Source organism: Thermobia domestica, chromosome 3 (assembly GCF_964235325.1).
Source record: "Thermobia domestica chromosome 3, izTheDome1.hap1.1, whole genome shotgun sequence".
In the NCBI taxonomy this organism is placed as follows: domain Eukaryota; kingdom Metazoa; phylum Arthropoda; class Insecta; order Zygentoma; family Lepismatidae; genus Thermobia; species Thermobia domestica.
In genome coordinates this window covers 341431935-341556331 of record NC_137456.1, presented here as the reverse complement: position 1 = coordinate 341556331, position 124397 = coordinate 341431935, and the positions used below count along the sequence as shown (strand labels likewise).

Here is a 124397-nt window from a genome sequence, read left to right as displayed (position 1 = left end):
GGTCATTTTGTTCCGCTTTAGGGGTGAACATGGATACCGTACATGTGTTGCAATCGTCCCGAGTTCGATTCTTGGTGCTAGTTTCAGGAAATGTTGAATTTAACGTCTCCGAAAAACGATGATGATGAGAAGTGATAGGACGAAACATGAGAAAAACATGAACTTACTTGATTGAGGATTGAAGCAGGGACCTCACACATTAGTGACAAACGCGGATGGGATGATGTGATTTTGGACCTCTCGTTTCCGTTCATGGATTAAATAAAAAGATGACTCTTTGGTTAAATCTGATTAGTTCATTGTTCGAGCGATTTTTGAACGCTCAGCGTTTGTTGATCAGTAAGCGCTTCATTGATGGAAACAATGTTGCCAGATTTTGAAAATCTAAACTGCTCCGATTCTTTTTTCGAAACGGTTCCGCTGAGTGCAAGAATTTTTCAAAACTAAAAAGTTTAAAAACTAAAAATTTTCAAACTAAAAAAAATTAAACTTTTCAAAAAAATTTTTCGAACTAAAAAATTTCAAATAAAAAAATTTAAACAAAAAATTGTCAAACAAAAATTTTCAAACTAAAAGATTTCAAATAAAATTTTGAAACAAATTTTGAAAATCTAAAATTTTTAAAACTAAAAAATAAAATCAAACTTTCTGGAACGAAATTTTTTAAACTTAAAATTTTCGAACTCGAACCGAATTTGAAAACTAAAAAACTTTTCGAACCAAATTTTCAAACAATTTTTTTTTCGAACTCAGAAAGTTTCAAACTTAAAACTTGCAAATCAAAATTTCAAACTAAAAAAGTTTTCGATCTAAAATTTTGAACTAAAAAAAATTCGAACTCAAAGTTCTCACTAAAAATTTTCGAACTCAGAAAGTTTTAAAATCAAAATTTGAAACTCAAGTTTCGAATTTAAAATATTTTCGAACTACAATTATCAAACTCAAACTTTTAGAAAATCTTAACAGAGATTGAAAGTGATCACTCGTTTCGCGAGCCGTAACTTTTAGTAATGTAACATAGTTTACGGTTTAAGATTTATATTGTCTTGAGAACGATTGAGTTCGTTTATGTAATGTACCCGTTGGCCAGCCATAGCCTGATTTCACATCGTAGCTCATGAAAGCAATCTTGTTGTAGTTGTGTAGCCGTGACCATTTTTTCTGGACATAGCCTGTACGATCACCAGGAATGAAATACTACTTAGTTTAGCTACCATTAAGATGTGATTTAATAAATATTAGCCACATTAACACTTGAACTTGTATGAAACGAATAACAGCTTACTGATCAAAGCACAGAACGAAAAAATGCTAAGATGGACAGAATTTCATTCATGTGACGTCAAGCACAGAAGTATTTCCTTACCTCTCATTCCTCTCACTTGAAGGTCAAGGTGCTAATCAGCATTTTCCAGGTTGAATGCATTACAATAAAAAAAATCTTTCCTTAAGACCATTTGAGATTTCAGTGGCTAAGTCCAGGTTCGATTTTTGGCGTTATTATTACGGGTTTAAGTACACAACCCACAGAAGTACGTTCAAGTCTTATACAGCCTAAGGTCATAAACGCTTTCCATCTTATACGTAAAATAGAAACAAATATTTGGTGTTTATAGCTACATTTATGATGATTCGCATTTCACTTTGAACTGTAGGTCCACGTCCTATACAGCCTCGATATTGTTAAGTCAACATAAAACCTTTATGGTGGTTCAGATTTTATCGTTCACGTCTTATGCAGTCTAGGAACACAAGATTTACGTCCTCGGTACTGTCAAGAGAACAAAAAACACTCGTGGTGGTTCAGAGAAATGAAATTAAATCTTTGAGTTTTACGTCTTACGGTTATGTTAACTAGGCTAAAGAAGACGATGATGATGAGAAATAAATGTAATGATGGATTAAATATAGTGGGGAGAACCCTGAGAAAACTCACGCACACGGCTTTTTTGTTCACTACAAAGCAACTTGGCGTTAGCTAAGATCGAACCAGCGACCTTACACACCTCTGTCATTGAGTCATCACGACGTAAAAACAGATAATGATACACTTAACATGAAACAAGCAAGGTCACTGAGTTGAGGAAGATCATTTTGCAGGCCTCAGCTTTTTCTCGAGGAGTAAATACCACAACAATAATTTAAAAAACCATTCATGAAAAAGACTGTTGTTTAGACTAACATCACGCACACACACACACACACACAAACACACAATGTTGTTTATTACAGCACATACTGATTACATTTTTTTTAAATACAATTATATTACTTATGTTGATTTCAATGAAAATGTAATTAAGTTTTAGCAGTAGGCAAAGACTGTTCGTGCAATACTTTTATCGTATAAAAACTTCACTTAAAATAGTGAACGTCAGCAGGATCAAACTAGAATCCTTTTCGCATTAGATGCACTTGTTCACTTTTATGAAATTGTTTTCCAGCCGGAATCGATCTTCTTGTGAATGTTATTTAATACAAATCACTCGTATTACACCACCATGGTACAAAACAATATGAGATCAAAACGATAAATCGTTCATTTCTTTTACACAAGGAAAGCCGAACCATGGTATCGTAACAGTTTTTTTTCTTTCTTCATTTACAATCTTATGAGGGAAGCTCTTCCACCATAGTAAATTGAATTCAATGTAGCATCATTCACTACTGGCACGATCTTTCATAAAATAAGTAACATGATAATCCTATAAGAACGACGGGAAGCACTCTAAAGGAATCGAACTGAAAACCTCTTGCACCAGAAAAATTGGATTCAATGCAACATTATACCATCACTAGGTAACACGGTAATCACTATTGCAGTAAATGACAAGTTCAATGTTACAAACACAGAGAGAGAATGCAATATGACAGAGCTGAATGACGTTATAAAGAAAAACTGCAAATTCTGCATTCTTCATCTATGACAAAGAAACTATGATACTGAAGTAATGAAATTCATTTCGTTACGAAACTTGTGCAAGAAGCCGCTCCTCTCTTTCGTCATCTTCGCTTTCGCATGTGATTTTTTAAATGCAATTTCAATATGACAAAACGTGACTTAATATTTAAAGTGTTTGGCAATGTAAATGGAAAATTGGTTCATTGCTTTTAACAACTAAGCAGACGTCGATTTTGAGGTCCGAGTTCCCAGCTCATAAGATATGAATCGCTGTGCTAAACGAAATATGTCCTTTTCTTAAAGTTCGAATCGATCCCGGGTTCGACTCCAGGTAAGGAAACACACATTTTTGTTTGTTCTATCGCAGGATGTCTTAACATTTGATGGTTCAGATTTCATCTTAATGGTCGCTAAACTAAGTAGTATTTCATTCCTGGTGATCGTACAGGCTATGTCCAGAAAAAATGGTCACGGCTACACAACTACAACAAGATTGCTTTCATGAGCTACGATGTGAAATCAGGCTATGGCTGGCCAACGGGTTCATTACATAAACGAACTCAATCGTTCTCAAGACAATATAAATCTTAAACCGTAAACTATGTTACATTACTAAAAGTTACGGCTCGCGAAACGAGTGATCACTTTCAATCTCTGTTAAGATTTTCTAAAAGTTTGAGTTTGATAATTGTAGTTCGAAAATGTTTTAAATTCGAAACTTGAGTTTCAAATTTTGATTTTAAAACTTTCTGAGTTCGAAAATTTTTAGTGAGAACTTTGAGTTCGAATTTTTTTTAGTTCAAAATTTTAGATCGAAAACTTTTTTAGTTTGAAATTTTGATTTGCAGGTTTTAAGTTTGAAACTTTCTGAGTTCGAAAAAAAAATTGTTTGAAAATTTGGTTCGAAAAGTTTTTTAGTTTTCAAATTCGGTTCGAGTTCGAAAATTTTAAGTTTAAAAAATTTCGTTCCAGAAAGTTTGATTTTATTTTTTAGTTTTAAAAATTTTAGATTTTCAAAATTTGTTTCAAAATTTTATTTGAAATCTTTTAGTTTGAAAATTTTTGTTTGACAATTTTTTGTTTAAATTTTTTTATTTGAAATTTTTTAGTTCGAAAAATTTTTTTTGAAAAGTTTAAATTTTTTTAGTTTGAAAATTTTTAGTTTTTAAACTTTTTAGTTTTGAAAAATTCTTGCACTCAGCGGAACCGTTTCGAAAAAAGAATCGGAGCAGTTTAGATTTTCAAAATCTGGCAACATTGTTTCCATCAATGAAGCGCTTACTGATCAACAAACGCTGAGCGTTCAAAAATCGCTCGAACAATGAACTAATCAGATTTAACCAAAGAGTCATCTTTTTATTTAATCCATGAACGGAAACGAGAGGTCCAAAATCACATCATCCCATCCGCGTTTGTCACTAATGTGTGAGGTCCCTGCTTCAATCCTCAATCAAGTAAGTTCATGTTTTTCTCATGTTTCGTCCTATCACTTCTCATCATCATCGTTTTTCGGAGACGTTAAATTCAACATTTCCTGAAACTAGCACCAAGAATCGAACTCGGGACGATTGCAACACATGTACGGTATCCATGTTCACCCCTAAAGCGGAACAAAATGACCCCTAAAAGGGAACGAGGTGGACCACCCAAATTTATAGTATTATATATTAGGGTCCAGTACTATTATACCAAATGTTTAAATTGGGCAATTTCTAAAACTTAAGGGGTGGGCCAAGGTACCATTCCCAAAAATTTCAAGGGGTGCATCAATATACCTATGTCTTATGATAGGGAATGAACACCTATACATTACCATATAAGGTAATAGGACCTCATCCAAAGGAATAAATTAGGTAAAAAACGAAACACGTGGTACAACGTATTGTTTACGTTTATATTTTGGCAATTTTGTACCCTAAAAGGGAACGAAGTGAACCACCCAAATTTATCATGATACATATTAGAGTCCAGTAGTATATGCTTAAACTGGAAAATTTCCAAAATTTAAAAGATTGGCCATAGTACTCCTCCCAAATTTTTAAAGGGGTGCACAAATGTACCTATGTCTTATAATAGGAAATGGACATCTGTATACGTCCATATAACTATATAAGGTAATAGGACCTCATCCAAGGTGATAAAATGAGCCAAAATACCAAATACGTGGTTGTAGTAAAATTTGGTAATTTTGTGCCCCTAAAAGGGATATAATAATACATATTAGGGTCCTATACTATTATACCAAATGTTTAAATTGGGCAATTTCCAAAATTGAAGGGGGTGGGCCAAAGTACTCCACCCAAATTTTAAAGGGTGCACAAATATACCCATATCTTATGAAAGGTAATGAACCCCTGTATACGTCCATATAACTATATAAGGTAATAGGGCCTCATCCAAGAGGATAAATTGGGCCAAAAGACCAAACACGTGGTACAACGTATTGCTTACGTTTATATTTTGGCAATTTTGTACCTCTAAAAGGGAACATGTTTTCTCCTGTTTCGTCCTACCAAATGTTTAAATTGGGCAATTTCCAAAATTTAAGGGGTGGGCCAAGGTACTCCCAAATTTTTAAAGGGGTGCACCAATATACCCATATCTTATGAAAGGGAATGGAGCCCTATACATGACCATATAACTATATAGGATAATAACACCTCATCAAAGGGGATAAAATCGACCAAAAAGCAAACACGTGGTACAACGTATTGCTTACGTTTATATTTTTGGCAATTTTGTACCCCTAGAAGGAAATGAGGTGGACCACCCAAATTTATCATAGTACATATTAGGGTCCTATACTATTATACCAAATGTTTAAATTGGGCAATTTCCAAAATTGAAGGGGGTGGGCCAAAGTACTCCACCCAAATTTTAAAGGGGTGCACAAATATACCCATATCTTATGAAAAGTAATGAACCCCTGTATACGTTCATATAACTATATAAGGTAATAGGGCCTCATCCAAGAGAATAAATTGGGCCAAAAGACCAAACACGTGGTACAACGTATTGCTTACGTTTATATTTTTGGCAATTTTGTACCCCTAAAAGGGAACGAGGTGGACCACCCTAATTTATTATAATACATATTAGGGTCCTATACTATAATACTCAATGTTGAAATTGGTCAATTTCCAAAATTTAAGGGGTGGGCCAAGGTACCCCTCCCAAATTTTTAAAGGGGTGCACAAATATACCCATATCTTATGAAAGGGAATGGACCCTATACATGACCATATAACCATATAAGGTAATAACACCTCATCAAAGGGGATAAATTGAGCCAAAAAACCAAACACGTGGTATAACGTATTGCATACGTTTATATTTTTGGCAATTTTGTACCCCTAGAAGGAAATGAGGTGGACCACCCAAATTTATCATAGTACATATTAGGGTCCTATACTATAATACCCAATGTTTAAATTGGTCAATTTCCAAAATTTAAGTGGTGGGCCAAGGTACCCCTCCCAAATTTTTCAAGGGGTGCATTAATATACCCATGTCTTATGAAAGGGAATGGACCCCTGTATACGCCCATATAACTATATAGGGTAATAAGACCTCATCCAAGGGGATAAATTAGGTCAAAAACCCCCGAAATTTGAATTTTTGGCAATTTTTTACCCATAAAAGGGAACGACATAGACACCCAATACTGATAGAGGTACATACTATGGTCCTAGGCTACCATACCAAATTTTTAGATTTGGCAATTTCCAAAATTTAAGGGGGGTGGTCCTATGTACCCCTGCCAAAATTTAGGGGGTGGGCCAAGGTACCCCTGCCAAAATTTAGAGGGGGTGGTCCTAGGTACCCCTAGGTCATTGACCCCGGGCCAGGTCATTGACCTTTCACCCCGGTCATAAAAGAGAGTGAGGATGAGTCATTCGCGCATAACGGGGTCCCTACTACTCCTATGTCTTATGATAGGGAATAGACCCCTATACATAACCATATAACCATATAAGGTAATAGAACCTCATCCAAGAGGATAAATTGGGCCAAAAGACCAAACACGTGGTACAACGTATTGCTTACGTTTATATTTTGACAATTTTGTACCCCTAAAAGGGAACGAGGTGGACCACCCAAATTTATCATAATACATGTTAGGGTCCCGTACTATAATACCAAATGTTTAAACTGGGCAATTTCCAAAATTTAAGGGGTGGGCCAAAGTACCCCTCCCAAATTTTTAAAGGAGTGCACAAATATACCCATATCTTATGAAAGGTAATGGACCCCTATACATGACCATATAACTATATAGGATAATAACATCTCATCAAAGGGGATAAAATTGTCCAAAAACCAAACACGTGGTATAACGTATTGCTTACGTTTATATTTTTGGCAATTTGGTACCCCTAGAAGGGAACGAGGTGGACCGCCCAAATTTATCATAATATATATTATGGTCCTGTACTATATTACCCAATGTTTAAATTGGTCAATTTCCAAAATTTAAGGGGTGGGCCAAGGTACCCCTCCCAAAATTTTCAATGGGTGCATTAATATACCCATATGTTATGAAAGGTAATGGACCCCTGTATACGCCCATATAACTATATAGGGTAATAATACCTCATCAAAGGGGATAAATTAGGTCAAAAACCCCCAAAATTTGAATTTTTGGCAATTTTTTACCCATGAAAGGGAACGACATAGACACCCAATACTAATAGAGGTACATACTATGGTCCTAGGCTACCATACCAAATTTTTAGATTTGGCAATTTCCAAAATTTAAGGGGGTGGTCCTATGTACTCCTGCCAAAATTTAGGGGGTGGGCCTTGGTACCCCTGCCAAAATTTAGAGGGGGTGGTCCTATGTACCCCTAGGTCATTGACCCCGGGCCAAGGTCATTGACCTTTCACCCCGGTCATAAAAGAGAGTGAGGATGAGTCATTCGCGCCAACGGGGACCCCTACTACTCCTTCTTCGCCGTATATTATTATTATTATTATTATTATTATTATTATTATTATTATTATTATTATTATTATTATTTAATGAAAGCCGGCCATGCTCACTATTCTTTCCAAGCTTTTCTTTGACAGGTTAAGTGAATGCTGGAATAGTGCATCAGCTTATAAGTTCGGGCAGCGTCCGCTTCAAATCCTTTTGTCTGACAGTGTGCTCAAGGTTTAATAATTTAATAAGGAGTGATAAAACACTTCTCAATATCTGAGAAAATGTCTGATCAAGGAAATTATAATCTACGTAGAAGAGGTAGACTTGTAGGTTTTCTTATTTGCTTCCTCGGTTTTAATTTGTAAAAAGAAGTCTTAAAAATTCTAATTTGAATTTAAAAACTGGAAAAGCTCCCATTTCTTTGTATAAAACTTTATTTCTCTTAGGAAAGACTTTTAGAGGGAGAGCATTTCTTGTCTTTATCTATTTTTCGTTTCTTTTTTCAGGGTGTGTATTTATTTTATTTTATTGCATTTATTTAATAATCACCAGATACAGCTATGAGGCTATTTTATACTGTATACCTAAGAACAATAATAACAAAGGAAAGGATTTGGGAAAGTATCGGCCAGGGCCTGTTAGGAGCTACCGTACTATCCCGGCATTTGCCTGGTAGGACTGACGATAACACCAGTCAGGATGGTCGACAGTGGGAATCGAACCCACGACCTCCCCAATGCGAGACGAAAGCTCTAGCAATTGAGCTACTTCGCTCGCTAAGATTGTCGTTTGTGATTTTTTTTTATTTTTAAATTGCTCGTGCGGGAAACTTAAACCTCGACCCAAAAGAAATTATTGCACTAAAGTTATAGATGGGCATATCGATACTACCCGACTCTAACTTCAGAGCTGGCATCAGGGCTTAATTCAGCCATAAATTGGCCTCGAATTGGAAGTACAACCATTTCTGCAGTCTGACTTACTTAACGCAGAGAGTTAAATAAGGTCTTAAATTAACCTATGATACCGTAAGTAAGCTTTTTCTTAGTCTCTGGTTGATATTAAATGGTTCGATAACTATTCTCCAAAATGTAGCTCTTCATCCGGGTTTTTATTTTTTGTTACTTCATATACATATGCTGCTTGTTCGAACCTTAGTAGCGCAAAGACTAATAAGTGCTAGAGGAAGCATAGTGATGAATTTAAGAGGAAACCACACCTGTGTCGTCAGGAAATACCAAATTCAAGAGTATGGAGAAAGTAGATACAGAATTTCACAAATTAAGTGAAGGTCTCATAGATAATTGTGGATTAAATGAAGCTAACTTTAATAAAATTTTCCGTAATTTCCCGAACATCTTGAATGTGGCAGTTTTCGAAAATACAAGTATGGTTTTCTCTGAATTTCACCATGCCGCTTCTTCTAATGCTATTAGTCTGCGATCTATTAATGTTCAAAGTTCGATTTTCTGCACTTTCCCGCGCTTGTAACTCGAAAAGGACACTGCTTTTGTCTTCGGTGTAATAATTGTTTTGCCTTGTTTCTATTTCTAGTTTCAATCTCCAAGCGCTGTAATACGAATTATGAAACATCCGATATATATATATATATATATATATATATATATATATATATATATATATATATATATATATATATATATATATATATATATATATATATATATATATATATATATATGTGTGTGTGTGTGTGTATGTGTGTGTGTGTTTGTGTGGGTGTAACAAATGATCTAACAAACAATATACCCACCTAAAATATTAGCATTACATCACTGTGTGCACATGCAGTCTCAGATTGGGGTGTAACTATAGCGCCCCGGCAGTAGTCTCACTTGGAGGGCCCCATGTAGCATATAGGAGTCTCAAAAAGGACATTAAGTTTTATTATTATTCTTACTACTACTAATAGTAACAGTAGTAGTAAGTAGTACAAGATTAACAGAGTCGTAAAACCTTTGCAATGGGGGAGGGGTTCTTCATAAAGCTGTCAGCTTCACTTATGCGTGGTAATGGGGCCCGAGGGTGGAGACCTATTCTGCTTCTTTATGGTGTTGCAATAACTTGTCAAACGACTAACAGAGGACCCCAGCAGGACTTTACAAAACTGTTAGTTTCAATCCAATAATGGGACCCCAAGACTACATTCAATGTTGGGGGCCACCAAACTATCTATCTATCTATCTATCTATCTATCTATCTATCTATCTATCTATCTATATATATATATATATATATATATATATATATATATATATATATATATATATATATATATATATATATATATATATATATATATATATATATAGAGAGAGAGAGAGAGAGAGAGAGAGAGAGAGAGAGAGAGAGAGAGAGAGAGAGGCCCCGGCAGGGATTCCTGCCCTGGCCAGTCCGAGCTTGTGCACATGGAGTGTTTTTATCTGTCCTTGCAAGCAATTTAGCTAAGTAACTATGAAATTTTGCATTGCAGGTGGCGTACCATACTCGTGTTAGAGTAGATAAATGTTCGACTCAGGCCCAATTAACATTTTCTCTCTTTACTTTCACGTTCGCAGATGGAGGAGAAGACAACACTCCAGGATACACTGTAAAAAATGAGGTGTTGAAACAACACAAAATGACTACCATTTTAGCGTGTTACTTTGGTGTTAATTCAGCACCAAGCACATCGGCTTCCGAGCATATCAGAAATAACTCGTTACTATCTGAGAGAATTTGCATTGGTATTTATCGTTTAATACGAGCAAAGTTTTGCGAAATATATTTGGCACTTTTGCCAAGTAACGAATAATGTTCTGTTTCCTGTAATCGGTCACAACACTATTGTTGTAAACCTGTGATTCGTCCGACAACAGTTACATAGGAAACAGTTCTGCCTCTTCTGTTCATACATGCTAAGCAGGGTTGCCACACTCGAGACTCGCGATGATGCCAAACACGGGTCTGAATTATGCTAGATTTTTGTAAATTATGCCAGATTTTCAAATTACCTTTCCTAACTAATTTTAAAGACCCACCCCTATTTATCTTCATTATTTTAATGAAGTGTATTAACTGTATTCATGTACAGCTAACATGATGCTGTCAGGAATGATAGTAGATGGCACGTTATAGGGGAGGATGGTCGAATTTATATTTTATGAATGGATAACATTTTAAGAAATATATACACAACATGCTGCTTCCGACATAGCCCTGAAGCATTTCTTTTAGTGTATTACTAACTGTCCCCTGACCGTCATATCCTTCCCCTCTCAAGCTGTAAATTGAAATGGACAGAAACATCCAAGATAACCACACATTCAGGTTTCAGTTGACAGTAATAAGGCTATGGGTAAGTAAATGTGTTTTGCAGAGTCACTTTTGCTATTTTTGAACATTTGCGTTTGCTCTGAATTCAACAAAAAATTAGAACCGCAGAAATACTGACAGGTTTCATTGCTCCAACCATCGCTTCACCTAAAAGAAATAATTCCCGGCAGTCCTTGAACCATCTAAATTTTCGTTCTTATTCTGTTCACCAGAGAGAAGAATGAAATTATGCTAGATTTGGCCAGGATGCTAAAGTCAAGATGCTAGATGCTAAATGCATGTGGATTATGCTAGGTCTAGCACCAAGATGCTAGATATGGCTTCACTGATGCTAAGACACAAGAATAACAGATAAAGCAAACAGATGGAAGCACTGCTATCTTTGTAACTGTTGTCAAATGATTCACAGGTTTACAATATTATTGTGACCGATTACAGAAAACATAGAATGTTATGAGCTATTTGCCATAATGCGAGATATATTTCGCAAAGCTTTGCTCATACCAAACAACAAAAATCAATGGAAATAATCACAGCCAGTAACTAAGTATTTCTGATATGTTCTGAAGGCAATGTGCTTGGTGCTGAATTGACACACAAGTAACACGCTAAAGTGGTAGTCTTTTTGTGTTATTTCAACACTTCATTTTTTAGTGTGTACAAAAGCCATTGAACAAGGGTAATATGCAGGGGTAAAAGTGGATCTGAAAAGGTAGGGGAACACATGACGTCAAGCCGTCCGCCGTGCCTATCTTTGCCTATTGTATTTTGTTAAAAAGCGGGGAGACGCCACAGATATTTACTGAAAGTGAGGGGATGACGTTCCCCCTCACTTTTACCCCTGATAATATGGAGAAAAAAGGTGGGCATTGAATAGTTTAGTGGTTGAGTCAGATTAAGTAGAGAATAACATGGCGTGAGTGAATTTAGCGAAGTCTGCTGTAGATGACTTACAACTCAAAGGGCCATATGCAGAGTCGTTCTGACGTGTGATTAGTGTCATACTAAAGAGCTCGACTGTAGAGACCTGCACGGGCCGAATGTTTCGGCCCAAGCCCAATCCAGCCCGAACGTACCTAGGCCCGGCCCAGCCTGGGCCCGAAAAGTTTTGGAGATTTTCGGCCCGAGCCCGGCCCGGTCCGATAAGTTTTTTTAAAATTCTTGGCCCAAGCCCGGCCCGATAAATTTTTAAAGTTTTTGGCCCGACCCCGGCCCGATATTTTAAAAAAAAATTATCTCGAGCCCCAATCTTCCTCAAAATTTAGTACTAAACTTGACCTAACCTCAGAAACATTTACTAAACTCTGGTTTACAACCTGACGCTTGCCTCCCGAATGGTACCATTGCCTCCTAGAACTTTGCCTGTCATCGAGAGAACAAAAACTCCATTCCCTGTAACAAAAATCTTACTTAATTGATTTTTAGCATAAAGTGAAGATGGCAATATTGTTTAGCGACAGGCAAAACATTCCCACCCCTTCTTGTTATAATTTGAGTTCAGTGAAGGTCAAGGTCAGAGCTCAATTTACCGCATAATGCCTGCAATCCTCTATAGTGAAAGTGGAGCTGCTAAGCAACACAAACTGTAAGTAGCATTCTTTGTAACATTTTTCACGGACACACTTCTTTAACGTTTGGCTTTATTCTAATTATCGTTTAACGAAAGTCAATAATTATTAAAGAATTGCAATTGATCAGCCCCAGCCCAGCCCGACCTGAAGAAAAATCAGTGTCGGCCAGCCCAAGCCCGGCCCGGCCCAAAGAAATAACAGTGTCGGCCCGCCCAAGCCCGGCCCGTGCAGGTCTCTACTCGACTGAGATAGATTTCCTGCAGTAGTCAGGTTTTTAGTATGACGCTAATCATACTTCAAAACGACTCTGCATAAGGCCTAAAATAACTTAGTAGGAGAAATGGATATATTATAGTGTATTTTTCAGCGAGAGAATGGCCCATACTGGAATTGGTCCGTATCCAAGCAAAGAGTGCAAGAAAGTAAAAAATACAGGTCGATAGTACTGCGTGAATATTATTAGCCATATAATTAAAGATATAGATTATGTGATCCAAGGTTCCAACGTGCTATTGACAATAGCAAGTCGGCGTATCTCGAAGGTTCTGACGGTATTTTTGTGCTGGTGTTTAGCGGTATGGAGACTTTGGCTCATTTTGATAGTCGTTGCTTAAGTAAGTTCTAAGCCGAAGCTTCACAGAAAGAATCACTCGTCTTAAGTACATTGTAGTTCCACAATTCTTTATTTCTCAAATATGAGCTGCAGTTTCAAAGTGCAATAACACAAGTGTATTATTATTAAAAAGAACTACGTAAGTGATATTTTAGAGAACATAGAAAAGCTAATTTCGCTTTCTTCATGACACACGATAACCCACAATAAAATACGCAAGGATGTTATAAAATAGAGGATCTGCTCATATCTATGTTCATCCTATTAAATGAATGAAGCCAAAAAAACAACCGTCTGATTGGCTACTTTCGTTTCCGCCATGATTGTTGGCTTAAAACATTGCGATCCTATTGGGCGGAGTGGCGAAACTGTGACGTATGGCTTCAAGATTTTGTTATAACGGCAGATTCTCTATTTTAAAAGATCCTTGAAAATACGTGTAGGGAAAGATAACATTATGTTTGTAGATGAAAGGAGAATTTATGAAAGTTCAGCGTTTGCTATTGTCTGAAGTCCACCCTCATTCTTTTTCTTTTAAAGAAAAATGACAGAAAGCATGAGAAAGGCAAAAAGACCAAACACACAAAATAACAGATTAAATTGTCAAAAGTTCCAATGTTATTGCCGATACAATACTGTATCGTAGCATGGACTCCAAATAGATGATATCTCTGATTTTTGAAAATGACATAATTTGTATTTTTTTTTCTAATTTACTAAACAAAATAAGACGAAAGAAAAATAAAGCAGAAAGAGGAACTATTGATGCTCCGAGTACGCGATTTTGAATTAGTTTAACATCCCTAATTCATTTCATTCCATCCACCGTTATTTTTTTCTATACAAGACAGGAAATAAAATCAATTTTGCTTAGTACCGTCTTAACGCGTGATAAATTTTATTTCACTTGAAGACAAACAAGCTGAACAGAGGCAACTTTTGTGTTTCTTCAATGATAATCTGGACGCAGTTTCCTCATCCTAGGCACTGCACCTTATTCAGTGTATGAATGACACACGTAAATTCTCATTAGATACTACAATCTGTCGATCAACGAACTGGCACAGTGAATAAAAGAAACCCACATTCCCAAGGAATCACAAATTCGATTCTTCTCCATACTCACATGGACAGTGCGAAGTTAAAAGAATCTCTTTCTTCTCAGAAATACATATGACACTTGACCTTCGATTCTATTCCGGGCATGAATTTCATTTGGTGTTTATCATTGATTTTTTATTGTTGAATGGGACGGTTTCCAGCTCTCGTATTTCATATGACAAAAACTGAATATGCAACAAGATTTTTCCACGGTTACTTACATCTAACCTTATTACAAGTGAGAAATCTATAAAGCAGCATCGTATTTAGGTAAGTGCTATTCTGTGCTCGAGCACAGGGCGGCACAATTTAGGGGCCGGTAAAATTTTTGATTTTTAAAAGATTCACAGTAAAGTAATATTTAGAACTAGCAACCCGCAGAGTCTCGAGCAAGCGCTAGAAAATATATGTTTAATTCGCTCTAATTAGCTAGCTTATCTGGTTATTTTTTAAAAACCATCCTCTCCCACCCCAACCCCAAAGGGTGAGGACGAATTTGAATATTATGAAAACTGTTAAAATCAGCGAACTCGAAAACTATAAATTGAAGACTAATGTCTGTCATTTTCTACTACTTTTAAAATCTCGCTCCCACTCTGGGGAGTGGAATATGAGCTTGAAGTTGAATTGCATTAATACTGTCAAAATTCATCTCAGCGACCACAAAAACTATGAATTCAACTCTAATATTGGTCTTTTTTTTTTGCGGGGGTGTGTGGGGAGACGCAAACTATTTAGAGCAATATATAAATACGTGCCTGTTATAAAGTGCTTATTCTCTCAAGTACATTTATTCTCCAACTGATTGAGAAAAATTTCAACCAATATAAAATTATCACCTCTCAACTTTTTATTTTACATTGACCAGATAATCTCGGAGCAAACTGTCCTTTGAAAACATAAAATCAGAAATGGACCAGGAACATACTATTGGCAAACTAACCCTTTACAATCAACCACCTGGAATGTCCTTCGCACTTGGTCACGGTCAAATATCATATTATATTATAGACTTCGTTTCAACACTGCAATTACTCCATATCTTATGTACAAAATTCATCGGAGAGATTCATCTCTCTGTTGGTGCAACAAAGAGATTGGAACTCTAAATCATCTTATATTCCAATGTCCTTTGTTATCTAAAAATAGAACTCAAGTTAATTCCAATGTCCTTTGTTATCAAGTTATGGAAGAGCTAAATAAACGCTACGGTTATAGACCCTTCATCATCAAACAAATTTTGACGCACAATGATTTGGATATCTTGAAATATTTAATATATTTTTTTTTTAAGATGATGGACTTGTCCTTTAAATTACTTTAATCATTACCTGGTTAATAATATCATTTTTTCTTTTACATTTCATCTTCCGGTGAGGGAAAAAAATACTTCACTAGAACATATTAGTTCTGTATTTCCCACATAGGCAACGGAATTAACACCACTCATATATTCCAACTAGAGGGAATGATTATTCCCGTTCTCATTTTTCAATTTCCACCGGAAAAGGTCAAAACACACCTTCTAACCAACGAACACAATGGTACTCCGTTTACAATTCCAAGAATATGGGTGAAACAGACTATGTCTGCACTCCGATAATTCAACACCTATCGATAGGTGAAGGTGTGAGAAATTTAATTATGAACTCCATATAACACATTAACCCTTAACGCACCAAGCCTAAATCGTCAATGTTGTTTACCAAGTTGGGGTCTTCTAGGGACCACAATCATTATTTTAATTTCTCAACTTATTTTTTTGCACTCTTTAAACGAACGTGTTATTGATCTAATTACGTAGCAGATATCCCAAAAGGATGCAGGACACATATAAACATCGAGAATAAATTGGTTCTTATGGTTGCATCTCCAAATATCACCCTTTGGGGGTCCCTAGAGGACCCCGCTTCGTATATTAAGGGTTAAAGTAGTTAGTGAAGGATTTTCGGAAGTAAGGAAATATTGTGAAGTTATTTTGATTATAGATATAATAAGGGAAAAGTTTAATTTATATGTTGTGGTATTCAAATTTACATAATAAGCCTACAAAGGCAATTTTCATTTATAATTTAAGAAAAGCATTCTCAAAAGCACAAATAGAGTAAAGAAATGGAAGTTTTCGACGTTAAAAGAGGCCAGGAAGCTATTATTCAATATTATATACGTGGAGTTCTAAACACAACCGCTTGATCCACAACAAAGGGTCAGTTTAAAGAGTATATATCTCAAGAAGTTCACTTAACGGAGTCATCTTAGTTTTGGTACCGATCTTACGGCATCTTACTCTTGGTCTGTGATTAAGAACCGTGATCTAAGCTGTCGGTCAGAATTACAAGGTGGCTTATTGGATCTAATTGAAGTGAAAATGCTTCATATTTTAAATTTATCACTTTAAACTCTTTTCTAAGCATTCTTAAGTCTAATTGTCTTCTTTCTATGCCACTTCAGCAAAATGCTCGTCACAGCTAATTGGATTTACTCAGTGTTGACAGAATTGTAAATTCCACTTTATTACAGTAACAATGCTTTGAATTAACCATATGTCATTAAGTACAGGGTAACCAAAAACGTTCTTGCCGTTCTAAAGTAGTGATAAACAAAGAATAATGCAAGAGACGGTATCGTACCTTTAGGTTTCGAAGTAATCTTCATTGGCATACAACACCTTTTACCAACGTTTCTGCATCTGCACAATACTCTGCTGATAAAACTCGGAGGTCGTGGATGTAAAAGGTCCGTGAGTCCGTTCCACGGGTCTCCCTCATTTGCGAAGGATCTCCCACGGAAGTAGTTCTCGAGGGAATGAAAAGGTGGTAATCTGGTGGCACAACATCCGATGAATATGGTGCATGTCTTCCGGATCCTCTTTGCCACATGTGGCTTGGCATTGTCATGCAGGAACAGTATACCCTTCTTCATTGTCTGTTCCTTCTGCGGCAATGCACGGTGCACCTTTTGCAACTGTTCAGAGCAGAGGTCAGTAATGATGGAAGAAGCTCGTAATGCACCATTTGCCGACAATTCCACCATACAGAGAGCATAACCTTTACTAGGTGCAGAGGTGATCTAGAGATGTGACGAACCAATGTCTGACACGATTGGGAATGTCATAGAGAGTACCACTTTTCACGTCACCAGGGAGCAAGGACAGACTATTACTCGTTGTTTCTTTGACTGTTTCACGGAAACAGAACCTTTCTGCAAGTTTATCACAAGTTAGACGACTGTCCTTCTCGATGGTTACTTTTAGGGCTTCGTCATCTAACACATGTGGTCGTCCACTGCGAGGTTCATCTGAAAGGTCCATATCTCCCGAATGAAATGGAATGTCGGTACGCTGGTTCACGGCATTCTCCCCAAGTGCCTGGCGACTTGATGCGGCAACCGACGGACCGCATTTTAAAGTCATACAACAAACACATGGGAATAAGCTGCTTCGATCCCTCCATTTTTCGTCGATACTGGATGAGTTATGACTGCTGTGTGTGCGCAACGTGCCTGTATTACTGCAGGTCGATGGTCAGACTAACTCTTAATCGCTTGGCAGGCACTGCGTCATTTTGTTTCCTCTCTGTGAGCGCAAGTCAAAAACGGCAAGATCTTTTTTGGTTACCTTGTAAATAAGGGAAATATACACATTTCATTCATTATCTTGTATTCATTTAAAGTTTAATTTGTTTTTTTGATCCATTATATTACTTGTAGTTAGACAAGTTAAGATGTTTTACCAATATTTACACTTATTCATGTTCATTTTTAGATTTCATGATTTACGCTCTTAATTGTTACGTGACCAAGTTGGGTGTGTCTTTTTAACATAATGGCATTATGTTTAATCCTTAAGAAAGGGACTTTTTAAATGCAGGAAACTTCAAAAGCGGAATGATTTACACTCATTTTTGAAGGTATATATAAAACTTGAAATTTAGTTAGTTCAAATCTCCCATCCCCGAGTAGACTGAAAAACACGAAACAGAAACCATTGGGCTATGCTTGGTTAATATTTTATTTTAGAAACAAATTGCGTTAACCGTTTTTGCATAAACCCCATGTTTATAGGTTAAAAACATTAATCACTTAATAAAGAATCTAATGTCGTCAAGTACACAACAATCGGTCTCGAACGCGAACTGCTAAACATTCATCGAGACCAGAATTACTTCGTGTGAAGAAACTTTATCAGTGAGATTTAAAAAGCAACCTCACCAACGGCACAGGGACGGGTACTACGGATTTGGGAAAGAGTCTGTTAATTAATCTAAAAAGGGGAGTTGAGAACTGAGCCGATATGGATAATCTAAGACCAAGTTATGTGAAAGATTAGAATATAGTATTAGGATTTGTAAATGTAGAATCTTGTCTTAGAGCAACCTCACTCCTGTAAAACATAAACACGCTGATAATTGTTGATTCCTTTATTCACACGCTATTCGTATATCCTTGAGAGAGAAATTCACTTGCTAAAGAGAGATTATACCAAACCAACAAAAATACATAGTATTAGAGTAGAGATTCATCCATCAAGAGAATATACTTGAGAGTTAAGTGATATCAGATATAGCTTTGTAAACATTCACGTTCCGAACATCGTTAAGTAGAATATGTGCAACCTTCTGTGGTACTTTAAGCCCAGTATATACATTCTGTAGCACATCGTGCCCATTCCTATTCGCAACGCAGTCCAATGTAGGATAATACTTTACTTAACAGGGGCGGCCTTAGCCTTTGCAGGGCCTTTCTCCATTTCTATGACAATATAAAGAGTAAAACTATCGACGACAGAATATTACTCGCCAAAAAATATCAACAAGCAAGTATTGAGCTCTTCTCGATTTTAGTACTATCTATTTATTACCGGTAATCGAAATTTTACAGACAGCTGGACAATAAGAGAGATGTTCCATGTACGATCAAGAATAACGGAGTAGTACTTATAACTGCTTTTGTTAAATTTTTGCTTCTGCTTGGCATGAGTTATTTAATTTTAAACATTTTTTCCGAGATAATGCTAATTAATTTCCTTGTTCGCGATTTGGAGTAAAGTTACATCAAATCCAGGCACGCTCGCAGATTTTCCAAGGGAAATCAAAACACTGACACACACGTGCAGTCAACATACGCAACCTTGATGTACGTGTGCACTACTTCATATAAATAAAATATTTTCGCACATTACATATTTTTATTACTACATTAAATTACTATAGTATTTATTATAAATATATTGAATACTACAGTGTGAGTAAGCAAACCTAATATACTGAAATGAAATGACATCTTTAAGCTTTACGTTCCACGGTTATGCCGGCTAGGCTAAAGGAAATGGTGATGAGAAATGAACGAAATGGTGGAATGAAGAAAGTGGAAGGAAACGGGAGAACCCAGAGGAAACTCACACACATGGTGTTTGTCCACCACAAAGTTCACTTGGCGTGATCTGGGATCGAACTAGGACCCCATGCACCAGAGGAGAACGTTCTACCACTGAGCCACCGCGGCCCGTTAAACCTAATATATTTTTAACATTAATTTCAAAGGACGGGGACACCTTGGAAAACACCCTCACGAACGCTTCTAGAGCTGCGACAGATATTAGTGCAAGAATAGAATGCCATATTCCAAAAGGTTCCTCGATACTCTGATCCGGAGTATAACAGCTCATTGTTGTGTCTGCCTCAATGTATGTGGACATCATATTCTACATGTGTATCTTTCCCATGTTCATACATTTTGGACCAATATTTTGTCCACACTTTGTAGACACGCCACATGTATTATTATTATTATCATTATTATTATTATTATTACTTTGTCTCATTTTTGCAATATTAAGTACAGTACAACCTTGTTTATCCGGACTAACTGTGACCAAAGGCAATCCGGATAATGCAGGTAATATGGGTAATAAGCAAAAATCCTTAAATAAGCAGACTTATCGTTTATTACGGTAACTTTTCACACAATTTCTTAACAAAGAATTGGTCCATTGTCGTTCTGTTTGAGACACGCGTGGCGTCTGAATGAAGCACGGTCAGGCAAACGCTTTATCATTAATAGTACTTCAGCTGGAGTGGTGTCGGGTTGACGCTCTAAGTACGCCATGATGTATCTGCAAGTGTCGTCCGCTGTTGCAGTGTGATTGCTTTCTTAAATTCGAGAAGAAGCATTTTACGTACAGTATTACCATAATTTATTGTACAATCTATGCAGGAATTGTACATTTAATAAAATAAACAACAAATGTTTGGCGTACTTATAGTTACGTTCTTGCTATCATAATTAAAAATTTAATTTATGTAAACATCAAATTAAAAAAAAAAAAGACCAACACATCTGATCCACATTATCCAGAGATCCGAATAAACGAGGTTGTATTTGGTTATGCTGTTTTCTTTAAACAACATGTTTATTCGTTCTTCTCCAGTTTTCTGAATTATGTTTAATTTATGCGCATAAAAGTACGGCCCCAGTGCTTTGAGTTGATTTTGAGTTTACCGTCTCTTTCAGCAACGAGGCTATATGAGATGCGACTACTGATTAACGCGGAATCCGAACCAAATGAGCTCCCGCCGGGAATCGAACCCGGGTCTCCCATGCCAAAGGCGCGTACGCTAACCGGTTAACCACGAAAGAGCATTGTTCCCAGTGCTTTGTCTACAGCTTACTTATATAATGCATATGTAAGACCAGTGCAATTCTTAGAAAGGCGTTAAAGAAAACAATTCGACTTCGAAGCAGTGGGTGGTAATCCAAAAAATAACACTCATTCTTTTGTTACAAACAAATATGTATTGCGTAACACTTTTGAGCGTGTTTGACTACAGTATTTTGGTACTATTTCTCGTTTAAAATAATTCAGTTTGATTTCAATGTAAAAATTGATTGCTGGTGTGACACATAAACATTAATACAAATTTTTGCCACCGAAGTACAATCAGAAAATCACGAGACCATTCACTCCTTCTGCTACACACACACACACACACACACACACACAAATTTGTACTCCAGACAGTAAAAATATAATAACTGAATATAGTATCGAAAAGAAAGAACATAAATACATAAATAAAGAAGAAACAGAAATAAGAGAGAGAATAAACCACGATAACTTGGTGGGCCACTCACTCACTGGCGCTTTTATCCAAATATAGTTTAAAAAAAAAAAAAAAAGAATACAACAAAATTAAGTAGAGACCATTTCTATAGTTTTTTTTTCTTTCTTTCGTAATACGAACACTATCACAGATGAGTAGTTCATTCTTCGTCACATTCTTATGTATTGTTACACAGGAATGTCGTCTTCGCTACGAATTTTTTTATGTTTCTTGAAAAAATTTCGAACAAACTTCTTCGCATTACCAGCATCTGCAAAAGAAAACACAGAGTGAGATATATGGCAAGTGTTTATTATAATAGATTCCAAACAGCTTGTTCTCTGTCTGCTTTACGGTTTTAATATACAAAACACTTCCTTTTAGGTATTAGTATTTAAAAAAAAAAAAAATGTAACATTAAATAAAAAAACTGTAAAAAGTATTATTTTGACGATTATTATCATAAAAAAACAACTATTACCGTCATTAGTAACTACTATTATTATAAAAAGTATAAAACTAATTACAATGTTTACCTATAAAAATATTTATTTAAAAATAATATTTGTCTCTTTACCTCGCGAAATTTGATATGAGGCGTATCCAAAAAAATAAGTTCCGAAAGCGCACGAAAATGGCACAAATGATCAGATGCGCTTTCTCAGGTGGAGAAGGAACATGTAGGCAGGGCCGGCCTTTCGCCGATTGCTCCCAATCGGGCCCTGCGCTAGTGCCATCTTACTCTACTGTTTAATCTAATCTACTCTCCAGTGCGTTTTAACAACATATTATATCCCAGAGCAAACAAGTGTGATGTGGTCCCTATGACTAAATGCTTGCGATTTGGTAGCGTCTAAAGCCGACCATAGACATTTCTGGTGTTTTATAGAACAAAATTTTCCAATCTGTACTTACATTTGCACAGTTAAAAAAAATCGTGACCCAAAGGCTAAATTTCCTGACTTTCATGACCGTTTTCTGATTTCGTGACATTTGTGACCGATAGACACCCTGGTATATCATTATTCTGGGTGCACACACTCTTTTATTTTGAACACCCCACTAAATAGAAGTTCCTGGCGTTCTTACTGATGATGCCATGTGATATTACCGTGAATACCGAAATGGATGGAGATGGTATTAGCCTCAGCGCGACTTCTTTCTATATCCTTTCTCTTATTACAGCTATATTAAAAATACAAAACCAGAGGACAAACTTTGCCCTCTCCTGCGAAAAATCCCGTGGATATATTTTTTACTTTAAAAAAAATCACGCCAGGAAAACCAAATGTATACTAGTGAGTACCGAATAGGCGGCTGCTTATGAAGGTTTGTCTTGTATCTCGAATAATCCAATGAAAAATATGTCATCCATTTTCCATCAGTTCCTTAAGGTTTGTGATCATCTCATCACCATTTCATTTTGTCTGCAGTCAATAACGATTTCGAGCTGATTATGCCTTTCATAAGTAGCTACCTATGATGTTCTCACTAGCGTACATTAGATTTTCCTGACTTGAAATCTTTTCGAAAAGATACAGCTGTTAAGAAATCTTTGAACTAACGAATTCATATCAATGTGGATTTCATTGTCTTACAAATATAAACTTCGCCATTGTATTTCTCGTAAAATTCTAGCCCAATCTGATGTATTACGTGACCCTCTTCCTATTTATAAAAAGTCGAGCGAGATACAAGATGGCGGCCATGATAAGCATAACCTCAAACTGAAGTCTACTTCCACACAATGTCGGTAATGTGCTTTTTTTTTGTTTTGTTTTTGTTGTTGTTTTTCATCCCTTTACCCGTTTTACAAATAAAATGAAATTTTCAAGCTTAAAGCACATTGTTATATCTTATTCTGGTCAATCAGGTTTTTGGCCACTGCGACCGTCTTTACGGACACAAGCACTTTAAATTTTGCTTACGCTCGTTTCTTGATATTTCACACTTCTCTGTCAAGTTTGGTTGAGAAACTAGATTTAGACCTGGATAGGTTTACTTCGTAAGAGAAAAAAAAAAACTATGAAGTACTGGTGCAGAACCTTGTTGAAAAATTGCGAGGCACAATGGTGAAATATGTATTTTAAAATTCATTCACTGTCTGCATTTCCATTTGAGTTATTTCTCTGAAAAATGAGCTGTTATTAGCAATGAAAGGATGAGTGTTTTCACCAGAACAATTTGCAGATGGCAAAACGTCATAAAGGGAAATGGGACCCGTTCATGATAAGATATTACTGTTAGTTCCTCCTGAAAGAGGACTCCACGACATAGGAATTGGAAAATATTTGGAAACTGTCTTTGCCGTTAATCATTTTCCTTAATCAAACTTATATGTGAACATGCAGGGTGTTTCGGGGATAAACTGACGAACTTATCATATGTGTTCAGGATCTCAATACATGAAAAATGTTTTTCTGCAACTTCGATCGGACATGCTTAATTACGGAGAGAGAGCAAATTAAAAGTAATTACTGGGATTGGTTATTTCCCTTACCTTTTTATTATCCCTATCTCCGTAGTTAAGTGTTTTCGATCAAAATTGCAGTTTTTTGTTGTATTGAAGTTCTGAACACTTATGCGAAGTTTGTCGGCTTTTCCCAGAACACCCTGCATATGAATACGTGATAGCGATATACACATAAGTTTGTAAATGATGTGTTTGCAATATTTAGTATCACATACGTGTTTCTTTTATTAAAACTTAAAATTTATCTTCATAAACACCTTTTATTTACACATCAAATTACATTTACTCCTATCAGTAGTTAATGATCATCGTTATTATAACAGAAAGTCTGAGGGTGATACGAAAAAATTGACTGCATTTTCGTTTTCAGGACGTTTAATTTAGTAGGGACTGCATTGTTTTATCTCTGCACATTTTTGAAAGTTGAAATTTGTGGATATGTGTTGTAAGTGCTACAAACTATTACTGAAACTATATGTAAAAATAAATAAGTAAATAAATATATAAATAAACCTAATCTGTGGCTGCTGTTACTTATGTTATCTATAGTTTTAAATTAGGTGCAAAAGATCTCGCCCTTCATTTCTTGCTTCTTCATTAATCTTACTGATCAACAAAAATAATCGCAAGAGGGCGTGTAAATCTATGTGCGGGAGAATACTGAAGTGCACCCGTTGCTTCGACAGATTTACGTTTGTTTGTTTCACAGAATAATAGTGTGACTCGTGTGCGTTTTCGTGCTGTGAACACAGTTCACTGGGATTTACGATTATTATATCATTGAAATATAATTGAGGTAAGTTTTAATGACCAATATGTAAACAATGTATCTCAAATATGAAGTCACTGATTTTTGAAAGAATAGCATAAAAAGCAGTAGGAAATGTAAATAAAACATCAGATAAAAGATTATCGTATATCATTGTGTGTGACTGAAACAATGAAGATGAATTCATTTTCTTGTTCATTCATTCAATTTCAAGTATGCCTTTAGCAACTTGCGATTTTTCATAAGAAATTATACGTAGTTGTTACGTTTTATTCAGTCATATTAACACAGTGCAAGTAGGGCCTAGTATTTTAATCTTAAATAGCAAAATAACTTTCGTAGGTCAATTCATGTAAGGCTAAATTGACAAACTACGATATTTATAGTTATTATGACGCATTTAAGACGTCATTCTCTTATATTTTCCACAATATAAGGATTCTTGGAAGCTTTTGCTAAGTCTTGAAGTATAAATTGTTGTATGCATGGACACACGCAGAGTGGGAAAAGGTCAGTAACATCACCTATATTTTCGAAATGTGTTCAATTCTTCGAAATACATGTCAAAACTTATTAGATTGGCCTGCTGATAGCTAACGCTCTCGCCGTCGGTGCGAGCGGTCCCGGGTTCGATTCCCGGTGGGGACACCTGCACTCGGTCAGAAAAGTGTAAAAAGCTTTCTCAGGCCGGCCATCCTGAATGACGTTTTCCTCATTCATACCAGGCAAATACCGGGATGGTACGTAACTTACAGGTCTCAGGCCGCTGCCTTCTTTCCCCAATTCTTTCTTCCTTCCTTCCCTTTCCCCGAATAGTGAGCTCGCCGAGGGACGTTATCCCTCATACGCGACGGGCAAAATGGCCATAGATGCCGAATGTTCAGAAATCTAAATCCTAGCTTGCTGATTCACTGTTGTATTTAATAGATTAGAATGAAATGTTTATAGTGCTATAGATATTTACTATATTTAATATACGCACAATGGTTTAGCCAAGATTTCAGTTTGTGATAGATCCGGGACATGGGCGCCCGAAAAAAAAAATTCTAGGGGGCCCATCTCTCTGGTTGCTATATTAAGTATGGTATATTTTTTTATTTGTATTAAGAAAATCTTAAGAAATTTAAGTCGTTCCCATCAGCCAGAGGGGACTGGGCGCCCATGGTTCGGGATCCTGCCCGGAAAGTTTTCGGCATTGGGGGAACTGAAATGAAATGTTAGGGTTTCTTTTAATAATTTTAAATTGTCGAGGGGGTGGTCCAAGAGCCCTCAATGTTTGGTAAGGTTTGGTAGTGTGGGGACGGAAAACTTGTTTAACAGGTTTTCAAAATTTCGGGACCCTTCCTATCCATTTTGACTGCAAAATCTCTATTAAACTTTGGAAATGATTTTTTTTTTTCATTTGACGTCCCAGGATTTGTTCATAGATGGATGGTTATTGAAAGGCAGTGATTATGAAATTAAATTTTGTGTGCTCTCCCACCGGGAATCGGGGTCGTTACCATGTACACCATAGGAGCACGCGCTAACACCACTAGACCAGCAGGGGAAGCACAAAACACACATTATATATATATATATATGTTCTACTGACCTTGGTGCACGTTAGTTATAAACCTGGGGCCATGCACCACTTAAGGCCGGCCCTGCATGTAGGCGTAACTTGGCATGAACCCAGTCGTGTAAAGACAAGTGGTATAAATGAAATGAAATATTTCAGTTTAACGATCCATGATTATGCCCTTTAGGCTAAGAGAGACGATGATTGACGGAAGAATTGGTGGAATGAGAAGGGGGGAGGTAACGAGAGAGTACCCGGCGACAAAATCCACGAACACGACGTTGTCTATCAAAAACTTACTTGGCCTGGGGTCAAACCAGGGATCCCACGCACCGGAGGTAAGCGCTCTACCACTGGGCCACCACGCCCCCTGGAGATAAGCAGTAAGAGAACTGTGATAAGGTAAACATGGCTGCACATATACCGTCTCCCGCGAATGTCGAGTACCCCCGGTAACCAGGTAAGAACCTTTCGGTGTCAGCGATCCACCGGCAGGTGATGTGAAGTGCATGGACCGGATGCTATAAGTGAGTTATTGTCAGTAGATAGCAAGAATGTTATAAATAAAGGATCTGCCCATATGTATCGTCATCCTATTAAATCGATGACGCCAAAAAACAACCGAGCATCGGCACGTCTGATTGGCTAACTCGTTTCCACCATCGTCTGATTGGCTACTTTCATTTCCGCCATGATTGTTGGCTCAAAACATTGCGATCCTATTGGGCGGAGTGGGCAGAGTAGGGGTAGCGAAACTGTGACGTATGGCTTCAAGATTTTGTTGTAAGGGCAGATCCTCTATTTTATAAGATCCTTGGTAGATAGTGTAGACAATTCACAGCAAGCTGCATCACTGTGCACGACGAACACCGTAATAGCCTACCTTTCATGGTAACATTGAATTAAAAGAAAGTGTGGAGCAAGTAATTCTGCAGAACCGTTGGTTGACAATCCCCGAACTGTTCTTTCACAGTTTCCGCATATCTCCCGTTCCCTGTTGCATGAGATCGTCACCCAACGGCTGCAGTTTCACAAGTTACGAGGATCACAAACTAAGATTACAAGGTCGACTGGAGTTTCGTCTATTATCGAGGCATGAGGAGTGTGCGGTAATTTTAATACATGGAGTTGGCAACTGTGCAGTGTTTCAGCTACACGCCACCTCGGCGCTACTTGTACGTAAACACAAATGGAAACTCGTTGGAAAACTGGTGTCGTGAAGAAATCCGCTCAGTTATTCGATTTCTGTGGGGCGAAACATGTAACCGCGGCTGAAATTCACCAATAGCTGGTAGACGTTTACGAAGAGACTGTAATGTCTCATCAGCATGTCGCAGAACGGTGTCGAAAGTGTGTGGCTAGTAGAGAAAACGTCACCGACGAGGAGCGCAGTGGCGGACACTGCACGGCATCAACAGATTTGAACATAGCTGGGACATCATCAACCATCCTTCCTACAGTCCGGACTTCGATCCAAGCGACTTTTACCTATTCCCGCACTTAAAGGAGAATCTAGGAAGCCGTCGCTTCGTTTCAGACTAGGAGATGAAACACTTTGTGACACATTCTTATCTGTGCAAGCACGCGCGCATATGCATACAGGCGTATGTAGGTTATCATGGTTCATATATATATAAATATATATATAATACATGAAAAAATACGTTCGAACTTAGTACAAATTACTACTTTGTAACTCTGTCCTAATTTCTAGTGGGTGTGGCATATGCTTTTCAATATCAATAAAACAAATGCGTACGTAACAGTCATACCAGATAACGATTGCAAAGGAAAGGAAAGTCACGCAGCTGGTTTGCTATACACAGAACATTGTGAGCGATTCTATCTGTTTTACTATCGTTACTTATTCGAAGTAAGACATCATAAACCTCCCCTGTTTGATAGATAGTAAGGAATCATAAACCTCCCCAATTCACTCATCTATTCGTCGTCCGAACAGGAGAACAAGTTGTCTTCTTACATCGTTCAAGAAGTAGATGGTTCAGACGTACAGTCAGACGATGACTATATTGTATGTATTACGTAGTCACCAATCTATCTAGCAGAAAGAGAGTACGGAGTTTATCGAAAACGAAAAAATCTCGTAATGCATGCACAATTGCGTAAATAATTTTAGCAGACATTTCTCAAGAAAAAGTATGCTGTGTGATTTCCTATATTCGGAATGAACAATTTGTAAATTGGTTAAAAACTCGCTGCTAGAACCTAAATGTCTCCAGATGCTGTAGGCTAGAACGGCCTGCCTTAAGTGGGAGTGTACCTTTTGCATACTTGGAGTGGAGCGTTACAGCATTGCTGAATAGAAAAATTATAAAAGACACCTTAATAAACTTATACACCATAGGTGAAAATCTTATCTACGCCGCTACAAGGGAAATATTGAACGAGATACCTGTGGCTAGTAACTTAGTTTGATAATTGAAAATGATGGGGAATGCTCTGAATTTCCTGAGAGAGTATTTTCTTGAACGTGAGTGAACTAAGCTCAATTACATTCTCAGGTGAACACAATTTTATTTTTCCATGTAGGCCTACTACGAAGCATTATATGGTAGTATTCTCTTCTTTTTCAAATTTTGCTGTCCTGGACGGTGGCACGGTTCGACCCCTCGCGCCGGCACTGCACCCATGAAACCCTCTCGCGACCTCCAGGTTGAGAAATCTTGTTCTAATCTATTAATCTAATCCTAGCGTATGTTTGAAGACGAAAGCAATATAAGTACAGGAAATTGAAGCTGGCGAAGTCAAATATAAAGACACATCAATGCTACAAAGATGTAAAATTTCTACAATCTAGTCGTGCTGTGCTTGAAAAATAAATTAAAATGATTAAAAACACCTACCCGCATTGCTGCCGTATTTCTCGGAGAACTTGTGTGACAACTGCCTCGCTAACGTCTTAAACAGATCCCGCGACGCAATCATTTTACTTTTGTAATAAGGCATCAAATACTTGATAACCCACTTCGCTACTTGTTTCTTCTCTTTCCTTCTCCTGTTGATCTTATCGATCTTAGAACTATATTTGTTATCACTATCACCGTCCTCCTCCTCCTCCTCTTCATCATCATCATCATCATCAGAACAGTCATTCGGATGAGCACAATTTTCTACATCGTACTCATCATCAACATTATCATCACCATCTTCTTCAGCATTCTGGTACGAACTGTTTCTCGTATCTTCAACCTGATTAAATTTATCGTTATCAAACGAAAAATACTTAAGATTCGATGAGTTTTTCAAAATGCCTTTCAAACCAGCTAAAGAGTCCGTTTCATTATCCAATGCGAAAGTCACGGATTTTTTCACTTTTGTATTATTATTATTATTATTATTATTATTATTATGTTTTTTATTATTAATAATAACATCATCTTGAATCGTAACAACAGCGTTCTTTTTAGGCTCGATGGGCGTTTTGGTTTTGGTTTGGAAGAAGTGTTCATTGTCGGAACTATCACTCCCAAATAAAGAATCCATCAGGTCTAGTTTTCGCTTTTTACTCCGATTTGTCTTCGTAGAATCAGAAGAAACACTAACACTATGAACTAACGACACACTGTCGTTATATCGTTCTTTAGACGGACTGTTTTTACTTTCACATACACTACGACGACTTGAAGTTTCTTTAATAATACTTTTCGATTGTTTATTTGCTGTTTCGGATACCTTATTAGGACGCCATATGCTGCTGGCAGTTTGGAAGCTAATACTGACGTTTGCTGCGTTGCCTGTCCTCGGTGTATAATCTTTACTCTCATCACTGAAAAGCTCTTCTAATTCTTTCTCGATTGCGTCACACTCCGTAGAAGGTTCTTTAAAATTAGTTGGAGAAAAGATGCCATTTACCGCATTTTCATCACTAAAACTATTTGATTCACTTTGAGCCACATCTTCCTTATCCTGTGCGTTGAAGAACGATTTTAGGGAAGACTGATGAAGATGATCTCGTTTTAAACGAAACTTATTTCCACTACTGTTCGATTGGACCTTTTTCTCCACACAGCTTTCTCTGTCCTTTGCTTTTTCTGATTGTTTCATTAGCAACTCGGATGCGGAGATGATTTCGAATGAAGGCTTCTTCTCACTTCCTGCTTTCTGCGAATTCATAATTTCTTTGGCCATTTGATTCAGTGACTGTGGTTCCTCTTCTTCGTCCTCAAAGTACCTCAATTCTTCCTGAAGAGTTAAGCTGTTGGTGTTTTTCCTCACAGTCGACGTCTGTAAGAATACGGATCAATATTAACTACAAATGTAATGAGGAATGCGTCTAACATTTTTTACTATAACGAAACAATTACTCACCAGTGGTGTGCCTTATTAATGTGTTCTTCAAGAGATTCTACTTCCTTATTGAGGAAATCCAAAATAATTTGCAACACCACTCTATCAAATGAAAGGGATTACAACACAAGTTCTCACTGAAGCATCCAACTAACAATCAGCGTTATTTTTTTTTTCCCTTTCTCAATGAATATTTCTTTAAAAAATTATGTTGCATTAAGAACTATATTACCGAAATTTTCCTTCACTGTAGAAATTATGATTATGGTTACTCAACTAATGACCGTAAGATTCTTGTTTTAACCGATGCTATCTATAAGTCGTGTTATTCTGGACTCAATGTAATGGTAAAAGTTATTTTCTGTACATACATATATACACCTTGTCTTACCATAAATACAGTCCCAAAGTTATAAGTACATTGATACAAAATAGTTAGAGATATTTTAACATTTTAATAATATGAGTAACATTGACGCATTATGAACCAAAATCTCACATAATTATTCAAAATGGCCACTAATTGCATGTACATAATTCTTAAGTCTTTGTGGTCACTAATCAATTGCATTACACAACACATCAACTGGAAAATACGCAGCTGACTTCCGTAAAGATTGCTTTGAACTTTCAGTATTGGAATGTCTCTTCTTGCAAGCCATCTCCTGCAGTTTGGACCACAATATGTTGTACAAAGCGTTTAGGTCCGGGCTTGTAGAAGACCAATCTGAAGTGGAAATGAAGTCCGGAACATTTGCCTCCAGCCACTGCTGGTTCTTCGTGGCTTGTGTATTGGGGTTGAGTCCTGCTGGAAGCTCCAGTTCTGTCCATGGAAGAGACAGGGCGTTGGTGACATTTTTCAGTAGTCTCTCATCAAGCACTGTCTCCTCGTACACTTTGGCTGACATTTAGTCCCCCTTTTCACAAAATGAAGCTCCGTTGTATCCTCGTAGCTCACTTCCCACCACACCATGACTGAGACAGGATGCTGATCCCTCTGGATCCTTTTCTCCGCTCCTCTAGAGCATGTGACATACAACCTGTCACTTTCGGCTTGAAAGTCTTCCCAACACTGAAAATTTTTTCATCAGTGAAAGAAATTCGACTGTGCTCATTTGCTGCGAAACGTCTAAGAAAGCGCTTTGCTTTTAGGTGCCTCTGGCGCTTCAATTCATTTGTGACGAGAAGTCCTTTCCGTTGTTTGTAAACATGGAGTCCCAAATCACTGCTTAACGTGTGAAACATAGGCATTTTCGATATTTTTACGTTACAAGCCATAACTGACTCGATTTCGTCGGACATACGCCGCCACTGCTGTCAAAAGTTCAGAGGTTCGTACTGTGCGTGCTCTACCTTGCCGCGGGCGATCTTTCACAGTTCCAGACTCACAAAACGTTGGATTGTGCGGTAAACGAGTTTTTTTTTTTTTTTTTTTTTAACTAATTTGTAGCTTTTTTAGAGTTTTGAAAATCTCCCCTGGTGATCTGCCTACATTGTGCAACGCTATCGCGGCTACACGATTTTGATACTTGCCCCATTCCGTCTTGAACACTTACAACTGACACCTTTACACTTCTTCAGATCATCCAGCAATGACTCACGCTTCACGATACCGCTCTTGATGTCGCTCGCTTGTACGGGCAGAAGTACAGCAGCCCTCAAAAGTTGGGACAGTATTTATGGTAAGATTAGGTATAACAGATTTACATTTACTCACTTCAAATCTGAATACTAACAATGAGAAAAGAGCACAGATGTAGAACAAGGAAACTTTAGAATAACGTTTCATTAATTTTAGTAGTTACTTCTACACGGTGTTCGAGAAGTACCCGTACCCTAGGTGTAAGTACCACAGAGAACGAGATCAGTGTAATTTCAGTTGTGACACTGGTAACACATCTTTCACAGTCACAGCGAGCACTGTCTGGTATCCTTGCTTTCAAAATCAAGTAGAGCATTTTAGTTGTGAAACCACAGCTGATATGAGTGGTTACAGTCACATAGTTGACAAACGGTTAGTAGTACGAAGGCTACTGGAAAAGTCTGCAAACTACTACTTACAATGGTGCTAGCGTTCCTCGCTTCCGTTCCGGAAGAATAGATCTTTCTATGTTTAACTTATCGTTGTTTGTTTAAGCCCAGCAGTTTGAAGAAGCGGTTTTGTGTAAGAAATGGAAATTTCTCATCAACACTTTCAAGCAATGATTTTTTTAAAAAATGATTTTAAATGTAGTTTAACATCGAAACAATGCGTCGAGCGACTTCATTTCGCATTTAGGATGAACCACCATCTAATGGAAATGTGTACAATGAGTTTCACGAATTCTACATGAAATGAAATGAAATCTTTAAGTTTTACGTACCATGTTTATGCCGGCTAGGCTAAAGGAGACGATGATGATGAGAAATAAAGGAAAAGGTGGAATGAATAAAGTGGGAAGAAACGGGGGAACGCCAAGAAAACGCAAACGCACACGGTGTTTGTCTACCACAAAGTTCACTTAACGTGAACTGAGATCGAACCAAGGAATTCACGAATTCCAGTTTGGCCGAACACTTCTCGTGACGAATTTCGTGAAGGTTATCCCGCCTACGTCTATTGTTGGCAGCAATATTGACGTTGTGCATGAAATGACTGAGAGAGATTGGCATATAACATACCGTGAGATTCAGTATCCTTAAAAATACAGACATGAAAGCAATGCACACGATTTTGCAGGGTCACCTGTACATACGGAAACTTTCAAGACGTTTGATCTTACCCAACTTAACCGAAGCTTGAAAACAGGCTCTTGTTAATTGCTGTAAATAAATGCTCAAAAATTCGACCGAGGTAAGTCAAGTATAGTGTACTAAATCGTTAAAGCGGACGAAGCTTGGATTTATTGATACAAACCCGAAACCCGAAAGTAAACACTCCATGGTTTAAGTGTGAAAGTGAGCCAAAGCCAATAATAGTGCTGCCAAGCACGTTACTGTTTGCTTCTTCGGTTCTACCAGATATCTGACAACCATAGCTTTCACAGGATCGAAGGATTCTGAGTGGTATACCAAAATTTCCCAGACTTCATCAATGAAATGCGTACAACAAACCCAAATCGTTCCCTGATTCTTCACCACCACAACGCTGTTTCCCACTCAGCACAACAAACTGTTGATGTTTTACCCAGTAAAAATATCGAATAACTTCTTGTCCGTTCTTATTTGATTTAATTTAACATCTAATGACTTCTTTTTGTTCCCACGATGCGTACTCCGAACAGCGGTTTCTGACGTACTTCTTCAAACTGTTGTGAAAAATAAGCGAATAGGCTTAAACAATCAAAGATAATCTAAACATAGAAACGTCTATTCTTCAGAATTTTATGATAGTGGAACACTAACGCAACTATTAGTAGTAGGTCGCAGAAACTGGTCCCAGAAACCTCAATGTGATTCGTCGGAAGAAAAATCACACCTTATGCAATTATTTTAAAATTAGTTCTATATTCTCTTAGTATTAAAAATAGATTAATTTTAAAATAATGTAGGTTTGACGTGAGTGTACAAATACGAATTTGCCAATACCAGCAAACTGCCTCTAGATTAAGGGATACTGAAATATTGTTCTCAAGTTTCCTCGCTCTACATCTGTGCTGCTTGCTCATTAGCGGTATTCAGACTTGAAATGCAGACCTGTTATATAACTATACAGAAAAAACACTTGACTCTCTTCACTAAATTGAGTCCTGAATAATAGCAAATATAGATAGCATCTAGATGGCACAGTTTACACAAGGAATCTTAAAAGCATTACTTGAGTGACCATAATCGTTATTTCTACAATGAAGAAAAGCCACCAGTAATGTAGTTTTTTTTACGGAAAGTACATTTTTTTTTTTTTACAGATACGCACTGAGAAAGAAAAAAAATATCCGAAACGTTTAAGATTATTACCTGGATAGTTCGGTGAGTACAAATTTTTATTATTGATATGCTTCCTATCTGTTTATTAAATCATACTCATAATAAAGAATCCAACACTAAATCTAGATAAGGGTACGTTGTTAAGAATTGAGTTTATGTCGTTAGTAGCTCAATTAAAAAAAAAAAAAAAAAAAAAAAAAAAAAAATGCCTCGAAGACCACAATCTTACCTAGCATCTTTGTTTTTCGTTTATGATCAGGGATTCGACACAGGAGGATTTGTTTTAGCTATGGCTACCATTCATTCTATGTACTCTGAAGTACGAGTTGTCTATAATATGTGGTGTCCTGTAAATATATTTTAAACTTATACATAGTGTATCATATCTTTTTCTTTTTTTAATTTTTCAATGAGTTTTGAGAACAAGTATAGCTGAGCAGGAAGATTTAAAAAAAATGACAAACGATTCAGTTCATCTTTAGCAGAGGACAGGTCTGAAAATAAAATGAAAAAATGATTGCCACAGACTTTAACCGTTGCAAAGTGTGTCCAACGAAGAGAGCAGGAGTTCTTGATATATTTCCAACAATACATAACACTAGTTAACAAAGGTTTTGTTACATAAAAGGAAATACCTGTTCTTAAAGGAACTTTTTGCGCTGAATTCGAATATGCACTCGGTTTTTCTCCATCACGTACGATTTTCCCGTAACAGAGGGATTTTCGGGAAAATCCCTCAAAAATTTCCCTTTTCGTTTATTTTACATCCCAAGATCTTGTCCCCTTGCATATACTAACATAGAAATTATACCTAAGTATACTTTGATTCATATTTAACAAACCCTCCAAGTTTCGTAATAATCACTTTATTCTTTCTAGAGAAATAAATATGTTTGTATGTATACTGTGTGTACTGTTTATTGCACCTTATAGTAATGCTTTCAGATCTCTTAAGTTGAGGTAAAACGTTTAGCTTTATTACCACAAACACATATATAAAATATAATACAATATAATTTACAAGTGTGACAATTTACAATAAACAATAATACAAATGTACCAAAAGGTCATGAAAAGACAATCAAAACTATCACAATATATGAAACTTCCATTGGGTTACAAAAACGTACACTACTTCCTTCTTTTGTAAGAAATGTTGCATTCTCTAACAAGACCCCAACAATAGTCCCCCATCATTGAAGGATCCCATCGTCCCTGGTACCTTTTCTGCATTGCCATTATATCTTGGTGGAATCTTTCCCCCTGTTCGTTGCTGAGAGCACCTAGGTTAGCAGGAAAGAAGCTGAGGTGGGAGTGCAAAAAGTGGATTTTTAAAGACATCCTACAACCCAACTCTTTGTATTTCTGTATCATGTCCTGTACGATTTCTGTGTAACTCTCAGCTTTGTTATTGCCCAGAAAGTTGCGCACAACACACTTAAATGCTGTCCAGGCAGCTAGCTCAGCACTGTTTAACTTGCTGTCAAAGCTATCATCAAGCATTAATTTCCTAATTTGGGGACCAATAACCACTCCCGCTGAAATCTTAGCATCACTCAGGTTAGGGAACTTATCTCGCAAATACTTGAAACCTTCACCAGATGTGTCCATGGCTTTGACAAAATTTTTCATAAGTCCTAACTTGATATGAAGTGGCGGTAGTAATATCTTATTAGGATCTACCAAAGGAGCGTATTTGACGTTGCATTCTCCAGGTACGTAATTCACTCTAGGTTCCCATTCCTTCACTTCATAATGTTTGTAATCAGCTCGGCTATCCCATAAACATAAAAAACATTGGTACTTCGTGTAACCGCACTGCAGTCCTAATAAAATACCAACTACCTTGAGATCACAACATATTTGCCAACAATGGTCCTTGTAATTTATAAGATTTAACAAAGTTGACATGGTGTCATAGGATTCCTTAATCTTCACTGAGTGCGCAAGTGGTATAGAAGGTTTTTTATTTCCATTATGTAAAAGGACAGCTTTAAGGCTGACCTTTGACGCGTCGATAAATAACCTCCATTCTTCTGGAACGTAAGGAATTCCTAGCTCCGCCATCAACCCATTTATATCCGTACATACGCACACATTATCTTGCATTGAGAAATAGCTTGAAAATTGAACATGCCTTTTCCTGTACACTGATATGTTCGTTTCTGCATCCAATAAGTTCCACTGCTGGAGCCTTGATCCCAGAAGTTCCGCCTCTTGTTTTGTCAGGTGCAAATCACGGACTAGGTCATTAAGTTCACATTGCCGGATGAAATGTGGCTCGCGAACACAGTCAGGGATGAAGTTGGATCCTTGGATGTACATGTTGATGTCGATGGTTCATCAAGGTCATGATCATCATCAGAGTCTTTTGGCCATATCTCTTCCCAGTTGGTAGGGGGCTCGGGAAGTGGAAGTTCATCTTCGTGCGGAATAGGTCTAATTGCGGATTTAACGTTGGGATAACTTATTGTGTATTTGGTTTTTTTAGAATGTCCCTTAACTACTGTGAGACAAAAATAATAATCATCCAGATGGTTGGTGGGTTCTCTCCACACCATTGGTACAGCAAATTTCATGAACCTCCGTTTCCCTTTGGCCCATGCAAGTAAAGTGACGTAGCACGACGCACAAATTATGTTGGGTGCCCAAGTTTTGTCCTGATCTCCCACACGACATCCGAAATATATATAATATGCTAGTTTCACCGATGGCGTAATGGATCTACACTGTCCTTTAACTACAAACTGGCCACACACATAACAAAAACTATTTGGTGAGTTAACACACGAACGCCGTCCTCTTGACGCCATTGTACTGATCACAAACTAAACTTCTGGTCTTAGTTGGGTATAATGCCGTTAAGATCAAACATGAAAGCACTCTTAGCAGCAAAGACAACTTTGAAAGTTAAACCACACGTCAATATAAAAATGTACAAAACTCCCTCACCAGGTGTCAAGAACACAAGAAAGAAAGAAATGCGCGGGGGGAGGGGGAAAACGATACCGTAGTGAAAAATTCAGACTGCATTAGTTCATTGTTGTCAACAATGAGTCTGTATTCCATTCTTTCTTTCTTTTGCATTCTGTTACATTTGATAACAAATATTGATAACCATTTCATGAACAAAACGAAAAAACTTGGAGAATTGTATATATATGTATTAAGATATACTGTACGTTTTAAAAAAATATACGTTGGAAGTACATTTTATTTTTATACACGTTTCTAATTTACAGAGAGCAATACAAGTGTGTTGTTGACTATTGTAAATATTCATTTTTATGTCTGTTTGTAGTAATAAAGCAAATCGTTTTTACCCCAACTCAGGAGATCTGAAAGCATTACTATCAGGTGCAATAAACAGTGCACACAGTATACACACAAATATATTTATTTCTCTAGAAAGAACAAAGCGATTTTTACGAAACTTTTAGGGTTTATTAAATATAAATCAAGGTATACTTAGGTATAATTTCTATGTTACTATATGTAACGGGACAGGAGCTAGGGGAATAAAATATCTGAAAAAGGGAAATTTTTGAGGGAATTTCCCGAAAATCCCTCTGTTACGGGAAAACTGTACGTGATGGAGAGAAACCGAGTGCATATTCGAATTCAGCGCAAGAAGTTCCTTTAAGATCAGGTGATTTTTCTCATGTAACAAACAAAAAGTTTAAATTTGTTAACTAGTGTAATTGAGGCGTATCACAGGTAAGTAATTGTTTCATAATAACTGCAAATATTTACTATAAGTTCTAAATGCTAATAATGTATTTCCTTCATATAATTGTGTACAATACTATTGAATTCATTGAATTCTACTGTAGTCTAATATACTACTGCATGCTTTAACATCTAAAACTAGATTTAGCAATAGTAGTACAATTAATGCACAAAGGTGTGAATTCATAAATTCATTTTTATTTTTAATCCATTAAGCTTTACACTAACTTTCACAACTTAAGGCAATTATCATTGCATAATAGTGAAAATTAATTTTGAAGTTAATTCTAATTTTAACCGTCAGTTTATCTGAAAATTTAATAAAATTAATTTCCTTTACCCTTATTCTAATCCGTTATTTTTTATATTAATTTTTCCAATTATAGCAAAAGGCATTTGTGCTGTATCGCCGCACTACACAAAAAGCGAAAAAAAAAAAGTACCAAAAGGTACTATATTTTGTTAGATTAGATTACGTTAAGTTAGGTTAGACTGAGTTAGAAGTCAGTTACCTTCAAAACAGAGGTGTGTGAACTTTACGATTTGGAACAGAAAATTACAATTTGCGTATAAATACTGAGTCCGGATGTACGAAAAAAAAAAAAAAATCAACCTGTGCAATGTGGCTACTAAAAACACATGCTATCTAACCGAGTCAGGCCACGGCGAAGCTGATAAACTGCGCGGGGTGCATCCGAAGGGAGCAGGGGCGTCAGTGACGGTGGGTACGGGCGTCCGCGAGGGTAGTGAAAACAGGTGCGTTTTGGCAATATGAGTTTCAATAGCACTTGTGGTTTCCTGCTAGTAAGGCTCCACTTGTAAACACAAAATACAGCTTCTGTACACTGTGTAGACATACACCGCCGTAAAGGCTACCTAGCACGTTAGGTTAGTCTAAGTTACACGCTCGTTATTTGTTTATAATTCTATAAAACTCAAACACATGTCACAGCCTTGACATATACATGTCATTTCCATACTACTTTTTCCGCCACTAAATCGTAACAAGTGTATTTCTCCCCCAAATAGTCTCTTTTGCCTCAAATACAGTACTGTTTATAACATCAAAAACATCTTTCAACAACAACCACCTTCTTAACTTTAACTATTCCCCTAACCTGATTTTTACTCACTCTTCCTCACGAACGAAAATAAGTTCTCCAATTTACCCAGTAAATTTTCTAAAATTGGTCCGACGATACAGCACTTAACCCATAGTAAACAATATTAACTGATTTCACGTGAATTACTTTAAATTCCCGTAAATCACACAATAAAGATGAATTAAGCTTCTTTAAAATACGAGATGACTCAACCCTGTGCTTAGTACTATTTTGTAAGTATGAAAATTGAACAGAGAAATTTGTAATATTGATCTCTGAATTCTGTAATATTTCGAATAAAAGAAAAAGAAATAAATAAAGGATGATTACCAAACGCACTCAAATAAACAAAATAGTTCAAGAAGAATGCTTTTATACCTAGCCTTACCATAAATACTGTCCCAACTTTTGAGAGTGGCTGTACTTCCGCCCGTACAAGCGAGCGATGTCAAGAGCGGTACCATGAAGAGTGAGTCACTGCTGGATGATCTGAAGAAGTGTAAAGGTGTCAGTTGTAAGTGTTCAAGATGGAATGGGGGCGAGTATGAAAATCGTGTAGCCGTGATAGCGTTGCACGAGGTACGCAGATCACCAGGCGAGATTTTCAAAACCCTCCAGAAGCCACAAATTAGGAAAAAAAAAAATCGTTTACTGCACTACCCAGCGCTTTGTTAAGACTGGAACCGTGAAAGATCGCCCGTGGAAAGGAAGACCATGACCAGTACAAAGATCAGAACTTGTAAAAGCAATGGCGGCGTACGTCCGACGAAATCCAGTTAGGAAACAGTCAGTTATGGCTCGTGATCTAAAGATATCGAAAATGTCTATGTGTCGAACGTTAAGCAGTGACTTGGGACTCGCTGCTTACAAACAACCTAAAGGACATTTCCTGACAAATGAACTGAAGCACCAGAGGCTCCTGAAAGCAAAGAGTTTACTTAAGCGTTTCGCAGCAAATGGGCACAATCGAATTTCTTTTACTGATGAAACAATTTTCAGTGTTGGGACGACTTTCAAGCCCAAAATGACAGGTTGTATGCCACATGCTCTAGAGAAGCGGTGAAAAGACTCCAAGGATCCAAAGGGATCAGCATCCTGTCTCAGTCATGGTGTGGTGGGAAGTGAGCTACGAGGACACAACGGAGCTCCATTTCTGTGAAAAAGGGTTCACGACGACCGAAGTGACCAGAAAACAGGGCTTGAGAGATTAGTCAAGAATCTCACAAACACTCTCTTCCACGAACAGACCTGAAGCCTCCAGTAGGACTCAGCCCCAGCACACAAGCCACGGACAACCCAGCAGTGGCTGGAGGCAAATGTTCCGGACTTCATTTCCACTTCAGATTGGCCTTCTGCAAGTCCGGACCAAAAATCTTTGAACTACAAATTGTGGTGCAAACTTCAGGAGATGGCTTCCAAGAAGAGACATCCCAATATTGAAAGTTTAAGTGATTTTTGTTTATAATGTTTATAATGTATCCATGTACTCATCTTATTAGAATATTAATGTATCTCTGACTATTTTGTGTCAATGTACACTCATGTCCAAAATTAATGTCGCATGTCTATATGTTATTGTAGGAATATAATTTGAAATGAAAAAATGAAATTAAATCTTTAGGTTTTACGTTCCACGGTTATGCCGGTTAGGCTAAAGGAGACGGTGATGAGAGACGAGTGAAATGGCGGAATGAAGAAAGTGGGAGGAAACGGGAGAACCCCGAGAAAACCCACGAGCACGGTGTTTGTCCACCTCAAAGTCCACACGGCGCGAGCTGAGATCGAACCAGGGACCCCAAGCACTGGAGATGAACGCTCTACTACTGAGCCACAGCGCCCCCGGAATATAATTTGATAACGAATTTGCCCGGTATTTTTTATAATGTTAGTACGTGTATAATCGACAAAGACATGTATGTGGTAAATTTCATGTCAAAAGAGCAGTAAATAAGAACAGTAAAACGGAAATAAAACTTTCTTGTCTATTTAGCAACATTTTGTTTTACTCATTCCAATTTTCTTATTTATAATTCTTTTTCTATGAAATTTACCACAAATATACATTTCCCGATTATACACATAGTATCAGTATTAAGAGCGCCCTGGAAAATCATTATCAAATCATATTCTTACAAGAAGACAGTTATAGATATGCGACAATCATTTTGGACATGAGTGTACTTAAAACTTTGGAACAGTATTTATGATAAGACTAGGTAATTTAGCTCATCGCACAGTATAATTAATTTCTCGGAGCATGTTCAACTGCAACAGAATCTTTTAAAGATATGTATTAAAATAAAAATCATGCAGAGAACTGAAAAATCAAATTAAGTAATAATTACCAATTTTGCCATGGCTCCCCTGTACATGCTAACAACTTTATTGCTTGTGAATATGTTGTACTCCATTTTAACAGCACACCTCTCAATGTCGAACTCCGTAAGAGATCTGTTTGGTGGATCAGCCAAATGGCAGGTCTTATAATTATTTATCAAAGCCTGCTCTAACAGGTTCAAATAGTTTTCTCGATTCTGGAAAACAAAAAACACTAATTTTAAATTACCGTTTACAAGCATAAAACTAAAACACACGCACTTTTAACAAAAAGATAACGAATCTTACAATTACTCCGTTAAAACGAAGCACTAATGTCAGCTACTAGACTGAGTATAAAGTTGTACTAATGAATTCCAGTGTCAGGAATTCGTCTGTTATATGTTTATGATGTTCAATAAGCTTATATTTCATATACAGTAGGAAGTCCAAAATCCGAACTAATTGGGACCACAGTTAGTTCGCATTTTCAAATTGTTCGGATTTTCGAAAATGGCCAAGAAAATGCCATTTAGGCTTAAATGTATTGTACGGTATGCTCTTTTATCGATACAGTGGTTATACAGTACATACAGTAATTACAATACCATACGTAAGGCTACTTACATTTAATGTTTCTGAAGAACCTGCTCGTACATTAAATTACATTGTTCTTGTAACTCACACTTAAAACTTAACTTGTATAGGCCTAAGGGAAAATAATAAAAAATATGTATGACGAACAATTACATATGAATGGGCTTTTGTAAAACACTGACTTTACACAGCGCCGGCGGACAACCCTATTGTTTGTTTATCGCTAGCGCTAAGGCAAAATGTGAAAAGTTTCTAGGGACCGCGTTCGGATTTTTAACGTTTCGGATTTTTGACATTCGGATTATCGACGTCCTACTGTAGTTTTCACGGAGATTTCTGTAATTAATTAAATGGGTATTTCATCCGTGTTAAACAAACTTAAGAAGTTCGTTACTGAATTCTCTATGTCTGTGTATCTGTTTGTCTGTTTGTTATTTGTGATTTTTTCAATTTTGAGTCCTCCATTCGATAAAGCATCAAAAACTATCTGAGGAAGTGAAAGAATTTTTCGCGCCACTCTTACCGTTCACGAGATATTGGCCAAAAAATGGCCGATTTCCGGAGATTTAAGGAGTCATATCTCGGTAAGCCACATGACATTTTGCAAGAAACAGAAGCAGGTGTGGATAAAAAGATTTACTTTTACATATAGGAACAATCACAGTTATCCTTTTCGCTCCATCCATTCTTTTTTTAAGTTTGTTCTGGCAATCCTTTTGGAGCATTCTCAAGTAGTTTATTTTAACTTAGGTTTCAAACGCACTAATTGCGATCATTATCAGAGCTCAATTAACTTGGGGAATTGTACAATTACTGTGATATAATTTTAATTGTTACAATATTATAATTTTACATTTCAACATGAAATAATTAAAAATTGTTAGAATTCACGGTTTATTCAAATTTCTAATATTAACCGTTTTATTAATTTTTATTATTATTTTCATTAGATTCGTGTACTTACTATTACTGTAATGAAACATTCTAAATTTCACTTAAGTTCAAATTTTCCTCTATTCAGTATGCTCGCACAATTATATTTCTATTGTTTGTTTTAATAACCTTTTACCAAAGCAGTTGAAAAATTCAGGGAATGTTGTTGTAAAATGAAATGAAATCTTTGAGTTTTACGTCCCACGATTATGCCGGTCAGGCTAATGGAGATGGTGATGAGTAATGAGTGAAACGGTGGAATGAAGAAAGTGGGAGGAAACGGGAGAACCCAGAGGAAACCCACGCACACGGTGTTTGTCCACCACAAAGTTCACTTGGCAGGGGCTGGGATCGAACCCGGGACCTCAAGCACCAGAGGTAAACGCTCTACCACTGAGCCACCGCGGCCCCTAGGAATGTTGTTGTAGTTTTGGCATTTGTGACGCAATCACAATGACCCTTGTGCAGCACAGTCCTTTGGTGTCTAGTTATGAATTTGGCAGGTGTGAACAGGTCGTCACAGGCAGTATACGCTGTTATCTGGGACTGGACGGACGAGTATGTGGTGATCAGTCGGCACAATTTCACACATCAAGCAACGCGCAAACATCAAGTTCATGTGCAAATTGGGGAAAATCTGCTTCAGAGACTCTGATAGCCTTAAAATAGTTTACGGTGACAATGTTTTAAGAAAAAAAGTGGCGTCAAAGCTGCCATTTCACCACCGTAGAAGACGATCAAAACCAACGTGACGACTGAACTGGGAAGATACCAAAAGAGAACTTCCATATGTGTTTCCAGCAATGGCAGGAGTAGTTGAGCAAGTGCGTATGTTCCGAAGATGCCTATTTTGATGGAGATTAAGTAAAGGTTTACTTATATTGTGGCAATAAAGAGCTGAAACAAAAGTTCGGGATTTTTTTTTACTGCCCTGGTATATCCATGTATCACGAAAATATCAACTTTGATCGAATTTTTTAATTTAAGAGATCAGACATTTCATCATTAAAACAGTGTCGCCGTAGAGATACCAAAAATGTGTAAATAAGATATAAATGGTATTTCTAAAAACATGTACGAAGGACACCAGGAAATGAAAACACTTATATAAGCAAAAACAATTTTCTTCAGTGAAAGTGTGAAAGTCACGCATACGTCATAGAAACTATTATTTCATAGTCTAGAATAGACTGATCCGGAAGGACTTGAGAGTGAAAATAACAGATGAGGCGAATATAAAAACTCTTGGTTTTTAGACCAGGGGATCTTGTCTTCTCTCGGTCGTAATGAGGATCGAGTCTCGGTCGGTCTTGGCTCGTATCCGATATCGCGAGAAGTCTCGTCTCGTTAACTTTGTCTCGTTTTGGACAATACTTGGCGGACTACTGTATTGGGAATCCAGAACATGTAAGTTGTATATTTTATGGTTTTTCTTAATTTGACACATGAGTATGGTCAGGCAAATGCGATTTTCCTTGTCCTCGGAACCTTAAGTTAAGATATACTAGGATTAAGATAAATGACAAAGCGATAGATGTTAAGAGAATATTTAAAACGATTTTTATCATGTAATGCTATTTATTGTCGATCTACTCGCAATGTACTAATAGAGTTTATCTAATAACTGCATTATTGTCGAATAATTTCAATAGATGTCAGAATTGAATAACATTGAGACAATGCAAACAACACATTTTCAAGTGGGTGACTCAACGATTGATTCCGTTAAGTTTATCGGGTTTAGAATAGCTTTGTAAGAGTCAAACCCACATCTGTGTAAATAAAAATCTTATAATAAACGAGATAGCTAAGGATAACATCTGTGTCATCTATGTGTTCTCGTAAAATAACTTTAACCTCTGTTTCCCACGTCAGGTTTTGTGGATATGGTACTCAGGTACTCAATAACCACGATATTACTGAGGTAAATAAAGCAGATAAGTGATATAATGGTAATTATCATAACAACCTAAATTACATAACGTATTTATCACGGATTAAGTAACGTTTTATCTGTGATACATGAGTGTATCTGCAAATAACCGACGCATCTTCAAACAAATTTTTATGCTGTTCTTTTAGTGTATATTGCGGTACTGTTGACTTCTCTCATACATTTTATCGTAAATATACAGTAATATATATCTTGTTTGTGTCTCACATCTGGTTTTAATTGTAATTGTTTATTCAATGTATGTTAGGCTAAGGGAGACGATAGTTAAAGCAAATGAATGATGATGGAAGAATTGGTGGAATGAGAAAGTGGGAGGAAACGGGAGTACCCCGAGAAAACTCACGGACAGTCTCCACCACAAAATTACTTCGCCGCGAATCGAACTAGGGACCCCACGCATTAGAGGTGAGAGCTCTACTACTGACCCATCGCGGCTCTAGCGTGCTATTTGTTATGTCCCTTAAACATTGCTACAGTAATAGTACACGTATGTGTTGCTATTTAAAACATTACATTAAGGAATACAGGGAATCATTTAGTGTAGCACGCACATATATATCTAGGGCATATATATAAAACAAATGAAGGGTATTTAAATCTTAAAATATACATATTTCTCAGAAAAATGGATTTTCTTTTTAAGAGCTCCTTGTTTTGCATGAGGTAATCATAAAATTCAGCGCAGAAGTGATGGAAGTGTGTTTTCATTATAAGCAACACTTTTTTTTTAAATTTTTTTTTCACTATTTCAATACATCTTATTTACACTTAACAACTGTGCTCCACATAAATATTTGCTCTGGGAACTCATAACACAAATTACCATTTTGCAGATGTTGTCAACAATGATCTGCAGGTCCTTGCACTATCGAAACGAAGGTTTTAGAAGCAGAGTGAGTATTTTTAAAAAACATGGAGCAGGTAGCGGAAAACCAAGTGTGTCCTGGTAAATCTTGAACGTCTGGTAAGCCTGCCTTAAATGCCAACGTAAGGAGCAAGGATGTGTTACTGATTCTAATTATGTTATTAAATATCATTATGGATTAAAACAAAATACCTTTTTTTTATATATTCAACTGAAAGCTTCCCCAGAGTGTAATACACGCACAAAGAACTAGGAAAATTTGAAATAGAGTACAGCGTACAATAACCTCTTTGTCTATCTGCATTAGTTTGAGTATTAATAATAACTGCTTTTTTATAGACACGTCATGTAAGTCTAAAGCATTTGTAAAACGAAACTTAAAACATAAAAAAAAAACGTATTCGCAAATCGAAACACTGAAGATAAATTTTTAATGCAAAATAAATTTCTTTGTTTAATACATGAATTCGGATGTATGCCCTCTCAAGTGTCTACTAAAATTCCAAAATGAAATTTCGTGACCTTTTCTTTACCAAACCATAAAATTTCGTTAACATTCAAAAACTAATAACTGTATCTACATTGAGAAAAAGCGGAAAGGCTATTACTCACCGCAAAAAAGTATGTAGCAGAATTTTCTTCTACATGCAACAGGTAACGCTTTCGGAAGATGCAACTTTCTTCAAAAGCCTGTGGTAGACTTCATAAAGGATAAAAGAAAACATGAAGGATGGTTAAAAAAAGGTTAAAAGATCAGAATGTATAAAAAACAAATCTTCTGTCAAACACTAAAACACACGGGAATAGAAACTCACTGATGAAGGAAGTTGCATCTTCCGAAAGTATTACGTGTTACATGTAGAAGAAAATTCAGCTACATATGTTTTTTGCGGTGAGTCATAGCCTTTCCGCTTTTTCTCATTGAATATAATCACCGCTCGCAATATTGTGGTATGCAACTATATTCTTTAGCATTTACAGGGTGTCTACTAAAATTCCAAAATGAAGTTTCGTGACTTCTTCGTGACCTTTTCTTTTCTAAACCATAAAATTTCGTAACATTCTCAAGAGGGAATTTGGGTACGAATTAGGTCGAATTTTCATGCATGTGATAGAAGCATGCTTTGCTAGCGATTTGGTAGCGTCTAAAGCCGACTACAGACAATTTTGGTGGTGAATTTTGATGTTTTATTGAACAAATTTTTCCAGTCTGTACTTATATTAGTACAGATAACAAAAAATCGTGACCCCAAAACAAAATTTCTTGACTTTCATGATCATTTTCTGATTTCGTGACTTTTTCGTGACTTTCGTGACCAATAGACACCCTGATTTATCTTATCTCTACTTTTAAGGACTGTTTCCTGGAGCGATAAAAACTTGGTGTCTTCTCATAGTTGAATAAACTCCTTAGAAGCTTGGGTAGTTTCGGGATGCGACGCGATTTGTATTACCACTGTTCAACGATGCTAGCTACAGCGTGTTTTGCTTGCGATTTGGTAGCGTCTAAAGCCGACCATAGACATTTTGAGGGTGAATTTTGACGTTTTATAGAACAAAATTTTCCAGTCTCTACTTATATTTGTACAGATAAAAAAAAATCGTGACCTAAAAGCTAAATTTTGTGATTTTTCTAGACTTTCATGACTGTTTTCTGATTTCGTGCCTTTTTCGGGACCGATAGGCACCATGCCTCTGTTTACGTCACAGAATTCAAAAATAATTTAGATCTACTTTAGAGAGGTAATTGTTAAAAAGAAGGTGTAGGGCGAAGAAGGGAATTAATAATGACTAGTATAAAAGTTATGGTCTTTCCCCCTTACTGAAAACTCTATATAGATCCAATGCAAAATATCTTGACAATCATAGCTTAGAATATAGCAGGGATCATATTTAATGAACATATAAAAGTGTCAAGCAAAAATTGATCCTCGATTAAATATCTAGAACATAGATGTTAACGAATTGTTGTTTCTGCTACCATGTCCGCAACCCACTTGGTTAAGTTCATATTTCTTTGATGGTGCTGTGAATCACATTGCATATTTCACCATGTTACGTGATTGGTTTATTTCACAATTGCAAGATCGTGAAGTGCTCAGTCGTGTATCGTTCCAGTAGGAATGGGCACCAGAACATTATGCTATTGCCTTAGAGAACATCTCAATGAAGTATTTGCTGATAAATGGATTGGACTGGTTCTGTCCATTTACCTGCACCTTTGGAGTTGCCACCCGGAAGTCCTCATCTGTCATCTTGCGACAATGCATTATGGAGGTTCATAAAATAAAAGGTTACTGCCACACATTATGAGACAGTTGACAAACTTAAAGATGCTGTTCAATGAGCATTTACTGTCATCACGCAAGCAATGTTGAAAAGAATTTCACATTGTACATAGAGGAGAATCATACTGTTATGAAAACGATAGTGTTACAACGATACTTGTATTTCAACATCTTTATTTATATCTGTGGGCAAAATGTACTTTTAAATTATGCACAAGCTGTTCAAGAAAAGAAGAAGACAAATATGAAAACAGATAAAAATGTAATTTCTTTTTCTGTTGTTATGCGATTATATTTTGTTAGAATAGTGATTCGAGGATGTGAGTTAGTTGTCATAGCAACGGAAAATAAATAATATATAAGAAAGGATCCATCTCGTGAAACTTACATGTACGATTTTTAAAGAGTGTATTTGTTTAACTTGTTACGTACTACAATAAAAAGGTAATATCTTGATGCAGTGTGTAAAATGGATTTTGATATATAAGTAGCCTTTTAGTTTATATAAATGTACAAACTGAGGACCTTTGAGTTTACGTTATAGTGTATACACAGACTCTGAAGAACAGTAAGTCTATCTCAAAGTTGTTCTCTGCCATGATCCCACATTAATACAATGCGACCATCTGTAAGTATATAGACATACGATAGAGGGTAACGGAGCTTTATGATCAGCCTGTACAATTATTAGGCAACGAATTTTAACATACGATTGTACATAAGCATACTAATATAAAACTTACAACGATCGTGAGTCCACTAATTTTGGTGGTTGTACTTTCGGCGGCCTGGAGGCGAGAATGCTTAGCCAACTCCTTGTCTGCTTTACTCTTTTCTTCGTGTGTTGTTGGAGCGTTACTTCGACGCAAAGCAAATTGTTTGTTTATTAACTTTGATAATTCTTTTTTGGCTTTGCTACTGTCTTCTCTATCTTCATCATCGCTTTCATAGGTATCTAATTCCCTACAATAGAGAAATATAAATAATCAATAATAATATTTTTTTTATTGCTATCAGGAAATTACTGACGCAGAGTTCAATTACAATTTCCAAAAGGTGATCTATATTATAAAACTTAAAGTGACTGTTTGTGACTCTTAATCTCATGAACCATCGATTTCGATCAAGTTTTCAACACAGATGAGGTTCGGACCTGGGATGATATTTATCTATTCACTTTGACGACAGAACTTAGGGGAAGGGGAGGAGAATTATAAAAAAAATAAAAATAAAGCTTAATAACTCTTGAACCAAACGACCAATTTTGAACAAATTTTCAACATAGATGGGGTTCGTGCCTGGGTGTTTTTTGTCACTCCAATTTGACGGAACAACGTTAGGGAGGGGGAGGAAGGGGAGATATACAAAAACCAATATACATATATATATATACAGGGGTGAACAAAAAAGTCTAAAAACACTTCATACAGGACAAGTTAGTTTGGCCCTCCACTGTACAACGCGTGTTGCGGTTGCCGATCGTTTTTTTGTTTTCAATGTATCATGTGGACCTTCCTCTTCCGTCAGCAGTAACGCGTTCACCTGTGTGTGTCGTGGTGTGAAAGCGGTGCGGTAAAATGGGCGACCTGACAGACTTCCAAAGAGGCATGATCATTGGTGCCCGTCTGGTTGGAGCTTCAGTGGCAACAGTGGCGAACATTCTGGGGGTATCGAAAGGCACTGTGTCCAATGTCACGAGGGCATATACAATTCATGAGCAAACGACGTCTGCAAAGCACAAAAATGGTCGAAATACAATCCTGTCAGATAGGGACCGGAGGGCATTAAAACGGATTGTAGCAGCTAAAAAGAAGACCACTGCAATGAAAATTACGTCTGAACTCAATTCCAGCCTACAGAACCCGGTTTCATCGAAAACAGTGCGACGGGAACTTCATAAAATGAAAATTCATGGCAGGGCCGCTATCACCAAACCCCTGGTCACAGCAGTAAATGCAAAGAGGCGTATCCAGTGGTGCAAGGACCACAACGTGTGGACTCATGAGCAGTGGAAACACGTAATGTGGTCCGATGAATCGACCTTCACCTTGTTTCCAACAATCGGTCGTGTTTACGTATGGAGAACACCGTCGCAGGCTATGATACAGACTGTCTGCTCCCAACTGTAAAACATGAGGGTGATTCTGTTACAGTATGGGCAGTGATATCGTGGTTTTCTACAGATCCCATCATAGCCCTGCATGGAATGATGAATGCTAAGGCATATGAGACCAATTGGGGGGACCAGGTTCTACCCATGGCCCAAATATTGTTCCATGATGGTGATGGCATCTACCAAGATGATTTGACACCCTGTCACGTTGCAAAAACGGTGAAATCATGGTTTGAGGAGCATGACCAGGAGCTATCACACCTATCCTGGGTCCCACAATCACCAGATCTGAACATCATTGAGCCATTGTGGTCTGAGTTAGAAAGGCGTGTTCGATCTCATTACCCTCCACCAGCGTCCCTTAAGGAACTGGAGCATCTTTTGGAGGAACAATGGTACAAAATTCCACACACCACGATTCAGGAGCTGTATACGTCCATTCCACGTCGGATTCAAGCTGTTTTGGACGCAAAAGGAGGCCGCACACCATACAAGGTATGATTTTCACACTTTTGGAAACGTTTTAGATTTTTTTGTCCAACTCCTGTATATATATATATATATATAAATAAATAAATAAAGTGACTGTGTTCGTGAGTTAATAACTCTTGAACCACCAGATCGATCTCAATCAAATTTTCAACATAGATGAGGTTCGATTCTGGGAAGTTTTTTATCACTTCACTTTGACGGTAGATCTTAGGGGAGGGGAACGGAAGAGGTGAAATATATGAAAATGAATAAACCATTGAACCATCCGACCGATCTCGATCAAACTTTCAACATATAGAAATTTCGGGCTTGAGATGTTTTCATTATTTCATTTTTACAGTGCAACATAGGGGAGGGGGTGGATATATATATATAAAGTGACTGACGGGCTTCATCAGGCATAAATCACCCGTCAGAACAAGGGTGAAGATCATCATGCAGAACATCAGGCAGAACAAAGATCAAGTATGCTTACTTCTTTTGACCTTTCCGCCCGCCTTCATATAGATCCTCCCGATCCTCCTGCGTAATCGTTAATGGCTGGGAATTAAACTGGCGTTTGATAATTGAAAGATAAAACTCTTGAATCTTCTTCTCCACTGCTTTTGGATTCTTACAAACATCACACTGCTTTTTACAGTTGGGTGCCTCGTCACCAAAGTACTTCGAGAACACAGCGTGGCGACATCTGAAAAACAAATTAAATTTATTATTAGTATTATAATCACAATTATTTTTAATTTCTTATGAACTTAAAGAATCTTACGACTAAAGCTCGCAATTTTAGGTGCAACATTTTGGTTAAAAACGTGCAAAATTAAAAAGGAGCAAGTGTTAAATAAAATATTTACACAAATAGTACAAAAACTAATTACATCATCTTTATTTATTTATATGTATAGTTTCAGATACAGTATGCCGGACATTTTACACTGAAACCCATAAAAGCAGAAATGAACGAAAAAAACTTGAAGAAAAATGTCACAACAGTATATATATATATATATATATATATAAACAATGAAAACATGGTATTTGTGGAATGAGCTGGTGCATTGTCTGCCAGTACACCACCCCCTATTGTGACCAATCCACGACGTTTCTTTTCCAGTTCTTCTCGGAACTTAGTCAGAGGATAGGAATAATAGGTACTAGAAAGAGTTTGCTCCTGTGGTAGGTAATCTGTCACGATGACCCCTTCACAGCGTATATAGTATATAGCGTATTCCGTTTCCCCAGTAGTATAGGTAAGTACCCAAGAACAAAATTTGCTTCTCTTAGTCACTGCCTTAAGAACTAAACCTGCTTCTTTAAGTCACTGCCCCAAGAACTAAATACACTTCTTTTAGTCACTGCCTCAATGTCTAGACCTGTTTGTTTTAGTCACTGCTCCAAGACTTAAGTATGCTTCTTTTAGTCACTGTTCTAAGAATTTAATCTGTTTCTTTTTGGCACTGTCCCACGAAGTAATTTTGCTACATTTCGTCATTGTCCCAAAAACTGAAATATGCTTCTTTTAGTTATTGCCCCAAGAATAAAACTTGATTGTAAGAACTTAACCTGATTCTTCAATCATTGCACCAAGAACTAAATATGTTTCTTTAATCATTGCCTCAAGAACCTGATCTGCTTGTTTAGCTCCTGTCCTAAGAACTTAATCTGCTTCTTTTAATTACTTTCCCAAGATCTAAATATGCTTCTTTTGGTCACTGCCCTAAGAAATTAATCCGTTTCTTTCACTAAGTGCTCCAAGAACAAAATCTGTTTCTTTTAGCCACTGCGCCAAAATGTAAATCTGCTTCTTTCAGCTACTTTGGTGAAGTTACAAATGGGCTTTCAGCTGAGCGTTCAGAGAGTTATAAACTTTGCAGAAAGGAGGAGATTTACTTCTTGGGGCATAGAAGAAAAATCACAGCTGAGAGCATTAAATAATTATCGAATAACTATAAATATTCATTATGGATATTATGATAAAAAGGCCTTGTGTCCATCTTAAACACAAACGAAACACACTTTCTTACAAGGCTATCTATAATCTTTATTATAAATTAACTAGAAATGTTACAGTTTCGGAAGTATATCACTTCCTTCTTCAGACTACTACTTCAACTGAAATCATAAATAACATTTCATCATTTGTTATTTCTACCAATCAGGAATCACTTTTCATTAAAATTAAATATATATGTCCATTGTTGTGTCAATTTTAAATTCTTAACAGACATAATACATTGTTAACAAGTTTTGTCTTTTCAATATTCAGGTAGTTAATTAGTATTCAATATTCAGGTAAAAAATTTCAATATTTAGGTAGTTAATTAGTATTTATTGTAGTTAATATATGTTAAAAGAATTATAAAGATTTGTTAACAATGTATTATGTCTGTTAAGAATTTAAAATTGACACAACAATGGACATATATATATTTAATTTGAATGAAAAGCGATTCCTGATTGGTAGAGATAACGAATGATGAAATGTTACTTATGATTTCAGTTGGTGTAGTAGTCTGAAGAAGGAAGTAATATAATTCCGAAACTGTAACATTTCTAGTTAATTTATAATAAAGATTATAGATAGCCTTGTAAGAAAGTTGTGTTTAGTTTGTGAATATCCATTACTGTTTCACGCTAGTATTTTAATTCTTGATTGTAGACAAACGAAAACAAGGAACTGTGGATATACAGCATATGAATATGGATACTACGAAAGGAATTGTTTTGGTGCTGGCAGTTCCTTAATCATCGTAGTAACCACTCACGAAGCCCATACTGTGATGGAATAGAAGCGAAGTTATAACATGAGTCGAAAATGGCTTCCATACACAAAGCTAAGATTTCGTATCATCCTGCTTTACCATGAATTGCCTGTATCAAAGAAATTTTTCCGCAGTATAGTAACCTTTTATCAAATTGTCTGACTGTCAGTGAGCAGGCGCGAGTAAACAATTAGTGTTTTCTCAAATACATGAACTGATGCATAATTAAACATAAATACTGGACTTACCTCCGATTCAGTCACACAGGGTGACTATTAAAATTCCAAAATAAAATTTCGTGACTTTTTCGTGACCTTTTGTTAACCAAATCATAAAATTTTGAAACATTCAAAATCTAATAACAGTACCTACATTCTTTAGCACTTGTCTTATCTCTACTTTCAAAGGCTGTTCCCTGGAGCAGTAATAACTTGGTGCCTGCTCACATCACTTTCATCAGTATATTCATTGTATATAGTCTGTTTTGATCAGTCACTAACCAACAAGAAATACTCACAAATCCACTAATCTTAAAATTACATATCTAAATACACATACATTGACAAATCCTTAGCAATACTTCAAAAATGCCACACTGATTGTAAACAGTTGTACTGATGGATTCTTTCTCTCTTTTAAATTGGCTAGTATTTTTTACCCTTTTTTTCGGCTTTCTCGATCTTCTGAAGTGCTTCAACTTTTCGCAGCAGTTCAATAAACTGGTTAGATGCATATGTGGTTTTGGCGATGCGATGCGATTTGCATCGCCACTGCTCAATGATGCCACCTAAAGAACAATCTCAAGAGCAAATTTGGGCCAATTAGGCCGAATTTTTATGCATGCGATAGAAGCGTGCTTTGCTTGCGATTTGGTAGCGTCTAAGGCCGAAAATGGACATTCCTGGCAGTGAATTTTGACGTTTTATAGAACAAAATTTTCCAGTCTCTACTAATATTTGTAAAGATTAAAAAAGACCCAAAAGCTAAATTTCTTGCCTTTCATGACCATTTTCTGATTTCGTGACTTTCGTGACCGATAGACACCCTGTCGCAGTATTAAATTACCGAACATTTACCAGCGTCAGCAATTATATCGAAACTTCAACTGCTAATCCACCTCACATGATCTTGATTTGTAGTTAAGGAAACCAATCTGTGAGTTAACTTCAATAATTCAGAAAGTGCTTTTTTTTTTTGTGTGTGTGTGTGTGTGTGATAATGTATTACGTTGAACTATGTTTATATTTCTTCCTTTCAACAAGGTAGCAACCATTTGATCATCCTTACGTTACTGGTGATTTTTAAAAAGAAGGTTTCAATATAACTGGTGATGACGATAGCATAACTGTGCCGTATTTTAATACTACGACGCAGTCTAAAGTTAATTCCAATAACAATGATTGATATTTTCACTCACAATGGAGTGGTCCTGGGTTCGGATTCTGACCGTTTCTCCCCAGTTCCACTAGACGAATAATGGACTAGTAGGTCTTTCTTCTTAAATCTCTTTCCGTTGATTACTGTTGTGTAGAAGGGCCTTATAGAAGGATCTGTGATCACGTTAATAAATACATAAAAATTAAATCTTGGGTTATATCGAAGATAAAAAAGGAATTATTGAACTTACTTGGCCTCTTCACAGTATTTGACCATCAATTCGTAGTTCTTAAAGGCCGTTTCCGCTTGCTTTTTCTTGCCTACCGTCTTCGCCCTTCTCATATCCTGCTTTAATAAAAAACACACGGTATCCCTCTCCTGCTTTGAGTAGTAGATGCGACAGAAAGAAGGTTTCCCATCACGACCAGCTCTTCCGGACTCCTGGTAGTATCCTGCTACACTTTGGGGCATGCACCAGTGCACGACACACCTACAAACACAAATAATAATCACTGTAACAACAATATTGTCACATAAACAAAATGTTAATATTTCCAAGATATATATATTACAATGTGTTTACTTCGGAAGTGCAGTGTGGATTCAGTCTATTGAACAATTACTAATAGAAGCTTACACAAGAACAACTCACTTTTGTACCACTGACTTTTAATGTTTATGTACTAAGCAACCTCAATATTTCAATCCAATCTGGGATCTTCCTCTGCTTCGCTGAAAATCCAATTACAGTGAAACCTGTCAACTTGGCCACCTCTCTAAGTTGGCCACCTGCTTATCTTGGCCTAGTTCCTCTTGAATCTGCATTTTCGCATAAGACATTCGTTACTTACTACTCTATAAGTTGGCCACCTGTGTATCTTAGAAGTTGGCCACACTGAAGCAATGTTTATTCTGTGATGATAATGATAAATTTACCTGCGTATCTTGGCCACGCGAAATATGTTTTGTTATTTTTCTTAACTCTTTCTTATTCCCATATGAGAGGCAGATGTTCTTTATTTGTGACTGGACACAAAGAAGCATAGATTCACACGATTTGTTCTTGGAGGTCAATGGCCAGAACACTGCCCTCATAAAGGGGTGGTGAAAGAAGGTGTGAATAAGAAAAAGCACGAGAGGAGTGACTCCAGCGGGCGGTGGGTAAAACCATTAGCTATATCAACTCCTCTCATCAGTGGGGAGCTTCAGTAATTCTGGAAAATTCTCAAGGTTAAAACTAACCATCTCAATTGTCAACTATTGGCACCCGTTGGCTTGTCAAAAGATAGCGGAGTGTTTGAGATATCAATTCCTTCAAGATTTTCTCAAAACATCTTTTGCTCCGAGGGAAACACTTTTAGGTCATTAACAAGAGGTAGTTAACTACAATATTAGACTGTGCATATCTGCCAAAAAGAATAAAACAAATACGTCTAGAACGAACCACCATTCAGTAACAACTGAAAAGAAGTCATATAAATTGCATATGAATTTCTCAATTTATAACTTAGCTTTTCTTGTTTTCAACCTGAATAACTCAGTGTGCTATAATATCAATTTCAATAAACTGCGTACATACGCTTCAATTTCATGGTTGTTTGTGTTATTGTGTTTTCAATCCGAATAATCCAATGTACCAGACTAGTTTTCAGGAAGAGAAAGGTATGCAAATATATTAAATATACTATAGTAATATTTTGTAGTACTGTAAATTTTTATGATTACTCTATATACATTATTTATAAGTAGCTGTCGTGCCACTGCTTATTAAAATTTTACAATCAAGTAATACTAGAAATCCTATTCTAAAAATACACAAATCACACTTATTTTCTGTAAGTTGGCCACCTGTCTAAGTTGGCCACTTTTCGATGGAATCGATGGTGGCCAACATAGACAGGTTTCACTGTATTTCTCCATCCGATTGGTGTGATATATTGTACTGCCCTATGAAGAAGAAATGAAGACCACCAAGTATTCCGAAAAAAAAAGACTATATAGTTTTTTATTAACCATCTGGCCTCATTCACATCTGTCCATCAACAATTTGAAGAACTGTAATTCTTAAGTAACGGTTTTCGTATGTTTACTTGTAAATTCTTGATCCTGGTATTGAGATATAACATGTAGAGACATTGCTTCCACACTGATGGGAGCACGGTGGCTGTGTGGTAGAGTACTTACCTCTGGTGCGTGGAGTCCCTGGTTCGTTCCCCAGCTAAGTAAGTTTGTAATGGATTTCTCGGGTTACTCCCGTTTCCTTCCACATTCTCATTACACCAATTCCTCCATTATCATTCACTTGCCTTAATCATTAGTCTCCCTTAGCCTAAAAAACGTAAACGTGGGACGTTAAACTGAAAGATTCCATTCCATTCCATTCCATGCTTCCACACTTACTTCCTCTTGTGTAACTCCAATTACACATAAATGTTTATATTTAGTCTATATACGTTTTCTTAAATACAATTTCTCCTATTTTTATATTCAATGAACTCAAATTTCCTTTACTATTTTCTCCAGAAACTCAAAGTAAGTAAAGATCAGAAGGATTTCTCTGTGTCAACTGAGGAACTGATCGGGAGAAAGATTTCAGAGTGGTTTTATAATGATTTTATTTGATGTTTAGTTCAGTGTCACTTTCAGCAGCGAGACTACATGAGACATGGACCTACAGTTTAACGGGGAATGCGAACAACATGAGCTCCAGCCGGAAATCGAACCCGGATTTCCCGCACCAAAGGGGCGTACGCTAATCACTTAGTCACGAGGGAGCTCTATGAAATATTGAGATCATGTACATTAAAAACCAGCAGTACGGAAGTGAGTCAACTGTTCTTCAGTTTACTGAAGTTTAACCTATATGGGACGCGACATAGAATACAAAATGGGATTCCGATCATAGGCGGATTGGATTAAAAGTTCGGAGTTTGCCATGAAGAAGCATAGTACGAGCAACAAAGCATAACCATATAGCAATAATTTTTGTGTAAATATAATTTTAAAAAATGACACTTCAACGTTCTTTCTTTAACAGATGACAGGCAACGAAGATGGTCGCTCCCAGCAAACAAACAAATAAATAAAAAAAAGTCAACCTGGGTTCTACTGCACAATGAACTTTTACAAGTTAATATTAGGATCAACACTTGTATGAAAACTCTTTACATTATAAATAACGGTCAAATATTAAATTACATTTTTGACATTTACAGTAATTTCATTTATAGTAACAATCAAACGTTGGCAAAATGAACTGTGTTTGTATTTCTCAAATATGTGTACAAATTTTACACTAAAATTTACCTTATATTTATTGGTTTAGCATGCCTGAATCCTTAGTCTCAGATCCAAGTACTAAAGCATATTTAGTTCTGTAGTGCAGATTACATCACACTAAGGCATCATAAGTTAGAATATTCTCTAAATTATGGGCTATATGTTCTTCACATATTTACACCACCATTGTTCTCATTACGGGGATTCCATACTCCGACAATTTACTTCTAAATCAATCTTCACAAAGTTGTCCCTCTTTTCAGTACAATCTGCACTCTCTGGCCCATAACTATGGCTAACATGCTTTCTTTACAAAGTATACTCCGACCAACGTTTGTCGCGTATTTCAGCATTAATTCTTCTAGTATAAAATAAGTTCAGCGGTTGTTTCTACCACCTTCTTAATTCAAAAGAAAGAAAGCAAGAAAGAAAAGAGGAAGGAAGGAAGGAAGGAAGGAAGGAAGGAAGGAAGGAAGGAAGGAAGGAAGGAAGGAAGGAAGGAAGGAAAAAGAAAATAAATAAATAAATAAATGTGAATATTCTCCTCACCTCACTGAGCTTTTGTCAACACCCATTCCAAAGCTAACCGTTGCTGTGATTACTGGGCAATTCCCATCCATCCAATCTTCCTGAACTTTCGCCCGCTCTCCCGGTTTTAAACCTGTAAATACAACAGCTTTTCACTTGACAGTATTAGGGTAAGTGTAGGTTTCTTGGAGAAAGGTGAAGAGCTATTACAGGAACTAAGATTTAATTGTACAGTACCCGAGTTCAAAGTTTACATTTGATTTCTAACCAGCTGATGAAGTTACTACATTTAATTTAAGTAAAGTTATTGTTTTAGACGGTGCTAACAACTTCAGATTGGTCTCCTGGAAAACTGCATTTTCAGCTCATCTCTAGTCGTTCACCGGAGCCAACAATAAAAAGTAAAAATTCCAAATTAAAATATAAAATTACATAATATGAAATTAATGCAAAATATACAATTGCTTTACGTACATTTTACATCCAACCATCATCACTAGATGTATTCTGCCTAAGCTGACAGGTTATTTGCCGAAAATTGAGAAACTCCTACACACTGCGGTGTTAAGTTAGCCTCTTTGTCTTGGTGTAACAGTTTTCCGTTTCTACACTTTCGATCAAAAGTATCTTCTTCTCCCTCTATCCGCTGCTACTACTTCGTCGTCTATAACGCCCCTCAGAACACAATTTCTCCATTCTTCTCAACACCTATATTTCGAAAAGTTTCTCGAGTATATTTCTGCCTCACAGATTACAACAAATACTTCATACATTATTGATGAGCTCTTTTTCGTAACTCTTTATTTGAAGATCCACAAGACATGCTTGGATCAACAAGGGGGCACACTACTAAATATTTTTCAAAAGCTAATAATTTTTCTTTTGCCCGTTTTTCGTAAGTGGAAAGAGATAATAAAATGTAACTTACCACAATAATAGATAATGTTATTCTACACCCGAAAATACGAATCGAAAGAATAATCAGTGTTGCCATCCATAGAAATTATAGTGTGACTAGAATTTGAATTACCCAAAAATCTAGGTTAAGGCAATGGCTAGAAAAATAAACTCAACGGTAATTGATGACTTATCATGTTGTCTTGGTTCCTTGTTAACTACTTTCTAAATAATGTTTGTACTTATTTTGTAATAACTTATTTATTTAGAATATTATTTAGAAAGTAGTTAACAAGGAACATAGACAACATAAGTCATCAATTACCGTTGAGTTTATTTTTCTAGCCATTGCCTTAACCTAGATTTTTGGGTAATTCAAATTCTAGTCACACTGTAGTTTTTATGGATGGCACCACTGAGTATTCTTTCGATTCGTATTTTCGGATGTAGAATAGCATTATCTATTATTGTGGTAAGTTACATTTTATTATCTCTTTCCACTTACGAAAAACGGGCAAAAGAAAAATTATTAGCTTTTGAAAAATATTTAGTAGTCTGGCCCCTTAAAGATATAACTGATGCTGTGAAAATATTTTCAAGAGTCACTCATAAATATATATATAAAATTTCAATTTACGCTTTCTGTAATTGTTTTGGTCTATTTGAATGACAGAATCTTAGTTGGATAAGCATATTTCTTATGATGTGTGTTACAATGTACTGTTCAATAAGGACAAATGGGTGTATGAGTTTTTGGATTTCAGCGCTCTTCGTTCACCACGAAACATGAAACAAAATGACAAGTTTAACGTTCCATGATTATATCCCTTAGGCTAAAGGAGACGTATGATTAATGAAAATGAATGATTATAAAAGAACAACTGGAATCAGAATATGGGAAGAACCTAGAAAAAAAACACACACACACACAGACACGATGCTGTTCACCACATACTCACAAGCTCTGGTATCGAAGCAGGGATTCCTCGGGCCAGAGGTGTGCTCTACCACTAAGCCATCGTGTCCTTCTTGTGCATCGAGTGACTCAAGAAGAGGGTGAGGCACGTATTGAAAACATTTTCACGACATTAGATGCGGGAGGCCTTTCTCTCTCTTACAAATGCATTTTACTCTGTAGGCTAATGGATCAATATCTTAGGCTTAACGTTCTAGAACTAAATAATGATTGAACAAGTACTATAATAATAAAATAGAACTGACTGCCAAAATAATAATAGTGTTCACGCAACACAAAACTCACTAGGCCACTAAAATTCACTACAGCCTTACGAAAAAATGACACAACAAACGGATCACAAGGAAATAATTTCTGAAAAAAAAAAAAAAAAAGTTGAATTTTACGTCTTTCAATGTTGGATCACTACCATGCTAACATTATATGGACTCGAAACGCGATATTTTGGAGCAAAACATTCGATTCAATCACCACGCCAGTTTGATCAGTTGCTCTATCCTAGTTTTAAAAAAAAATACTTGAAGTGTGAGGTATTGCAGGGTAAATCTCTATTTACAAAATTTTAACTGGTTGTCAGATGCCAATGAATAAAATACAATTTTACGTTTAATGTTCCATGATTATATCATTTTCGCTGGAAAATTAGATGGTAAATTCAACAATGATTGTGAAATATTTGGTTTAATTAGAAAGGGGGGTATTGACACGAAAAATCCTACATTGTATTTAATTGCTAAAGCACCAAAATAAATAAAATGAAATCTTTTGAGTTTTACGACCCACAGTTATGCCGGCTAGGCTAAAGGAGACGGTGATGATGATAAATGAATGAAATGGTGGAATGAATGAAGAAAGTGGGAGGAAACGGGACAATCCTGAGGAAACCCATGCACACGGTGTTTGTCCACCCTAAAATTTACTTGGCGGGAGTTGGGATCGAACCCGGGACCCCAGGCACCAGAGGTGAACGCTCTACCACTGAGCCACCGCGGCCCCTAAAGCACAGAAAATGTTTCAACATGCATAGTAGTGACCCAGAGGGCGCGATCTATCATTAAACAACTGTAGCAGCTTGTTTTCTGTAATTTCTATGATTCTATTGGACAATTCTTACGAGAAAACAAAATTCTCATCAATTATTTTATCATTTTAATGCAGAAGGTGTTAAATGCATTCTTTAACGTTTTATTATGTTGAATCTGATGTTTCTCTTCAATTCCAAGACTGTGCGAAACATACACTTGTGTTCGAACGACCTACATTTCTACCGAGAATTATTCATTTCCGACGGAGTTCCGTAAATGCCCAAAAGTTATGCTATAAAGGTTAATAGAGAGTGGGTTCTAAGCGTGAACAGAATATAAGCAACAGCTTAAACCTTCGGTTAGTAGGAACCTCTTATGTTGGATGGAAAATGAATGAGTCGCTTAGAGCGCAAAGTGGCTGCGCATCAGCTGTCGCAGGCATATAAGAACACACACCAATAACTCCAACAAGCAACAGTGTCACATGTACACCATGTGAAAGAGTTTGGTTTGTATAGTGTGATCTTTCCTCAATTCCTACCACTTCCGGTTTTAATAGACAGATTAGAGTGGAAACGGACTATATTCTTGAGAGGATTAATTGATTAAAAAAACTACTTTACACTCTACAGCGATGAACGTTAATACCGGGTTGGTTTCTGCCACTTTCGGTTTGAAAAAATGAAATGAAACCTTTAAGTTTTACGATGCAGTTATGCCAGCTAGGCTAAAGGAGACGGTGATGATAAGGAATGAAAAAACATTGTGAAATGAAGAAAGTGGGAAAACCCCGAGAAGATCGACGCACATGGAGTTTGTCCACCATAAAGCTCACTTGCCGCCAACTGAGATCGAACCAAGGATCCCATGCACCAGAGGTGAACACTACCACTGAGTCATCGCGGCCCTCACGTTCGCTTTGAATAGAGGGTTAAGCTAAAAGAGTACGTTTTCTTAGAACGCTACATCGATTTGAAAAAACCGCTCCTCACTATTTTTTATAGTTTTTGCACTATGTATCAATATTGAAACCTGAAGTTCTAGTGAATTTCTATCACTTCCAGTTTTAGAAAAGAGTAAGGATTGACATGAAACGTATTCTTCTGATGCTTAATCGCTTCTTACTATCTATTACTGTTTCCGCTTTATACTGGTTGATTTTTATCACTTCCGGTTGAGTATCACCTTCATCAACGAAGTCGATTCATAATTTTTGATCTTCTGCATCTTGGTCAAAATTGATTGTGATTCATCAAGTACTTTCTGAGATTTATTTTTCTCTTCGGGACGGACGGACACAAATGGTCAGAAAGGGAACATGATTATATTGTAAAACTTTGCCCCATATAGGTATAGGTAGAGCGTTAATAAAATGAATGTCCGGAATTGACTCCCACTACCGACTTTTATTATAAAATTTCTCACTATAAAAGTATTTTTACAAAATACTATACAAGTAATCTCTTCTAATTTACATAGTGAATTATAGGTAGTCTTTGACCATAAGGTCACAGACAGGATCTTTACAGAGCCCCGAAGCAGGCTAACCAGAGCGGAACTAGGGACCCTAAGCTCCGATGCAAGCAGAGGAAAGGCTAAATGGCCACCAGAGACCCGGAGCAGGCTAACCAGAGTGGAACTAGGGACCCTAAGCTCCGATGCAAGCAGAGGGAAGGCTAAATGGCCACCAGAGACCCGGAGCAGGCTAACCAGAGTGGAACTAGGGACCCTAAGCTCCGATGCAAGCAGAGGGAAGGCTAAATGGCCAACAGAGCCCCGAAGCACGCTAAGCCAGGAGAAAGGATAGGCGTAGTCTCAAAGCAGACTAGAGGCCCTGGGGTTAGGTTACTCCTAATGTTCCGAAGCAAACAATAGGAGGAATACCAGAAAACTGGTTGAGAATTGCCGTGGTCCATCCAATTTATAGCGTTCTTTGGTTGGCGGTGGCACTGCTGCTCCGATGTCGTCTTCTGCGCTGTGGGAGGGGCTAGAAGTCGTCGTCTGCAAGTGATTGTAGATCCATCTGGTGTGAAATCATCTTGCCAAACCACGTGGTGATGTTTGTAAACACTGGCGTGCGGAAATGTTTGTTTACCACATCACGTGGAACATTACAATATGGAGATTTATGCTTGTCGGCATGTTTTTACTTCAAATTTGCAAAGTTATAGAACCAAGAAATTAAAAAACGAAGTTTTAATTATCTATAATCATTATTTCAACAGAGAAGACGTTTATTCTCTTTAAGTCTAGATAAAAGTAATGAGAAGATAACATAGATTATTAACGCGAAAATTTAACAGAAATACTTTAATAGCAATATTTATTGTTTCTGCCGTGCAAGAGACTGATCAAAATAAGAGGCACATCCAGAAAGTAAGTTTCCCACGCGTCCCATAGCTACGAAACCGTATATTGCGCGAAGCGACTGCATGCACGTGAGAGACTAAGGTCCTAGCATGGCGCATGCACCAGCGGAACTTTTCTAATATCGTCAGCTGTATCGTTGCAAAAACGTCAATGCTGACCCTATGCGTCTTGCTTTGTGTTCTGAAAGTCAGCTGCTTCAGCACCCACTTGGCACACAACTTCTTGAACCACAAGCGCTCCGTAACAATGATGTGCAATAGGAGCGGGAAATCTGCGGAACTGCATGCTCATGACGTTAGGCCCATAAATCTGGCACAGCTGATCATGGATTTCAATCGGCGCTATGCCCTGTGCATTCAAAAACTTTATCAGTGCTCGCACTTCACACGCGGCGCGAGCTGGAATAAGAGGGTCCACCTTCAACCACTGCCACGATGCTACTGAGTTCCGCTGGCGCATGCGCCATGCTATGACCTTACTCTCTCACGTACACGCAGTTTCTTTGCGTAATATATGGTTTCCTAGCTATGGGACGCGTGGGAACGATACTTTTTGGATGCGCCTCGTATGTAGTTCTTCACGCAATGTGAAATTTTTAACAGATATGCAGTGAGGATAGCGAAAAACTGTCACTGAAACATTCACATTTGAATTGCTATCTGGATGTTCAGGTGAGAGCTCAATTTTTGTTACGATTATTTGATATATATCCTATTATTCCAATAAGTAATTTAACACAAGCCAATTTTGGACTGATATTTAGAGAAAGGATTCCGTATCCTTACTTCAAAATTCAAGTAGACCTTCCCTGTATTTGAAGTATGAGAAAACTAACCATGAACATTACAAAATAAATAAGTAAATAAAATTCTAGAAGGATTTCATTTATCACGATGTTCGGTAATATGCCCGTTTAGTAATCTGGAGATCTTAGATTAGAAAATAACACTGATTCTATTTCGTATTTTCTTTTAGTCCTATAATAAAATACAGAATTGAATTATTAGAAAGGCTCATATGAATGTTCTAACTGCACATCCAGCTGCGTCCACGTCTAGTATGACGAGCATAACCGATTCTAAGTTTTGAATCCAGGATCTCTCGATCACGAGACGAACATATTACCGATAAACCATACAGGAAAGAAAGAAACATTCCGCACTAAATCCACTTTATTTTCTCTGCAATTTTTTTTTTTTTTTTTAATTTCTATTTAGCCTGTACGAACCTGCATGATAGGCTTTTGCAGATAATCCTTTCTTAATTAGCTGGTTCGCAACCTCCACGGTACCATCTCGAGTACGACAGTAGACAATTGCACATGCTCTCTCATTCTATAAAAGACAACAACATCAGCCCACAAATAATAATAATATTCTGTACTGCTATATTACCTATACTCCCAAATATAACTTAAAAAGTCCACATATACGAGGGTAAGTCAATAACTAACTGCAATATTTTTCTGTTTCTTTTCAGGTTAGCTCTACGCGATTGTGTACTCACCAGACACTAGGTGCCACGTTGGCTTCGCCTGTGGTAGGTTGCAGTGTTACCACATCAGTCCACTTTGCGCTGTTGCGAAGTAAAGATGATTGCGCCACTCTCTGTGTGCACCAAAGAAGGACAGCATTCTGTCATCCGGTTTTTGTGTGTGTGTTCTGAAGGTTTACCCGGAGCGGAAATTCACAGAAGACTTTCAGCACAATATGGAGAAAATGTACTGCCACAGCGAAGTGTTTATCAGTGGATTGAACAGTTCAAAAGTGGTCGAACGAGCGTGAAGGATAAGGAAAGAGCAGGGTGTGCAACTACAGAACAGACGAGTGACTGTTGATGAAGTGGCAACCCGTATACAGATTAGTCATGGTTCTGCAAATGACATCATGCATAATAAAGGGTGTCTACAAAAATTTCAAAATGAAATTTCGTGACTTTTCCGTGACCTTTACTTTACCAAACCAAAACATTTTATAACATTCTCAATAGCGAATTTGGGTGCGAATTAGGCTAAATTTTCATGCATGCGATAGAAACGTGCTTTGCTTGTGATTAGGTAGCATTTAAAACCGACCATCGACATTTTTTGATGATGAATTTTGACGTTTTATACAACAAAATTTTCTAGTTGTACAGATTAAAAATATCGTGACCCAAAAGCTAAATTTCGTGACTTTTTCTTGACTTTTATGACCGTTTTCTGATTTTGTGACTTTTTCATGACTTTCGTGACTTTTGTGATCGATAGACACCCTGATAATAGTATCAACTTTCACAAAGTCTATGCGAGATGGGTTCCGAAAAAACTAAATGAAGAGCACAAGTGAAACCGTGCGAGAATCTGTCAGCACCTACTGGATCGTTATGTTAACAAAGATGAAGCGTTTCTCAGGCGAATCATCACTGGAGATGAAACGTGAATTCATCACTTTGAACCAGAGAGCAGACCAGAGCATGGAATGGAAGCACCCCGGTTCTCCCATCAAGAAGAAATTCAAGGGTTAACCTTCTGCAGGGAAACTGATGTTCGCAGTGTTTAGGGACCTACAAGGGTCAATCCTGGAACATTATCTGGAAAACGGCTTAACAGTATACAGTAAAAGGTACAGTGATACGCTGGTAAGCAAGTTGAAGCCTGAAATTCGTAATAAATGCAGAGGTCGATTGTCGCAAGGCGATGTTGTGCTGCATGATAATGCGCGTCACATACCGCCGCTTACACCGCTCAAACTCATCAGACGCTGCGTTTCGAGATGTTAGGAGCATCCTGCATACAGTCTCGATCTCGCTCCGTAGGATTCCCATCTGTTTTGTCCATTTAAAGATGCTCTCAGAGGCCGTCGATTCAGCTCCGCTCAACAGGTGAAGGAAGCGGTGCATTCGTGGCTTACTGCGCAACCACTTTATATATATATATATATATATATATATATATATATATATATAGAGAGAGAGAGAGAGAGAGAGAGAGAGAGAGGGTATTGGAAAACTTGTGCAACGGTGAACCAGGTGCATTGAAAAGCTGGGTAACAATGTTAAAAAATGATATATAAAAAAGCATTGTACTCTTGTGGTAATAAATAGTAAAAATTGATTGCAGATACTTATTGACTTACCCTCGTGTATATATACTGGGTGTATCAAAAGTTCGGGCTTATAGGCCAACTCCGTTGGGAATGAAGATACGGAAAAATGGAAAGCGAGAAAAGTTGTTTAAATATAGGTTTTCAACCTGAAATTGTAAAAGCAGCCATTTGGACTCCACGTTGCTCAGATCCCCTATGTTAAAATGAGAAAGCAATGTTGCCGCTTCTGCAGGGTTTTCCTTTGGGCCCTTACCATACCAACAATCCAGCATTGCTGGGAAAGGGGGCTTGAGATGTTCTAAGTTTCATTACACAACAATGCGCACTTTCACAGTCTTATTTTTGCGTGCCCTTACGTTCCGGTTTGCGTGCTCGCAATTTCTTCATTTCATCTTACATTCCACCACTTTAGATTGAAAACCATGTACTTTCAGCAACTTTGATCTCCTTCCATTTTTTCGTATCTTTACTCATGTGTTGCCCTATGACCCCGGACTTTTGATACACCCAGTATATATACCAATATTTAAAAAAAAAAAAAATATGTAGAAAACTGCTGAGCACATTTAAACTTGCACGGCAATTAATCAAATTTTGTATAGTATTTTAGGCAGAAGGGAAAAAATAATACCTAGGTAATTATTAGAGACCGAATGTTAGGCAAAATGCCTATTTCGTAATGTCAAGAGATAAAGGAGTCCCATAAAGAAGGCAACTTTTAAAATGCCCGCCATTTCTGTTCTGGTAAGTTGGCAGCACTGAACGTTACACGATTTTCATATGTTGTCTTTGTGATAAGTCACGAAGCACCGAACAGCGCATGATCGTCATCTAAATTCTGTATGGGTATTAATGGAGCTTCACGACTATATCGGTCATTATGACAACATGCTGTTCCTTCGTTAAACGCTCCATTCCTACCCGATACCCGACTATTTGGCCATCCCTGCATTACGTGATATGTCAGAGACAAACTGATTAATTGATTTGTATTAGATGCATGCAACAGTTCCACTCATTCTTGGTGTGGAAATAAAAGTGCGAACAACGGAAACTCGCTTAGAACTGCTCAAATTTGCCACTGCAATCGATGAACTAAGTTGTGGGGCTGAACCTGGATTTAAACGGCATCGGGAGTGTCACTGGTCACCTCAGCGACCTCAAAAACTATAGATTCGACCCTAATATCGTTCCTTTCTTGATAATTTTAATATTTCTCTTCCTCCCCCCTCCCGTAAGTTGCACTATCAATGCAAAAGAATAATAAAAAAAATATATTCCAGGCCCGAATCTCATCTATGTTGAAAATGTGATCGAGATCGGTCGGGTGGTTCAAGAGTTATTAAGTCACAAAAGTAGTACCTTTCATTTTCATGTATTTTTCTATAGTTACATCGTCAAACTGAAATGATTGAAATCACAAATATAGTCACGTTCATTTTTATATACATATATAGATTACTCAGAACACATTTCGAAACTACGCAACTTCTGAGAAAAAAAAACAGTACATAGCTAATGATACAAAAATATTTTTAAGATTGTTTACATAAGAGGAAAACAATGAAGGTTGTGACAGTAAACATAAAAAAAAACATGTTTTCCATACAATTTGTAAAAAAATAAAATAACAGGGTGTCTACTAAAATTCCAAAATTAAATTTCGTGACTTTTCCGTGACCTTTTCTTTCCCAAACCCTAACATTTACTAACATTTTCTAGAGCGAATTTCGGTGCAAATTGGGCCGAATTTTCATGCATGCGATAGAAGCATGCTTAGCTTGCTGTTTGGTGCGCGTCTAAAGCCGACCACAGACATTTCTGGTTGTGAATTTTGACCTTTTACAGTCCAAAATTTTCCAGTCTATACTTATATTTGTACAGATTTTAAAAAATCGGGACCCAAAAGGTAAATTTCGTGACTTTTTCAAGACTTTCGTGACACCCTGTATAAAGAACAGAAATAATAATTCCTGGAAACTTTACGTTCTAACAATTTAAATCATATTTTTGTTTATATAATCCAGATCTTAAATTCCCTCAAATGTAAATAATATTACTCTCTCCTCTGTGGAAATTCCGGTGCATAATATCCGTTCTCTCTGGAACGTTCTTCAACACCATTTCTTCTTGTTGCTTCTTATGTACTCATTTTAGAGAATTGTTTTCAGGAAGTTTCTTAGGAAAACAAAACTTTAAGGAAACAAGGTCACCTGAAAAAATTGAGCTTAAGTATCACTTGTTATTACTTGAAATTCTTCATTTTTTCAGGTATAAGCAAGTATAAGCAAGTAATAAGAAGTGTGTTGGAAAAAGGTTTCACGGAAAGCCGATATTTCGCACAAAAATTTCACACAGGATACACAGGAGAGTTTACCATTATTTATGTGACACGTATCCTATAGTGCCCATTTAGTTTGCATATACTTTGAGCATACCTTGTTAACGCTTTCCCAGTCATCTCCAAGCGATGTGATGATGAAATCTTTCAGGTTTTCATACGGATCTTGCAGCGTATTCCGGAATTCTACATCGTAAAAAAGGTTAGAGCGAAAACATGGAATCTTAAACTTTGCTATAGGCTCACGAAGCTTTAACTGATGCAAAATATCATCTGCAACCTAGAAAAAAATAAAAAAAAAAAAAAAAATATAAAAAGGGAGTGAAGTCAAGATACAATATGGACTGAATGAAACGTGTATTGTCTTGTTCAAAAAAATCTGGCAATCCATCTCGTTTTCTAAAGCCATGCACTTTTACTTATAGTTCGAATTAAATCAAACAAATGCGGCTTCCTTTGGCCAACTCTGACCCTCATTTAGATCCAAAGTATTGGAATTTCCTATTGTCAGAATTTTCTTTATATATACAACAAATATGAATTTGTGTATATATTTATTTCACTGAACACGCCACTAATACCCTGTTCGAATTTTTTCCTGATTTATTTCAGGTTTTATCATTAAATGACTCTTGATAACAATATCTGAATCGTTATCTTTATTGATCCCCCAAAGACACATTAGAATTGATGTGTATTCAATGTAGGCGTACCGTACTGTTATCCTATATATATTTAATGTAAAGATCCATACTACGAATTTTTGCTCAAGCAGCACTGAAACACTTGAAATATCGGATGTAATAACTGACAAAGGAAAACAAGCAAGTCAGTTATTCGTTGTAAATTTGTCTATTTCATTCAGTGTATCAGTAATAAATGTGCGAAGTTCAAAAAGACACTTTGCGGACACCCTGTATTCGTTCTATTACGACACTTGACTTCAGATCCAGCGCGTAGCTCCACAGTTGCATCTAGTGGTAGATTAAAGAATGGGACTAACTTATCCTTATAGGAACCGCTCCAATAAATTTTTGGGAGGATCACTTTCGATAATACTATGCACCTTACGATACTTACACTTTTAAACTAAATTCTAGGATATGGAGCAATTAAATGTTCAAAAGATCCATTTCCGCTTCCAATAATTTTCAGCAACGTTAATTAAAGCGAGAAACAAGATACTAACCCTACACGAGCTTAGGAACATTACATTTATTATTAATATACCAACCTGAGCACTGGCCGTAGCTGTAAGAGCAATGCACGGAACTGAAGGAAATCTTCGTCTGAGATTCCCTAATTGAAGATAATCTGGTCGGAAGTCATGGCCCCATTCACTCACACAATGAGCTTCATCCACAACGAAGTACGATATTTTATCGTATTTGTACAGCCTATCAATTATACCCTAGAAGAAAAAATACCCATAAGACATTGCACTTAATTCCTAGTAACGTAATTCTTATTCAAAATAACAGAATTACCACTAATTCTTCAAATCAGTATATGAAAACATGCAATGTTGCTAAGTAGCGTACATAACCTTCGTTCTACTTATCATAGGAGCAATGTGTAAAAACATTATATAAATATAAAATAATTTCTTAAAAGTTTATTTCTTACTTCCCTACTGTCTGTTTCACTCACGAGTATTTACTCCATTCGGGTGTGAATGTGAGGACTGTTTCTTATTGAAGAGACCTTTTAGGACGAGTAAATGAATACACCCAATAACCTGACAGAGACCTTTTACAGGGTGTCTACTGAGTTTCATTTTCAAAATTCCAGTATATTTCCAGTATATTCAGTATAACTATTAGCAAAATTCCTGTACCCAATATACTTTTTTTTTTTTTTTTTTAAGTTATTTGGAATAATCACACTCTCGATGATTTCAGGTTTGTAATTGTTTTACCATCAAAAGAATATTTTATTTTTCATAAATTTAGTTAACCTTGATTTTTAAAAACATTTTTAAAGGGCCTCCCAACTCCCCTCACAGCCCTCCACTCCACCCATTGCTTTAAATGTCTAATTACAAAATGTACACAACTCTTGCTTTGGAAACAAAATTTACACTCTCAATGGATACAAAATTGTTTTTAAGATTATTAAAACAATTACAAAAAAGTATTGTTGACAAATCACCAGTTTCATGACTTTTCCAGCATGTGGATCAAAATTCCAGTATATTTCCAGTATTTACAGTATCAAAATTAAATTTCAGTATAATTCAAGTATTTCCAGTATTAGCAGACACCCTGTTTTAGGACAAGTAAATGAATAGTATTGTCTTTGAAAGGGAAAGCACCTCCTGTTGCGTCTTCTTTTTCGAAGCTGAAAGGGACGCTAACTCCAATCCAACCAAGGCGGGGAGGCACGGTGGCTCAGTGGTAAAACGCTTACCTCAGGAGCGTGGGGTGCTTGGTTCGATCTCCAATCAAGTAAATTTATGGTGGACAACATCGTGTCCGTGGGTTTTCTCGTGGTACTCTCGTTTGCTCCAACATTCTCATTTCACCGTTTTCCATCATCATTCACTTGCCTTAATCACAGTCTTCCTTACCCTAAAGGGCATAATCGTGGAACGTTAAACTGAAATATTTCACTTCATTTCATTTTCAAATACTTGATCATTAAAATTGCTTATTAAGTACATAATAATAATAACTAAAACTAACATGAATGGTGTTTTTTCGTATGTTTTTAGTCTGTATTTGAAATACCTCTCGCAGGTACTCTTTGTCAGGGTTTAGACTTTCTTCTATTCACGTTTTCACATAATCTTACTCATTATATGCAACATACAAGATTATAGGACTAGATTCCAATATATATATATATATAATCAGGTAACACCACTGTTGTTACAATAAAACTATAGTGAAGAGCTGCAAAGAAGAATGTCTCTTAGCCCGAAGGAAGAGCACCCACGGGAAGTACTTAAAATATAGGCTAAAAACACATGAAAGGAATATTATTCAGGTTAGTTTCAACTATTACTTAATCATTTTCAACCTTCGATTCCTGATACTGTTATTACACATCTCTATTACAATGACACTCGTGTATAACGACATGTCCCTTGATTGTGTCGTTATAACCTGAGTTCAACTGTATGTATTGTGTACCCTCACACAGAATAAAAACCGTACGGGAAAAAAATAAAAGCCATTGTTAACCATTCCAAAGACAATGAGAGTGACGCGATATATCTGATTGAAAAGGAAGATGAAAGGAGTACAGTACTAGTACCGAACTCAAGACCTGTACCGACTGAAGGCAACAACAGACACAAAGCATCCAGAATTGGTCAATCGAAAAAGTGCCGTGTTTCACAGTACAAATCCCAACAGGTTTCGTGACGAGGACAAATACCCTCATTGCTAATGTCCCAATTAAACACCTAATAATCAATCAATTTGAAACTGGCACAAGTTGGTGCAGCTTCAACGAGTTATTCTATTTTCATCTCCCGTATGCATTAGACTTTGCACTGTCAACTTACCGCCTATTCGGTTCCAAAGCAATTTCCTGAAAGTCCGCGAAAATGACTTGAACATATCATTGTCCGGGAATCAGGGAAGATGTTATCATGTAGCACCCGTACAAATGAGGTCAAGTTGTAGAACAAAATTATATATACGTTTATATAGTTGAATAAATCTATGTGAACATATGACGATACTGTCTTCCAATTTAACTGAACATATAATACGAACTCCAATTACACGAATCACAAAGAGCATGGCATTATTTTTGACTGAAAATCCATTTGTAAATGTGTAGATATCATTTTTCCATTTACTTTACTTCAAATAAATTTCAAACTTTAACCCTGCCTTCCGTTCCCATACCTCTACGTTTACGAGCAAAAATAACACAGAATCAGACATGCGTTAAGAAATATTACAACAAAATATTTAAAAACAAACAGTCAAAAAATGATTAGTGAGTTGTGAATGTATACGATGGTAATCAATTGAATCGGTGAGTAGAAAAAGAATTCCAAAACATTCCAAAAATAAAGGATAACATTCCACGATAACAATTTCTCTATAACTAAATATCCAATCCCATTACGTTTTTGGAATTTTAGGAAATGAAAAGTCTTAACATACGCTACAAATCTCCCATACAGATATTTTTACCTAAGCAATTGTATTTCCGGTAAGCAGTTTTCATTTTTCAAAAGTGACGTGCTGGGGGAATATTCTCCTTTTTCTACTCACTGATTCATATTAAGAACTGAAAATGTTTTAATCTAATTCTCTAATGATTTAATTATTAATACCGAGTAGTGACCGTTCTTAAGACTTTGTAAAAAAGTAATTGCTCTATACCTGACACGAATCAGTAGCTGCCTGTTCAGGAGTTATATACAGTAATTTTGTATTCGGTTTCACACAATTCAAGTCATTCATCACTCGCTTCCGATCATCAGCGCTCATTTTAGAATTGATTGATTCAGCAACTATGTTGAATTTACTTAAATGTTCCATTTGATCCTGTCAAACGAAAGAAGAATACAATATGTTTAAGAACAAGAATAATGCATTTTAATAATCACATCAAACAGTAACTAGAAAATGATTACAGTAACTCTAATGCATGTAAACGATAAGATATTTAAGTTGCCTTCTTGAAAACTAATCTATGGCTTAACTAAACGGCGTGACAAACATCTTGGCATTTGAAGGCGGCGCTCCAAAATCCCTTTAAATGCTGCCAGCAAATGAGAGACCAGCGCTATTGCCACGTTTATTTTGTACACATCCACGTCTATCTCCTGTAGTTTGTCTGTTTAGCCATAGCTACACCCCTTTACCACTTGGCAACGTCGCGCTAGAGCTTGCGTTTTATTCGTTTAGCTGAAATGCTAAGATGTTTGTTACAGGCTTTAGTTATAACAACACTGCAGTACATGTGGCAACACATATTTAGTCATTTTTATGTATGGATTGTTGGGTATGGAAGTTGGTTATTTGAAGTTGTACTGAAAGGAACTATGCGTATGCTCTATCCGTTTGACAATGTTAATATTCAGTGGGAATAGTTGAATGTTTAATTGAAGTGGTTGTTCTTAATAAAAATGAGTTGACAATATTAGAGGATTGTAAGAAGTGATATCGTCTTGTTGTGAAGTACGATTATTGTGTTATAGCTAATGTGGTTGCCTTAATTAAGGGTTGACTTTGAATCTTATGAGTGTATTGGAGAGTGGCGACTAAAGAAATATACAGGGCAAGTCAAAATGATGGACCCGATTTCAGAACTTTTTGTGAAATCTATAAGTAATAAACATATGTTGTTGTGAGACATGTACTAAGAAAACTACACTGTCAAAGTTTTCTTTAAATATATCACAAGCTTTGTACAGTACAACCCCTCAAATCCGAACCCCGGAAATCCGAAAACCCGGCAAATCCGAACACGTTCTCAGGAGAAAAAAAATAACTACAGCTAGAAAATGAAAAAAAAAAAAAAATAGATTTAATCACACAAATTTAGTTTTTTTTTAAAGGTTTTAACATTTTTAGACTCAATGCTTATATTAAATCATTATCTAATTATATTCTTACAAGAAGACAGTTATAGATATGCAACAATCATTTTGAACATGAGTGTACACCCGCCAGTCAAGATCACTGCCCTTTCGACCACTGGGCCACCCTGTCTAACCTCAATCGTTGTTTTACCGCCAATTCAGTGACGAAATAAGTACGTAATATTATTTCCCGGGTAATCCGAACCCCCCGAAATCCGAACAGGCTTCAGCCCCAATTAGTTCGGATTTGAGGGGTTGTACTGTATATGAGCACCTCACATAACACGGCATACATTAAGCCGATAGTCTATCTCCTGCCAAAGCTTTTGTAGCATGTTCTGGTTAATATCTGCAGTGGCTGCTGTGATGTGGATATGCAGGTCATCCAATGTTGTTGGAAGTCGTGGTGCGAACGGCCTTTTTCGTAGAAGAGTCTCTCCGATATTTGATACGGAATGCCGTTGCACACTAATCAAAGATTTGTTTACGTGATAATCACGCGCCAGAGAAATCTCTCTTCTCCAGTCAACGCCATTTTCCTTAACTGATGACTCTAAGTGGAAATTCTAATTGTAAATTAAACTTTGAAAGTTAAGCTTTCAAAGCGCATGTTTCACAATAATATATATTTATTAAATTTCACAGAATATATTTCTGAAAACGGAGCAGGACGTTTGGGCGCAGACGTTTAGGAGCGGCCGTTTGGGCGCAAAGCCGTATATCTGAATAGGTTTATCTACTTAAATGGGTTATAATGTATTTCATACCTGGAACCCGGACGTTTACGCACTAAAAGATTCGAAAATAGGCACTAATATCACAAAGATAAATAACTGCACAATTTAAAATATTCACAAAGGTGAAAGTGAAATTGCATCCCAATTTTCTTAAAAAGGCTATCTTCAAAAACTAATTTTCGTTATATTATAGTATGTCCTATGATAAACAATCACTGAAAGTCTCAGTTCCATTAAATGCTTGGTTTTGTTCTAGTAAATTTTTGTATAACGCAAAACGTACATGTATGCAGTGGTTAAAAAAAAAATAAAATAAAATAAATAAATAAATAAAAAGGAAAATTTGGTAACAACAGAACTGTCACCCTCACCAACTTTCCTTCGACCAGCCATAAATAAGCCCTCATACTGAGTTTCCTGCACCACCCACAGTGTGTCGGCATCAGACAGCAACTGTATACGAGGACACTATATACAGCAACTGTACGTACTATAAGTAAACTTATTTGGATAAAAGGTTTCGCGCCCAAATGTCATGGTCTATCATTTTGACTTGCCCTGTATAGTCAATTGCCAAAAAGTTGACAGAGTATTGCCTTTACTTAATTTGGCACGAGTAGAGTACGATTCATAGACACTTTAATATACAGGGTGCCCCAAAAGTAGATATACAGTTCCGTACTGATCAACTCATTGCTTTTTATATCATTTCTTATTGTTATCCATGAGGTAGACTTAGTTTCTTTATTATTTGTTGTTAATGTTATTTTACTTATATCTTAAGCCCGGAACAGCCGAAGCAAATAAACCCATAAGCTAGAATGTTATATTTGATTAATGCGTGGGTGTATACCTACTTTTGGGCCACCCTGTACAACTGCAGCCCTTTTATACTGTAGGAGCAACAGCCAGTGTTCACTACTCATCTGACTGTCATACTATGTAACTAACATACATACAAAACAATGTAACATTGCTATCGTTGTAGGACATAAATGCGGCGAAAGCACATAAGGATAATACTCTACTAACTCATTCCTTCCAAGATAATCACATTATTCATATAAATCAATGTACATTCAGAGCTGGATTTTCTCTATTTTCTTCACCGTGAGTTTTGTCAACTATTAAGTATGTTCTAATATGTTTGTCTTTTCTTTAGTCAATTCTAATGCAAGTTCTTGCCCTCTTCCGTGCTTTCCTTTTTTTTTTTTTTTTTTTTTTTTTTTTAAGTCTCTTGTGCCTATGATCCATAAACCATGCTTTAATAGATGTTTTTTCTAACTTTATACACAGAGAGTTTCACTGAAGTCTCACTCCCAGCTCCTACGTTTGTTACAGCGCTTTTGTATTTACTTATTTACTTGTTATTTATTAGCTGAAAAACACGATCTTCCCACGAAAAGAAGAAGGTATAGAAACCAGCCTGCATGTACAATACAATGGAGGTCCACTGTACTTATGTATTACCAAGGCTCATATAGCGGTCTGGTCTCTTGTAAATAGTTGAAAAGTGACCAAAAGCACACGAAAAAGTGACCAAAATCTCAATATGCCCCTTTTTGTCTTTGTCAATTTCTCCATCACCTCTCCCTTTGTTTGTTGTTTTGTTTCATCTTTTTTTCTTTACTTCGTCTTTCTGAGCTTCCTCCTTTCTTAGGTTTTCTAAGTATGCTTTGTAGTTATGGTAAGCAGACTTAGCAGGTGTTAAGAAGCTTCTGAGCAAGTGGAACCAGTTCTGACCTATTTCCGAATTTCTACATCCTAGACATAATACTTAACTTAGTATTGACAGTTCTCAAAGCCATAAAATATTCTAATTCATCACCTACTCTTAAAAAGAAGATACAAGAAGCATAACACAAGACGAACATGATGAACCACACAAACGCACACACACACACACACACACACACACAACGTTGAGCGGAGCGTTAATCATTACGAGATAAAACTAAAAGACTATTATGATAGAAGAAAGAATAGACACTGAAGGGTTCTCAACCCCACCTTGAGAGCTTAAGCATCCACCAACCACCCACTGTGCTTTAGAAAGAATAAAAGCTGAAGTGAGAATAAAGCTGACTGTTTCACATGTGGCAGCAAGTATTGAAGCTTTCAGAAGAGTAATGAGTAACAAATTTCTACCTTTTTCCATTTATTTTTATATTTTTCTTAGAAAACTGCCAATGCAAACATAAATCACACGAAAAAGTCATTTTACCTCCTAAAAAAGTAACTTTTAGTGACCAACTTGAAAAAAAAGCAACTTTTAGTTAAAAAAGTGGCTCGCTATGGGACCTGCATTATGTATACCCTTATAGCTTCAAGCTATGAATATAGTATGGCTGTATATTGTGTCATTTATCAAACGGTTGTACCGTACAAAACATTGTATTTGTCGTGCCATGTTACATTTTATATGTTAAAATGATTTTATATTATTCCACTTGTGCTAAATGGTTATTATTTACATGTACTCTCTGTCATTAATTCTCTTGAGAAAATGACACAGATACGGTCTTCCACATTTTCAGACTAAAAACCTGAGACACCTTTTGAAAATTTCCAGTACAGTCACAATTAGGGATTTGCTTTTTCCTGAAATATCAGAATTAAATAATTGGCCAGCACTCACCGAAAAGTGACAGAGTAGATCACTCCTATTAGCTAAGTGTCCATGATTAATAAAAATGTTATTTTTTTAAGTATCACCAAATGATGTTAACTTATCTTTTTGAGAAAAAGACGTGACAACTGTGGAGTACGAAGAATTTTTTGAGGAGACAAATTATGTAAATCCGAGATTGTCACACTGTAGGAGCCTTATACATGTACAGTCTTGTTAAAAAAAATCCCAAATAGCCACCCTCCCCCCCCCCTTTTTTTTTCATAAGTTCTGTACAATTACTCACAGTTATAAGGACGAGTTATCATCTTTACTACTTTTCAACACATTCAATATTAGTGAAACTGTTATGTGAGTGACTGGTAGGTAAGTCTGGTCTTATATATATATATATATATATATATATATATATATATATATATATATATATATGAAGAGTACGGGGGAATAACGATGAAAGTCACATTTTCACACTTCGGAGATATTAGCTTTTTAAACTTTGAAACGCTTTATTTTATGCATTTGACACAATGAGCAAGAATAAATGGAATGAAGCATAAGGTCAACAATCTGACAATGCACCAGAAATGTTCCAAGAGGTTATATTTGGTAACAATGGAGAAAATTCAACAATAGCATTGTAATGCAAAAACAAAAGCGGAAAAAAAGATGAATGTCCAGAAAATTGAGTGAAAAACGATGAAAGACACTTCTCTCCTCTAACTTTAAATGAAAATTCTACATCACTGGAACGGATAAACCACAAAAAGATTTAAAATGATAACAAATAAGAAGTATGCTTCACGCACATAACTACTAATTGGGGAATACATCTCTGTATGTTCATTCCTGATGCGGTAAATTTGAATAAAACATCACCGACTGCTTTGTGGTAATAAGTTTAGAGATTTCCTGCAGGTCTTTTCACTTCAAAGCAGACATTGGTAAGTCATGGGAATACACATCGCCTGGTAAGAGGAACTCTTCTCCTGCAGCCCAGATGATGTCTGCTTCTTATTAATTTCCTCTGTAAGTACCACTGTTTCCCATGGACTGTTGTAACTTGCGAAGCGCATAGACATAATGCGTGGCTGTTCAATCTCTACTTTGACTTCCTTCAGGGGTCTGGAGGGAACAGGTAACTTCCTTTTGTACAATCCATTAGAGGCAAAGAAATGTGTCCAAGCCTTCAACATCTTCTGTTGGCACTTCAAATATGAAATGGTGGAGCATTGAGACGACTTCATCTGCCCCTTTCTTAGCCACTGTCTCGTCGTACCCATAAAAGACTGATTCTCTCGATGGCAGCAGATGAATATTGAATAAATGCACTGTTAGTTGTCGTTTATAATACACAATATTACTAGCTATATTCGGGACTTGCAAATTCGCCTGAAAATCCATAGCAATGGCTTCTTCTTTTGTGGTTTGTGCGCAGCGTTGTCGACACTGACGTTTCCTGGAATAAAATGTTTCTGCTCGCCGCAAATGTAGTTCTTTCTTAATACGCAAATCATGCAGGTCCTTTTCCTTCTTCCTGCCATCGTCATCTGAGTTCGCTTTGGATGTCAATTCTTCTTGCAATAGTTTCTCTTGCGCCTTCATTGCATCACATGCACAAAATGTATCTGAACGGGGATATCCAAACGCAATGTTGTACTTAGTATTGAAAACACGCATGTAACTATCGTATGAAACATGGTTGTTAGGGCACATTGCTAAAAACATGTGATGCAGCTTCTTACCATTGAGTTCTGCCGGCAGATAAATCCTGGATGATTTCTTCAATGAGTAATGTGCTTTCCGACCTCGAAGAGATGGAATGTGTTCATGAATTTTTTGTAAGGTTTCCTCGCGTAAAGAATGTGGTCGATTTTTGTGCTTTTCTCGTCTATTGGGGACTACTGTACCACATTCTTTCAACTGCTCTTGAATAGTCTGTAAAGTTCTCGCTGATATGCCATGAAGGGCCAAAAATGCTTTGTAGCAAACCGGTATTTCCTCCATCACATCATTTCTTTTAACCCTCACTTTGTACTTGTACGCATTATCACGAAGATGAGCCTCATTTTGATTTTTTCGAGGGCGCCTCCTATTCACTAGATTAACTTCAATTAAACCGCTTAAATGGAGCCGTTGAGCATCTCGATCAGGCAAAGAATTGAAATGACTGATGATATCCCTGTCACTTCCGTGTACACTTTCAAAAAACTTGAATTTTCTACACTTACAGTCTGCACCTGTTTCATGCGTTTGTTGGCGTAATTTTTTGGAAGCGTCCGACACACGTCCATGTCCTCTTCTTTTCTTGCCACGTTCTTTTGCACCTGGGCACGAGTTAACATCCATGTTAACTCCATAACAGTGTTATTATTAACGCACTTCTCAGCAACACGACTGCTCTATGTAAAGGCATGTGTCTACTGGCAGCTAACAGCGTTGCAAAACAATCTTATCATTCGATCGAAAGTGTAACAATACAAAGACTTGTTCAGCAGGAAATTGGACTTCCATCGTTTATTCAGCGTATGCTGTGACATTCATCTTTCTTTCCTCTTTCAAGGTTTTTAAAAACTCGTTTTACATGGTACTAAAAGCGTTTCTGTGGAAAATGAATATATGTCCAGAAAGCTCATGCTGACCTCTACCGTTGGCCTCCATAAAATAAAAATTGTTAAAAATGGACTTTCATCGTTATTCCCCCGTACTCTTCATATATATATACAGGATCTCTCCTAAGTCCATTTATATACGTCATCTCGGTATAATTATTGAAGATGCGAAAAATGATAACAAAGCAATGTTATTGGAAAGTATGGGTTTTCATCAAAAATGTTGGAATTTTCGGAATTGGACCAACCGTTTGGGTTCTACACTGGTATAGTGCCCAATGGTAAAGAAAAATGCAACGCTGCGTCTTTGTTGAATAACAATGAAAGAAAGTGTGTGTGGTTTGAAGTATCCTGGACCAAGAAGAATAGAAGGGCCAGGCACAATGAAGGATGTGAAGAAGGATCACACGCAACGTCAATCCAAGGCAGTGGCGTTAACATTAGAAGGGGAAGGGGTAGGTACGAAAAAGAAATTGAATTTATTCACGGCAAACGTATTAACTGCTTAGGGATGTCAACGAGATAAGACAAGAGGACAATTGAATAAAATTAGACAGGGCTTAAGCACCAACTGTAACACATTATAGTTTAAAATACAATATGTGTTGAAGCCTTGGTTAGTATTTCTTCTTTTGTTACTATACATCAACCATAGTATCGCAGATTATCAACCATATTCCATATACATGCGTATAATTAGCGTTAAGTATTTTAATTTTATTTTGAATTTTGTTTACCTTCATGTATGTATATATGTGTAACTGTGTATTTCTTTGCTTTCCTTTTGGCTTCATTTAACGTATATAGTATTCAAGTTTTTAAATATAGTTTTTCATAGTGACCGATGGAAATTTCCAGAGGTTTGGGACACTTTGTCTACCAGGGGTGTCTACTAAAATTCCAAAATGAAATTTCGTGACTTTTTTGTGACCTTTGCTTTATCAAACCATAAAATTTCGGAACATTCTCAAGAGCAAAGTTGGATGCGAATTAGGCCGAATTTTCATGCATGCGATTTGGTATAGATTTTGTAGCGTCTAAAGCCGACCATAGACATCTTTGGTAGTGAATTTTGATGTTTTGTAGAACAAAATTTTCCAGTCTGTACCTATATTTATACAATTTAAAAAAAAAAAAATCGTGACCCAAAAGCTAAATTTCTTGACTTTTATGACCGTTTTCTCATTTTGTGACTTTCGTGACCGATGGACACCCTGTCTACTTAAAAAAAAAAAAAGTAAAAAAAAGAAAGTGAAAAATAAAATTAGTAAACGACCGTTAATGGACTACGACCATATAAAAAAACAAGCTTCAGCGCTATTTCGTTCAGACGGATGCTTGGGCTGCTAGAGGATCTTGATGAGAGTTGAAGGTCGGCCTTGCCTTTGATATTGTTTAAAAAATTTTCTCTTACAGGGATCGGTTTGAGTAATGACCGAAGAAAGACAATAAGTGATTCCTCTGGAGCCAGAGTGGTGGCTATAGAATCTTTCCTATTTCTTATTACGCTACGAAATAATTAGGGACTAACCTCAGTGATGGCTAAAGCAAGGGATAAAGTGATTTCCTGGAGTCAAGAGTAGTTGTCAAATTAGGGCCAATCCTACCATCTTCTGATATCTGTCTGATATAAATATCCTCCTGACATTTTTCCGATAAGTGTTCAACAATGTCCTGATAACAATCAGGTGACTGATAAACCCTATCAGCTGGTTGGTACTTTCACAGGAAGTTCAATTGCCTATTAACAGCTATCAGCTACTTGTTAGTTGTCGTGTAGTGAATTATGGACGAAATCGAAGAATTGTTGATGGTGTCCGAGGACGATGAGGAGATTGTTCAATATATTGTCCGAGGCCTAGAAAACCATTTTAGCTCGAATATATGCCAATTTATAACGATAAGTAGTACCCGTTGGCTACAAATGCCCGCACATAAGCGCCATGTAATTTGTGTAGTTAGAAGATGAAGAAATATATCGTATATAAAATATAGAGTTTAATTATTGAAATTGAATGATATATAAAAACATATCTAAATTATTAATCTAATTTACATATTTTTAGAGATGGAATATCAAATAAATGAATTAATTAAAAGCTCAGATTGTGTTATTACGTGTAGTATTATAAAATGTAGTTTGTTACTTAAGTTTGTGTTTGCCTTTACGATAGTGTACCCCTAGACAATAACGTGCATAACAAAAAAATACCGGCTCATTTCTGTTTCCCATGTTTTCAATAGGATAATTTAAACAAGCATACTGAAAACGCACTTGACGTTTCAATTGTTTTCAGTATGAGCAACAGAAAACCAACCAATCAAATGGTCCGTTAAAACCTTGCTTCGGGTTAACTATCTGACAGAGTATACATCAGGCACAGTATATTGTAGAATGAACCACGGGTTAAAGTAACTGACAACTTCCTGATATCTAATTCTGACTGATAGTAATCAGAAAGAATATCAGGATATTGTAGGACTGGCCCTTAGTCTGAAATAAATTTGAAATTTTAATCTTATGGTATCCGGTATGCACCAAGTCTTTGAATGGAACAGCAACAGATAGGGCACAGATTATCAACCATTTCTTTTACCAAGTGATGTCAGAAATTCCGTTGTTACACTGCCACTAAAATTAGATTAGAATGTTTCCGTTGGTTTTCTTTACCTTAATTAGCGCCAACAACGGAGAAACTACGATGGCCACTTTTCCATCTTTAATGGCAGCTGGTAACTGGTAACATAGAGATTTCCCTGAGCCAGTAGGCATTGAAATAAATACATCTTGTCTGCCTGAAAATACAGCAAAGATATAGACTATTAATTTCATCTTAATATCACAAGTTTCAATGGAAAAATCAAGGCAGATTAGTTTACACTATTATAAAAACTCAACACGGTATTACAGCGTCACATGTTACAAGAATCATATTAACTTATTTAAGATCAGGAATCACATACATTTAATCTGTTTACAATTTTTACGGGTTTGGTTTATCAAAGCTTCTTTGTATATTTACCTTGTTCATCTGTTAGTCTGGGAGAAAAAAACTCGATAGCTACTTGCTGGATCGCCATCATCAATTTTGGCCAGATGTAGATAAAAGTTAGAATTGGAATTCGTTGACGGAGGAGATCTATACACCAAAAGTGATAGAAATCAACCATTTACAGTATTAGAGTTGATGACTATTAACAGATAGAGCAAAGTGGTTTATTGCAATCGATTAAGAGCCCCAAGAATAATTACTTCCGGTTTCAATATTAATTGAGAAAATATCACGTCATACAAACCAAACTCCTTGACGTGATGTACACGTCTTATTGCTACTTGATCTTGCTAATACTTTCGTGAAAATTGGTAACTACGCCGAGAATCGAAGGAGGGTCTCTTGTCTGATGTTTCATCTAATTACGAGAAGACATCAGAAAGTAAGGTTACAAAGCCAGCAGTGAAACATGTATACAGGGTGTTTCAAAACAACACCGACAATGTTTGGGAGGTGATTCCCAACACCAAGATAACAAAAAATTAAATGAAATCTTTAAGTTTTACGTCGCACGGTTATGCCGATTAGGCTAAAGGAGACGGTGATAATGAGAGATGAGTGAAATGGTGGAATGAAGAAAGTGAGGAGGAAACGGGAGAACCCCGAAAAAGCCCACGAGCACGGTGTTTGTCCACCACAAAGTCCACACGGCGCGAGCTGGGATCGAACCAGGGACCCGAAGCACCGGAGGTGAACGCTCTACCACTGAGCCACCGCGCCCCCGGACACCAAGATAAGGTGAAAATATCGACCAACCTAGGTGCACAAATGCTTTTTTTCGGAGTTATAGGCTGGCGAAAACAAGCAAAAAACGAACTTTAAAGGTATATAGCTCCACTACTATATTACCTACCGTAGTCGGGTCAAGACTTTATTTAAAAACTACTATGTGCCTTATTCAAATATGCATGTTTCATAATCCTGCGGTACTTCCGCAACAATTTTTATAGAAGTAGTTGGTGATTACTTCAAATTATATGCCCGTAGCCAAAGTGCCTCTATAAAAATTGTTGCGTGAGTATCTTAGGATTCTGAAATATATATTTTTGGATAGCGCACATATTAGTTCCTAAGTGAAGTCTTGATTCGACTACAGTAGATCCTATAGTTTTGGAGCTATGAAACTTTAAAGTTCATTTCCTCATGTTTTCGGCAGCCTATAACTCCGAAAGGAAGCATTTGAGCACCTAGGTTTGTCTATATTTTTCGTCTTATCTTGGTGTCAGGAATCACCTCCCAAACGTTGTCGGTGTTGTTTTGAAACACCCTGTATATTATTTCATACAACCAATACAGCCAGCAGATAAGTTATTTTTCGACATAGTCTCCATATTGATTGAGGCATATGTCACATCATGAGATGAGTTTGAAGATTCCCACCTGGTAAAAATCCTGTTTTTTTGCGCGTTCAGGCATGTTGTCACTGTTTCAGCTCCTTGTCTCAAGCGAAGTGACGGTCTCCTAGGTGCTTCTTCAAGTGTGGAAACAGGTAAAAGTCGCTTGGAGCGAGGCTCGAGCTATTGGGAGGGTGGTTGATGATGTCCCAGCGAAACTGCTTCAACAGCGTGGTGGTCTTCTGGGTTGTATGCAGGTGCGCGTTTCTCTACCAGCCGCAATGTTTCGAGACAATTCTACGACATGATGACGAGATATTAGTCTCCCCGTAAACCTCTACCAGCTGTCGGTCAGCCGCGATTACATGTCTCGCCCCAAAAAATCGAAAAACTGGGCGGACTTCTTCGCAAGACTAGTTTTCCAAACAAGTCGCCATTTGTTTACATCCAACTAGCGCCATAGGTGGCCGGTGGCTGAAACTACACAGTTGCCAACTCCAGAAATATCGTCCTTGTAACCTTAGTTTTTGATCCTCCCTCGTACTTAAGTAGCCACCCTGGTTGTTTTCTCCTTTTGCTAAAACCAGAAGTCTAATTGGATGCATGCCGAGTTCCTTCACATTCTGCTCTCCGTTCCCCCAAAATTACCATTTTACCTCCTCTAAAAAACGCAACATAGGAGACCAGAGTTGGTTGTGACAAGACGAAAAGGAAAGTAACTTCCTTTGTAGACGAAGTTTTACTCAATTTAGCGTTCTTGTATGGTATTTAGTATCTCCGGCAAATCTACATGTACGGTAAGTGTTTTGTGCCATATACTGTTTTGCGCTATCCTAGTAACAATGAGACTTTTTAAACTTTCAGTGTTCATAGCATATGCAATACATTCAAGCTATGAAAGAAACAGTAATAACTTCAGATTATTGTGACCACTCCAATGTTATTAGATATACAACATACTCCTCCCCTTCTCCTATTTGAAATTAAGAACTTCCATTCAGATGGGAGCCATGTTCGCCATATACCCTACAAGTTGTATAACCTCTCTCTAACCAGCACAATCTCTCTCATTTTCCTCTCAGATATATATATATGTATATATATATATATATATATATATATATATATAATTCTTTTTTCTCTTTTTCGATAAAACTTTAACCAATTCATCGAAAATAGATTAATGCTGGCTTGCAAAAAGAGATATGATCAACTCGGTGGAAGTTTAACTGTCTGAGAATAGGTCCAGAAATATGAAAAATACGTAAAAATTTTCCAAGGAAAAAAAAAATGATGAATCAAGCAGGGAGCAAAAGTCTCGGTCACCATTGGCAACTAGAAATTTAGAACTAGCGACCAGTGTCCAGTGGAAATGATTTCTGCCTAAATGCATAGGGCTGCGCAGTTTATGTTCCGCACAAAAATTATTGTCACTGAGTGGGTGAAAACGCGGTGAAGTCTTCACAACAGACATGGAAAGCAAAGTATTCACAACGTTGTAATTCGTCCCTCCTTTCCCACCCTCAATTGAAATGGTCACATTTTGTTCAGCTTTACCTGTGAGCACTACTTCATGTGAGAGAGGCTTCAGCAGTCTCAATAGAGTTAAGACTGCTTACAGGAATTCACTGAAGACTGACACACTGGATGATTTGCTGACAATTTCTATCAATGGCCCTTCACTTAAGAACTTTGATCCGGGAACTGCAATCGACAACTGGTACTTCAGAGCAGAGAGAGAGCGTTACACAAAGTGAAATCTTAAGCTATCTTTAAGCATTTATATGAATTTCCCAATTCAAAATTGATTATTATGAATCTAATTGTCTGGTTTTGAAATTTTATGCCCTGATCTAATCTCTTTCTTTGTCAAACCAAAGGGGGAAGAGTATCTCTCATAATTTGTGCGACCATCACTTTCGGATTAGCGAGTGCGTCTGACTTCGAAATTTTGAGCCCTGAATCAGGGATTCTTTGTGTAAGTCATAGAAAATAAAAAAGTTTAATATCGTATTCGTAAATGTTAAAAGCTTCATTTTGTTGGTACTATTTTCAGTGGACACATGCTCACATCAAACATTAGGGTGTAGTAAGGCAATTAGTTTCCCGTATTCAAAGATGGGATTTGCATGTGATGTACGGTACATTGATATTTCTATTTTTAATTTCATAACAACGTATGCTGGTGAAGAAAAGAAATTATTGTGTTTTGTAGAACAGTATGAATTACTGAAATCCAGCTGAAATGTAGTAAATGTGGGAAGGCCTAAAAACAACTCACCTAACCTACTGATACCTTCGTTCCAGTGCCGGACTAACCACGCTGGCTATTTGGCGATTGGCAAGGGCCCGAGGCACCCTGGCAGGGACATCGAGGCGCAGGACCTGTAGGCCTTGGTCGAATTTTCGCAATCACAAATGCTCTCTTGAGTCTTCTGCTTACCAAAAAGGCTGCGAAAGCCTAAGTTTGTCTTTCCAAAAGGAAAATGAAATGAAATTTTGAGTTTTACGTCCCACGGTTATGCCGGTTAGGCTAAAGGAGACGGTGATAATGAGTGATGAATGAAATGGTGGAATGAAGAAAGTGGGAGGAAACGGGAGAACCCCGAGAAAACCCACGCACACGGTGTTTGTCCACCACAAAGTTCACTTGGCGGGAGCAGGGTTTGAACCCGAGACCCCTAGCACCAGAGGTGAACGCTCTACCACTGAGCCACCGCGGCCCCTCTTTCCAAAAGGAGTCTACTCGGGGATCCCTTGCTCATATCAGTACGGCCCCGTGAGCCAATTAAGTTTCGTATTTAGTAAAGGCCCTCCTCTAGTCCAAAACGGCCCCTTGGGCTCTTCACATGTGACAGGGTATCTTGTAAATTTAAAATTGTTAAAACTAGATTAAGATCTACGATAAGTCAAAACTATTTGTCTTCTTTACTTTTTATGTTCACAAAAAAGATTTATTCCAGAATGTAGACAAAGAAAAAACATTTGATTTGATTGCCTCATCACGTGATGAACTGCGTAAAAAACTGTCAAAGTAACTGAAGTAACTTCACGATTACGTTTGATTGTCTCAGTATTATTGTAACTTTTCTTGCGTTCCGTTTTGTACTACATATTTATTCAATACAGAAAATATGATATTGTCACTTATCATGTTTTGCAACTGATGTGTTTATATATATATATATATATATATATATATATATATAATATGTGGGGCTTGTAAGGACCCGCGTCAAGGGCCCTCAACTTGGCCAGTCCGATACTGACTCGTTCACGCCTATATCCACCGTCGCTGATGCACCTGTTCCTTACAGATACCCTCGTGCTACCACATGGTCCCACCAGTAGTGCTCTGCCCCGCTGTTTTTGTAGCCACCTAACACGTTTTTTTTTTCTTTTGCATTGTGATTTTTTTGGTATACCTATGCCCAAACACTGCAACTTTACAAAAAAATAATAATAATAATAATAATAATAATAATAATAATAATAATAATAATCTGAAGTGATTCTGCACCAACGAATGCAATCCTTTTGTTCAAAAACACTTTTTAAAGTAGTAACAGTGAATTTCCTGACAAAAAAAAAAAAAAAGAAAATTTTAACGTTTTGACTTTTCCTACGGTACAAACGTAGTTTAACCCTACAACCACACCGTGCTTTCATTAGGACATGTATCACACCGTGGGGTCATATACGACCCCAGTCTGGAGAGTCGTTTTATTAGACTAGATACGGTTATATTATGTTAGATTAGATAATATTAGGTAGGTTAACTTAGGGTAGATAATGTGTAGTTTGTTAGATTATATATGTTTATGTAGGTTATGTATATATGTGTATATATGTATGTATATGTTAGATTATATCTATATGTATTAGATTAGGTTAAGTAAGGTTAAATGAGGTGAGGTTAGGTTAGGTTTATTAGGTTATATAATCTTATACATTTCATGTATCACATTTTATATATGTTGACATAATTCGTTTCTTTACCGACTATTCAATTAGTCTAAAATACACGAGTTCTACATAATAACAATATTAAATGTTTTCATTGGGTTTCAATTGTTTGATATTTTCATTGTTTTACATGGATATAAATGAAGCACTTTTCATTGTTTACCATTGTTTACATTTTGTAATTCTCGCAAATGTTTTGTCGGTGTTCAGCACACACACTTCTCTTACACAAGTAACACACTGCTACTCCTTCTCTGTCTTTCTTCCGGCTACAGAAAGCACATCTACCTGGTCGTCCAACTGGTGTCACACTTTGTACCGGTTCCTCTTCGATGCCAAGAACATGACGAATATTGTTCCTTAGCTGTTTTGTCAACCTCTCGTTATTTGCTCTTGTATTTCTTCATTGGTAAAAATCACAATTGTGTTCAAAATGTCATCTGAAAAAAAAAACAGTAGCCAAATGTCCTTTGCATCGGTTCTTTGTTTCGCTTCCTTCTTGGGCCCTGGGAGGTGAATAACAATGTTTTTTCAACGTTCTAGTGGATTTTTGGTGGAAGGGTTTAGTGTACCACTTACTGCCATTCTTCCCATAAATGACTTTACGTTGTAACAAGTCGCCAACATCATCGTTATCAACATCAGCTTCAAATTCATCCTCCTGATCATCATCCTGCTCCTCGTTATCCTCATTTTTACTTAACAGTTCATCAGCATCGGACAGATCATCATCTGATTCTTCTAAAATGCGTACAATATCTTCCTGGTTAGAAAACTTCCTTGATGCCGCCATTCGTAAAAAAAAAATTCGCCCACTAGAAAATGATTTGTTATATGGCCATTCAAAGCAAACTATGTTTCATTAATCACACCGTGGGGTCATATATGACCCGAGCACTCAAAATAACACAGAACGTTCCGCACCAACACAACAATGCAACTTGCAGTGTCAACAGCATGCACCGAACTGAAGCTAGACGAAGTGTTGTGTTTCCCTCTCACAACGGCGCTGCCGCAGAACGCATTTTATATGCACTGGGGTCGCCGGTGACCCCACGGTGTGATTGTAGGGTTAAGAAGTCTATGAGGGACCACAGGTACGCAAGTAATACCGACGATTAGGACACCGGAAGCATGTGGGCGGGGGTTCTTCCCTGCCAGTTATAGCCCATAACTGCGGTTCTCCAAAGATTCTGACAAAAGTATCACGAACTTTACATACTCTGTATTGTTGAGACTTCCGTGTTAAGAGTGTGTATATTGTGTAGTGTTTCCCTTGTAAGGAATTAAGTGATAATCTTGCATACCAGGGTAGATTGATTTAAATCAGTCTGATTTAAATCACGATTTTAATCAAGATTTAAATCACTTGATTTTTTTAATAAAAATCGTTGATTTAAATCAAATTCCGAAATGAATTAATTTAAAGTGAAAGTAAGTAAAATCCCGTTTCTCTTCTGTTATTTCGATTATGGAAGATAATAATCATAATGCAATGAGACTCAAATGTATATAAGCACAGTATGAAAACTAGTATCATGTAGGGAACGATCAGGGAAAATCCCGTTTGAACGGGTCAGGAGTGAACCCTGCTTTCTTCTCTTTGTAACACAAGGTTTTAAAATTTCTATTCCAACGGGGAAATCACCATGGACATTTAAGATGAAGACTCTTTTGTGTACACGTCTATTTGTTTGTTTCCAGATAATAGGGGCGTATTTAGAGGGGTCCGATCCCCTCTCCGAAACAAGAAAAAAAAATAGATTTTAAAATTTTGGGCCAAATTTATGTACTAAACACAAAGAAGTTCCTCGGGATCGTAATGCGACAAATTTTGGATGCGTTAAAATATCGAATAATACTTTTGATAAAGTGGATACTTGACCCCATTGCAGAACATGCCGCGATCTGCGATGTGATTGCAAAAAAATTGCCGTGCCTGTGCAGGAAAAATTGTCAGAAGAAATAAAATAGCCAACAGAAAAGTATAAAAACGTGCCTGCTATGTATAGATATCTTAAATGCACGGACAACTCGCATTTGAAATGTTTTTTCACGTCACATAAAGCATATTTTTAACAACCATAAGTGTTCCTTCTTCTGGAACTGATCATCTTGATTTTCTTATTTTGGAATTCCTGTAGAAAATTCCTACAGGGAATTCGTGTTATGATTCAGTTCAAAATCTCTTTATCGTCGCGAATTGTGTCGAGGAATTTGAAGCTTTAAAATATATAAAACGATAATTATGCCTGTTGTGCTGTATGGTTGTGAAACATGGTCGCTTACGCTGAGGGAAGAACGCAGACAAAGTAATTGAGAATAAAATCCTGAAACGAATATTCGGAACCAAAAGGAACGGAAATGAGGAATGGCGAAAACTTTATGATGAGGAACTGCATAATTTATACCATTTACCAAACATTGTTAGGGTCATCAAATCTTGGAGGCCCAGGTGGGCAGGACATGTAGCGAGAATGGAAGAAAGTAGGAACGTTTTCAAAGTTTTAACTGGAAGTCCAATCCGAAAACGACCATTAGGAAGCCTAGGCGCAGATGGGAGGACAATATTAAGTTGCATCTCGCAGAAATAGGAATACAAAGTAAAAACTGGATCCAGTTGACTAAGGATAGAAGTCAGTGGAGAGCTTTTGTGAACATGGCACTGAACCTTCGGGTTCCATAGGTCATAGAGTGAGTTAGTTAATTTTAGGTGAAATTTATGTACTTTATATGGATTTCGTGCCGCTAGCTAGTTCCAATTGTTTAAAAATATGCCCCTGCCAAATATCAGTGACTTTCGTGAAAAGAAAAGTGTCATGTTGATATACATTGCTGTACTTTTTCCTTAATGCTTAAGAAACATTGTTTGGGATTGAAATAGGTTAATGATTGGGAATTAATTCAAAATTTAAACCCAATACTTTCACGTAAATGACATAATTAACATGTAATACTAATTCCTAATGTTTTTTCTTCAGTTCGCGACTTGTATTATACGAAGAAAAAGATTTGATTTAAATCAAAAAAATCGATTTAAATCAAAAAAATCAACAAAAATGATTTTTTTGAAAAAAATCATGATTTTTTTCCACCCTGTTGCATACAATATATGGCGGATCTAACTTGTTACTGTGGTAAGAAGTAACAAGTTGTCTTTCTCTGTGAAGTAATTTACCGTTAGATCTTTCATATTTATGTGGATCCACATCTAACCTTTAAAGAAATAAACATTCATCCATTAACCACATGTGAATCAAGTGGAAACAAGCTTACCTTCTATCACTTTCTCTACAGCTTTTTTCTGTAGATCACTTTTAAAACTTTCGTGACCAAAAAAGTTATAGAGGCAAGTGTATAGCTCACTTGCCTCTGCTGAATTTCCCCACATTGTATCAGACATTTCCATTTAAAGGTAATTTTAATTAGATATTGCCAAGCCAAACCAACAGCCTTGTTGTGTATGAACTATCCTACAATCAATTTTTGTCGGCATGTACACTAGACAGTCTGCAAATACGTTGTAGTATTTCATCTTCGTTTTCAAAATTATCTAGAATTAATTTGTAAATATCCATTGCACATAATATGTAATAAATCCTAATCGCGCGTAATTGAACACCAACCCAGACTTCGCCATATAAACACACACAATGCATTTTCTGAAACCAATATGACCAAACCGCACAATTCTAAAATTGTCCAAAATGTTCAGCTAAAATAAGAACAAAATGTTCAATTAAAACAAAGAAAATACACTAAAATGTTGACAATCGTATTTACCATTTAATCGGTTTTATAATTTAAACTTTGCTTTTTAAAGTTAATTTTACGATTGGGCTTTTCGCTGAAAAAAAGGAGAAAAATAATTAAATCTGAAAGCTTCTGCTAGGACTATGTTATGCTTAGTTGAGGATAATCATAAATATTCTAATCATAGTACTATGGAGTATTTCCGTGCCCGCCTTCGCAAAATTTTGCGTACATGCACAATAATGAAACGCGAAAGAAATACAAAAAAGTTATTATAACTATTATGTAGATTATTGCAAAGCAAATTACAGATATTGCATTCCGTTGACGTAAATCGTTACGATTTTATATCCTCAGATGCGGATCAGAATATGGACATGTAGAGACAAAGCTTTTAAGATTTCTTATCAGACATGTGTTGTAAGAAAACTCAGCCCTTGCGGGTTAGGAACAGGAAACTGAGCCTTCCCCCTGGGAAAGGAATCGTAACAAAAATGTTGGAAGAGAAAGGGCCCACCAACGATACCAGTAATCAAGAATCAAGCCTATGGACCAAAGTTCGTCTCCAAATTCAGAAGTGACTCATAGCAAGCGGTCAGGGCCTTCTCATGAGAAGAAATCTAAAGCTAAAAATCGTTACGTGGAATCTACTGACGAGTTAGAATCTATGTACTCACTTCATTACTCAGATTCCGATTGTGATATTCATGATATTCTGTTAGGTGACAGTGAAGATGACAGTAGTCATGAAGCTCCAGAATGCAGAATTCCACCAAGTTACTTTGATCAAGTTGAAGGACCTCTTTCGCTGGAAGAAATTACCAAGGAGGATTTGTCGTTGTAAAATTAATCTACGACTTGAATATCATAAGGGAAAGTGAAAAGTATTTTGTAGCCCAAGTGATAGGAAAACATGAAAAGCAAAACATGGTAAAGTTCATGCAAAACTCTTAAAAGAATAACAAAATTTATGTTTTTCCGGATATTGATGAAGAAAACGAAGTTAATTTGGAACATATTGTCTGTAAGATTTTCCCCTCCAAAGTCTCAAGAGGAAGATACTTTTTTGAGATTGCTCCATAGAGATCTGCGTGTATTTTTTGTATTTTTCTTTCCCTTGTATATGTAGTTTTTTAATAAAACGTTTTTCCTGCTTTTTACTGTGTCTCAAATAACGCTTAGGATGCATAACTTGGGACATTGTTTGATTTCTCGTGCTTAATAACACAAATTTGATTCTTGTCTCAAGTTACCCGGTTTGCTGGGTAACTTGAGACACGTAGTTTTTTTGTACCTGTAAAAAATCTAGAAGTATAACTTAAAATATCCTGCTTTTCTTTTAAATATAGTATGCAGACCGGACATCTGATTATGTCAGTTTTAGTATAGATCAGTGGTTCTCAAACTTGTTGTTACCGCGACCCACATTAAATATTAAAAAGTACTTTGTAGCCCACCTACTTTTATGATGGTATTTCAAACCAATTAAATTTTGTAAATCATATTTCTAATTTTCTCATATAAAGGTAACACTCAGCCATTCTCTTTCCATCTTAACCCAGCATCTCTACTGACTGTACACCAGGGTAGGGTTGTGAGTAACCACTTACTCTTCACCCCATTAACAAACGCTTTCAATTTTCATTTCCTGAATGGCGCTTTCTTTACAACATATATTTCTGCATCAAAATAAAGGAAAAACTCGCGATCCACCAAAGAAACGGCCCGCGACCCACCAATGGGTCCCGACCCACACTTTGAGAAACACTGATATAGATCGTACAGTCTATTATAAAACTTTGTCCCATATAGGTATAGGTAGAGCGTTAATAAAAAGAGTGTCCGGAATCGATCTCTCACTGCCAGTTTTATTATAAAACTTCTCCACTATAAAAGTATTTTCGCAAAATACTGTACAAATTAATCTCTAATACCAAAGGTTAGTTTTAGGTGATCTTTAACCGTGTGGTTGCAGACAGGATCTCTGCAGAGCTCCAAAGAATGCTAGGCAGAGTGGTATTAGGGGTCCAAAGCTCCAAGCAAGCAGTGGGTAAGTTAGTTGGCCAACAGAGCCCCGAAGCAGTCTAAACCAGGAGAAAGGATAGGCGTAATCCCGAAGCAGACTAGAGGCCCTGGGGTTTGGTTACTCCTAATGTTCCGAAGCAAACAATAGGAGGGACACCAGAAAACTGGTACAGAATTGCCTTTGTCGATCCAATTTTTGGGTTCCTTGTGTGGCGCTGCTGCTCCGATGTTGTCTTCTGCTCCGTGGGAGAGGCTAGAAGCCGTCGTCTGCAAGTGAATATAGATAAATCTGGTGTGAAGTCTTCTTGCCGAACCACGTGGTGGTGTTTGTAGACACTGACATGTGGAATTGTTTGTTTACATCACGGGATATTACACCCCTGGCTTGTTTAAAAAATAAGCCGAAGGGTTATTTTTCCTATTTTAGGGGTTGGCAACACTGAGGGATCACACACAAAAATCACCAAAGACATTAATAACACTAACAACACTGAAAAAAGCACTTTTCGGAGCACTAATAAGGTAGCGGAAGAAAATACTAAACAGTTGTTCCCTAATCACAGGCAGGATCGGTGCATACTGTATGTCACTTCATTTCCCTCGAGGTAGGGCTGTTTTAAGCTTTGGCATTAATACACATATATTATTTCACTTATAGTAAGGGGAGTTGGAGTCTGTAATATAGGTTGCTTCTTAGTCGTATTAGTGGTATTGTGTCCATTGGGATTGAAGGAGATATTCCTAAGCGATGTCTTTTGGATATTTTTGGTATTGAGCGAAGACGGTGATATAATATGTATAAAGTAATACGAGTTACAATTAGTAAAAAAGTTGCGATTAACACAGAGATATAAAGATAATTTACATTGGAAAGTTCCTTATGCGAACGGCGTGATTTCTTGGTCACCCTGTATAAGGTGTAAAATTTCTAAAACATTTGCACTAATGATATATGTTTCAATAAAATTTCCAATTTTAAATGCCAATGATGATGATAATGATGATCCTGAATTCCTTGACATCTTGTATAGTGATCATGATTTTCGGAACATCCTGTATAATGTAAGAGTGGTCCTGACTTTTGGAACATCCTGTATAATATGAATGCTGCATAATATCGGTGCAAATATGTAGTCCATAGTGGAAAAAGAAAAAATATCAAGGAATTGTAAACTTATAGGTTAGCTGTCCTTGTAAAGATCAGTCGCCTTTTAAATGCGGAAATGAAAATCTCAGCATTCTTTCATTCAGTTGCAGAATAATGAATCAGTTTTTTGTAAAGCAAAGATGAAATGTTTGTATCGTAATGAAAAGTGGTTTTATCTGTCTAAATGCTTATGTCCATGTTTCCTTCTTCCTAGTGGTGAGTACCGTAATTTTTTTAATTAAGAAGCGAGAATGATTAAAAATGTATTTATGCTATCCAATGTTCTTTCCCTATTGAGTTTAATAATTTAGATACATTTATGTTCTTTTCTTATTATTCTTCTTTTCATACTGCCAATTGAAAGAAGAGGAATATTTTTAAAAAAAATAAGATATTCCAGAAATGAAAGATTTATACATATTTCTTCGCTCGTGTAGAATAAAAAAAGCTATTTATCCTCGTGCTGAGTGTCGTCTCTACCTTCATAATATGGCTTAATCCTGTCTACTGAAATCTTCTGTATTGTTTGACGACACAAGTCTGGAAATTTGACCTTATAAAGATTAGGGTTAACTTTTTCGATGATTTGTAGAGGTCCGACGCACCTAGCCGAGAAACTTTGAGGTACTCCAATTTGCCTATTGGGAAAAAATGAAAGTACTTTCTGGCCCTTATCAAAATTAGTTTGTTGATGTTCACGGTCGAAATATCTTTTCTGTTTGTTATAACTTGCAATTAAATTATCCTGTACAATTCCCACGTATCTTATTCAGGTGTTCTTTGTCGATACATACGTCGTAGTAGATGCTAAGGGACCGCGCCAAGGTTGGACGACGACAAGGTTGGACGACGACAAGCCTGGACACTTTTTGTGTCCAGGCTTGTCGTTGTCCAACCTTGTCGTCAGCGACCCAAAATGAGATATGCCAAAGCATCTCTGGGTCGATCCCGACAAGCCTGGACACCTTCAGGAATGTGTCCAGGCTTGTCGTTGGCCAACCTTGTCCTCAGCGATCCAAAATGAGATGTGTCCAGGCTTGTCGGGATCGACCACGACAAGCTTGGACACCCCAGGAATGTGTCCAGGCTTGTCGTCGTCCAACCTTGTCGTCAACGACCCAAAATGAGATGTGTCCAGGCTTGTCGGGATCGACCGCGACAAACCTGGACACCCCAGGAATGTGTCCAGGCTTGTCGTCAACGACCCAATTTGAAATGTCTGTTCCAACAAACTCTACCAGTTATGGCGTTTACAGTTCATACATACATGCCCTTCAACAGGGTGCGAAATCATTTGAAAATAGGGGGGGGGAAGAAGTTCAACGATCCACACTAATGCTTCGTGGAGCCTCCAAAAAATTGAAATATTAATGGATTATTATTATTATTATTATTATTATTATTATTATTATTATTATTATTATTATTATTATTATTATTATTATTACTCTGCTATAAAATGAATAGAGATTACTACTCACATAGTTATGAATACTGGTGTCAATTTTGAGGATTGCAGGCATTGAGCGACAGGAGAAAACTTATTGAAAGATATTTTATTAAGAAATTACTAGACAATAGCTATCATAGTGAATATTGCTTGCATAATATAGGTATAAGGGTACCAATGTATAATACAAGAAATATATCAACATTAGTTCCGTTGAATCCGAAATCTGTAATTTTAAGAAGACTGACCAATTCTTTTAATTTTGTTTAATTTATTTTTATCAGTATAAAAGCATGAATTTTTGAGCTTGACAAATATTATTGTTACTATTTATGACGACTATTTTGATACTAAAAAAAAATGGTGTTAATTTGACAAGGAATTATTAATCCGATATTATTTTACTTTATTTTATCATTATGTTTTATTGTTTCAGTATATAGCTTACATTGTATGTAATATGTGTTTATATTGTCTGATAAAGTGCCGTATTTTTGCCGTTAGGCTGTTCATGGCACAGAAATAAACATTATAATAATAATAATAATAATAATAATAATAATAATAATAATAATTATTATTATTATTATTATTATTGTTACAACAACAACAACAACTACTACTACTACTACTACTACTACTACTCTACTACTACTACTACTACTACTACTACTACTACTACTAATAATAATAATAATAATAATAATAATAATAATAATAATAATAAATGATCAAACTAGTCGTCATTGTTATTTAAAAATACATGAATGTTATTTATTCATTTACCCAAAATTGGTAACTTATCTACTGCATTTAATATACACTTCGGTGCATATGGTCCAGGGTTAGACTCTCGTGGGAGCACAGTACCCTTGTGTTTACCATCATATTGAAGACTGCATTCACGAAAATAGCGGTAGAGATCTATAAGTCAGAAATAATAGTCCCTGAGAACCGATGTCCTAACCAAGCATTAGAACTACTAACTTGAAGCGTTCCACCTGGCCAACCATAGATCCTCATGAGCTGTAGAGTCAGAGTATAGTTTTTATTATTTTTTATGAAATTCTTGTTTCTTCGCTACATACGTAGTGTTTCAGTTTGGTCGTTCAGATATACGGTCACCTTTGTAAGTCTAAATAATACTATGTATCTATATTGTATTATTAGCAACAATATATTATTATAAATAACAGATATGATTTCAATACAAATACTTGATAGACAACAAAAAGGCGTGTTGCCTCAGTGGTAGAGCGCTCACCTAAGGTGCGTGGGATCAATGGTTGGATCCTAACTCGCACCAAATTCTGCTTGTGGTATACAAACAATTGTGTTGGGGTTTTCTCGGGGTCTTCCCGCTTCCTTCTGTCTTAATCCACCCTTATAATTCATCTCATCATGACCGTCTTCCTTAGCCTTACTGAATATTCGTAGGACGTTAAACTTTAGAAAATAAAAGCACAAACACTATAATACGATTGATTTGCTGATTTAAGTTTGATGACCCTTTTCTGCAGCGAGGCTACGAGATGTGGACTTACAGTTCAAGGTGGAATCCGAACCATCGTAATCGTTTAAATTTTTTAAGGCGCTCCCACCGGGAATCGAACCCAGGACCCCGTGCACTGAAGATGGTGCGTGCGTGCTAGCCACTAGACCACCAAAGAGAGCCACAATAATACGAGTATTGAATGATTGTGTTACTGTATATATAGACCTAAAATATGGTTTGTAATAACGTATCTTACATTAGAGAAAATTTTTAAGATTAAACTTCACTTTCTTTCCGTGTGTAACGGGAGTTGAAAATGTGATGGCCAGAAGAAACTCACGTATGAGCAGCAGTAATAGCATCCCATAATTTTAAAGGAAACCCACTGAGTTTAATTATCAATAAAGATTACGACTGGTATATCGCATCAAACTGCCTAGTCCTACCCGGCTACTCTATGATCGTATTCCATTTCCACATCTTCTTCATTTAGAAAAATTGCGTACCAGGTACATCACTACTCGTTGGAGGCAAGGCCATCCTATCCTTCGCAGTAGTATACGTATCGATGCTGAACAAGACGTTCCACCTCGTCTATAACCTACGCCACTTCAGCACTTACTTACAATGTATGTTCTTATACATCCTGACGAACATATAGACGACTTTCTACTAGCATATCAACCACCAGATTTATCACCCAACATCTATCCATCGTTTGCACCTTAATTCGCACTAACAAGGGCTTCATATTGTCTCTCATTATGTGTCGAGTCGCCCCGGCACAAGAAGATAACACTTCATCTGTCTAACTAACCAATATCACTGTGTTGTGGCGTCTGACTTGCACTGCATCTTTCATCCCATCATACATACACAATGACAAATAATGAACATACGTTGACTGACGATTATTAATCAATTAATGAATAAAAGATCCCCATATAATGGATAAATAAAGATATCAAATAAATGAAATAAAACCTCTTTGTCCTTCCACTTTATCCTTAGTTTCCCTATATAATTAACTTCACTCCCAAGAGAAGGTATTTCCTTCTACGGGGTTTGCATGGTAAAAAAAAAAATCGCTCTTAAATGCTATTGTAGCATTTTAATAGATAAATTGTAGTTACTCATCCGAAATGTAACGCTAAAAAAGTAACGTAAACTAGGTACGTTACTTAAAAATTTGTAACGCGTTACCGTTACAGTTACTTTGGAAAAAATGTAACGCGTTACTAGGAATCGTTACTTAAAAAGTAACGCGTTACTTGCGTTACGTTACTTCCCAAGACTGGTTTATTTTTGCGGTACATTTCGTATGGTTAAATGCACTCATTGACATAGCAATGATTTTCATTTGGAAGGGGCCAAAAACGGACACAGAAACACACACAAATACCTATCTATCTATCTATCTATCTATCTATCTATCTATCTATCTATCTATCTATCTATATATATATATATATATATATATATATATATATATATATATATATATATAGGGAGAACATCGAAAAATTTGAATTTGCTCCTTCACACCCAGTAAATTTCCTTAGACAAGTGCAGAACATGCTGAATGTGATCTACACCAATGTAGCCACAGAATGGAGACTTTTTTTTTTTTTTTAATTTTGCTCAGATGTACGCCCACAGTAGATATCGTTGAAATGTACCACTTTGGAAGTAGATGCAATAATATGATCGAGTGGATAATTGATATGTTGGTCCGTTTCAGAGGGTATTCTTCACACTAGAAAACTAATCAATATATCATTCAATGCTATCAAGTTTGCATTGGCATTGCATTTTTGGTTTGGTTACCAGGAAAACTGAACTCGAGGCTTTGGCGTCGTTTGTCAAATGGCTTTGCAGCACAACCCTCGCCAAATAAATAAATAAATAAATAAATAAATAAATAAATAAATAAAATTCGAAATTGTCTTCCCGTCGCTATTGTTTTTTAATCTTATAATTTAAACCTTGTTCAAATGTACCCAGTTTATTCGTTGAAAACTGCCCCAATATGTATGACACACACAAAAAAATCAAGAAGAAAAAGAAAAAAAGAAACGAAAGAAGGAAGGATCGTCAGCAGAAAATTAGGGCTTCCGTTTCCAGAGTATCGAAGTGAGATTCTATCTCAAAAGCTATTTATCGGATTTAAAAGACACTTATATAATAAAAGCACATTGTTAAAAAATAAATTTACAAATCTTAACAGTTCGGTTTATATAAGGGCTCTGACAAATCGAGCTTAAACGGAGCAGAACTCTATGGTTGTTTCTACACTTATAGCCATGGCTAGAAAAGGACCGGAGCTCTGTACCGTTTCGTCAAAATCTGTGACGTTTTTGTTCCGTCTCGTTTAAAATTTCTGTACACCACATGCATACATACATGGAATGGAGGAAGTGAAGCGTTCCGTCTGCTGTAAATTGCAATTTCAAGCCCTGCTTATAGCATAAATGAGTGTTAAAAAAAGGAGGGTTGATCATAATGTACATAATATATAAGGCATCGCGAATACCACCACCTTTCTATAAAGTAAATTTTGTATATTAATAATAGAAATAAACTTTTGATAAACAGCATGATGGGCCGCAAGAAACCTCCTCGACGGCCGCATGCGTACCGCGGGCCCGTAGTTGACCATCACTGGCCTAACTCGTCTTGATCATCATTCTTAGAGCTAATTAACGTACCCAAGTGCTTCCAAAGATTCAGCACGAAATTACTTAGTGACAACACTACTTAGAGTGGACTAGTGGTCACACGGAAAAATCGCACGCCTTTCAGTACAGTGTTTCCTCCGGTAAGAAGTCCATCAAGTGATCAGAACTTTGAATATTTTGGTCCAATATTTCCGGCGATACCGCGTATTGGTGAGTAGCGTACCTAAGATCGCGTAGGCCCTCCCGCAATATTCCAAAATTGGCCCTTACTCTTTATGGGCCTCCTGGAGCCCGTCTCCCCCCCCCCCGCGGGTCTGGGGGAACGTTAGTTACGCCTTTGGTATTACCATGTCTTTAACGTTCAAAACTGCGTATTAAGTATCAGGACAAACATTACAACGTTTTCTCAAGCTAAAATACTTAATTAATTCAGTTCCTTTAATTCAGCAATCGAATCATTTGTTTATAACGTTAATTTCACGGACAAAATGTAGGTGAATTTTAGTTAAATAGAATGAACCGTCTTTGGGAGAATGCCCAGGAATGTTATTTCTATAGAAATTAATCTTTGATTTATGGAAGAACGTAACTCCATTTTTTATTAGAATGTTGGTTAGTTTTGACTTTCAGATAATTTTAGTCATCAACATGAAATTTTTGAAAACAGATTCGATTTTAAATCATTTGTGTAAGAATGTCCTTTAAAATATAAAGCAACAGAACCTTTTATTTTAACCCCATTTCCTTTTATTTGTTTTTATTATTGTCTCTAGATATTTTTTTTCCCTATGGTTATTGTTTCGTTTGATGAAAGGGTTTTATACCAAATTTCGTATTTTTAGGTTCAGTAGTTCGGGCTGTGCATATTCTGTGCTTATATTTTAGGAATCATATTGGATTCAGGATGGAGACTTTTCCCAAATTTATTTTCTGTTCCTAACCTCCTCGTGATGGTCATTATTTATACCACATTTGGTGTCTCTAGCCTCAGCGTCTAGGCTCTGTATTTTTATGACAAATGCTTTCGGCCACCATATTGGATCCAAGACTTAGGGAGGTGATAGGGAAGGTCATTCTAAGCAAAAATGTTTATGTGAACATATAGGGTTTCGGAGATAGAGGTGGAGATAACTTTTTGCATCTTGCACTTGCCCATTCTTGTTTCAAACATTATAGCACACCCTGTAGTTGGTCTTACATTACATATTATAGCTTGTTTTAAAGCTAATGAAACAGGCTTTTAGGAGATCTGCAATTTGTCTCAACACTGCATACAATAGGGAAGTAACGGAGATTGTTTTTTTTAATTCTCTTTTGCAACACAATTTTTCACTGCTCTTGAGTAGAAACTCTGTCAGTAGAGAAACTGTTTCTGATTTGGGGAAAACTATACACAGGTGTCAAGTTGTTATCTTCTTTAGAAGCCATAAACACTTCTTACTAATCGGTTTATTTGTTAAATAATGACTTCCACTGGAAACAAACAATTTTTCTTGTTTAGTAATAATGATTATTATAATTTCTTCTCTTATTTTAATTGTCACTGTTATTATTGTCACAATTTTTATTGTAACTTCTGTTCCTACGTGGAAATGTAGAGCTTTCGTATGTTTGAGAATAGTATTGTATTTCCAGTTTTGTAGAAAAACGGCTTATTAACCAAGTAACGGTTATCCTTATATAAAAAAATGATTGTATATATGTACGTATGTATGTATGTATGTATGTTCCACATCTCCTCCTAGACGGTTGAACCGATTTTGACCAAACTTGGCACAAATATTTCTTGCTACTAGGCAACCAACACTGTCGGGGTTAGCTACCCCATACTCACCCCGTTGCAGAGGGGGAGGGGGTGGAACACTACACAATGCTTTTTAAATGGCGATATAATTGCATAAATGGTTTTAATGAATTATCTTAAGAACGGTTCGACCGAAACTTGGCCCACATATAGCTTATAGTCCGGCGAATAATAATGTTGGAGTAGAACACCCCTAGCGCGTCCAGGGGCGGAGGTGGAGGGAGTGAAATATAAATAATAGTATAAATAAATGGTTTTAATGAAATATCTTAAGAACGACTAAACCGATTTGAACGGAACTTGGCACACATATACCTTATAGTCTGGTGATTAATAATGTTGGAATGGAATACCCCTAGCGAAGGTGGAGAGGCTAAAATGTAAAATTTGTCGAAAATGACCAATACATCCTGTACATAGGTCTTGTACATAGGTTTTGAGGTCACTTAGATCAATGTTAACACTCCAAACGCCGTAATAGTAGTAGTTGCTGTTGTTGTTGTTGTTGGAGTAGTAAGTAGTAGTAGTAGTAGGTAGTAGTAGTAGTAGTAATAGTAGGTGTAGTAGTAGTAGGTGTAGTAGTAGTAGTAGTAGTAGTAGTTGCAGGTAGGTGTAGTAGTAGTAGTAGTAGTAATAGTAGGTGTAGTAATAATAGTAGTAGTATGTAGCTGTAGTAGTACTAGGTAGTTGTAGTGTTAGTAGCAGTAAGTAGTTTCAGTAGTAGTAGTGGTAGTATTAGTATTAGTAGTAGTAGGTAATAGTGGTAGCAGTAGTAGTAGTTGTAGGTAGTTGTAGTAGTAGTAGGTAGTTGTAGTTGTAGTAGTAGTAGTAGTAGGTAATTGTAGTAGTAGGTAGTAGTAGTAGTAGTAGTAGGTAGAAGTAGTAGTAGTAGTAGTATAATGTAGTAGAAATAGGTAATAGTATTCCAAAATATTTTTAAGAAACCAGATCTCCCCGTACGAAGTCGGGCGTTAAGGCTAGTAACCTTTAAAAAATAGGAAAATACTTGGATAAACTGCATGTAACGTAAGACCAACTACAGGGTGGGCTATAATGTCGGCAAGTGCACCACGAAAAACGTTACCCCCACCCCTATCACCGAAACGAAGGGGAATAGACGCTATGTTTACATAAGCATTTTTGCTTAGCATGATCTTCCCGATCCCCCCTCCCCATCACATCCCAAAATCTTTGCATTTCCTCACTGGACACCGTGTATAAATTGTAATATACTTATTGGAAATATCAGTATAATATTTCCAATAAGGGTGATGTTTTTATCAGAAGTGATATTCGAAAAATCTGCATAGAAATTTTCTAGAATTTCTAGCAGAGGATCTCTAATAGTGGATTATCACCTGTTCTCACTTTGTGTGGGGTAGGATACATTAACGAGACTGTTTATGTTGTTCCACTGCGAACTACCGTGGATGAAATGGGGAATCAGTATTTTGCATATCGATAATACTCGGGAAGAAGAAGAAGAAGACTAGATCCACAGATTCTATTCTATAGCGTCTCACGGTGCCCCCTACACTATGTTGCGTAAACAGAATTTGAAAATTGTTCTTCGTTCCAAAGATATTTTGATTTGTCAAATTAAATGTACATAAAAACCCTGTATATAAAAAGTGTATAATTTTTTTTTAACTTTATGAAAGTAATTTTTAATGCTGAAATTGTATTCAAACCACATTCTATATGGTTATTACTTTTAACAAACATTAAGAAAACACAAATAGCTCAATACCCGCGAACTTGTACCTTTTCATACACACGCACAAATATATTCATTTTCATAAAATTTATATTTGAATTGAAATATTTTTGGTAAAAAAGAAGAAAGCAACTTTATGGAGCCTGCGGTGCTACTTTCCGGGGTATCTATCATCTCCCGAGCCTGGAAACGGAACGAAACTTTTCTGGTGGAAATTCACGCAATGCTGCTCTTTCAGCGCTAAACAAACTTATTTCTACGTGCTTTGAATGCACCAAATCGGCCCATTGGAATGTGTCCAGGCTTGTCGTCGTCCAACCTTGTCGTCAGCGACCCAAAATTAGATGTGTCCAGGTTTGTCGGGATCGACCATGACAAGCTTGGACACCCCAGGAATGTGTCCAGGCTTGTCGTCGTCCAACCTTGTCGTCAACGACCCAAAATGAGATGTGTCCAGGCTTGTCGGGATCGACCACGACAAGCTTGGACACCTCAGGAATTCGTTCGAGACTGGTGCAAGAGGATAAATTGAGAAGTGTCCAAGCTTGTCGTTGTCCAAGCTTGTCGTCGTCCAAGCTTGTCGTTGTCCAACCTTGTCGGGAGCGACCAAAATTAAGTGTCCAGGCTTGTCGTCGTCCAACCTTGACGGCGTCCCGATGCTAACGCAATAACAGAGATGGTCCTAGGTTCGTATCCGTGCATAAGAAAAAACTTGAATATTTAGTTCCAGCCTGTACGAATGTATTAATTGCAAATGTTATGTACGGAATTAGTTTTGGCCAATGATTTTGATTTTCCTGTACAAAAAAGTTAAGACCGTTCTGTATGACTCTGTGAAATGTTTCCACTACACCTAGAGTTTTGTGATCGTATCCTGGAGAAAATTTAAATTCAAAGTTATAGAACTTCGCTAAGTTTTGCAATCTCTTAGCATTATGTACAGATACAGGTATGAAAAAGCTCCGTATTTAAAAATAATGTTATATATAAGAAATTGTTTAATTTCCTCTGCTGTTATGTTGTCTACAACCCTGGTGACAGAAAATCTCGTGGACTTTCAATGGCAACTAGTGTGTTTGAATTTTCCTTGTCCAACTGGTATTTTTTCCAATTGAACCGTACTGCCTAGCACTGGCAATGGGTTTAAATGGGTGATGCAGCAATTGGCCCGCCGGCTTAGCTGGTAACTTCTTGAGTCTTTGGCAAAGATTGCATGTCCTTATTTTATTGGCTATGTAAGCTTTCATATCAGGAAAATAATATTTCCTGAGTGCCGACTGGTAGGTCTTAGTATATCCAAAATGGGGTGCCATAGGGTTATGTCTAGTATCAAACCAATTGCTTAATAAAGATTTCGGTACACAAAGTAAATATAGCAGTCCTATTTGAGGGTGTTTCTGAGTTCTATATAACAGTCCATTTTTAAGAGAAAAGTATTTCGCCGCACGGAGTGTAGATAATTTATTATGCTCTTTATTTTTCAATACAGTGATAATGTCTGAAAATGAAGGGTCCTTTCTTTGTTCATCCGCCAAATTGGGTAACGTCATAGGCTGGTCAATTTGAAAGGTTTGCTCCAATGAGTGGGAAGCAAAGACTTTAGCGTCCTCTATGTCGGAGAAGTTATCAACTTCTTGATTCTCGTCCTGTTGTATATCTTGCTTGTCTTCTAAGCGGGTAAAAATGTCTGCAGGATTCTGCTGACTTTTAATGTGTTGAATCTCAAAATTGAAATCCGCTAAGAATATCTTATAGCGACTAAATTTTCCGACTTTGTCCGGCTGGGTGCTAAGTGAAGCCAAGCATTTAGCATCTATAAATAATTTAAATTTTCTGTTTAGTAAGAAATATCGGAATTTTCGCAGGACATATATCAGTGCATATAGTTCTTTCTGCCATGTTGAGGCCTTTCTCTCGGTCTTGATAAAGCGACGACTACAGTGTGAATATTAATGAATAGATGGGAATAAATTTATAAGCTAAAGCTCTTTTATGCTATTAAAAGTAGCATTCTTTTCTGTATCCAGTTTTTTGTTACCTCTGTGCTAATGCATTTTAAAAAACATATATGTCCGCCATATTTCTCAACTTCATTTTTGTCGTAATCTCAGGACTTGGTAGTTAATGGAACTTTCCAAGGAAGGCGCCAGTTAAGCGAGGTAAGTTTGTTGGTGGTGATTGTTCCTCTTTATTAGTCTGAAATCTTACTTGTTATAATTTGGTTCAACACAAGCTGTCAACTCCGTTCGAAATTATGAGAAGGTATTTATAGATGATAATTTAATTTAGTTGAATCATAATGTTACTTTTTAAGAATTAATGGTGAAAATAAGGGTAAACAGAATCTAACCTTAGGGGTGTATCTTAATCGTTTCATAATGGCGGAATTTGTCACCTCCGTACGTATAAAGTAAAGTCACCTCCGTTCATTACTGCGTGCACGGAGGGGATGTGATCTGTAATATCTTCAAAATAGATAAAATTAATAGAAAAGTGGAAAAGCAGTATATTAGACAAGAGTATTTTGCATGAGATACCGTTATCACGACTCACCTATCTGCTTTCGCTTTGCGAACATTTTATAAATACGACATTTATTTTCACGTTAAATAATGGTTGCAAAACGAAAGTACATAGATGAGTCGTGATAACGGTATTTCATGCAAAATAATATTGTTTAGTACAATGAGTTTCCATTTTTTGATTAATTTTATCCATTTTGAAGATATTACACAAAATCTGTAAAATTAGCGGAAGTTTAATTTCGTCACAATGAGGCCTCTTAACTAGCTATATTTTTAATGCGCACATCGTATTTCTTGTTCTTATAATAAACAATTATTAAGTATGGCATATGTTAAACAAAATACTGTACTTCATTTGAATGCTAATTTCAACAATTAAGTTCTGGACATTGGCAATCATTTATGCACATATGTAATACTAATGTTATATTATGTAATACTACTTTTTTTTCTAAATTCTTTTACAAATTTTTACTTTTCAATTGGAAAGAGATGGTCTTGTCATCTTCGTTCATGTGATGTCACATCCATGCTGGTATAAAGTTTCTCCATTCATTAGCTGTCACCTCCGTTCAGTTAGCTGTCACTTCCGTTCAGAACATTTTTCAAATTTACCAATATTTTTCAAAATATTGGTTCTCGTGTTGAACCACTGTATTGGTGTTAATGTAAGTCAATATAGCAACCACAAAAATAAAGAAAATAATGATTTTGAACAGTGTGAAAATTTCGTTTTTCAAACCCTCAATAACCCCTTTTCAAATAGAATGACCCAGATATGTCTTAACATCGCTGAAAATCTTATTAGCGGATTAACTCGATCTAAAATATTCTTATTATCTATATCTTGCTAAGCCATTTTTTGGGGGGGGGGGGTCAGAAAACTCATTTTACTTTCTCTACACCTGTTACGACTATACTAGATTTCTAAGAAATAAAATAGTGAAATACCTTCTGAATTCATAACAAGTAAACCGTTATATTTAACAAAAATTCGTATTTAATATAGATGAACAAGTCAAACGGAAAATTTTGAAGAAAAATATACAGGTGTTCAGTTATCATATACGGAAAATGAATGAATTAATTTTCAAGATATTTATTCCAAAGATATAAAATAAACATTTAATGATTTTTATAACAAAAATTCTGCAAAATAAAAGAAATGAACATTTTTATGAAGATTTAATCATAAAATAACCGTCATGTTAATAAAATAAAAGAAATATGGAAACAAAAATAAAATTATGAAAGAGCAAATTTGTCTAAGCTACCACTGGTAATATATGTTTACACAAAATAAAACTATTTTGCGTCCCAACTACTCTATTTAAGATTTTGACATAAATATAGGAGTTTCGTTATATTAAGACCTTATATCAAAAAATATATAGGGTACCCCAAAATTTGATATACCGACGGAATGGAGATGTAAGAAGTTATGTTACAGCTTTATGTTGTATCTACAAGCATCAAATATGAATTTCATAGTGATACGAGCCCTTCTAGCGCTTGTAATGGTTTCACACTATATAGTATCGTTACATATGTAAACATAAAATACAGTATTTGTGCAAATACCTAATACTCCACCGGCAGAAAAAAATGCTTGGTATAACTTCTTTTGTACCCACTTACTTGTTTTAACCGTCTTATTGCACTTGTAATGGTGTCAGACTAGTAATCCTACAATTGTAAACACAAAATGCAACTGCACAACAGTGTACGCAAATATTTCATCACAAGAAAAATTAATATCTAATACAATCCTTTTCAATATGCAGCCACTCATTTTAACAGTAAAATCATAATTTCAATTGCACAGTATTATAAATCTGTACTTTCAATACAATATAATTCGATTCGGAGGTTTGAATATCCGCACAGTCTCCGACCTCAGCCTTCCAGCTTTTGTTTCCTCGTGTTATGGGGTGAGACCACTCATTTCCAACATTCTTAACATTCCCGTTGATGATGTGGTCATTCATCACTTGATAGAGGCAATTGACGTATGGAAGTTTTTATTTGGACAAGATATACCATCCACATTAGAAGTACAGAAAAGCTGGGACAAAATAATCTTAAAATCAATTATTGAACAAGAGTTACTTTTGGATAATGTATTTGATATAGCTCGCTTTAAGGCCTTACAAGAAAAAGAATCTGGCGCATGGTTGCAATCAATTCCATCGAGAAATATTGGAACTTTCATGGATAACAATTCTTTTCGTCTTTGTGTTGCTCTACGCCTTGGCATGAACATGTGTAAAAAATTTACATGCATTTGTCGGGAGCAAGTCAATGAAAAGTGTTTGCATCCATTGAGCTGTCCCAAAAGCGCAGGCAGAGTGTCCCGTCACGCTGAATTAAATGATATCCTAAAACGTGCTTTGGCCAGCATAGACGTGCCTTCAATTTTAGAACCATCAGGTTTATCAAGGGATGATGGGAAAAAACCAGATGGCATCACGTTAATCCCCTGGGAAAATGGGCAATGTCTAGTATGGGATGTCACTTGTGTTGATACATTTGCAGCTTCTCATATCGTATCAACATCTAAGGAAGCTGGAAGTGCGGCAGAAACAGCGTGCGGACGAAAACATTTAAAATATAAATGCTTAAAAGAAGATCATTTTTTCATTCCCTTTGCTGTTGAAAGAATGGATGTTTTCAGCAAAGAGGCAAAAAATCTAGTGAAACAAATAGGTTCACAGTTGGTTGCGAAAACAGGAGATCCACGGAGCAAACAATTTTTAATACAGAGACACAGTTTAGCAATTCAGCGGGGAAATACAGCTTGTATTTTTAAATCATTCCCCTCTGCTCCTATTATGGAAGAAGTTTTTTATCTTAAATAGTTAATCCGTTCCACGCTAGCCACATCTACCATCAAGTACTGCTATATGAAGGTTCAATTATATCACATTGCACAGCACAGTGTTACCTGGAATTTCGTATATTATGTGATGCATTGATTCTTTGTACATCATTTTGTATATTTCGGTTAACTTTTTATCTATGACAGGTTGAGGATATTTCTTTTAATGTTTTGCATGTCTAATTTATTTTATGTTCTTTGGTTTGTCATTTAATTTACATTTTTATATTATGTATGTCCGTTTATAAATTTCCTTTTTGTTAAATTCTAAATGTAAAATAATTAGGCAAAAATTACATTGTTAATTATATATTCATGCAGTCGACATGAGTTTATATCCGCGACTTTAAATATCTTTATAGTAGTAAACTTGAATAGTTCGAAAGGGAGAAAGGTAATTTCTTGCTTTTTTATTATTTTTAAAATAATAGATTAGGTAGTAAGTATTTTACTAAATTAGAACACTGCCCTGATAAACATTAAAACATTATAAACGAAAAACAATTGAACAGCTAGTCGGACAAACGTAAGGTGAGGATGTGCACAGTAAATCTTTGCAATTTTTTAATTGAAATAATGTAGTTAACAATCTTGTTTGGGTAATAGTATACATGAGACCGCCCTTGTTTCCGGTGCTACAGTCAAAAACAGTTTATTAAGTATTCTAAATAAGTAAACCGGGTTCAAAATATGGACCATCATCATCATCATCATCATCACAAAGATCATGGAATGAGTACACTATCCAGTAACTATGCTGGAAATTCTTCACTAATGCCCATGGATGATTATGATAATTTTACTGGTATGAATGATCACCATATCCATATGGTTCATGGTCAGTTCTTCCATTTTGGATCCCACGAAACAGTATTGTTTGAAACATGGAAAATATCAACATGGAAAGAATTATTATACTACGTAGTTATTATTTTTGGAATGGGCGCAGTGTATGAAGGAGTGAAATATTACAGGAGATTTGTGTTGGAAAAAGCCATTGAAAGCGGATCACGACAGTTTACCATCTTCAGTGTGATGCATATATTACAAGTATCTCTGAACGTAATCCAGCTGTTTTTGAACTATTTACTGATGCTGGTTTTTATGACATATAACGTTTGGTTATGTGCAGCGGTAGTCTTAGGCGAAACTTTAGTTTTTTTCCTGTTTGGATGGAAAAAATCCGTCGAAGATTTAAGTAAGAAAAGAATCCTGTAAACGATTTCCTTTCTTAAGGATAGTAAAAATAATTTTGATGTGTTAAATTCAGTTTAAAATATGTTTCTAGTCCAGCAAAATTTAATGTAAAATACTGAACTTTGCTGTGCTAGTATTCAAATATTGTTAGTGTTACTGACCTAGCATTTACTACAAAAATCCAGCAAACTCTAATCTAGAAGTGGGAAGAACTGTTGACTGACAAAGCCTATGCTGAAGTACCGGTAAATATAACATTTGAATGTTCATGCCACTTTTTATTTTTAAGTATTTCTGTTTTACTTTTTTCTGTTAATTATGTTCTATAAGTATGAAGAAATATACAATGGTATTTAAGAAATTAAGTAAATTAAGACATGTATTTACAAAGAATCTGCATGTTAAAAGGATTGTAATGTAAATAGTATGACGAAATATTATCACATATATATATTTCCAGAGGGTTGTACAAAAGAGATTTCCAAACTTATTTTTATCAATATACTCAGTTTGACCTACTGCTTCTCGTTTTCATGATATTTTGTTTTCCCTTCTGGAAAAGTCTGAAATAGTCTTAAGTTAAATATTGGATTATTCTCACAACAATTTCTAGTAAATCAATATATATTGTATTTATTTAAGCATTTTTAACGCCACGATTCCCCTTCCATTGGTTAGGGTAATCTTGTCACATCGTATCAGCGTTTATTACGTGCCTCTTTCTTTTCATTTCACGAGATTGGACAATGTTCCTAGATCGGAAACGTTATTCATGGCCTATTTGGTCTTCGTCAATACTTGATTTCTTCTGATTAAAAATATTTCTATAGAAGATGCCCCAGGTCCGTATCCACGGGGGGCAAGTGGGGAACGTCCCCCCTAAACTTTGGCTGGCCCCCATGAAATTTCACGGTAGGCTTGCAAATGAAGTATAATATGGTGATGAAGTATAATATGATTGGGTCGGGCCCCCCTAACTTCTACCCCCCCCCCTAAATTTTTGGGCTGGCTACGGGCCTGAGATGCCCATTGTAAATTCGAAAAAGATTTTAATGATCCTCCTATTCGCTTCTGTACGACAATCTTCAGAGGTGGTTCAAGAAAATTACTTTTCAGGTTAAATTGGTAAAAATAATAATTCATTTTATTAAAAAACAACTTTGCCTTCCATTTTTTGTTAAAAAATAGAAAACAACTTTTCATGTTTTATAAATGTGAATATTTAAGACGCAGAACCGTAATATTGACACATGATATATAGTAAAATAGAAAAATGAAATGAAATCTTTAAGTTTTACGTCCCACGGTTATGCCGGTTAGGCTAAAGGAGACGGTGATTATGAGAGATGAGTGAAATGGTGGAATGAAGAAAGTGGGAGGAAACGGGAGAACCCCGAGAAAACCCACGAGCACGGTGTTTGTCCACCACAAAGTCCACACGGCACGAGCTGGGATCGAACCAGGGACCCCAAGCACCGGAGGTGAACGCTCTACCACTGAGCCACCGCGCCCCCTTATAGTAAAATAGATATTTTTTTAAAAAATAATCTATTGTAAAATAATATATTCTTTGGATTACCTTACTGTTCAAAGTAAAGAAAAGTAGAGGCGGTATGTTTTATTACGATTTTGACTTGACATACTGGCTATCTAAATATTGAAATACAGTCAGGATATGTTAACTAAAAGATTACATTTCTATTCACATAATGACTGAAAACCATTGGAGAGTTTCTCTGTAATTACAAGAGGGGGAGGGACATGGCGAGACTTTGATCCCCTGCCAACAACTTTCTGAAAGAAAAATATTTTTTAAAAAAATCCCCTTATGTTGTATTATAGAGAATTATACACGAAAATGCTCTAAAACCGAGTTTTTATAATAATAATTTCCTGCGAGAAAACTCTCGGAATCCCCACTCGATTGAGGAGTTTTCCAAACCCCTGGGAGATCCGTCCATGCTCAAAACACATTTATATGCATTAAAATAAAAAGACAGACGCATACATAAGAAACAAACAACTCAATATAACACATCAAAATATAAACTAGGAGAACGTCTTTGAAGACGCCTCATTTTAAAAACAAAAGGAAGGAAAAAGAAGATAAAAATGTCGGTGTTGTCAACTTAGAAATTACTTCTATATGAGAAATGAAATCTTTTTACGCGCAAAGCTATCCGTCAATTACTGCGTATAAAAATGGATTTATTAAAGGTATTTAGCATCTACTTTCTAGTGACGGTATGTGTTGATCACTGAAAAACCAAAGGCGGTATACCTTCACCACTATAAAACCAGAGGCGGTATGCCTTCATCACTAAAACACCAGAGGCGGTATGGCATACCACCGCATACCGTCTTACTTCGACCACTGACCTTAGTTGTTCCAAATTTTGGATTTTTTGTGTAATAAAATATAAAAGATTATCTTACAATATATCAATCTATTTTATTAGGTGGTTGGATAGAAGTTTAGCATTCTTCCTACCACTGAGGCTGTGTAAGTATCGGCCTACAATTTAACATAGGATATTTGTTAACAGGAACAGTCACTTACATAGAATATTCCGATTCCGATATTCTGATACGCCATAGAATATTCCAATTCCGATATTCTGATACGCCATAGTCCTGCTGAATACTACATAAACATAAAGGCTCTATTTTTTCACCAACGTTTCCGAAAATGACAAAGAGAAAAAGGAATAGAAAGAAATTATCTCTATTTAGTGATTAACATAAAATTCGGATCACATGGATTCCTACCGGAAATTGAATTCAGGTCTCCCCATTCAGTGTTCATACGTTTCCTTAAGGAAATTTCCCTTGACTGGCAAAATCTTACCTCGTCTTATAAAAATTTTCCCTAGTTTGTTCAGTGCCCAATACCTATGACAGAAGTTATGTGATAAAGGGTCTTTCCTGGTAAGATACTGAAATTGACCCTTGATCCAAATTGGGTCGCTATTGGCCAAAAAGGTTACCCTTGACCTAAAACTACCTCAAAAAAACATTTGACCCCCTCCCACTCCCCTTACCGAATTATCGTATCATAAATATATGCTCAAAATGGAATATTTTTTAATTTTGGTGGGGGTGGTCCAAAAAGTTTGAAAGTTTCACAGATTGTAGATACTATCTAGATGCATATGTGCATTTTTTTCAAAACTATCGATGCGTATTTTCTTTATTTTATTGCGTGTTGAAAATTTCAAAAAAATTTAGAAATTTTTTTTTGGGGGGACACATTCCTGATTTTCTGGTTTAAAAATTTGTTATACCCTTAGGTACAACATATATTTTTTCGGAGCCTGAAAGTGATGGCAACATTGTCAAAAAGAAATGAAACTGAAAACAAATGTGCCTTTCGCACAGTTTCTCCACCATTTTAGGGACCCCTTCAAACAATCCTTTGCCAAAGTTCACAATTTTACCTTTCTCTTGTGTCCCTTCCGCTTCTGTCGTTTTTTTGGCTGCTTCGATTGTGTCCACTTTGAAACAGAAACACCAAATATATCTCCGCAACAGTGCTTCCACTTCAACCGACTCTTGCACAAAAAAAAGTTACACACAGCTCGCGGTAGAGAGCGCTGCCGGAGAGAGCGCCACTGTATGCGGCCACTGAAGCAAGCACTGATGATACGAGGAACTGACCTGAGGTATGTGTTTGCAAGAATCGGTTGAAGTTGAAGCACTGTAACGGAAATATATTTCGTGTTTCTATTCCGAAATGGACACAATCGAAGCATCCAAAGAATGAGAGAAGCATAAGGGAGGGAAGAAAAAGGAAAATTGTGAACTTTGGCAAAGAATTGTTTGAAAAGCCCCTCACCTTGAGGGCTCTAAAATGGTGGAGAACCTGTGCGAAAAACACGTTTGTTTTCAGTTTTATTTATTTTTGACAATGTTGCCAGGGTCCCGAAAGAACTATATGTTGTACCTAAGGATATAACAAGTTTTTAAACCAAAAAGTCAGGAATGTGTCCCCCCCCCCAATTTTTTTCTACATTTTTTTTTTGAAATTTTCAACACGCAAAAAAATAACGAAAATACGCATCGATAGTTTTGAAAAAAAAAATGCCCATTTGCATCTAGATAGTATCTACAATCTGTGGAACTTTCAAAATTTTTAGACCACCCCTACCAAAATTTTAAAATATTCAATTTTGAGCATGTATGATACGATAATTCGGTAAGGGGAGGGGGTCAAAATTTTTTTTGGGGTAGTTTTAGGTCAAGGGTATCCTTTTGGGTCAATAGCAACCCAATTTGGATCAAGGGCCGATTTCACTATCTTACTAGGAAAGACCCTTTATTTACTTATATTAAAGGAAGTGCTAATTACATTTTTATTCATTGCTTTTTGCTTCTATTCTCCCCCCCCAAAAAAAAATACAAATAAATACACACAGCTAACAATAGGTGCAAATAATGCTACTTTGAACACATATACACACAAACTATGCTATCGTATTGGTTTATTTCTGGAGAACAAAGAAAAAAATTAAGCGTTTACATTAATTGTCAACAGGCACCGCGAGAATTTTCCTGGGTTTTCACATTTCATCGAAAAAACTCCCTTTTTCCCTTTTTTACGAAATTTGCCCATGAAGTTTCCCTAGCCTCAAAACTACGAACACTGCTCTCCCGCAAAGAAAGAACTATACATAACCAAGAAAAAGCTTTAAAGATAAAACATGTGTTTATTGATGAAAGATTGTGCTATTTCCTGTCACAGACTCACACTTAAATTAATTTTATAAGTTGAGTGCTGCAAACAACAGATATGTACCTGCATAGCATTGAGGTTTTTACCGTAACTTTTTTCATTATTATAACATTATAATAAACAATGCCCTCCTCAATATCTCCATCTTGCCGTGGTGGGGCTTGCGTGCTCTAGTGATCCCAAGAGGTATGCCGGAGAGGGCTTCCCATGCCGGACAGGTCTTTAGGGGTAGGAGCCTGACGAAGAGAGATATTATGGTAATGGGCAGCAGCTCTACCATTACCACACTGAGGCTGAAAATGATTGACATCGGCAAGGCTCAAATGTGAACAAAAGCAGGCAGGGACAGGATGTCCTCTATAGCTGTTTCACTGCGAGGTAGAAGAACTTGGGACATCACCACCTTTCTCAGTCCCTAGAAAACAACATGGAAAGAAAAGAAAGAAAAAGTAATGTTAAGGAATACCACACTTCTGTTTCACAGACAATCGTTCCCGACAGTGGAGGGAAACAAAGCAGGGCCTCCTTGGTCGTCATCAAACGAAACCCCTGCAGGATAGGAACCTGGAATGTGCGATCGCTGTTACAGTGTGGAAAACTGGAAAACCTAAAGAAAGAAATGGAACGCATGAAGATTGATATCTTGGGAATCAGCAAAGTTAGATGACCTAATGCAGGAGACATGTGGAGCGATGACTTCAGAATGATTTACTCAAAAGCTGTAACGGTACAGCAGGAGTCGGTTTTGTCTTGAATAAGAAGATAGGACAGAAAGTTATAGGCAGTTAGAAATACAATGAAAGGATAATAACGTTGAAGATAGCAACCGAACCGAGAAATATAACGATAATCCAAGTATATATACGTACATCAAGCTACACAGACGAGGAAGTAGAAGAAACCTATAAGCAAACAGAAGTATTGGTGAAAGTTCAAAACCAGGCCAACTTAATCATCATGGGTGACTTTAACGCAGTAGTCGGCGAAGACAAAGAAGAGAATGTAACTGGGAATTTCGGCCTAGGAGAAAGGAAGGCACGATGAGTTGAGTTCTGCAAAAATCATAATCTGATTGAAACAAATACGCTTTCCGAACAGCCACTAAGAAGAAGATACACATGAACAAGACCAGCAGACAAAGAAATATACCAAATAGACTATATACTAGTCCGACAAGCATTTAGAAATCAAGTGAAAAACAGTAAGAGTTACCCAGGTCCAGACGTTGACTCAGACCATAATTTACTTTTGATGAAGAGCGAACTCTGACTCAAGAAGAAAAGAGTGGTAGCAACAAACAAAAGATGGAACACCATCAAACTAAAAGAAAGAGATGAAAACACGAAAAGTGAATTTGCAACGGCGACCGACAAAGAGACATCTAAGGTAGCTTTAGCGGGTGATGACATCAACTAGAGATGGGAAGCCATGAAAGCAGGAATTACAAAAGCAGCCGACGAGCACATAGGAAGAGAATCAAGAACCCCATATAAACCCTGGATAGACAGAAGGAAAAGGCAGATGGAAAATCAGGAAGAGGAATATATAACTGAAACAAAATTTACAGGTCTTTTTATAAATTATTCTGTTTTATGAGAATATGAACTAAATTTGGAGAAAACAATGTAAAATAATGAATTATTTATAAACTATTTACAGCTCTAATGTAACTTTTTTTTTACAACACCGTCATTGTTTATCCTTTTTCTTGTTCACCTCAACCATAGGTTGGTGGGCAACATGGAAATATTAAAACTTTTCTCACCCCTGGGAGAGCTGTTTTATACTTTGATACGGTTCCTTCTATGTAACTGCATCTAGATATTCTATCCTTGGTCTTCCTCTTCCTGGTTTTCCATCTGCCTTTTCCTTCTGTCTATCCAGGGTTTATATGGGGTTCTTGATTCTCTTCCTATGTGCTCGTCGGCTGCTTTTGTAATTCCTGCTTTCATGGCTTCCCATCTCTAGTTGATGTCATCACCCGCTAAAGCTACCTTAGATGTCTCTTTGTCGGTCGCCGTTGCAAATTCACTTTTCGTGTTTTCATCTCTTTCTTTTAGTTTGATGGTGTTCCATCTTTTGTTTGTTGCTACCACTCTTTTCTTCTTGAGTCAGAGTTCGCTCTTCATCAAAAGTAAATTATGGTCTGAGTCAACGTCTGCACCTGGGTAACTCATACTGTTTTTCACTTGATTTCTAAATGCTTGTCGGACTAGTATATAGTCTATTTGGTATCTTTCTTTGTCTGCTGGTCTTGTCCATGTGTATCTTCTTCTTAGTGGTTGTTCGAAAAGCGTATTTGTTTCAATCAGATTATGACTTTTGCAGAACTCAATTAATCGTGTACCTCTCGCATTCCTTTTTCCTAGGCCGAAATTCCCAGTTACATTCTCTTGTTTGCCTCGCCGACTACTGCGTTAAAGTCACCCATGATGATTAAGTTGGCCTGGTCTTGAACTTTCACCAATACTTCTGTTTGCTTATAGGTTTCTTCTACTTCCTCGTCTGTGTAGCTTGATGTACGTATATATACTTGGATTATCGTTATATTTCTCGGTTCGGTTGCTATCTTCAACGTTATTATCCTTTCATTGTATTTCTAACTGCCTATAACTTTCTGTCCTATCTTCTTATTCAAGACAAAACCGACTCCTGCTGTACCGTTACAGCTTTTGAGTAAATCATTCTGAAGTCATCGCTCCACATGTCTCCTGCATATATAGATAGATAGATAGATAGATAGATAGATATAGATATAGATATAGATAGATTTTTTTAAATAGAAGGTTAGTATTATTTCATTTATAAATACGCAACCTACAGCATCCACTATCTTATTTCAAAAACTTCACGAGTGGTTTCCAATATAGTGAATTAATGCATTTCCTTTTTTTTCCAAAAATAGTAACTTGCCTTAAAGTCTGGTTCATGGACTCATGCAGTTTGTAACAGTGCTATTGAAGATTATCATTACCTGGTATTTGGTATGACTTCGACATGATATACAATTATCGTTAAATTATGATTTTTTTTAAATACATAAATTTCATCGATATATTTTCTCAATTTTATGACATTTTTGTTATCAGTTTTACTTGATAACAGTAAATTTTCATAATAATCGAGTAATTTTCTCCATGTCCTTAATTTTATTAATTTCATTTATATTAACTTTCACAACTCCAGACAATTCTCATTGTATACTAATGAAAATTGCCATTTGTAATTTTATTTTATTAGTTGGGAAGTTAATTTAAATTTTAACCGTTATTTTTTTCTGAATATTATTTTGATTAATTATTCTTTCCATTATATATGTATATATTGTAAGTATCCCCCCACCTTTCAGTACGAGCATATAATATATCATTACAACACATGCTATTGTTTATAATCATCAATACAAGGAAACGATACACATGAAGCAAACAGGAAGACACGAAGTCAGCACAACGGAACCCGACGAGGTACGAGCCACCCAGAAATTACCTATAAAAATAAATCTAAAAAAAAAAAAATTAAGTTAACAACTAATCGCATAACCTATACCTGCTCCTGAGGTCACCCTGAACGAAGGAAAATGAAACCTTTGAGTTTTACGTCCCTCGGTATGCCGGCTAGGCTAAAGGAGACGGTGAAGATGAGAAGTGAATGAAATGATGGAATGAAGAAAGTGAGAGGAAACGGGAGAATCCCGAGGAAACCTCCACACAAGGTGTTTGTCCACCACAAAGTTCACTTGGCGCGAGCTGGGGTCGAATCAGGGGCCCCATGCACCAGAGGTGAACACTCTACCACTGAGCCCCTGAACGAAGGAATATTAGTTTGCCCAAATCCCTAAAGGTTATTATAAACTAAAAAAAAAAAAAATTACTACAATCTATACGTCTAAAAGCTGCCATAAACTAAAAAGGTTACCATAATACCATATCCTAAAATCGCTTCAAATGCCGTGAAGGCTACCATAAACTAAAGAATTCCCGTGAAAAAAATATTCCTTCCTTTCACACTTTCTTATAATAAGTAAAAAAAAAAAAAAAAAAAAAAAAAAAAAACTAATATATTCATTTTATACTTACAAAAACTTCTATAATATTTTTATAAAATAAATTTAACAAAAAATTAAATCCTAAACTATTATTGTTTCTATCAATTAAACATTACAATTTATATTATTTTTCACAATTTTTTTCCAACTATGTAGGAAACTTGAGCATCTGCAAATGCTACAAACTGCGAAACAAGTATTAAATTTTTTTGTTACTGGAGCGCCGTGACGTGAATTTCCTCACCACTCCTTGATCTTGCACTAAATTTCTCCTGATATTTTGGAGATAGTTTTATTGTAAGAGTGATTACTACCACAATTCATACATCCGAAATTACCAAGTCACTTCATACAAGTAGTCTTCACGATGACTGTATACGAGGATTAGGAAGTTTTCTTTTAAATAGAAATTTCCTTTCGTACGTAAAAGAACTCGTTCCGGTCTTCATTTCCTACAAAGTAACAAATTGGTTCGTACATTAATTGGGATCTCTTTTTCAATTCAATATGCTTAACAGCACAACTCGAAATTAGCATTTTGATCATAAAAAGGTACAAATGGAGGTTCTTAGCATTACGGAATTTTTTAAATGAACGTATGGATTATTCAATCATAAATGGAGGTATGGATTATTCAATCATAAATGAAGGTATAGATTATTCAATCATAAATGGAAGTATGGATTATTCAATCATAAATGGAGGTATGGATTATTCAATCATAAATGGAGGTATGGATTATTCAATCATAAATGGAAGTATGGATTATTCAATCATAAATGGAGGTATGGGTCATTCAATCATAAATGGAGGTATGGATTATTCAATCATAAATGGAAGTATGGATTATTCAATCATAAATGGAGGTATGGATTATTCAATCATAAATGGAGGTATGGATTATTCAATCATAAATGGAAGTATGGATTATTCAACCATAAATGGAAGTATGGATTATTCAATCATAAATGGAGGTATGGATTATTCAATCATAAATGGAGGTATGGATTATTCAATCATAAATGGAAGTATGGATTATTCAACCATAAATGGAAGTATGGATTATTCAATCATAAATGGAGGTATCAATATTCAATCATTATCATGTATTCTGCCTTTTGGCAGCTCCTGGAACTAGTGAGGGTTTTTATTCTTCTTTTTTCTTACAGCATCAAATAATCAATTCAGGAGAAATTATATAACAACTGGGGCGGGTGGCCAATATACATCATAGAATTGTTTAGAGGGGAAGAAGGCAATAAGTAAATAAATAAAAATAATGGTTGCTGTTGTAATATTTATTTACTTGTTTATCGGGAATTATTTGGTCTATGACCTTATTCAATAGTCTTTTTGATGCTTTAACTTAAAAATAATGACTTAGATCAGAAGACTTATCATATGACTGGGGATTGACAAATGCTACCTCTAGAGGGAGAATGCTTGTGAGTAAATCATCTTCCATTCTTTAGTTACATGTTTCAGGTATGTGTATCGACATGATTCTTTTTACTTTATGTTTATTTATTTATTCATTTATTTATTTATTTTTTGGTTGATATCCGGTTCAGTTAGAATTATACCTTGTACAGTTGTTGTGGTTTGGGCAATGTTGTCATTACCAGATCCCCCCCCCCCTTCAGAAAGCCGAACTTTCAAAGAAACCTAAAAACCTCTTTTGCAAAAATAAAAGTTAGTTCTCCTGAGAAAAGTATCTCCAACAGGTATGTATTTTTCAACGTCGCTTATTGCACGTAAAAATGAAAATATAGCTGGAAGAAAGATAATCAATAAGCACATTTAAATATTCAGCCTTCATTGGTTGCAGGATAGAGCAAACACCTTGAAATACGTAACAGAATTTTATTAACAAAATAAAATAAAATAAAATAAAATAGAGAAAAATTTTCAATTTCGACGAAACTAAACATCTATAATTGACAAGTAGAATAAGTATACGAATTTTAAACTGCCTTTAATTATCGAGTTCATATGTACACATAATTTTTCTACGTCAGTATAGTACCCCATATGTTCTAACTTGAGATTTGTTCCAATATGGCTGCTGTCTGGATTATAAATTGGAGCAACAACTTAGGACAACATTCCAAAATACTATTTCTTTGAACAGGTCTCGTTCCTATCGAACCAACAATAACATAAGTGATAACACCACTAGCAAAATGAAAACTTTGTTTTTACACAACTTATAAGATATATGTTCTAACATATCGTTGAAGAGGACAAGTGATGGGGCCTTTCACTTCTTCCCTATTCATTGCTCAGAGGAGACCTATTAACCAATCATAATGCAGAACTGCAATCACATGACTGCTTACCAATAGCTATGGTACCAGATCTCAAAATTCGAAAAGTAACCAAATTGTGCATATGGTTAATGGATATGTAACCAAACTTACCAAATATCCCTTCTAATCATTGTATAATATATCTAATAGGCCTACATATAAATATAGAGAAGTGAGGGGTCACTACCTCACAACCTGACAACTTCAGTACTTTAGTATAGTATATAATTATTTGGAAAGTAATCTGTTATTATGGAATTATAATATTCTTTAATAATGTGGATTTCAAAGGGAAACTTGAAAGTAGTCTAAAGTGGACATTTTGACTTTAGAAGAAATGAGTCGAATAGGGCAGTAATTCCAGAACACTTGATATGTAAAACGCCATTATTTTCTTTTCTTATTTTTGGACCTTATTTATTGAGAGAAGATATTGGTATATTTTATTTTATAATTCTATATTAAAGAAAATATAATTTTGCCATTATTATAATATTATCGCTTCGGACAATCAAATTAAACGTTTAAGATTCAGTATTTCCATAAGCATATTACACTGCTTCGCTCTTTTGGTAATTATTATCTAACATAAATAAAATAAAGAGTTTGTTTGTGTGTTTGTCTGTCTGTGTGTGGCCTGGGGACCAGACGAGTACACCGAGAGTTACCAAATTTTGGTCACGAGTACCTTGGTCCAGGCCCCAGAACAAGACGAAGCGTTTTTTTTTTAAATCAAAATTCGAACCAAGGGGGTCTGAGGAGGACCATAATTCAAAATGACCGATATTAGTGTCAAATCCATAGTTTTTGCGGGCGCTGAAATCAATGTTGACATTTCCATTAGCGATGACTTTCAAATTCAGCTACCATTGTATGCGGGCCGGGGGTCACCTGTGGGGGGAGGATTACCGAGAAATGTAAAAATAATTCAAAATGACCTATGTTAGTGTCAAATCCATGGTTTTTGCGGTCGCTGAAATGGATGGTGATACTCCCACAGGCATTGACTTCAAAAAACAGCCCCCATCGGCTGGGGTCCAGAGGCGTTTCTTTTTCCGAAATTCGAACCAGGGTCTCAGGGGTCGTTTACCGGGCTATGTAAAAATAGTAGGAATGACTGATATTTTTCTTTCATCGTTCAGTTTGTTTACATAGATATTTTATG

General features: G+C 36.5%; 1 protein-coding gene across 1 annotated transcript; it reads right to left on the bottom strand.

Moving 5' to 3' along the window:
* Positions 1–21216: 21216 nt before the first annotated feature.
* On the bottom strand, positions 21217–93138 carry LOC145681264 (ATP-dependent DNA helicase Q5-like). The gene is made up of 13 exons (XM_081752844.1): positions 92751–93138; positions 83793–83917; positions 73939–74103; positions 70827–71003; positions 69690–69872; positions 65394–65499; positions 58919–59030; positions 55341–55580; positions 51430–51642; positions 49093–49312; positions 41742–41930; positions 29215–30595; positions 21217–21818 (listed from the first exon to the last, which is right to left on the bottom strand). Exons 1-13 carry the CDS (start codon positions 92881–92883, stop codon positions 21736–21738), a joined length of 3327 nt encoding a protein of 1108 aa, XP_081608970.1. The 5' UTR covers positions 92884–93138; the 3' UTR covers positions 21217–21735.
* Positions 93139–124397: the final 31259 nt, after the last annotated feature.

What these genes read in the sequence shown, in the direction of transcription:
- LOC145681264 (XM_081752844.1), bottom strand. Translation starts at nt 92,883, where the DNA reads ATGGAAATGTCTGATACAATGTGGGGAAATTCAGCAGAGGCAAGTGAG. An exon ending in CGTTGTTGGCGCTAATTAAG is followed by an intron (nt 74,104 to 83,792) that starts GTAAAGAAAACC and finishes TTCGTTTGACAG; the next exon opens with GATCAAATGGAACATTTAAG. An exon ending in CAGCTACGGCCAGTGCTCAG is followed by an intron (nt 69,873 to 70,826) that starts GTTGGTATATTA and finishes ATTTTTTTCTAG; the next exon opens with GTTGCAGATGATATTTTGCA.